The sequence below is a fragment of the Mustelus asterias genome, chromosome 14, assembly GCF_964213995.1.
Source record: "Mustelus asterias chromosome 14, sMusAst1.hap1.1, whole genome shotgun sequence".
In the NCBI taxonomy this organism is placed as follows: Eukaryota; Metazoa; Chordata; class Chondrichthyes; order Carcharhiniformes; family Triakidae; genus Mustelus; species Mustelus asterias.
Window position 1 is genome coordinate 8,188,598 of NC_135814.1, and position 144,179 is coordinate 8,332,776.

A 144,179-nucleotide genomic window follows, 5' to 3' on the forward strand; every position below is an offset into this window, starting at 1 on the left:
TCTTTGAGGTTAGGTGAAACCTAACGCGCGCAACTCGTCAAGGTGACCTCTGTGCATTTAGATTGTAACTGCAGCATGTTGTGTGTTACCATTCTGAGCTACAGCCAAATGGCCTGCTCTGTCATGATCTCGTTGTTTAATTTCCTGAAAGACAACAGTACAGAAGGAAGTGTGTGTGTTATTATTTAATCAGAATATAGTGTATCTGCAATAAAATAGCAACCTCCAGATGGCAGCAGAGCCAATGCCATCCTTCAAATAAAATGTTGCAAAAGCTGCAGACTTGAGAAGGTTTGCAGTGCATCCAGGTAAGAAAAACTGGGTCAAATCCTGAACTCATTCCATCATTCAAACGTGCAGAAACCAAATAGCATATTCAAATCCTTCCATTCACCATGGTAATTAAGCCCTCCATGGAGATATAGAAGCTGTGATGTGGAGATGCCGGCGTTGGACTGGGGTAAGCACAGTAAGAAGTCTCACAACACCAGGTTAAAGTCCAACAGGTTTATTTGGTAGCAAATACCATAAGCTTTCGGAGCATTGCTCCGAAAGCTTATGGTATTTGCTACCAAATAAACCTGTTGGACTTTAACCTGGTGTTGTGAGACTTCTTACTGTGATATAGAAGCTCACAGTGGTTAGCACTGCTGCTTCACAGTGCCAGTGATCTGGGTTCAATTCATGGTTTGGGTCACTTTGTGTGTGGAGCCCGCACGTTCTCCCCATGTCTGCATGGGTTTCCTCCGGGTGCTCCGGTTTCCTCCCACAAGGATGTGCAGGTTAGGTGAATTGGTCATGCTAAATTCTCCCTCAGTGTAACCCAAACAGGCGTCGGAGTGCAGCGACTGAGCGATTTTCACAGTAATTTCATTGGTGTGTTAATGTAAGCCTACTTGTGACACTAATAAATAAACTACAGTGCAGAGGGAGGCTATTCAGCCCATCGAGCCTACAACGACACTCCAACAACAATCCCACCCCTCCACCCTATCCCCATAACGCCATGTATTTACCCAGCTAATCCTCCTAACCTACACATCTTGGGACTCTAAGGGGCAATTTAGCACGGCTAATCCACGTAACCTGCACAATCCTTGATCCATTACTTTTTTTGAGTAGGTTTCGATAACATTTATTTCATTGGTGTTTCAGCCATGGCCCAGTGGGTGGCGCTCCTGCCTCGGCCTCAGCTGGTCCGAGGTTCATGGCCTCACTTCAAAGACCTTGAGCCTCAAATCAAGGCGGACACTCCCCGTGCTAGCACTGAGGGAGTGCTGCTCTGTCTGAGGCGCTGTTTCTCAGCTGAAATTTAAACCGAGACTCTTTTTTCACCCTCTTGGGCAGACATAAAAGAATCCCACAGCACGATTTTGAAGAACAGGGGAGCTCCCGTTCTGCCCTGAATGATATTTACTTTTCAACCCAAGATCACTAATAAAAAAACTATTATCTTGTCATTATTGCATCGATGTGGAACATTATTGTGTAAAAACCGTCTGCTCAGTTGCGCTATGCTTCAAAAAGTACGTCATTGGCTGTAAAGCGCTTTGGAATGTCCTAAAGTTATGAAAGGCGCTACGTAAATGCAAATCCTTTATTTCTCTGATCAACAGCATTCCAGCCCAGTCCCATGTTTAGACCCACTAAGTATATAATAACAATTCACTACCACAGAAAGTATTCAGCATGACACACTGATTAGCACTGCTGTCTCACAGCACCAGGGACCCGGGTTCGATTCCCGGCTTGAGTCACTGTGTGGAGTCTGCACATTCTCCCCGTGTCTGCGTGGGTTTCCTCCGGGTGCTCCAGTTTCCTCCCACAGTCTGAAAGGCGTGCTGGTTAGGGTGCATTGGCCGTGCTAAATTCTCCCTCAGTGTGCCCGAACAGGCGCCGGAGTGTGGCGACTAGGGGATTTTCATAGTAACTTCATTGTAGTGTGAATGTAAGCCTTGTGACACAAATAAAAAAAATACATTTGACCCCCCAAAGAGATGTCACCTCTCTACCTTCTCTCATTGTTCCTCCTTCTTTGAGGTTAGGTGAAACCTAACGCGCGCAACTCGTCAAGGTGACCTCTGTGCATTTAGATTGTAACTGCAGCATGTTGTGTGTTACCATTCTGAGCTACAGCCAAATGGCCTGCTCTGTCATGATCTCGTTGTTTAATTTCATGAAAGACAATAGTATCAATGAACCCTATAATGCCTATGGGATGTGTAAAAAAAAGCGGCACGGTAGCACAGTGGTTAGCACTGCTGCTTCCCAGCTCCAGGGTCCCGGGTTCGATTCCTGGCTCGGGTCACTGTCTGTGTGGAGTTTGCACATTCTCCTCATGTCTGCGTGGGTTTCCTCCGGGTGCTCCGGTTTCCTCCCACAGTACGAAAGACGTGCTGGTTAGGGTGCATTGGCCGTGCTAAATTCTCCCTCAGTGTGCCCGAACAGGCGCCGGAGTGTGGCGACTAGGGGATTTTCATAGTAACTTCATTGCAGTGTTAATGTAAGCTTACTTGTGACTCTAATAAATAAACTAAACGAGTCGAGGCCAAAGCTTTGTGTGATTTCAAGAAGAAATTAAATATAGTTCTTGGGGCTTAAAGGATCAAGGGGTATGGGAGGGAAGGCAGGATCAGGATATTGAATTTGATGATCAGCCATGATCAAAATGAATGGCGGAGAAGGCTTGAAGGGCCGAATGGCCTCCTCCTGCTTATAGTTTCTATGATTCTAAGAAATAGGAGCAGGAGTAGGCCAAATGCCTCTTCACACCATTCAAGCAGATCACACTGATATTCAACTCTCTATCCCCAAACCCCTTAATTTCCCGAGTACACAAAGATATATCCGTCTGCATCTGGAATATATTTGACATCTCTCAGCATCCACATCGCTCTCCCACGCAGAATGCTAAAAGTTGACAATCCTCCTATTGAAGAAAGTTCTCCTCAACTCAGCCCTAATAGGCCGACCCCTCAATTTGAGGTTGTGCTCCTGTGTTCCAGATGACCCAGCCAGGCCAGGGAGCCTCTCAGCCTCCACCCAGTCCAGCACTTCCAAAGAGATCACCCTCACTCCCTCACTCTTGCACATTCCAGGGAACCAGCAACGATTCATCCCGGTGGGACGTCATGCCGGCTGGGTGGGAAGATAAGTTGAGGGCGGCACGGTGGCACAGTGGTTAGCACTGCTGCCTCATAGCCTCAACTGGGATCTTGGGTTCATGTCACACTATCGGTAACCCCCACGACTTACCTGGGCTTGCAAAATCTGACTAACTGTCCTGGCTGGAGACAATACACATCTCTTTAACCTGTGCTTGGCCCCCCCTCCACTCACATTGTCTGTACCTTTAAAACTTGATTACCTGTAATGACTCGCATTCCAACCATTATCTTGTAAAATGCGTTTGTGTCTATATATGCATAGGCTATGCTAAATTCTCCCTCAGTTAACCCGAACAGGCGACTAGGGGATTTTCACAGTAACAACCTTGCACGACAACCTCACGTGTGGCATCTGTTCGAATGTGTTTTGAAAATCCAAATACCACACATCTATTCGCTCCCCACTCACCTAGAATCATAGGATCATACAGTGCAGAAGGAGGCCATTTGGCCCATCAAGTCTGCACCGGCCACAATCCCACCCAGGCCCTATCCCCACAGCCCCATGCATTTACCCTAGCTAGTCCTCCCTGACACTAAGGGGCAATTTAGCACAGCCAATCCACCTAATGCCGCACATCTTTGGACCTATCCAGATAACTTTGCCAAACAGGATTTCCCTTTCATAAATCCATATTGACTCTGCCTAGTGATATGATTTTCTAACTGCTCTGTTAACACACTTCTAGTGATATGTCCGAGCATTTTCCTGAGAAACAATGTCAGGTCAATTGGCCTATGTTTCTCAGTGTTCTTAGTCCCTGCTTTCTGGGATAGTGTGGTTACATTTGCTACTTCCCAAGTCCCAGAAACTGTTCAATACTCGGGGGAAATTTGGAAGCTCCAAACTATTGCACCCACTATCTCTGTAACTATCTCTTCCAAACCTCGATGATATAATTTGTGTAATGTCTCTGCCAATTCTTTATTGCCTATTATAACTTCTCCCTACACTGCCTCTGAGGGCCCGAGGTTTACTTTTGCTAATCAGCCAGAGGGGGTGGTAGAGGCGGGTAGAATTACAACATTTAAAAGACGTTTGGATGGTCCATGGATGGGAAAGGGTTAGAGGGATATGGGCCAAATGCAGACGAACGGGACCAGTTCAGTTTAGGATACTTGGTCGGCATGGACAAGTTGGGCCGAAGGGCCTGTTTCCGTACATCTCTATGACTCTATCTCTTCCTTTTATATATCCTAATGTGTTTCTACATCTCTTGCTAATTTTCTCCTGTGTTCTCTTTTTCTTTCATCCATTTCTTGATTTTGTTTCCCTTTGCTGAACTGTAAAACAGGCCTAACAGGCCGAGTGTGGATCCCACTGCCCTGCGATCTGTGGCACGTGGAACACATCTTTTGTTGCTCTGGCCAAGTTGGACAGACGGAGTTAAACAGAGCAGCTGTGATCTGGCTGAATGGCTCACAGTACTAGCTTACGCTGAAAGGTGCACCATCTACAGGATCCAGGATCCTTAGACAGCACCTTTCCAAACCCACACCCATTACCATCCCAAAGGACAAGGGCAGCCAATACCTGGCCACACCACCACCTGGAGATTCCCCTCCAAGTCATTCACCATCCTGACTTAGGAATATATCGGCAGTTCCTTCACTGTCGCTGGGGTACAAAGAACAAAGAACAAAGAACAGTACAGCACAGGAAACAGGCCCTTCGGCCCTCCAAGCCTGTGCCGCTCCTTGGTCCAACTAGACCAATCGTTTGGATCCCTCCATTCCCAGGCTGCTCATGTGACTATCCAGGTAAGTCTTAAACGATGTCAGCGTGCCTGCCTCCACCACCCTACTTGGCAGCGCATTCCAGGCCCCCACCACCCTCTGTGTAAAAAACGTCCCTCTGATGTCTGAGTTATACTTCGCCCCTCTCAGCTTGAGCCCGTGACCCCTCGTGATCGTCACCTCCGACCTGGGAAAAAGCTTCCCACTGTTCACCCTATCTATACCCTTCATAATCTTGTATACCTCTATTAGATCTAAATCTTGGAACTCCCTCCCTAACAGCACTGTGGGTGCACCTACGCCACATGGACTGATTGATGTCTAATAACAATCCTGGAACTCTCTCCCTAACAGCACTGTGGGTGTGCCTACACCTCATGGACTGCAGCGGGTTCAAAAAGGCAGCTCATCACCACCTTCTCAAGGGCATCTCAAGATGGGCAATAAATGCTGGCCTAGGCAACGATGCCCACATCCTGTAAATGAAGTTAAAGAAGAATGGTCTTCTCCTGTTCCCATAAGACCGAGAGAAAGTCTTTGATAGGGAGTTATTTCTGCCCAGAACACAGAGGATCAGCAGCATCGAAGATGATGTTTGTTTAAGTTTATCTGGTATTTCCAGCCAATATGGGAGACTGAATTAAGCATGGATATTCTAAGTGTTGGTGGGTTGCAGAATGTAATAAGTGGCCCATTTCAGTTCAAACTCGTGAGGGTGGCACAGTGGTTAGCACTGCTGCCTCACGGCACCAGAGACTCAGGTTCAATTCCTGGCATCGGGTCACTGTCTGTGTGGAGTTTGCATGTTCTCACTGTGTTTGCATGGGTTTCCTCCGGGTGTTCTGGTTTCCTCCCACAGTCAAAAGATGTGTGGGTCAGGTGGATTCAGTAAGAAGTTTAACAACACCAGGTTAAAGTCCAACAGGTTTATTTGGTAGCAAAAGCCACACCATTTCCACTCCATCTGACGAAGGAGCAGCGCTCCGAAAGCTTATGGTATTTGCTACCAAATAAACCTGTTGGACTTTAACCTAGTGTTGTGAGACTTCTTACAATGTTATGGAAGGCAGAATGAGCTGAAAACTGCCTTGTGACAACTTATCACACTCCCTCCCTCCCCTGCCTTTGATGTATTTGCCAATTTAGCCAAGTGTGATTCCTTGAATCTGGAGAAAGACAGTTGAGTGGTATTAAAGGGGCAGGAAAGGTTGAGTAGTATTAAGTGGGAAGGACAGGTTGGATAGTGTTAAAGCAGAAGGACCGGGCAGGCTGAAGATCGGTCTTTTATTCACTTCCTGTCGATGAACTGCAAGTTGATGGGGCTTGCGGGGCTCAGTAGCGTCCTGGTTTTCGACTTAACCACCTTTCCGGAAGGATCCGGCCTGACTTCGAAGTGTTTGATTAGCTGAAGAGGAGAAAAGAAAGGAGATCAGAACGAGTGCTTCAATCTCGATCGAGACTTTTCAAAAGAAATTCAAACTCCCAGTAATTAACCGAAAGAACTACACCACAGGATTTCACATTTTAAACAGAAGCCTTTACCATGCATGAGTTAAATAAAGCAAGCAGTAATAGCTTATCACCATATTTAGTAAATACTGATACATGAGGCTCAAACATCTCTCAACAAAACACTTTAAATGCCATCATTATTTTTGTTCGACTGAAGAGTTCCATTACATGGTGTAGAGAGTTCATTCACTTCTCCTGGGAGGAAACCAAGGTATGCCACAGCCCTCAGGAATTCACTTTGATCCATGGTATTCAACTATGCTGCAAGGTATAACATTTCCTGGGGTCCTTCCACCAGCATTTAACCAGGGAACCCTCCTTCCACCACACGCTTGTGGATTCCTCAGGTCAGGCATGGGCCTCAGTACATTCTTGCCTTCATCAGAAAACACCCTTGGCTTCTGATAGCCTCTGCTCCCGGTCCACAGTTCCCGGCAGACTCTCTCCATCTTCTCCAAAAACTAACTGAACAGTTTTGCGATAAATCACGCAGATAAATACCAAAACAAAAAGATACCTCACCGCATAACCTATTTCCATAGCAACGTCATATACTTGGGATATTTCCAATAGAAATTTAGAAATCATAGAAACCCAACAGTGCAGAAGGAGGCCATTCGGCCCATCGAGTCTGCACCAACCACAATCCCACCCAGGCCCTACCCTCATATGCCTACATATTTACCCGCTAATCCCTCTAACCTACACATCACAGGACACTAAGGGGCAATTTTAGCATGACCAATCAACCTAACTCGCACATCTTTGGACTGTGGGAGGAAACCGGAGCACCCAGAGGAAACCCACGCAGACACGAGGAGAATGTGCAAATTCCACACAGACAGTGACCCAAGCCAGGAATCGAACCCAGGTTCCTGGAGCTGTGAAGCAGCAGTGCTAACCACTGTGCTACCGTGCCGCCCAAAGGTGTCTAAATCCAATTCCCAAACTTTCCCTTTGTTTTGTGAAACCATATGTATAATTTATACCTCCAATGGCGACAACTGCAATCCTACCAGACTCATACCTCCATTATGAAGCTATGAAGGGGCCATCTGTTAATTACAGTGAAACCCCGATTTTATGCGCCCCGATTTAGCACAAATTTGGATATAACGCGATGAATCACTGGACTCTTTTTTTTAAACTTCAAAAAGGTGCAGCATTTTAGTAATCTCATTCTACAAGATGTTCCTATTTTTAAAGAAGTCTGACATTTTTACGAAACTTTCTTTTGCAAACATTCTGCACTTCCTGATGTCTTGATCATTTTCCCACCAAGTGTTGCTATGTTACCTATAGATAAGGAAGTGATTCCACTTGTTTCATTTCTTGCAGTTCCAGTTATTTTGTACCTAGATGTAATCCTTTTCTTCGATCTTGCCATGTGTACTGCCTTGCTGCAGTTTAACGATAACTCACATCTGTCACTGTTTGTTATAGTTGCCTCTCCGAGACTCCTCAACGCAAATCTTGGAGAAAGATTTAGCAGTGGGGGAGATGTGAGCGATCCATTTGAGGTCAGAGTTGATACTGAGGCCAGGGGTATCGATAAATGATGAAAGACTGGATCCCTGGGTGGGATTGTTATCAGTGCAGACTCGATGGGCCAAATGGCCTCCTTCTGCACTATAGATTCTATGATTCAAAGGATATGCTTTGAAATGATTAGATCAAGATAATCTGGAGCTATGGCTAAATGAAGATACTAGTTATCAAGTTTGGCAAATGGTTATAGAGGAAAAAGCTAATGACTGGCTGTTTCAGTGTTGAAGATATCCTGTTCGGGCTGTGACTACAGGCCAATTCCCATTGACAAATGAAGTAACAAAATCAAAGAATGATGGCAACATTAGACAACTGCAAGATCCCTGGCTACAGAGGATCAGAGAACTCGCTTGAAGAGATTCACGATACAGATGGAAAGAAAATTTTAAAGTTTATTTATTAGTGTCACCAGTAGCCTTACATTAACAGTGCAGTGAAGTGACTGTGAAAATCCTCCAGGCGCCACACTCCGGCGCCTGTTCGGCTACACTGAGGGAGAATTTAGCACGGCCAATGCATCTAACCAGCACGTCTTTCAGACTGTGGGAGGAAGCCGGAGCACCCGGAGGAAACCCACGCAGACACGGGGAGAACTTACAAACTCCACACAGATAGTGACCCAAGCCGGGAATTGAACCTGGGTCCCTGGCGCTGTGAGGCAGCAGTGCTAACCACTGTGCTACCCAGACCTACCACTAGAAGACATGAAATGACCAGAAACAAGCCGTCTGCAGCTACTAGAGTCAGTTGTAAGCCAGAACCAACTGAACTACGATATCAAGCACCTCATTTTGTTACGTATGACCTTTGTTGCTTCATAAAGTGTCTTAATACCATTCCATCTCATCCAAAATTTAATATCTGGTCTCAAAACCTCATGCAATTAGTTATTTTCCCTCTTTTGTTATCTTCCTCTTACTTTTTTTTAAAACAGTGTCCGGCCTAATTCTTGAGCACTGAGATATTTAATTTTCAGAGGTCCCATTTTTATTTTATTCATTCGTGGGACATGGGCGTTGCTGGCTGACCAGCATTTATTGTCCATCCCTAGTTGCCCTTGGAGGGCCATTGAGAGTCAACCACATTGCTGTGGCTCTGGAGTCACATGGATGGATTAATAGTCTAGCGATGATACCACTAGGCCGTCACCTCCCCTCAGTGTCATGAGGCTATGCCTCTTTATATCTTGAAAATACGATTTTTCAACTTTCAATCGACTGGAAATTTTGCAATTTCAACTGAGGCAGAGCAAACTGCTGAAAAATGAAAGGCCACATTCCACATGAGAGTGAGAAACAAAACCAATTCTCAGAGGGAGTGTGAAGCGAGACATTTCCTATAATCCAGACACCCATCAAAACCCGTAACAAAGGAAGAAACATTAAAAATGCCAGCTACTGGATATTGAAGCAATGGCTACGACAGCCAGGTACAGCCATTGGGAATGCAAAATGGGTAAAGTATTTCAAGGCAAGACTACGCAGAGAGATTGCAAGTGCACGTGTATGAGTACGTGTGTGCCTGTGCACGTGTTTCTGTGTGATTACATGCATGTGTGTATGTGCGTATGTGTGAATGCCTGTGCACATGCCTGTGTGAATGTGTGCATGTCTGTGTTGTCAGGAAAAGTTAAGATGCTATTAAGTGACACAGGTAGTGTCAAGAAAGTTTTCAGCAGATGAAACACACTGAAGGCTGCTCCTTCTCCCTCTCTATATTTTGGAATGAGTGTGTCATCCGATTTGAGAAGACAACTCTACCAGAAACCTCCCAGCAAACCACAGTCTCATAATAATTGCAACATCTTCTACATCTGACCACATCCAAGAAACGAGGAAACCTAAATCGGTCACAGCGTTTAAAATCTACTTCTCAAGGACAACAACAGTTAACCATATATTATTTTACCTTTTGTTGACTGCAGTCTAACTTCCCTTATTTCTGATAAATGTGCGCACGTAAATGTGTGTGTGTGTGTGTGTATCAGTGTGTATACGTGAATGCGTGTATGTGTGAATGCGTGCATGTGTGAATGCATGTATGTGTGAATGCATGTACGTGTCTGTGCACATGCCTGTGTGTATATGTATGCGTGAATGTGTGTTGTCAGGAAAGGTTAGGATGCTATTAAAATGAATGTGTAGTTTTTTTGCACAAGTAAAATCAAACTGCCGTGTACTCTGGAAACCATGTCTGGGCAGCAACTCAGAGAAAGGAAAGAATAGGGAACAAGTTATTTTTTGCAATTGGTACAATAAGTAGTCCGAATGCTGAGAGCCAGGAAGCAGTTTAGACACAGATGAGGTGTTGAAGAAGCAGCAGCAAGAAAGAGGGAGAGGCAGCCATCCCCAGGAACCAGCTCAGCTAGAGCTGGAGTGATAAAGGCAAAATTAAGTTTGTGCAAAAGATCGTTTTCTTCACTGAACCAAAGACCGTTCCCAAGTACTGGTCAATTCAAGCCGTACGGTGCGGTAATCACTGGCTAAGTTTGAGGGTCTAAGAGTTTATTGTTAATTTACTGAGGTATCAGATTGTTCTATCTAGTGTTCTGTCTTCTACTTTAATAAATATTTTATCTGTTGTTTAACGAAAGAGAGGGCTGAATTCTCACTGTTTCCACAAACATTTCTCATTAATATCCAAAATAAATACACCACAGGGAACCAATGTTTCAGCTTGAAATACTCGCCCATAACATCAGCCGGGGCCTCGAGTGAGTGAGTGCGTGCGTGAGTGAGTGAGTGGGTGGGTGAGCGAGCGAGCGAGCAAGCGAGCAAGCGGGCGGGCGGACACGTATGCATGAGTGAATGTGTGTGCATGTGCAAGTGTGTGTGCGCACATGAGCCTGTGTGAGTATCTGTGTCTGTACGTGTGTGTGGTCTGTCTGTGTGTACTTTTGATGTGGAGATGCCAGCGTTGGACTGGGGTAAACACAGTAAGAGTTTTAACAACACCAGATTAAAGTCCAACAGGTTTGTTTGGTAGCAAATGGTATTTGCTACCATTGTGAGCGGGGTCTGCGTGCATGCACGAGTCAGTGCGCACCCGCGCGCGAGCGAGTCAGCCCTCTGCGCGCGCCCGCATGACTGCGCGCGCCCGCACGACTCTGCGCACGCCCGCACGACTCTGCGCGCAACCCGCCCTTCACCAAATTCCCTCGCTCACCAACTCCCCCTTCACCGAATTCCCTCGCTCACCAACTCCTCAGTTCAAGCTGCACTGTACGTTCCCTTGTGCTGGCTGACCGCGACTTACCCGTGACACCACGCTGTACATTTCCAGCTCTGCCACCCTCTTGCCCAGGCAGGTGCGGGTGCCAAAGCCAAAAGGAATGGAGGCGAAGGGATGGTGCTGCCTCAAGCCCTCACCACGGAGCCAGCGGTGCGGCAGGAATCTCTTGGGCTGAGCGAACTCGCTGTCGTCCTGAGACACGGCATAATGGCACAGGTGGAAGAGGGTCTGGAGGGAAGGGAGTGAGAATTAGTGCAGCTTACACAAAGCAGAGAGAGAGAGAAGAGAGAGGTTAAAGACTTAACTTCGCTTTCCATTCACTCATTGCAATACTTCCAAACTATATTGTTCTTATATCGCCTCAGAGTGTCCCAAAGTGCTTCCCGACCAACGCAGAATTTCTGAAGTGCGCTCACTGCTGTAATGTAGGATGCACAGCAGCTAATTTGTGCACAGCAAGATCCCACACATAGCAATCACCCGATGATCTATTTTTAACTGGTCCTGGTTGAAGCCAGACCACAGGGGAGAGCACTCTCCTACAATATTGCAGCCAAGGGATTTTGAGTACACTCACCCAAGGGAGCCTCGGTTTAATATCCTATCCAAAAGGTGTCCCTCCCACAGTGCAGCACTGTGCTCGAGGACTGTTAGCCTGCTTTATGTATTAATAAATCTCTGTATTTATAAATCTCTGCAGTGGGGCTTAAATCCGCAACCTTTGTAAATTGTGGAGTAGTTTAGGATGTCCTGAGGTGGTACAAGATGCAATATCACAATAACTTCATTGCACTGTTAATGTAAGCCCACTTGTGACACTAATAAATAAATTTTAAATTTCTCTTTTTGATGAATTTAGCAAAAGTTCCATGGGGGGCGGTTACGAATTGTATCCCTGTTTTCATAAACTATGTAAACGGGCCACAGTAATTCAATAATAATGGATTGCAACGAGCCTTTGATGTTACATTAAGATGGTGATGGTGTGCTAGAGATCAGAGGGGCAGCACAGTGACACAGTGGTTAGCACTGCTGCCTCACAATGCCAGGGACCCGGTTCAATTCCCAGCTTGGGTCACTGTCTGTGTGAAGTTTGCACATTCTCCCCATGTCTGCATGGGTTTCCTCCGGGTGCTCCGGTTTCCTCCCACAGTCCAAAGATGTGCGGGTTAGGTTGATTGGCCATGCTAAATTGACCCTAGTGTTGGGGGATTAGCAGGGCAAATATGAGGGCTTATGGGAATAGGGCCTGGGTGGGATTGTGTTCGGTGCAGACTCGATGGGCCGAATGGCCTCCTTGTGCACTGTAGGGATACTATGTAACATACTGTTACATGTATGCTACACTCTGAAGCTAGTTGTTGGTAAGTGACGGAATTCGGAGATGGGGAGGAGAGTTGGTGAGCGAGGGAATTCAGTGATGGGGAAGGGGGGGGGGGTTGGGTCTAGAACCAGGGAACATGGCCTCAGATTAAGAAGTAGGCATTTTAGGAGTGAGATGGGGAGAAATTTCTTCACTCCAAAGGTAGTGAATCATTAGAACCCCCTACCCAAGAGAAACACGGGGGTAACAAGAGAAAATGGTTTTGGGATAGATCAGCTGTGATCGAATGGCTCCTGTGTTGATCGGGAATCTTTCCCGTTCTTTCCGCCTGCCATTGACGAGTGTTGAAAGGATTTGCAGATTGATACTAATAGTGTTATGAAGTCACCTTCCTTGGCCATCAAGTCCTGAGGTGGGACCCGAACTGACTAAGAAGCAGGGATCCAACCCAGCTGCACCACAAGACATCCTCCTATATGAAGGGACAAGTGTGCTTTTTCTGCTGTGCATATCGTAGTGGAAGCAGCCAATCACTTTGTACATTATAGCAAGGTGGACCCATCAGCCGATGTGCCATAATTACAGAATAGATGGAAAATCAGGACATGAAATGGTGAATAATTAAGGCAACTTGGGGCGGCACGGTGGTTGGCACCGCTGCCTCACAGCTCCAGGGACCGGGTGCAATCCTGGCCTTGGGTCACTGTTTGTGTGGAGTTTGCACATTCTCCCCATGTCTGCGTGGGTTTTCTCCGGGCGCTCTGGTTTCCTCCCACACTGCAAAGATGTGCGGGTAATGCTGATTGGCCATGCTAAATTGCCCTTAATGTCAGCGGGTTTAGCATGGTAAATATGTGAGGTTAAGGGGATAGGGCCTGGGTGGGATTGTTGTCGGTGCAGATTTGATGGGCCGAATGGCCTACTTGTCCACTGTAGGGATTCTATGACGGTATTTTTAATTAGGTTTGTACCATGACTCAAAAGACAGATGGAGTGGGCCTGGCTTAACGCACCAGCCAGTCTGCTGTAGCAGCAGAGGGCGCTATTGCACATGTGCAGACCTCTGTGGCTGCACATGCGCAATTGCAACAGCAGAGGCCTGACAGGTTTGAGAAAGAGACACCTTTCAGGCTGCTGCTTTTGCAGTTGACCTCAACCCAGCCCCCGACCCCCGCAGCTATCGCGGGGACCCATGTCCAATCACGAGCCCCACACCACCAAGAACTATCATACCCGTGAACCCTCCCCCACTGCCCGGACCAATCACGCTCCCTGCCCCTCACCAATCGCCTGCAAAGTGGTAGCGGACCTCCCCTCCCTCTCTCCCCATACTGATCTCATGCAGAGTGGCAGCGGAGCCCCCTCCCTACACAACCGGATTGCCCCAGCCTGGCCCCGTCCCTTCTGGCCTCACCCCTTCAAGCCCCGTCCCCTGGCACTACCCTGTAGGCAATACCAGGGTGCCTGGTGAGAAATGCCAAGATGCCCCTTGGGCGGTGCCAGGGTGCCAGGCTGGCACTGCCCAAGGGGCACCCACAGCCATTCCCTCGACCGCCATGGGGGGCCTCAATGGTCTCCGGTTCTACCGGTGCAGGTAACACGACTATTCCCTGTTCATGGGGAGCAGTTGTTTTCCTCGTCGGAGAGAACCCCTCGCCGTGAAGCCACAAAGGCAGTGAACCCGGACAATTACATCCCGGGCTCGTTAATTACATGTGAAGGCTGTTTTAAATATATTTACAGAAATGGTTCAGCCGCTCGCTGGAAACGGACGGGAGGCTGAATCCACAGGATATGCGGTGCCGATAACATCGCGAGGTGAGAAATCTCACAACAGTGCACAGATATCTCATGAAAAAGGGTGTCAGTGAGATTATAATGTACAGTATCTCTCTGAGTGAGAGTGTCAGTGAGATTTTCGTGTACAGATATCTCCTTGAGTGAGAGAGTCAGTGAGATTATAGTGTACAGATATCACCCTGAGTGAGGGGGTCAGTGAGACTATATTGTACAGATATCTCCCTGAGTGAGAGAGTCAGTGAGATTTTCGTGTACAGATATCTCCCTGAGTGAGGGGGTCAGTGAGATTATAGTGTACAGATATCTCCCTGAGTGAGAGTCAGTGAGATTATAGTGTACAGATATCTCCCTGAGTGAGAGAGTCAGTGAGATTATAGTGTACAGATATCACCCTGAGTGAGTGTCAGTGAGACTATATTGTACAGATATCTCCCTTAGTGAGAGTCAGTGAGATTATAGTGTACAGATATCTCCCTGAGTGAGAGTCAGTGAGATTATAATGTACACATATCTCTCTGAGTGAGAGAGTCAGTGAGATTATAGTGTACAGATATCACCCTGAGTGAGGGGGTCAGTGAGATTATAGTGTACAGATATCTCCCTGAGTGAGAGAGTCAGTGAGATTATAGTGTACAGATACCAGGTGGTTGGGGAGTGGGGCACTCTCAGGTAAAAGATGGGCATTCTGCTAAGGCACCTTTTTAAAGCTTTTAAAATAAATACTAACGCCCTTAGGGAAGTGATATCCTCCAACCAGCACGTCCTTCTCCACCATAACCCGAGCGTTGCCAGTAACAACAGGATACATCCTACATGGGAAGAATGGAGAGTGTTAATTCTCATTGCAGACAACACACAGACATATTTCATTTGGAGGTGAAGCAAGAGGAGTAAAATTTATTTATTATTGTCACAAGTCGGCTTACATTAACACTGCAATGAAGTTACTGTGAAAATCCCCTAGTGGCCACACTCCGAAGCCTGTTCGGGTACACTGAGGGAGAATTTAGCACGGCCAATGCACCCTAACCAGCACGTCTTTTGTACTGTGGGAGGAAACCGGAGCACCCGGAGGAAACCCACGCAGACACAGGGAGAACGTGCAGACTCCGCACCAACAGTGACCCAAGCCGGGAATTGGATCCCTGGCGCTGTTAGACAGCAGTGCCACCTGCTGTCTGAGTGAGTGATGAGACGAGACCTGGGGAAAGTTGAATGCCAAGAGTAAGTATCTGAGTGTTAATCTTATCAAAATAAAAGTTAGCCCCGAAATCTGGGGCTGGAACTAAAGGGCACGCGTTCAAATGGTGAATGCTGGAGTTCCGCCGGGGAATTTACAGCAGCTTTTGACTGAGGCCATTCTTGCCAAGGGAATTCTGGATGGGTTTCCTGGACTAGCCCAAAAATGTCCCAGAAAACCCCCATGTGGGGGGTGGGGCTGCAGAGCTGGATGGGATAGAAAACCATGCATCCAAGTTTGCCGATGATGGAAAGATAGCTGGCACTGTGAGCAGTGTGAATGAAAACAGACAATTGCAAAGAGGTATTCACCGATTACAGGAATAGGCACATCAGCGGCAAATGGATTTCAGGCTGGAGGAAGGTTTGTTGTGGAATTCCCCGGGGGTCAATGTTGGAACCCTTGTTATTCCTGATGTACATTAATGATCTAGACCTTGGTGTCCAGGACACAACATCAAAATTTGTGGATGATCCAAAACCTGGAAGTATTGCGAACTGTGAGGAAGACAATGTAAAACTTCAAAAGGATATGCAGAAGAGGCAGTCTGGGCAGATCGGCAGCAGATGATGTTCAATGTGGGAAAACGTGAAGTAATTCATTTTGGTGGGTAGAACATGGGGAGGGAAAATAAAACAAAGGGTGCAACTCTAAAAGGGGTGCAGGAGCAGAGGGATTTGGGTTCATACGTACATTAATCTTTGAAGCTTAAAAAAGCAGACAGTATTCTAGGTTTTATTAATAAGGATATAGAGTACAAGAGCAAGCGGGTTATGTTGAATTTGTACACGTCCAGCCTCGGGAGTGCTGTGCCCAATTTTTGGCGCCGCACTTTAGGAAAGATGCTTAGGAGAGAGTGCAGAAAAGATTCACAAGAATGGTTCCAGGGATGAGGAACTTCTTTTTTGAGGATAGATTGGAGAGATTGCGACTGTCTTCCTTGGAGAGAAGAAAGCTGAGAGGAGATTTGATAGATTATTTAAAATTATGAGGGATCTGGACAGAGTAAATAGAAAGAAAATGTAGAAAACTCATGAAGAACGAGAGGCAATAGATTTAAAGTCTTTGGTAAAAAAAACAAAAGCAATCTGAGCAAGTTGGGGTTTAGAATGCGCTGCCTGAGAGTGTGGTGGAGGCAGGTTCAGTGGAAACACTCAAAAGGAAATTAGACTGTTATCTGAAAAGAATGAACATGCAGGGTTATGGGAATGGCACTCAGTCGGAGAGCCGGCACAGACACGATGGGCCGAATGGCCTCCTTCTGCACGCTAACAATTCTGTGACCCAATGTAGGCAAATGTGAGGTCATCCACTTTTCACCTAATTTCACAGAAAAGTACTTTATAAATGGTGAAAAGCTAGAAACAGTGAACAAAGAACAAGCAGCACAGGAACAGGCCCTTCGACCCTCCAAGCCTGCACCGATCATGTGTTCCTAACTAGACCATCCATTTGTATCCCTCTATTCCCAGTCTGTTCATGCGGCTATCTAGGAGGACACTGAGGCTGGCATTGTACTGTCCCGCCCACTACGGGCATTGGAGCGGGCGAGGAACGTGCATGTGTGCGTGCGTACATGCATGCATGCGGGCATGTGTGTGTGTGTGTGCGCGTGCGTGTGTGTGATGGCCAGACACAGAAAGTAATCACAAAGGGAAATGGAATGCTGGCTTTTTTATCTAAAGGGAAATGGAATGCTGGCTTTTTTATCTAAAGGAATAGAATATTTCAAGGGCTGAAAGACATGCTTCAACTATACAAAGCCCTGTTCATCCCAAATCTGGAATTACTTTGAGCAATTGGGGACACCAGATTTCAGGAAGGATATATTGGCCTCAGAGGGAGTGTCGTGTAGATTTACCAGAATGATACCTGGATTAAATTACAAAAAGAGATTACAAACTAGAGCTATATTCCCTGGAATTACTTAATTTAGGGGTAAATGGATCAGTGTTGCAATATTGATGGGAACTGATTGGGAGCAAATATTTTTAATGGGTGTGGGGAGGGTCCAGGATTCCAGGTGATAATCTAAAGATTAGAGTCAGACCTTTCAGGAGTGAAATTAGGAAACATTCCAACATATAAAGGGTGATAAAAACTCTTCTAAAAACAGCAACTGATTTTAGATCAATTCTTGATTTTAAATCTGATTCACGAAAAAGGTATTTCGGGATATGGGGCAAAGGTAGTTAGGTCACAGATCACCCAGACCTCAGTGAATGGCACAGAACAGGCTCGAGGGGGTAAATGAGCTCCTCCTGTCCCTAAGTTTGTTGTCCTTCAGTCCCCAAAAGGAAGAAATCCTGGTAAAACTGGGTTCGACTCCCCTCTCCAACCCCTCCCGTACAGTTCAATAAAAACAAACATTCTTTCTCTGCACCCACAGTCCAGGGACTTTGGGGTCAATAACTCTGGAGAAGCAGAAAAAGACGGCAAGAAAGGGAAAGCTGGAAACAGAGGGTGTAAACCCGTACCCTACCGTAGAGTCTCCTTGGCCACCGCCTTTAACAGGGGCATGCTGCCAAAGTCTTTGGCTACTGGGATTTGGTCTCCAGGGCAAACGCTGGTCACTTCTTCATAGAGCTCCTGCTGAATGGACGGATCCTTGGCCAGATTGTACAGGATCCAAGAGGTTGTGTTGGAGGTCTGCAAGACAGGAGCAGTCTTCTTCACCATAAATCAGCACAGCAGGAGAAACACCCAGTGCTCCGCACAATGGAGCAAAGCCCAATCTGGTGAATCACCCGCAGTCCCTCAAAGCGAGGAGGATGATGGCCATGGAGAGAACAGCCCCTGGCAAGAGCTTACATGTAGAGTCTCTTAACGTGGGGTATGGGGGGGGGGGGGGGCGGGGAAGGTTGCAGCTACCACACCGTTCTGGCTGCCCAGCAGACTCTATCGCTCTTACTGCCTGTCATGGCTGTCTTGGAAGGATTTACAGGTTTGCACTCAACATTCGTTGGCCCTATCAGGAGTACACTTTCCGTGGCCATCAAGTCCACAAGTGGGACTCAAACCCAGAACTCCCGGGCGGTATTTTCCAATCCCGCCGGTCCCGAGAATGGAAATCCCCACCAAGGTCAACATCTTTAAATTGTCCTCCAGATTTTCCGTCCACGTACCAACCGACTCAAGAACAGCTTCTTCCCTGCTGCCGTCAAACTTTTGAATGGACTTACCTTGCATTAAGAATCATAGAAACCCTACAATGCAGAAAGAGGCCATCTGGCCCATCGAGTCTGCACCGACCACAATCCCACCCAGGCCCTACCCCCTTATCCCTACACATTTACCCGCTAATCCCTCTAACCTACGCATCTCAGGACACTAAGGGGCAATTTTAGCACGGCCAATCAACCTAACCCGCACATCTTTGGACTGTGGGAGGAAACCGGAGAACCCAGAGGAAACCCACGCAGACACGAGGAGAATGTGCAAACTCCACACAGACAGTGACCCAAGCCGGGAATCGAACCCAGGTCGCTGGAGCTGTGAAGCAGCAGTGCTAACCACTGTGCTACCGTGCCACCCCCAGTTGATCTTTCTCTACACCCTAGCTATGACTGTAACACTACATTCTGCACTCCCTCCTTTCCTTCTCTATGAATGGTATGTTTTGTCTGTATAGCACGCAAGAAACAGTACTTTTCACTGTATGATAATACATGTGACAATAATAATAAATCAAATCAAATCAAATCCCGCCTGCTATGATTCCCATGACAGGCAGGACCAGAAAATTTACCCCCTGGTTTTTTTTTTCTAAACTCATTTTTCACGGAATGTGGGCAGTACTGATCTTCATTAACTCCACTTTCCTACCCTGTTCCTGAATGTCCAAAAATCTAACTTGAGAAACGACATACTGGCACTGGAGGGGGTGCAGAGGAGATTCACTGGGTTAATTCCAGAGTTGAGAGGGTTGTCTTATGAGGAGAGACTGTGTAGACTGGGACTATACTCATTGGAATTTAGAAGAATGAGGGGGGATAGAAATCATCATAGAAATCCTACAGTGTAGAAGGAGGCCATTTGGCCCATCGAGTCTACACCGACCACAATCCCACCCAGGGCCTACTCCCATATCCCTACATATTTACCCGCTAATCCCTCTAACCTACCCATCTCAAGACACTAAGGGGCAATTTTAGCACGGCCAATCAACCTAACCCGCACATCTTTGGACTGTGGGAGGAAACCAGAGCACCCGGAGGAAACCCACGCAGACACGAGGAGAATGTGCAAACTCCACACAGACAGTGACCCAAGCCAGGAATCGAACCCAGGCCCCTGGAGCTGTGAAGCAGCAGTGCTAACCACTGTGCTACCGTGTCGCCCAGATCTTACAGAAACATATAAAATTGTAAAGGGAATCGCTAAGATAGAAGCAGGGAGTTGTTTCCACTGGCAGGTAAAACCAGAATTAGGGGGCATGACCTCAAAATAAGGGGGAGCAGATTTAGGACTGAGTTGAGGAGGAACTTCTTCACACAAAGGGTTGTGAATCTGTGGAATTCCCTGCCCAGTGAAGCAGTTGAGGCTACCTCATTGAATGTTTTTAAGGCAAGGATAGATACATTTGTGAACAGTAAAGGAATTAAAGGTTATGGTGAGCGGGTGGGTAAGTGAAGCTGAGTCCACGAAAAGATCAGCCATGATCTTATTGAATGGCGGAGCAGGCTCAAGGGTCCAGATGGCCTACTCCTGCTCCTAGTTCTTATGTTCTTTTGTTCTATGATCCCAGTCTTGAATATGCTTAATGATTGAGCAACACGGTCTCTCAAGGCAGAGCATTCCAAAGATTTACAGCTCTCTGGGGGCAGACATTTTTCCTCATCTCAATACTAAATGGCTGAACGCTCACCCTGAGACTGTGACTGCTCCCCCCGCACCTCACTCGAGACCCCCAGGCCAGGGGGAAACTGTCTATCAGGGCAGAATTTTCCCATCCCATCCGCCACGGGAATCATAGCGGGCGGGGACGGACTATGGTCCGTTGATCTCAGGCAGGATTTTCGGGTCTTTGGGGTGAGCACGGCCAGAAACTCCCACCCTTCGTATCTTCCCCGGCAAGAATTTCATCCTTTCAATTAGATCGGTTTTCATTCTGCTAAACTCCAGAGAATATAGGTCTACTCAACTCAATTTCTTTTCATAAGGCAATTGCCAGGTATCAATTCTGTGGACCTTTGTTGCAATCCCTCTGAGGGGAATACATCCTTCCTTAGGTAATGAGACAAAAATTATACATAGTCCTTCAAGTATGGTCCCACAAATTCCTATATAATTCCAACAAGACATTTTTTATACTTATAACCAACCCCTTTGCAATAAAGGCCACCTTCCCATACCATTTGTCTTCTTAATTGCTTCCTGTACCTGAACCATAGAATCCCCACAGTGCAAAAAGAGGCCATTCAGCCCATCTAGCCTGTACCCACTCTCTGAAAGGGAACTTACCCAGCCCACCCCCTCCACACATTTACCATGGCTAATTCATCTAACTTACACATGTTTGGACTGAGAGGGGAAACTGGAGCAACCAGAGGAAAGCCACATAGACATGGGGAGAATGTGCAGACTTCACACAGACACTGACCTAAGGCTGGACTCGAACCCAGGACCCTGCCGTTGTGAGGCAGCAGTGCTAGCCACTGTGCTATCGTGCTGCCCGATTATATCTGTACAAAGACACCCAAATCCCTCTGAACACCAACATTTGCTTATCTCTCTCCTTTTCTTAAAGGATTCTGTTTTCCTACACCTTGCCCGAGTCATCCCCTGATAATGTACTTGATTCCAGGGAGGCACAACTTCACTCAGTAAGCATGTGCCTCAGTGGGATCGCTTTCATAGAATCCTACAGTGCAGAAGGAGGCCATTCAACCCATCGAGTCTGCACCGATCACAATCCCACCCAGGCCCTTTCCCCATAACCCCATTCATTTACCCTAGCCAGTCCCCCTGACACTAAGGGTCAATTTAGCATGGCCAATCCGCTTAACCAGCACGTCTTTGGAGTGTAGGAGGAAACCGGAGCACCCAGAGGAAACCCATGCAGACACGGGGAGAACATGCAAACTCCACACAGACAGCGACCCAAGCTGGGATTCGAACCCAGGTCCCTGGAGCTGTGAGCCAGCAGTGCTAACCACTGTGTCACCGTGCCACCCGGGTTCATTGTGATTAAATATTTTGTTCCTACCGTATCCACTGCAGCCAGTAGCAGCTCACTTAAGCTGCCATATATATCCAGAGAAGTCATCTTGGTACTGGTCAGCAGGTATGTGAGATACTCTCCTTCCACTGAAAGGCCTCTGTCAATGCTCTCCTGCATCTCTTTGATTTTCTTGTTAACCAGTTTCTCAGCTAAAAGTGAAGAAAACACAGCCAGCAATTAATATAAGTGGCAGAAGGTTCGGAGAGGAGTTCTGGAGGGGGATTTGTTTTCACCCAGAGAGTGCTGAGGGATGAGGAACTCACGGCCTGAAAGAGTGGTAAAGGCAGAAACCCTTGTCAGATTGGAAAACAAAATCTCTGGAGGGTGGCACGGTGGCTAGGGTGGCACTGTAGCACAGTGGTTAGCACTGCTGCCTCACAGGTTCAATTCCAGCTCGGGTCACTGTCTGTGTGTAGTTTGCACATTCTCCCTGTGTCTGTGTGGGTTTCCTTCGGGTGCTCCGATTTCCTCCCACAGTCCGAAGATGTGCAGGTTAGATGGATTGACCATGCTAAATTAACCCTAGTATCAGGGGCATTAGCAGGGTAAATGTGTGGGTTTACGGGAATAGGGTCTGGGTTGGATTGTGGTCAGTACAGACTCGATGGGCTGAATGGTCTCCTTCTGTACTGTAGGGATTCTATGATTCTATGACATGCACTTGAGGTTCCATAACCTACAGAGCTGGAAGGTGGGATTAGGTTGGATGCCTTCATATTGGGCAGCAGTAATGCGATGGGCCAAATGGCCTCCATTTGCGCTGTGAATCATTCTATCAGCTGGATGTTTCCTCACAGGGCGAGTCAGGCTGGATGGAAAGTCAGAGATCCGCTCGCTCCCGCCCCCTTGGGGTCCCAGCTCAATGTGTCAGGTGGCCAATTAGCAGCCACCCAATGCGAATTTGGCCAATCAACGCTGCAAAGGATAGCTCTGCATCCAATCAGGAGTCTAGGCTGGGGTGACATGGTGAAAATGAGGGTAATCAGTCGCAGCTACACATTACGCCCCCCCCCCCCCCCCGGTTAAATAAAGTCCAAAACCATACGGACTGCCACCTTCCCCCGCGGAATCTGCTGCCTCGTGCAGCCATGGCCCTGGTGTCAGGCCTCCCCCCACGCCCAGGTTCACAGAGTTCCCAAAGTCCTACAGTGCAGGAGGAGGCCATTCAGCCCATCGAGCCTGCACCGGCAACAATCCCACCCCAGGCCCTATCCCCGTACCCCCATGCATTTACCCTGCTAATCCCCCTGACACCAAGGCGCAATTTAGCATGGCCAATCGACCTAACCCGCACATCTTTGGACTGTGGGAGGAAACCGGAGCGCCCGGAGGAAACCCACGCAGAGACGGGGAGAACGTGCAAGCTCCACACAGACAGTGACCCGAGGCTGGATTTGAACCCGGGTCCCTGGCGCTGTGAGGCAGCAGTGCTAACCACTGTGCCACCGTTCTGCCACATGATATCTGCCATAAAGCACTCCCAAAATCATTCCCTCTATGATGCAGCAGGTAACAAGAAATTCCATTGAAGTGACTCCGTAACAGGCCCAATCGCTAAGTGAATTGTTTATCTCACAATGGTGGCTGGGCGCCTGACTCCCACACTCGCTCGCATTCCGCAATATCGGAGATTGGCGCGATGGGGTTCTATTGGCGACCTTGCGTCCTCAGAACACTTTTTAACTTCGAATTCAAAACGGAAAATGTCGGCTGAACTCAGCAGGTCTGGCAGCATCGGTGGAGAGAGATACACAGTTAATGCTTTGAGTGGGTAAGTGTCGCACGGACCCAAAACATTAAGTCTGCGATGGCCTGGGGGTATTATCGCTCGACTATTAATGCAGAAACTCAGCTAATGTTCTGGGGACCTGGGTTTGAATCCCACCACAGTCGATGGTGGAATTTGAATTCAATTTTTTAAAAATCTGGAATTAAGAATCTACTGATGACCATGGAACCATTGTCGATTGTCGGAATAACCCTTCCTTTAGGGAAGGAAATCTGCTGTCCTTACCCGGCTGGCCTACATGTGACTCCAGAGCCACAGCAATGTGGCTGACTCTCAACTGCCCTCTGAAATGGTCTAGAAAACCACTAAATTCAAGGGAATGGACAACAAATGCAGACCCGCTGAGTTTTTCCAGCATTTTATTTCAGATCTCCAGCATGAGATACCAGAGATGAGGGGTGTTGATTATGAGGAGAGACTGAGCAGATTGGGTTTGTACTCGTTGGAATTTAGAAGCCTGAGGGGGGATCTTATAGAGACCTATAAGATAATGAAGGGGCTGGATAGGGTAGAGGTGGAGAGATTCTTCCCACTTGTAAAGGAAACTAGAACTAGAGGGCACAGCCTCAAAATAAAGGGGGGTCAGTTTAGGACAGAGTTGAGGAGGAACTTCTCCTCTCAGAGGGTGGTGAATCTCTGGAATTCTCTGCCCACTGAGGTGGTGGAGGCTACCTCGCTGAATATGTTTAAAGCGCGGATGGATGGATTCCTGATCGGTAAGGGAATTAGGGGTTATAGGGATCAGGCGGGTAAGTGGAACTGATCCACTTCAGATCAGCCATGATCTTATTGAATGGCGGGGCAGGCTCGAGGGGCTAGATGGCCTACTCCTGCTCCTATTGCTTATGTTCTTATCCGCAGTATCTTGATTTTGTGTATATTCGAGGTTTGCGTGGGGAGCACAGACCCTCTACTTTGTGGCTGTAACATCCAGCCCAATATTTCTGTTTTCCCAGCTTCTCTATTGGCTGGTACATTCTGGAAGAAGGGAGATTGGGGAATTATCTGACTTTTTTAAGGGAGCTTCCCAGGTAATAGCGTTGCTCATTTTTAACGTAAAGGAGACGAACCTCACAAAACATCCCACTATTAAATAATTTGATCTTACTGATGTAAAAGAGATAGTCCCACGCTGCCACAAATTGTTTCCACAGGGACAAAAATGGCCACATTGCCTTTGGGAAGAAGATAACAATCGCAGAGAGACGGAACACCTCAAACACGGCCTCGATGAACTTCTGCGTCTCCTCGGGAATCTCTTCCTCCAGGCATCCCATCCTCGTTTCGAACAGTATGGTGCAGATGGCTGTGAGAAGGAAAGCACAGAAAAAATAAAGCACGCTGACAGATTGTTGGCAAAACTAGTGGGAGTCGAATAAAGAAAGGACTTGTTACAAAGTCCTCGTGCAACTTTAAACTTGAATAACACTTGAAGGTCCAGCGTTAGGAACAAATGGGTTATTCAGGATGTTTTTGATGCTGCATTAACATTTCTGCATTTTACCTCAGCGAGAATATTTTCCGATTTGGAGTTGGACAATTCTCCACACAAGCTATGTGTGTATCCAGCAATTTGAACTGTATCGTGTTAACAGCTTTTAACTCTGCCACTGATGGCGAGTGGAGGTAATGTTCTCACCATGTTTGGCTCTAAACAAGATATCTCAAAAACGAATGTACGGATTTGAGTGAAAGCTGGTACACAGTTGGGGTACGGCCCAAGGAAGGTCCGATCAGCTTTCAGCAAGATAGAATCCTACAGTGCAGAAGGAGGCCATTTGGCCCATTGAGTCTGCACCGACCACAATTCCACCCAGGCCCTATCCCCATAACCCCATGCATTTATCCTAGCTAATCCCCCTGATACTAAGGTGCAACTTAGCATGCACCTAGAACATAGAACATTACAGCGCAGTACAGGCCATTCGGCCCTCGATGTTGCGCCGACCAGTGAAACCAATCTAAAGCCCCTCTAATCTACACTATTCCAATATCATCCATACGTTTATCCAATAATCATTTGAATGCTCTTAATGTTGACGAGTCCACTACTGCTGCAGGCAGGGCATTCCACGCCCTTACTACTCTCTGAGTGAAGAACCTACCTCTAACATCTGTCCTATATCTCTCACCCCTCAACTTAAAGCTATGTCCCCTCGTGTTAGCCATCACCATCTGAGGAAAAAGCCTCTCACTATCCACCCTGTCTAATCCTCAGATAGATCATCTTGTATGCCTCTATTAAGTCACCTCTTAACCTTCTTCTCTCTAACGAAAACAACCTCAAGCCCCTCAGCCTTTCCTCATACGATTTTCCCATCATACCAGGCAACATCCTGGTAAATCTCCTCTGCACCCTTTCCAACACTTCCACATCTTTCCTATAATGCGGCGACCAGAACTGTACGCAATACTCCAAGTGCGGCCGCACCAGAGTTTTGTACAGTTGCAGCATGACCTCCTGGCTCCGAAACTCAATCCCTCTACCAACAAAAACTAACACACTGTACGCCTTCTTAACAACCCTATCAACCTGGGTGCCAACTTTCAGGGATCTATGCACATGGACACCCAGATCCCTCTGTTCACCCACACTACCAAGTATCTTACCATTAGCCCAGTACTCTGTATTCCTGTTACTCCTTCCAAAGGGCGGCACGGTAGCACAGTGGTTAGCACTGCTGCTTCACAGCTCCAGGGTCCTGGGTTCGATTCCCGGCTCGGGTCACTGTCTGTGTGGAGTTTGCACATTCTCCTCGTGTCTGCGTGGGTTTTCTCCGGGTGCTCCGGTTTCCTCCCACAGTCCAAAGATGTGCGGGTTAGGTTGATTGGCCAGGTTAAAAATTGCCCCTTAGAGTCCTGAGATGTGTAGGTTAGAGGGATTAGCAGGTAAATATGTGGGGGTAGGTCCTGGGTGGGGTTGTGGTCGGTGCAGGCTCGATGGGCCGAATGGCCTCCTTCTGCACTGTAGGGTTTCTATGATAAGTGAATCACCTCACACTTGTCCGCATTAAACTCCATTTGCCACCTCTCGGCCCAGCTCTGCAGCTTATCTATGTCCCTCTGTAACCTGCCACTTCCCTCCGCACTGTCTACAACTCCACCGACTTTAGTGTCATCCGCAAATTTACTAATCCATCCTTCTACGCCCTCATCCAGGTCATTAATAAAAATGACAAACAGCAGCGGCCCCAAAACAGATCCTTGCGGTACACCACTAGTAATTGAACTCCAGGATGAATATTTCCCATCAACCACCACCCTCTGTCTTCTTACAGCTAGCCAATTCCTGATCCAAACTGCTAAATCACCCTCAATCCCATGTATCCGTATTTTCTGCAAAAGCTTACCATGGGGAACCTTATCAAACGCTTTGCTGAAATCCATATACACCACATCAACCGCTTTACCCTCATCCACCTCTGTGGTCACCTTCTCAGAGAACTCAATAAGGTTTGTGAGGCACGACCTACCCTTCACAAAACCGTGCTGACTATCCCTAATCAAATTATTCCTTTCTAGGTGATTATAAATCCTATCTTTTATAATCCTTTCCAAAACTTTGCCCACAACAGAAGTAAGGCTCACCGGTCTATAATTACCAGGGTTGTCCCTATTCCCCTTCTTGAACAAGGGGACAACATTTGCTACCCTCCAGTCTTCTGGCACTGTTCCTGTAGACAATGACGACACAAAGATCAAAGCCAAAGGCTTTGCAATCTCCTCCCTAGCCTCCCAGAGAATCCTCGGATAAATCCCATCCGGCCCAGGGGACTTATCTATTTTTACCCTTTCCAGAATTGCTAACACCTCCTCTTTATGAACCTCAATCCCATCCAGTCCAACAGCCTGCACCTCAGTACTCCCCTCGACAACACTGTCCCTCTCCAGTGTGAATACCGACGAAAAATATTCATTTAGTGCCTCTCCTATCTCTTCAGACTCCCACAACTTCCCACTACTGTCCTTGACTGGCCCTAATCTTACCCAAGTCATTCTTTTACTCCTGACATACCTATAGAAAGCTTTAGGGTTTTCCTTGATCCTACCTGCCAAGGACTTCTCATGTCCCCTCCTGGCTTTTCTTAACTCTTTCTTTAGGTCCTTCCTGGCGAACGTGTAACTCTCAAGCGCCCTAACTGAGCCTTCACGTCTCTCATCTTTACATAAGTCTCCTTCTTCCTCTTCACAAGAGATTCAACCTCCTTAGTAAACCACGCTTCCCTCACACGTCTGCTTCCTCCCTGCCTGACAGGTACATATTTATCAAGGATATTTATCAGAATTCACCTGACCAGCACGTCTTTCAGACTGAGAGGGGAAACCGGAGCACCCAGAGGAAACCCACGCAGACACAGGGAGAATGTGCAAACTCCATGCAGACCCAAGCCGGGAATCGGACCCGGGTCCCTGGCGCTGTGAGGCAGCAGTGCTAACCACCATGCCACCCATGTCCTCTGCTAAAAAGAGCATTTGGAATGGCACATCACGATCATGTCGAGAAAACACTAAATTACACTCAGAAATATTGGACTTCAGAAAGCGTTTGACAAAATCCTGCTTAAGAGATTATCGTGCAAGATTAAAGCGCATGGGGTTGGGGGAAGTGTATTGAGATGGATAGAAACTGGTTGGCAGAGAGGAAACAAAGAGTAGGAATTAATGGGTGCTTTTCAAATTGGTAGGCAGTAACCAGTGAGGTGCCACAGGGATCGGCGCTGGGACCCCAGCTATTCACAATTTATATCAGTGATTTGGATGAGGGGACAAAATGTAACATCTCAAAGTTTGCAGATGATACCAAGTTGGGTGGGAGTGTGAACTGTGACAAGGATGCAGAGATCCTTCAGCATGATCTGGACAGGTTGGGTGAGTGGGCTAATCAATGGCAGATGCAGTATAATTTGGATAAATGTGACGTTATTCACTTTGGAAGCAAAAGCAAGGAGGCAGATTATTAACTGAATGGCTGTAAATTGGGAGAGGGGAGTGTGCAGCGGGACCTGGGTGTCCTTGTGCACCAGTCACTGAAGGTAAGCATGCAGGTGCAGCAGGCGATTAAAAAGCAAATGGTATGTTGGCCTTCACTGTGAGAGGTTTGGCATACTGGAGCAGGGATGTGTTGTTACAATTATACAGGGCCCTGGTGAGGCCACACCTAGAATATTCCGTCTAATTTTGGTCTCCTTTTGTGAGGAAGGATGTTCTTGCGCTTGAGGGAGTGCAGCAAAGGTTTATCAGGCTGATTCCGGGGATGGCGGGACTGATGTATGAGGAGAGATTGACTAGGTTATGATTGTTTTTGCTGGAGTTCAGACGAATGGAGGGGGATCTCATAGAAACTTATAAAATTCTAACAGGACTAGACAGGGTAGATGCAGGAAGGATGTTCCCGATGGTGGGGGAGTCCAGAACCAGGGGTCACAGTCTAAGGATTCGGGGTAGACCATTTAGGACGGAGGTGAGGAGACATTTCTTCACCCAAAGAGTGGTGAGCCTGTGGAATTCATTACCACAGGAAGTAGTTGATGCCAAAACATTGAATGTATTCAAGAGGCGGCTGGATATAGCACTTGGGGCGAATGGGATCAAAGGTTATGGGGAGAAAGGAGGATCAGGCTACTGAGTTGGATGATCAGCCAAGATCGTGATGAATGGCGGAGCAGGCTCGAAGGGCTGAATGGCCTCCTCCTGCTTCTATGTTTTATGTTTAAATGAGACCTGTGGATTTCAGAAAATGGACAAACAAGCCAAAGCAACTTGTTCCAAATGTTTTCTGGAATGTTCCAAATATGAATGGACTTGCGGATAGCGAAGAGCATTGTCGGGCAATACAGCAGGATATAGATAGGCTGGAAAATTGGGCGGAGAGGTGGCAGATGGAGTTTAATCCGGATAAATGCAAAGTGATGCATTTTGGAAGAAATAATGTAGGGAGGAGTTATACAATAAATGGCAGAGTCATCAGGAGTATAGAAACACAGAGGGACCTAGGTGTGCAAGTCCACAAATCCTTGAAGGTGGCAACACAAGTGGAGAAGGTGGTGAAGAAGGCATATGGTATGCTTGCCTTTATAGGACGGGGTATAGAGTATAAAAGCTGGAGTCTGATGATGCAGCTGTATAGAACGCTGGTTAGGCCACATTTGGAGTACTGCGTCCAGTTCTGGTCGCCGCACTACCAGAAGGACGTGGAGGCGTTAGAGAGAGTGCAGAGAAGGTTTACCAGGATGTTGCCTGGTATGGAGGGTCTTAGCTATGAGGAGAGATTGGGTAGACTGGGGTTGTTCTCCTTGGAAAGACGGAGAATGAGGGGAGATCTAATAGAGGTGTACAAGATTATGAAGGGTATAGATAGGGTGAACAGTGGGAAGCTTTTTCCCAGGTCGGAGGTGACGATCACGAGAGGTCACGGGCTCAAGGTGAGAGGGGCGAAGTATAACTCGGATATCAGAGGGACGTTTTTTACACAGAGGGTGGTGGGGGCCTGGAATGCGCTGCCAAGTAGGGTGGTGGAGGCAGGCACGCTGACATCGTTTAAGACTTACCTGGATAGTCACATGAGCAGCATGGGAATGGAGGGATACAAACGATTGGTCTAGTTGGACCAAGGAGCGGCACAGGCTTGGAGGGCCGAAGGGCCTGTTTCCTGTGCTGTACTGTTCTTTGTTCTTTGTTCTTTAAAGGACTCATTGTGGATGTACTTTGGAATCAACGGAAGAATGAAGCTGGAATATATTCAATATTGAGCCGTGTGGCCAGGAACACTAAAATTTGTTTAACAAAAGAGGGCTGAGGATGTAAATTCAGTCATTGGCTGCATTCTGGTGGGTGATGCTAAGAGTGAGACAACGGTCACGCCCTGTTTCCTGGCAAAGATACATCAAAAGCGCGAAAGCCATCCAGAAACTAATTGCCATCTCTTGTGCAGACAGTGAGAGATGAGCATCATCTGTCAGTGCAGATACGATAGGCAAAATGGCCTCCTTCCGCAGCGTAGCAATTTGGTGACCTCAGCAGGAATGATATCCTGTGAGCGACATCCTGGACATGGTCTGGACATCTCTTTAACCTGTGCTTAACCCTCTCTCCACTCACATTGTCTGTACCTTTAAGACTTGATTACCTGTAAAGACTCGCATTCCAACCGTTATTTTGTAAATTGAGTTTATGTCTTTATATGCCCTGTTTGTGAACAGAACTCCCACTCACCTGATGAAGGAGCAGCGCTCCGAAAGCTTGTGCTATCAAATAAACCTGTTGGACTTTAACCTGGTGTTGTGAGACTTCTTACTGTGCCCACCCCAAGTCCAACGCCGGCATGGTAGCACAGTGGTTAGCACTGCTGCTTCACAGCTCCAGGGACCTGAGTTCGATTCCCAGCTTGGGTCACTGTCTGTGTGGAGTTTGCACGTTCTCCTCGTGTCTGCGTGGGATTCCTCCGGGTGCTCCGGTTTCCTCCCACAGTCCAAAGATGTGCGGGTTAGGTTGATAGGCCATGCTAAAAATTGCCCCTTAGTGTCCTGAGATGCGTAGGTTAGAGGGATTAGTGGGTAAAATATGTAGGGATATGGGAGTAGGGCCTGGGTGGGATTGTGGTCGGTGCAGACTCGATGGGCCGAATGGCCTCGTTCTGTACTGTAGGGTTTCTATGATTTCTATGATCTCCACATCATGGTCTCACCTGCCGGAAATGTGGGCTAAAAGCCAGCTGCAAGTTTGATCAGGTGTGGATGAGTGCTGGGCTGCCAGAGTGGATGTGACACAGAATCAGAAAGCCAGCCAGCAGCAGATACCCCTGCAAAAGCTTTCTCTGATTGTTGAAGCAAGACTGCCCACAGCTGAAGTGCAAACAGAGCCAAACTGAGGACATTGGAATCTCAAAATCGACTATTCCCCTGCTGAAGCCAACACTAATTGAATCATAACAGCTCACCATCTACTTCACATGGATAAGTCAAGGACTCATAGAATCCTACAGTGCAGAAGGAGGTCATTCGGCCCATCAAGTCTGCACCACACAATCCCGCCCATGCCCTATCCCCACAACCCCATGCATTTACCCTCGCTAGTCCCCCTGACACTAAGGAACAATTTTAGCATGGCCAATCCACCTAACCCACACATCTTTGGACTGTGGGAGGAAACCGGAGCACCTGAAGGAAACCCACGCAGACACGAGAGAACGCCACACATTGACCCAAACTGGGAATCAAACCCGGGTCCCTGGCGCTGTGAGGCAGCAGTGCTAACCACTGTGCCACCGTGCCACTCCTGTTTCATTTTTTTTTTAAAAACTTACTTTGGTCTCGATTCTCATTTCGAATCTGTATGAATGTATATGCATGTGTTTTATCAAATTCTTACTCTTTCTTTAACCCAAGAAAACCTCGTTAAATTGACTCCTTTTTGAACTTAAAAATTTGGGAGAGGGACTTGGGACGAATGGGATCAAAGGTTATGGGGGAAAAAGCAGGATTAGACTATTGAGTTGGATGATCAGCCATGATCGTGATGAATGGCGGAGCAGGCTCGAAGGGCCGAATGGCCTCCTCCTGCTCCTATCTTCCATCATTCTATGTTTCCATGTTTCTAAAAGGGAGGAGATCCTTTCTTTATCTTGTTATGACCAGCAGAGGGTGTTGAATTAACAAAGGGAACCTGTTCATCCTTCCTCAGCAGAACAACTTGGGGATATCCCAACCGGAATTTAACAAATTGAGGCATCATGTCCAGGTTAACAAATTTGGATCCAGACATTATTATCTTCCTTTGAGGAAGTGCAAAGGACCCGGGTTCAATTCCAGCCTCGGGTGACTGTCTGTGTGGAGTTTGCACGTTCTCCCCGTGTCTGCGTGGGTTTCCTCCGGGAGCTCCGGTTTCCTCCCACAGTCGAAAGATGTGCAGGTTAGGTGGATTGGCCGTGCAAAATCGCCTCTTAGTGTTGGCACAGATCTTGGGTAACTAACAAAGTTGTATGGAGGTGAATTTGTGGATGAAGCATTCAGGGATGTGTGAGAACTGATATGTCGTCAGGCACACCTCTACAGAAAGTCCATTCAGCAAAGCCTTGTTCAAAACCATGCCATAGTTGATGAAATGTTACACAAAATACTGGCATCCAGGACAAAGTAGCCATTTGATTGGCACCCCATGCACAAACATTCACTCCCCCCACCACCGATGAACAGCGACAGCCGTGTGTACTATCAACAAGCTGCGCTGCAGTAACTCACCAAGGATCCTTCGGCAACATCTTCCAAACCCATGATCGCCACCATCTAGAAGGACAAGGACAGCAGGTACCTGGGAACACCACCACCTGCAAGTTCCCCTTCAAGTCACTCCCCATCCTGACTCGGAAATACATCGCCATTCCTTCACTGTCGCTGGGTCAAAATCCTGGAACTCCCCCCCCGCCCCTAGCAGCACTGTGGGGGTACCTACGCCACATGGACTGCAGCGGTTCAAGAAGGCAGCTTGCCATCAGCTGCTCAAGGGCAATTAGGGATGAGCAATAAACGCTGGCCAAACCAGCATCCGCAAATGAATTTTTAAAAAGAGCCCAGACAGGACAATGCCAGGTTTCCTTCCCGAAAGGGCATGAATGAAACAGCTGAGTTTTTACAACAATCTGACAATTTTATGATCATTTGCACTCACAGCAGCTTTTTATGTTCGGATATTTTGAACTGAATTGAACTTCTCATACTGAGGGGATTTGAACTCATGCACTCTGAATTTTAGTGAAGACTGGCCAACTGTGCACTAAGCAACATACTGCAAATAGAAACTTCGGTCAATATTAACACTGCTTGCTAGAGAATAGTTGAGAAATTATTGCCTGCATAGTTCTCAGATAAAATCCTGGATCGCTACAGCAATGGAACCAGGCATAACAAGTCAGAGAATAATATGACACAGGGCATGGGAGGAGGCCATTCGGCCCATCATGTTCTTGCTGGTGTAGTAAAAGTGTCTGGCACATATAAGATTAATGTGGGATTGAGTACAGCACCACCCATGCAGTGATGTCAGAGAGCACATGACCCTCGCCCAGGGTCAGCCAAGTGTTGGACAGAGATTTGTTTACCAGCAAGCATGGAGACATCTCCCAGCTTGTAACCCTTTACTCTTTTGTGGGCGGCACAGTGACACAGTGGTTAGCACTGCTGCCTCACAGCACCAGGGACGCAGATTCAATTCCCGGCTTGGGTCATTGTCTGTGTGGAGTCTGTACGTTCTCCCCGTGCCTGCCTGGGTTTCCTCCGGGTGCTCCGGTTTCCTCCCAATCTGAAAAATGTGCTTGCGGTTAGGTGTATTGGCCGTGCTAAATTCTCCCTCGGTGTACCCGAACAGGCGCTGGAGTGTGGCGACTAGGGGATTTTCACAGTAACTTCATTGCAGTGTTAATGTAAGCCTAGAACCATAGAACCACAGAAAATTACAGCTCAGAAACAGGCCTTTTGGCCCTTCTTGTCTGTGCCGAACCATTTTATGCCTAGTCCCACTGACCTGCACTTGGACCATATCCCTCCACACCCCTCTCATCCATGAACCCGTCCAAGTTTTTCTTAAATGTTAAAAGTGACCCCGCATTTACCACTTTATCCGACAGCTCATTCCACACTCCCACCACTCTCTGCGTGAAGAAGCCCCCCCTAATATTCCCTTTAAACTTTTCTCCTTTCACCCTTAACCCATGCCCTCTGGTTTTTTTTCTCCCTTAGCCTCAGCGGAAAAAGCCTGCTCGCATTCACTCTATCTATACCCATCAAAATCTTATACACCTCTATCAAATCTCCCCTCAATCTTTTACGCTCCAGGGAATAAAGTCCCAACCTATTCAATCTCTCTCTGTAAATCAGCTTCTCAAGTCCCGGCAACATCCTTGTGAACCTTCTCTGCACTCTTTCAATCTTATTTACATCCTACTTGTGACACTGATAAGTAAACTTTAAATTTAAACTATGGGCGGAATTCTCTGGCAGTTCATGCCAGCAGGATTCTCCGGTCTTGCTAGCAGCGCAACCTCCACCCACGGGTCTCTGCCTGACATCAATGGGAAACCCCACTGACCGCAGCGGGACCGGGAGAATCCCACCGCTAGCAAACAACATGCTACCTACTGCCGGCAGGTAACACACGGCTGGGAGGCCAAAGAATCTCACCCTATATTTGTAAATAGTTCTAAGTCAATAAAGATTTACAGTTAACCTACACACGATTACAAAGACTTCTTCAGAACTACCCAAACTATAACCAACACCCTACAATAGCTGGCTCTCTGCAAGAGCAACTCAGCCTGTCCCAGTCCTTTGCCTTTTCCTCATAACCCTACAATGCTTTTCTCTTCAGGTCATTAATTATCCAACTCCCTTTTGAAAGCTGCCTCCGCCACATTCTCAGGCACTGCTCTCCCAGTCCTAACCGCTCGCTGCAATACAAAGCTTGGCCCCGTGCCTCCTCCTGTTCTTTTATCAATCACTTTAACTCAGAGTCCACTGGTTTATCACCTTCCTGCTAATGGGATCAGTTTATCCCTATCTACAATGCCCACACCCTCATCATTTGGAACACCACCCTCTCAACCTACAAGGAGAACAGCCTCAGGTTCTCTCATTTATTCCCATAACTGAAATTCCTCATCTTTGGAACCATTCTTGCTATCTCTTTGCCCCCGCCAGCTCCCTCTCTGACATTTTTACATCCTTCCTAAAGTTTAGTGCTCTGAATAGGGACAGAATACGCCAATTGGGATCAAAAGAGTGGGTTCAACACAACCTCCTTCATTTGTACTCTGTGGGCCTGATTTTACCATCGCGTTGCACTCGTTTTCCAGCGCGAAAACTTGGTAAAGTTGGGCATGAGGTGAGTAGCGCGATCTGCGCCCACCTCCGTGTCAGTTACCCCTTTACCAAGGCCCAAATACGGCCATGATTGGGTCCGCGCCCAAAATGGGGGGGTCCGCTGCCGCTCTGCCTGTGATCGGTGAGGGGGGGAAGGGGGGGATCCGCTGCCACTCTGCCTGAGATCGGTGAGGGGGAAGGGGGGATCTGCTGCCACTCTGCCTGAGATCGGTGAGGGGGAAGGGGGGGGGATCCGCTGCCACTCTGCCTGAGATCGGTGAGGGGGAAGGGGGGATCCGCTGCCACTCTGCCTGTGATCAGTGAGGGGGAAGGGGGGATCCGCTGCCACTCTGCCTGTGATCAGTGAGGGGGAAGGGGGAGGTCCGCTGCCACTCTGCCTGAGATCAGTGAGGGGGAAGGGGGGATCCGCTGCCACTCTGCCTGTGATCAGTGAGGGGGAAGGGGGAGGTCCGCTGACACTCTGCCTGAGATCGGTGAGGGGGAAGGGGGGATCCGCTGCCACTCTGCCTGTGATCAGTGAGGGGGAAGGGGGAGGTCCGCTGCCACTCTGCCTGAGATCAGTGAGGGGGAAGGGGGGATCCGCTGCCACTCTGCCTGAGATCGGTGAGGGGGAAGGGGGGTATCCGCTGCCACTCTGCCGGAGATCAGTGGGGGGTGGGGGGGAAGGAGGGTCTCCTGGAATTATGCCTGAGATCGGTGGGGGGGGGGGCGCATTCGGTCTGGGTAGTGGGGGAGGGTGGGGGGGATAAGGGGCTCAGTAATGTTGTGGGGGTGGGGCATTGTTTGTGGGGGCCAGGGGGAGATATTACCCGTCCCAGGAGGGGGTGGCAGGGGAGCAGTATTCTATCATTTTTTTTCTGCGCATGCGCAGTTGATTGGAGCTGCACGATTTTGGGTGCGTTAAGCCCCGCCCACAGGCTTCTGCAGCGCGATTCGGAATTGCTGATATTTGTGCAGGCAGAGTGGTATTGGGGGCGCCTGAGAATGGGTCTAAAAGTCAGATCTGAAACATTCCCAGTTTCAAGACCGCCCAGCACTTAGAATCAAAATGGCAAAATAAGGCCCTCTGTCTCTCTCTGTACAGCCCTTTTAATCACTTTCTCAATCTGCCTTGCCATCTTCAATGATTTGTGCACACGTAAGCCCAGGTCCCTCAGCCTGGCGGCACAGTGGTTAGCACTGCTGCTTCACAGCGCCAGGGACTCAGGTTCGATTCCTGGTTTGGGTCACTGTCTGTGCATTGGATGTTCTCCCCGTGTCTGCGTGGGTTTCCTCCGGGTGCTCCAGTTTCCTCCCACAGTCTGAAAGATGTGCTGGTTAGGTGCACTGTCCATGCTAAATTCTCCCTCAGTGTCCCTGAACAGGCGCCGAAGTGTGGCCACTAGGGGATTTTCACAGTAACTTCATTGCAGTGTTAATGTAAGCCATACTTGTGACACTAATAAATAAACTTAAAAAAAAACCTTCACTCCCTTTCGAATTGTACCCTTTACTTTACATCATTTTTCCGACAACAAAGAATTCTCATCTTTCCAATAGCAAGCTTACTCCTTCCGGTATTCAAAACTCCCCTATATTTCCTGACACGGGAATAAAGAGAAAATATGGCACAATAATGGGAAATAAAGAACAGGGAGAGCAGAGGGATGGAGATGCTGCTTAGGCTGAGAGACAGCCAATTATTATCAGACAGAGTGCACTGCCCTTGCAGGCAACATTCCACCCAGGTCAAGGTCCAGTCAACTGCTGAAAAGGGTAGTTCAGTCGTTGATAAAAGCGAATTACTATGGGTGCTGGAATCGGACAGAAAATGCTGGAAAATTTCAGCAGGTCTGACAGCATCTGTGGAGAGAGGACAAAGTTTTGGCCTGTGCTCTCTCAGACATGTGTTCAGTACATGAATCTCACTTCCTTTAGGAGCTACAGAAGGCTCTTTTGAGATATGGTTCAGTGGTAAAACTCCTGCCTTTGAGTCCAAAGGTTGTATGTTCAAGCCCCACTCCAGGCAACTGCGGGATATAATCCTGGCTAGCTCTTCAGTATAGCACTGAGGCAGTGCTACAGCTTGTTGATGGCTCCTGCTCTGACCAAGACCGCAAGAAACTAAAAAGAGTCCAGAACTAGTGGTCATAGTTTGAGGGTAAGGGGTAAACTTTTTAGGACTGAAGTAAGGAGAAATTTCTTCACCCAGAGGGTGACGAATGTGTGGAATTCAGTACCACAGAATGTAGTTGAGGCCAAAATGTTGTGTGATTTCAAGAAGGTATTAGATAGATGGACGGCACGGTGGCATAGTGGTGAGCACTGCTGCCTCACAGCACCAAGGACCCAGGTTCAATTCCAGCCTCGAGTCACCTGTGTAGAGTTTGTTCGTTCTCCTCATGTCACCGTGGGTTTTCTCTGGGTACCCCGGTTTCCTCCCACATTCCAAAGATGTGCAGGTTAGGTGGATTGGCCATGCTAAATTGCCCCTTAGTGTCAGGGGGACTAGCTAGGGTAAATGCATGGGGTTATGGGGATAGGGCCTGGGTGGGATTGTGGTCGGTGCAGACTTGATGGGCCAAATTCCCTCCTTCTGCAATGTAGGGATTCTTTGATACAGCTCTTGGGGCTAATGACATCAAGGATATGGGGGGGAAAGGTATTGAATCTGATGATTAGCCATGATCAAAATGAATGGTGGAGCAGACTCGAAGGGCCGAATGGCCTACTCTGGGTTCTATTTTCCATGTATGTTTCATAGAAAGATAGGAACATAGAGGATAGGAGCAGGAGGCGGCCATTTGGCCCTTCGAGCCTGCTCCGCCATTTATTATGATCATGGCTGATCATCCAACTCAATACCTAATCTTGTTTTTTTCCCCATAACCTTTGATCCCATTCGCCCCAAGTGCTATATCCAGCCACCTCTTGAATACACTCAATGTTTTGGCATCAACTACTTCTTGTGGTAATGAATTCCACAGGCTCCCCACTCTTTGGGTGAAGAAATTTGGGTGAAGAAGTGGGGCGGCACGGTAGCACAGTGGCTAGCACTGCTGCTTCACAGCTCCAGGGACCTGGGTTCGATTCCCGGCTTGGGTCACTGTCTGTGTGGAGTTTGCACATTCTCCTGGTGTCTGTGTGAGTTTCCTCCGGGTGCTCCGGTTTCCTCCCACAGTCCAAAGATGTGCGGGTTAGGTTGATTGGCCATGCTAAAAAAGAAATTGCCCCTTGGTGTCCTGCGATGCGTAGGTTGGAGGGATTAGTGGGTAGATGTGTAGGGATATGGGAGTAGGGCCTGGATGGGATTGTGGTCAGTGCAGACTTGATGGGCCAAATGGCCTGTTTCTGCACTGTAGGGTTTCTATGATTCTATGAAATGTCTCCTCACCTCCGTCCTAAATGGTCTACCCCGAATCCTCAGACTGTGTTTTGATGTAGGCTGAGGGACAAACGTTGACCTGGAACACCAGGCACAATGCCTCAAGGCTTCACATAATGCCATGGTATCTGATACAGGCAGCCGAAAGGTTCAACCTCTCATTGGGAAGGCTACACCTCAGCCAGTGCCACACTCCCTCAATACTGGCATAGGAATCTCACTCTGGATTTCTGTACTCCAGCCTCTGGAGTGGGGCTCGAATCCACAACCCTCCGACTCAAAGGTGAGAGCGCGACCAACTGCATGAGCCATAGTGGACACCCAAAAGGCAAGATGAGGAAGGTTGCCCCCGAGTCCGTTTACCTACGGCGGTTCAAACAGACCTACTCTTGTTTGAACTTCAGTAATCCTTCTTAACAACATTTCCCCAGCCGACCTCTGAACCTTTACAGAGTTTTAAATTGGGACGGTGAGGTGAAAGGTCAAGGGCATCAAGCTGAAAAGAGTGGGCGAGGTTTTGAAACAAGTCAACAACCCTGTAGCTCAGAGAGGCCTAGTTTGGGTTTAAAAAGCCTGTCGGTAGCAAAAGGAAATGTAAAAAGAAAGACTCGCAACGATACGGCACTTTTCATGTCCACTGGATGTCCCAAAGCACGTTACAGCCAATCAAGTACTTCTGAGGGGTGGTCACATTCGTGAAGTAGGAAACTTGGCAGCCAATTTGTGCACAGCAAGATCCCATGAGCAACAAAGTCATAATACCCAGATAATCTGCATTTGTGATGTTGGTTGAAGGATAAATGTTGGCCAGGACACCGGGGGGGCGCACTCCCCTGCCCGTCTTCTAAATAATGCTGGATATAACTGCCAGAATTTTACCGGCACACTCGCCCCGGAATCGGGCGGGCAAGGCTCACAGAATGGCATTTTTCATTGGCCTCAGGTGGGATCTTACGAGCCTCGGGCGAGGCGAGGCGGTAAAATTACCTCAAACATGTTATATCCACCCGAGCAGGCAAATGAGGCCAATGTTTAACACCTCCTCCAGAAGAGAGGGCACCTCTGACAGTGCAGCACACCCCTCGGTACTGCCCTCGGATTGTCAGCCTCATTTTTTGTGCTCAAGCCCTGGGGAGGAACTTGAACCTGGAACCGAGCGAAGGGGAAACACAAATGAAAGGAAAGACTGCCACATTCCTGGGAAAGTGTGAACTCAATTCAGGGACAGCACCGTGAGATTTGGGTTTTGCACCAGTGAGGCTCAGGGAAGATGCAGAACAATCTTGGACTCTGGGAGTTCAGAAAGGCCACACAAAAAATAATCTCAGATCAGCGATGACCACGATGGTGTGGTTCAAATAGAAAGAGAAAAAAACCAAAGGTTGGGGCTATCTGAACCCAGACGTGAAGAGCCACAGTTGGATCAGGTACCTGGAGGAGGCAAGCAGGTAGCCAATGCCGGGTAGACATACCCCTGGAGGTTACATCACATGACCACCCACCTCCAACTGCTCCAATCAACATCCCAAACAGCAGGCAATTCTGCGAGGTGGAATTGCTTAAACAAGACCAGGGAGCACAGTCACTTTAGGGAACACCACCTCACCAGAGAATCATTCAGCACCTAAGGAGGCCATTCAGCCCCATTGTGTCTGCTCTTTCTCTGGAGGCTGCTGTATGGGAGTCAGAAGAGTCCCATACAGCAGCCTCCAGAGAAAGAGCCTTATTCTCCGTCAGATCCCAGCCTCCAAATCCAGAGTGAGAAAGGGAAGCACTTCTCTTTAACAATCCAATCAGCAACTGAGTTTATTTATCCGTGTAAGCCTATTCCCGCCCAATCACAAGGGTTTTCCTGTCAATCAATCTAATCAAGCCCTCCTCAGAAAAAAATCCCTGGGGAAAACACAAAAAAAAAACAGAACTGCATTGGTCAAGATTAAAACAAACACTTTAGCAATCAAGGTCAATTATACTGCTGCCGTAACAACAGGGCTGCCAATTACAGATGAATTAGCACTGGTTAACAGAACTCACTGCTAAAAACAATTCCTGCACATGGAACATGACACAAATACATTTCTTAAAGGCACAGTATCATCACAATTTTGATGATAGCCTTCAGTTTCAGCTACTAACTGATCTGAGGTTGAATTGGATGACCTTCTATTGAAGTGCGTAACCATAAAAATGGCTTAAGACATTGAACGTTGTCAGGATGCACAAAGTTCATTTTTCAAGCCCTATGGCTCTTCTACAGAACAAAAAATGGGAGACCATTCGGCCCATTGAGCCTTCTCCGCTGTTCATTACAATCATGGCTGTTCTTGAGCTTCATCTCCATTTTCCCACCTACCAACCCCCCTCCCCCATATCCCTTAATTAGCTAAGACAACAAAAATCTATCTTTCCCAACGTGTCTATCTCCACTCAGGTAGAGTCAACATGGTTTAGTGAAAGGGAAATCATGCTTAACAAATTTATTGGAGTTCTTTGAGGAAATAATATCTACTGTGGAGAAAGGGGAATTGATGGATGTACTGTACTTAGATTTCCAGAAGGCATTTCATAAAGAGCCACATCAAAGGTTATTTCGAAAAGTCAAAGCTCTGTTAAAGGGGGTAACACATTGGCATGAATGGAAGACTGGTTAGCTACCAGGAAACAGAGTCGGCATAAATTGGTCTTTTTCAAGTTGGCAAGATGTAATGAATGGTGTGCCACAGGGATCAGTGCTGTCTACAATTTATGTAAATGACCTGGTGTAGTTGAGAATTCTCATTCATTCTAAATGCCCAACATGAAGATAATTATCACCTAATGTTTTAACATGTGGTTTGAGAATAATACAAAATACTTAAGTAACATCTTAATGATGACTCTGAGAAATTAATTTGTAACATGCCAGTAAAATGGAAGATGTATTCATGAAAGATATCAGCACAAGTCAGGCATAAATTTGCAACAAAGTAAATTACCCAGGCCGGGTGATAATACCAAAAGATAAAGGTGTATTTTGGTATTAGAGTGGTTTAAACTGGTTAGAGAAACGCTGAATCATAAGGAGCCATTTTTGGGAGAGTACTTCCGTAAAACGGACAGATGAATGACAGATCAATATTTGAAGGTGTCAAAATATGATTAATTGAAGGACATAGACATAGAACAGACATAGAATAGACATGGAACAGTACAGCACAGAACAGGCCCTTCGGCCCACGATGTTGTGCCGAGCTTTATCTGAAACCAAGATTAAGCTATCCCACTCCCTATCATCCTGGTGTGCTCCATGTGCCTATCCAATAACCGCTTAAATGTTCCTAAAGTGTCTGACTCCACTATCACTGCAGGCAGTCCATTCCACACCCCAACCACTCTCTGCGTAAAGAACCTACCTCTGATATCCTTCCTATATCTCCCACCACAAACCCTATAGTTATGCCCCCTTGTAATAGCTCCATCCACCCAAGGAAATAGTCTTCGAACGTTCACTCTATCTATCCCCTTCATCATTTTATAAACTTCTACTAAGTCTCCCCTCAGCCTCCTCCGCTCCAGAGAGAACAGCCCTAGCTCCCTCAACCTTTCCTCATATGACCTACCCTCCAAACCAGGCAGCATCCTGGTAAATCTCCTCTGCACTCTTTCCAGCGCTTCCACATCCTTCTTATAGTGAGGTGACCAGAACTGCACACAATATTCCAAATGTGGTCTCACCAAGGTCCTGTACAGTTGCAGCATAACCCCATGGCTCTTAAACTCCAACCCCCTGTTAATAAAAGCTAACACACTATAGGCCTTCTTCACAGCTCTATCCACTTGAGTGGCAACCTTCAGAGATCTGTGGATATGGACCCCAAGATCTCTCTGTTCCTCCACAGTCTTCAGAACCCTACCTTTGACCCTGTAATCCACATTTAAATTAGTCCTACCAAAATGAATCACCTCACATTTATCAGGGTTAAACTCCATTTGCCATTTTTCAGCCCAGCTTTGCATCCTATCTATGTCTCTTTGCAGCCTACAACAGCCCTCCACCTCATCCACTACTCCACCAATCATGGTGTCATCAGCAAATTTACTGATCCACCCTTCAGCCCCCTCCTCTAAGTCATTAATAAAAATCACAAAGAGCAGCGGACCAAGCACTGATCCCTGTGGCACTCCGCTAGCAACCTGCCTCCAATCTGAAAATTTTCCATCCACCACCACCCTCTGTCTTCGATCAGACAGCCAGTTACCTATCCAATCGGCCAACTTTCCCTCTATCCCACACCTCCTCACTTTCATCATAAGCCAACCATGGGGGACCTTATCAAACGCCTTACTAAAATCCATGTATATGACATCAACTGCCCTACCTTCATCAACACACTTAGTTACCTCCTCAAAAAATTCAATCAAATTTGTGAGGCACGACTTGCCCTTCACGAATCCATGCTGAATGTCCCGGATTAATCCGCATCTTTCTAAATGGTCGTAAATCCCATCCCTAAGGACCTTTTCCATCAAATTACCAACCACCGAAGTAAGACTAACCGGTCTATAATTACCAGGGTCATTTCTATTCCCTTTCTTAAACAGAGGAACAACATTCGCCATTTTCCAGTCCTCTGGCACCATCCCCGTGGACAGCGAGGACCCAAAGATCAAAGCCAAAGGCTCTGCAATCTCATCCCTTGCCTCCCAAAGAATCCTAGGATATATTTCATCAGGCCCAGGGGACTTATCGACCTTCAGTTTATTCAAAACTGCCAGGAGATCCTCCCTCCGAACATCTATTTCCTCCAGCCTATTTGCCTGTAACACCTTCTCTTCCTCAAAAACATGGCCCCTCTCCTTGGTGAACACTGAAGAAAAGTATTCATTCATCACCTCGCCTATCTCCACTGACTCCATACACAAGTTCCCACTACTGTCCTTGACCGGCCCTAACCTCACCCTGGTCATTCTTTTATTCCTCACATAAGAGTAAAAAGCCTTGGAGTTTTCCTTGATCCGACCCGCCAAGGACTTCTCATGTCCCCTCCTAGCTCTCCTAAGCCCCTTTTTCAGCTCATTCCTTGCTAACTTGTAACCCTCAATCGAGCCATCTGAACCTTGTTTCCTCATCCCTACATAAGCTTCCCTCTTCCTTTTCACAAGACATTCCACCTCTTCCGTGAACCATGGTTCCCTCACTCGGCCATTTCCTCCCTGCCTGACAGGGACATACCTATCAAGGACACCCAGTATTTGTTCCTTGAAAAAGTTCCACTTTTCATTAGTTCCTTTCCCTGACAGTTTCTGTTCCCAACTTATGCCCCCTAATTCTTGCCTAGGGGGCATACCATTACCTAGGGGACATGCCATTGTTAGATTGACAGAACGGTGAATGAATGAAATTGCTTTTAATTAAGTGCTGGGCTGTATAATCTGATAACAAAAACTATAACCAATTCTGTTCTTTGGCATGAAATCTGAGATCTTTTGTGAAAGCTGCGAGCGCATTAGCTGTGTCGGTGGAACCATTGATCTCCCATTTTGGCCAAAATGACATTTGTTTTGTCCTAATTGTATGTTTGCCTGACTATTGTTTGTAACATTTTTGATTCTAACATTTCAATGTTTTAATAAAATTAGTTTAACTGAAGAATTTCATTGAACGGAATATACTTTTTTGTTGCCTTTGTGAAATGAAATGTTTAATGAAAAGTCTTTAAATTAATCAGGCCACCTAAAAGAATTTTCCACATCAATTTGGCGACGAGCATGGGATGATCTTGGAGCCGACGGTCGGCTGAATACTTCCCCTGGAACGGTGAGTACATACTTTATATTGCTCACCTTTTTTTAGTAGAGGGGGAAGCACTCAAACACCAGAAAAAAAAAATATTTTTTTTTGAAAAAGGCTTAGTGGCGCAAAACCACCCGAAGGAAACCCACGCAAACATGGGGAGAACGTGCAAACTCCGCACAAACAGTGACCCAAGCTGAGAATCGAACCCGGGTCTCTGGCACTGTGAGGCAGCAGTGCTAACCACTGTGCCACCATGCCGCCCATAATTAATATGAATTGTTAATCCAAATCAAAATAAAATAAGAAAGCAGAGAATGTCTAGTGGAAATTACACAAAATAGAGTGGGTGGGGAAGTGTGAAGTTTACATTTGCCCCTATTGGATATTTTGTGATAACAGCGCCAACTAAATTAGAGCTATTCAACAATGGCAGCAACCTCACAGCATTTTGATTAGATTGTGAGGAGTGAAAATTTAAAATCAGCAAACTAACCATGAGAATGAGAAAAGTAGTCCAAAACACACAGTACATTTTAGATATAAATTTTCAATATGGGGAAGTTGAAAATCAGATATAAGGTGGGCTCAAAAGAGAATTAATTCAGCAGAATAAATAAACATTGAAGGAAGTAAGCAGGGTGATTGATATTCATTAGAAAGCCCATATCACTAATATAGGAAGAATGGCAAGCTAGTTTCATACAACAATGCTATTTGAGATGAAGAATGATTAATCAAAATAAGTTACTACTTGGAATCAAATTGAAAGATTTGATTTCTGTCTCAAAGATTTTATTATGCTATAGAAGTCAGTTTCACAGCAGAGAAACTTAGTAAATTATTAACTGCAAAATGACAATTGGCACCCCTCGAGTCTGATGCTGATATGGATTTCCGGATATATATAGAGACAGAGCTAGAAGGGCTGAACTGTATCAAGTAAATTGATATGGGGACAACTATATCACTAACAAACTTGAATTTACCAACCATTGATCAAACAATAGAATAATATCGAGTTACTGGGAGAATTAAAGTCGCACTGCTCAGTATACCAACAATTAAAAAAAACAGGTTCATATCTGAATGTCAAAATAAAGAAGGAAGCATTCTGTGGATAGAGTTACTGACTAGTTAGTGGTGATAATTGATGTTGGAGCAGGAAACATCAAATGGCACCACATATTCAAACAGAATAAATAGGAATAAAGGAAATGTTGTAGCATTTCTAGGGTAGCAGCATTTCAAACAGATTGGGAAAAGAGATCAATCTGAAAAAAAAATGGCTGCTCAATACCCTCAAGTTTGGGCTGGAAGTAAACATGATTGTGGGAGTTTAAATGTCCCACGAGAAAAGATTCAGGGAGACGTTCAGAAGTTCAAGCTGTTAGAAGCATTATCACGCAATTGGAAAAACAAGGAGTAGTGACAAAGACAATGTCTTCTACTAATTAACATATATGGCTGATTTTTAAAAAATAGACGGAAGCTATAGATGATTAACTGTGGATTACACATTCCTAAACAGATATGCAACATGGGCGCACTCAATAGTTGCAAATCCAGCTAGCCATCTAAACACAATTGGGACGGATCAAATGATTTTTACTGTATTAGATGTGGCCAATGGATTTTGGCCTATTCCAATAGCAAAAGAACATCTATACAAATTTGCCTTCACAGTGGGAAATCAACAATACATTTGGACTCCTCTACCACAAGGAACCACCATTCCACAATATGTAGATGATGTTTTGATTGTTTCACAAGGCAGGAAAGAAATTCCAGAAGATCAAAAGAAGGCTTACACAACCATACACACTGAAAGGAATGAGATAAGTATTCCCACAAGATTATTGTAGGAATTTTGTGAAAGATTATCCAATACTAGCAAAACCACTGCAAGATTCGATCAATGGAGAAAGGCTTAGTAGAGAAAAAAATAGATTGGAAAGACAAGGAAATACAGGCTTTAAAAGACATATAATCAGCCCGAGCTAAGGCTCCAGCTTTAGGATTACCAAATCTCAGTAAACCATTTAACATTTTTTACCAAAAAAGTGACAGAGTGCAAGTAGCTGTGACAAAGTTCAAGCACACAAACAAATCACTAGAAAGGACCAAGAAGGGAATTACAAAGCAGCTTTAGCGGGTCAAAGGTTATTAGAACAAAAGTTAGAGGAAACCCAATTAACTGATATAGCTGCTAAACAAACCAAAGATGGCACTGAATTAGACATAAAACAGATTCAAGAACAGGTCTCAGAAAGAAAAACAGATGGAAAGAATTGGGAGGAAAGGAAGAATGGAATGGAATGTGGAGGAAAGATAAGAAAATAATAGCCCTGGAAGCAATACACCAAGCGCTGATGAATTTATATCATGGAGCAGCACACACTAGCAGAGATAAAATCACCACCTTAATTAAGAATGGCTGCTGGCGGAAGGGTATGGAGAAATGATCGCCAAGTTCTACAAAACTGCATTCAGTGTGCTCAGATAGAACCAGGACATTGCAGAATAAAAATGGGAAACCAACCCAGGCCCAAGGGACCATGGGAAAACTTATAAATGAACTTCACAGGACCTTTACCAAGAAAGAAAGGGAAAATTTATTGTTTAGTGATTATTGATCAATCCACTCGATGGATAGAAGCATTCCCATGTAAAGTTTAAAAGTTTTAAAGTTTATTTATTAGTGTCACAAGTAAGGCTTACATTAACACCGCAATGAAGCTACTGTGAAATTCCCCAAGTCGCCACAATCCAGCGACTGTTCGGGTCAATGCACCTAACCAGCACATCTTTCAGACAGTGGGAGGAAACCGGAGCACCCGGAGGAAACCCACGCAGACAACGTGCAGACTCTACACAGACAATGACCCAAGCCGGGAATCAAACCCGGGCCCCTGGCGCTGTGAGGCAGCAGTGCTAAACACTGTGCCGCCTCATGCAACAGCCAAAACTGTGGCATTGATATTAGCCAATGAAATCATACCCCGATGGGGAAAGCAATTACAATTGGACTCAGATTAGGGAACTCACTTCACTGAGAGAAATATGTAGTATGTTAGGGATTAAACAGAAATTTCACTTACAATATCATCTACATGGTAGAACAAATGAATAGAACATTGAAAAAACAGTTTGGCTAAAGCCTTATTAGAAGGAGGAAATAATTGGGTGCAGGCATTACCTACAATTCTATTAAGACAAAGAGCCACTCCATCTCGAGGAACAGGATTAACCCCATTTATAGAGCAATGCATGTCCCAGAAGATGTTATCACAGGAAGAGGGGAGTTAATGAACGGAAAAGAAGCAGTCTATCAAAGCATGAGAGACTTAATAACCCAATTACATTCCTTTAAAAAATAAATAGTCATTCAACAACATGGTGGCACAGTGGTTAGCACTGCTGCCTCACAGCCTAGGGACCCGGGTTCGATTCCCAGCTTGGGTCACTGTCTGTGTGGAGTTTGCACGTTCTCCCCGTGTCTGCGTGGGTTTCCTCCGGATGCTCCGGTTTCCTCCCACAGGCTGAAAGACATGCTGGTTCGGTGCATTGACCCGAACAGGTGCCGGATTGTGACGACTAGGGGATTTTCACAGTAACTTCAATGCAGTGTTAATGTAAGCCTTACTTGTAACTAATAAACTTTTTAAAGATTGGATGAAATAAGCTGAGAAAGAAAATCCAAATTTACCAACTGCAGGATATAGGGTTATGGTACAATTAATGTCTGACAAAAAAAAGGATTAAGCACTAGATGGGAGGGGCCATTTGAAATAATCATTGCAGGAGAAACATGTGCTGTGGTCGATGAAAAACATGGGCCTCGATGGAGACACTGGACACAGCTAAAACCTTACCCAAAGGATTAAATTAGAATCTGGATAAATTTGTATAAAAATGTTTTAGACTTTTTAGTCTCATCAGACAGTACAGTAAAGCAATCTAGAAAATGTTTATGATAAAATGTTAGATTTATGATTGTTGATTCTAATTGCAAAGTCTTAGGGCCATAACGTGTGTAAAATTGCAGAATTGTATATACAGGAAAAAAAAATCAACCATCCATTGAAGAAAAACATCAGTGAATAACAAGCTAGGACAATCTTTGGACAAGGAACAAAAACAGAGCGTGGTTAAAATAAGTACATTGCTGTTATTGACATAAACACAATTTGAGTAATAACAAATGGTTAAAAAAAATGACTACATTACATCTTGTAATAATATGTATGTTTTGTATAGTGCAAGTAGATTATTAGGAGTTTAACAGAAACACTTATCTGTATTTGGCGTACAAATGTTGGGCATGTCCTCATACCAATTCATGCGGTGAAGGGGTCTCCTTTGTGGACAATCCCTTTAAAGTGGGAGGAATTAATAATATGGGATCAATTAACCCAATTGCTCAGGACAGTGAGATTTACAAAGGAGTGTGAAAGTGTAGATCTTTTTACTTGAATAGATACCTGTATTTTCAATACAGCCAAATGAGCACCCAATTTGATTCTAATTGATACAGGATTAGAGGAACAAGGAATATTATGCATCATGGTGATCAGGGAAGCATAGATATTGGGATTAATAAATTAAATCTACACCATGGATGTAAGGAGCAGGATTTGCTTAAGGCCACCGGAGGATGATCACATGTGCAACATTCAATATACCCAACACTTATTGGAACTTATTGGATTTGTAGAAACAAATCTTACCCAGGGCTGCCCACAGGTTGGAAAGGAGTTTGTTACTTAGAATATGTAGTTCCATATATTAACACACTGATCAATTACCAGAGGAAACTACCAGATATCGACGCACTGCAGCAGGCATAGACCATTTCTTTGGTATAATGATGCTAGGATATTCACATATAAGACTGACAATGGAATTGGAAAATATTACTTATATCTTAGAAAGGGTAGCGAATGACACAGCTACTGCTTTATCACAAATCAATGATGAAATGGCAGCAATGCGTACAGCTGCGTTACCGAATGGGACGGCGTTGGACTTCATTCTTGCAGCAAGAGGAGCAACATGCGCTTAGATTGGATCGAAATGCTGCACCTACATATCAGATTTTCGGAGAATATCACCAGTCTGGTGACTCATATTCGGAAGGAAGAAGTTAGAAAAACCAGAGCCATTCTCTCTGGAAAAATGGACAACAGGATAGGTCGGAATATTGGGAAAGAACATATTAATCGGAGCTACATATCTTTTCGTTTATTTACTGATGATTATTGTGACTATAATGCTTCTCAAATGTTGTTCGACCACAAGCCAACTGTTGCAAGAGTAGCTTCTGATAACGAAAACTATAACTAATTCTGCTCTTTGGCACGAAATCTGAGATCTTTTGTGAAAGCTGCTAGCTCATTAACTGTGTAGGTGGCTCCCATTTTGGCCAAAATGAGATTTGTTTTGTCCTAATTGTATGTTTGTCTGAATATTGTTAATTTGTAATGTTTTTGATTCTGACATTTCATAGTTTAATTGAAGAATTTCATTGAACTGTTGCCTTTGTGAAATGAAATGTTTAATTAAAAGATTTGGTCTTTAAATTAATCAGACCACACAAAAGGATTTCCCACATCATGGAGAACTGGTGGGAGGGTCGGTGACTAGAGGACCCAGATTTAAGGTTACTGGCAAAAGAGCCAGGTGTGGGACAGAGGAGATATTTTTCCACACAACAGTGTGTTACCATCTGGAATGCACTGCCTAGCAGGGCAATGGAAACAGATTCAATCACAACTTAAAAAAAATAAATTAGATGAGTCCTTGAAGGAGAATATTTTCTTTCAGTCAATCGTGGGACATGGATGTCACTGGCTGGGCCAGCATTTATTGCCTATCCCTAGTTGCCTGAGGGCAGTTGAGAGTCAACAACACTGCTGTGGCTCTGGAGTATGTAGGCCAGACCAGATAAGGACAGCAGATTTCCTTCCCTAAAGGACATTAGTGAACCAGGTGAGTTTTTCCCGACAATCCACAATGGTTTCACGATCATCAGTAGATTTTTAATTCCAGATTTTCTTTTAAATTTAATTCAAATTCCACCATCTGCCGTAGCGGGATTCAAACCCGAGTCTCCAGAACATTAGCTGAGTTTCTGGATTAATAGTCTAGCGATAATACCACTAGGCTAAGGCCTCCCATAACTCTGCTATGGGGAGAGATGAAGAGAGTGGGATCAATTGGATAGCTCCTTTAGAGATACAATAGGCCTGCTTCAATGTTTTAAGATTTAAAGTTGATACCTTCAAATGCAAATTTGTAGAGTTCACTGGACACATCATTCACCATCACCCCTCCCCCGTTGTTTTCTCTCAGCCACCGAACTTTCTTCACAAAGTCAGTCACCACCTCACTGATGGCCGGAGAATAACTGGACACCTCCTTTGGCTTCAACATCTTGGGATTCAAAACGCTCCTCATCTGTTTCCATTCCTTCCCATACCTGAAAGAGAACGCACAAAAGGAAAGACAGTTGAGCCATTGGCTACGCCCTAGGCTGGATTTTACACACCGATGTATTCCTGGCAGCCCCGTCCCTACAGCAGAGACCCGATGAATCCTGGTGTTATTTGTTGATCGGGGTGGCCCAATGGACTGTGCTCTGAGACCCAACTGCTGCTGCCAAAAAAAAGCCTGTGGAAATGTAGATATTTATTTATTTTGGGAGCAACACAAGCCCCCCCCCCCCGCCCCACCTCAACAGGGGAGCACAGTGGCACAACGGTTAGCACTGCTGCCTCACAACAACACCAGGGACCCAGGTTCAATTCCGGCCTTGGGTGCCTGTGCGGAGTCTGCACGTTCTCCCATTGTCTGCGCGGGTTTTCTTCAGGTGCTCCGGTTTCCTCCTACAGCGTGCAGGTTAGGCGGATTGGCCATGCTAAATTGCCCCTTAGTGTCCAAAGATGAGTAGGTTAGGGAGATTAGCAGGGTAAATACGTGGGGTTACGAGGATAGGGAGATAGGGCCTGGGTAAGATGCTCTTTTGGAGATTTGGTGTAGACTGGATGGGCCAAATAGTCTGCTTTCGCACTGTAGGGATTCTATGGCTGGAATTTTACCGCCAGGCCTGCCTCGGAAACAAGGCGCGTGCGGCTCGCAGAACGGAATTCTCCGTTGGCCTCAGGCGGGATTTTACGAGCCTCGCCCGAGCGAGGTCATAAAATCCCGGCCTATGATTCAATAGCTCTTGTACCCCACAAAACCTAACTCTGGGGTGACATAAAGCATTAAAATAAGGTCACACCGGAGGCAAGCTAACACGCTTGGTAAGCACAGACCTATGGGCTGAAATTAGAATTTACAAACTGCCAGTGTGAGGTTTCCATGCTCAACATTTAGCTTTGAAAATAACAAACAGCCTATCCTCTCTGTCAGTACGGAAAGGTGTTACACAAATGTGTGATGTGATTGTTACTCATAGTGCATTGTTAGTTTGAACAACTAACCCACAAATTCCCTCAGTGAGAATTTACTTGGGTCAAATACAGAATTCAGGTCACAACTTGAAGCTGAAAGTTTGGATACGGTGCCGGGGTAGAGGTGCCAAATCCGTTTGGATGCATTCATAGAATCAAAAACTTAGTGCAGCACAGAAATAGGTCACTCTGAAAGAGGAATCTAACTAGTTGATATTCCTCAGGCCTTTCTCCAAATCTCAGCAGTTCTTTTCCTTTTTCCCATTATTTAGAACATAGAATCCTTACAGTGCAGCAAAAGGCCAGTCGGCCCATCTAGTCTACACCAACTCTCCAATAGATCATCCCATCCAGGCCCTATCCCACGTATTTACCCCGCTAATCGCCCTAACCTACACATCATGGGATACTAAGGGACAATTTAGCATGGCCAATTCACCTGACCTACACATCTTTGGAGTTTTGGAGGAAACCAGAAGAAACCCACGCAGACACAGGGAGAACGTGCAGTCTCCGCACAGACAGTGAGCCAGGCCAGGAATCGAACCCGGGTCCCTGCTCTGAGGAGAACAATCCCAGTTTCTCTAGTCTATCCACGTAACTGTAATCCCTCAGAGCCCTGGTACCCTTCTAGTAACTCTCCTCTGTGCCCTCTCCAAAGCCTGAGTATCCTTCCGAGGGTATGGTGCCTAGAATTCAACACAATACTAACGTTGAGACATACATACAAATTAGGAGGAGTAGGCCATTCGGCCCTTTCAGCCTGCTCTGCCATTCGATAGGATCATGGCTGGTCTGATTTTAAACTGAACTACACATTCCTGCCTATCACAATAACCTTTCACCCCTCTACTTATCAAGAATCTATCTACCTCTGCCATAAATTATTGAAAGACTGCCCCACTGCCGCCTGAAGAAGAGAACTCCAAAGCCTAACGATGCTCAGAACAATGAATTTGCCTCATTTCCATTTTAAATGAGTGACCCCCTGTATTTTTAAACAGTGACTCCCAGTTCTAGATTCTCTGACAAGAGGAAACATCCTCTCCACATCCACCCTGTCAAGATCCCTCAGGATCTTATATGTTTCAATCAAGTTGTCTCTTACTCTTCTAGTGAATATAAATCTAACCTCTCTAACCTTTCCTCATAAGACAACCCACCCATTCCAGGTATTTGTCGAATAAACATTCTCTGAACTTCTTCCAAGGTATCTATATCCTTCCTTAAAAAAAAGAGACCGATACTGTACACATTACTCCAGATGTGGTTTCATCAATACTCTATATAACTGAAGCATAACCTCCCCAATTTGTATTCAATTCCCCTCGCAATAAACAATAACATTCAATTAGGTTTGCTTATTACTTGCTGTACCTGTATGCTAGCCTTTTATGATTCATGCACTGTGACACCCAGATCCCTCTGCCTCTCAGAACTCTGCAATCTCTCGCCATTTAGATAATACACTTACTTTTTATTCTTCCTGCCAAACTGGACTATTTCACATTTTCCCACATTATACTCCATTTGCCAGATCTTTGCCCACTCATTTAACCTATCCATGTCATTGTGTGGCCTCCTTACATCCTCTTTACAACTTACTTCCCAACATATCTTTGTATCATCAGCGAATTTAGCTTTGGTCCCTTGATCCAAGTCATTTATATAAAGTGTAAAAAGTTGAGGCCCCAACATTGATCCCTGTGGCACACCACTCGCCACATCCTGCCCACCAGAAAATGACCCACTTGCATCTACTCCCCTTCTTTACCCAAAGGTAGGGGAGTCTAAAACTAGAGGGCATAGGTTTAAGGTGAGAGGGGAGAGATACAAAAGTGTCCAGAGGGGCAATTTTTTTCACACAGAGGGTGGTGAGTGTCTGGAACAAGCTGCCAGAGGTAGTAGTAGAGGTGGGTACAATTTTGTCTTTTAAAAAGCATTTAGATAGTTACATGGGTACGATGGGTATAGAGGGATATGGGCCAAATGGGGCAACTGGGACTAGCTTAGGGTTTTTTTTTAAAAAAAGGACAGCATGGACAAGTTGGGCCGAAGGGCCTGTTTCCATGCTGTAAACCACTATGACTCTACTCTCTGATTCCTCTTAGCTCGCAATCTTCGATCCATGCCAATATGTCACTCCCTACATCAGGAGCTTTTATTTTCTGTAATGATTTTTGATGGGCACCTTATCAAAAGCCTTCTTAAAATCTAAGTAGAACACATCCCCTTTAGGATCCCCGAAAGATTCCATTTTATCTCCAATATCAAACAACTCCAATAAAAACAAATGGTTCGATCAAGCAGACGCAGCATGGATTCATGAAGGGAAAGTCGTGTTTGACGAATTTACTGGATTTTTATGAAGATGTAACGAGTGCGGTTGACAGAGGGGAACCGGTGGATATGGTGTTTTTGGATTTCCAGAAGGCGTTCGATAAGGTGCCTTACAAAAGGTTGCTGCAGAAGATTAGGGTACACGGAGTTAGGGGTAAGGTGTTGACGTGGATTGAGGATTGGCTATCTAACAGGAAGCAAAGAGTTGGAATAAATGGGTGCTTTTCTGGTTGGCAGTTGGTGATTAGTGGCGTGCCGCAGGGATCGGTGCTGGGGCCTCAACTGTTTACCATATACATAGGCGATCTGGAGGAGGGGACCGAGTGTAGGGTAACAAAGTTTGCGGATGATACAAAGGTAAGTGGGAAAGCGAATTGCGTGGAGGATGCAGAAAGTCTGCAGAGAGATTTGGATAGACTAAGTGAGTGGGCGAGGATCTGGCAGATGGAGTATAACGTTGACAAGTGTGAGGTTATCCACTTTGGAAGGAATAATAGTAAAATGGACTATTATTTAAATGGTGAAAAATTACAACATGCTACTGTGCAGAGGGACCTGGGGATCCTTGTGCATGAATCGCAACAACTCAGTTTGCAGGTACAGCAGGTGATCAAGAAGGCAAATGGAATGTTGGCCTTTATCGCGAAGGGGTTGGAGTATAAAAGCAGGGAGGTCTTGCTGCAGTTGTACAAGGTACTGGTGAGGCCGCAACTAGTGTACTGATGCACTATCAATCAAGTCAAGACTACTTGTGAGCAAGACAAATAGGCTTTTATTAGCAAGAACTTGGGGCCATCCCTGTCGGAGATCTGGTCTGTACTGAAGGCTAGGGGGAGGAGCCACCGCCTTCATACCTGGACCAGGGGGGAGGAGTCTTGGGCAGAACTGACAGGGATGTGCCACATATACAGGTAACAGAGAACAGTGGTTTACCACAAGTACTGTGTGCAATTTTGGTCCCCTTATTTGCGGAAGGATGTATTGGCCTTGGACGGAGTACAGAGAAGGTTCAACAGGTTGATACCGGAGATGAGGGGATTAGCTTATGAGGAGAGATTGAGTAGATTGGGCCTGTACTCGTTGGAGTTTAGAAGGCTGAGGGGAGATCTTATAGAGACATATAAGATAATGAAGGGGCGAGACAGGGTAGAGGCAGAGAGATTCTTTCCACTTAGAAAGGAAACAAGAACTAGAGGACACAGCCTCAAAATAAGGGGGAGTCAGTTTAGGACAGAGTTGAGGAGGAACTTCTTCTCTCAGAGGGTAGTGAATCTCTGGAATTCTCTGCCCGTTGAAGCAGTGGAGGCTACCTCGTTAAATATGTTTAAGTCACAGGTAGATAGATTTCTGATCAATAAGGGAATTAAGGGTTATGGGGAGTGGGCGGGTAAGTGGAACTAAACCACTATCGGATCAGCCATGATCTTATTGAATGGCGGGGTAGGCTCGAGGGGCTAGATGGCCTACTCCTGCTCCTATTTCTTATGTTCTTATGTTCTTATAATTTGGTCAGACAGAATTTCCCTTGCACAGAACCATGGTGACTCTCCCAGATCATCCTTGAATGCCCTGCTGTAACTTATTTAAAACAGCTGCTAACATTTTCCCCATGATAGATATTAAGCGAACTGGTCTGTGGTTTCCTGCGTTCTTAATCCGTCCCTTTCTGAATAAAGGAGTTACAAACCTGCTCAAGATGGCCCCGGAGAGAGGCAACTTCTTGTAAGCTGTGCCCAGCATACCCTCGAATTCTATCTTTCACTCTTGTTCTATGCTTCTAAAACTTCATTCTAACTCTTTTAAACTCTCTAACAAAGCTCTAATTCAATCCCTTAAAGATTTGGCGATCCTTAGGACTCTGGAGACACCCGACCTGAAATTGACCCGGACACTTCCCGCTGCCTCGGCAAAGCAGCCAGCATAATTAAGGACCTTACGCATGCCAGACATTCTCTCTTCGGCCTTCTTCCGTCAGGAAAAAGATACAAAAGTCTGAGGTCACGTACCAACCGACTCAAGAACAGACACACACATGAAGGCACACACAGAGACGCAAATATATAAACAACCACACTCACACACAAAGCCACAGGCATGGACAAAAGATACAAAAGTCTGCGGTCACGTACCAACCGACTCAAGAACAGCTTCTTCCCTGCTGCCAGTAGACTTTTGAATGGACTTACCTCGCACTAAGTTGATCTTTCTCTACACCCTAGCTATGACTGGAACACTACATTCTGCACCCTCTCCTTTCCTTCTCTATGAACGGTATGCTTTGTCTGTATAGCGCGCAAGAAACAATACTTTTCACTGTATACTAATACATGTGACAATAATAAGTCAAATCAAATCAAATCAAATGCTATTTTCCAATCTAACAGAACCTTCTCCAAAGACCCTGGGGTGAAATCCATCAGGAATTTGTCAGCCCACAACTCCCAACAATTTTCTCAGTGCCACTTCCCTGCAATTTTCTTGGTTTCCCCTCCACACCGCCCCCCCCCCCCCCCCCCCCACTTCCTGATTTGCAGCTATTTCTGGAATGTTACTTGTTTCCTCCACGGTGAAGACCAATGCAAAATATCCGTTCAATTTATCTGCCATCTCCACCATTTATTCCCCAGACTCGCTTTCTATCGGGCCACTCTTTGTTAATTCTTAACTATAGAAACTCTTACTATCTGCTTTATATTTCTAGCTAGCTTTCTCTTGTATCATAAATTTTCGCTCCTTATTAATCTTTTTGGCATTCTTTGCTGCGTTTTATCTTCCGTTCAATCTGCTGACCTGCCACTCACCTTTGCACAATTTTGTTCTTATTCATTCATGGGACATGGGCGTCGCTGGCTGGCCAGCATTTATTGTCCATCCCGAGTTGCCCTTGTTCAGAGGGCAGTTGAAAGTCAACCACATTGCTGTGGGCCTGGAGTCACATGTAGGCCAGACCAGGTAAGGACGGCACATTTCCTTCCCTAAAGGGACATTAGTGAACCAGATGGGTTTTTCCGACAATCGACAATGGTTTCATGGTCATCATTAGATTCTTAATTCCTGATATTTTTTATTGAACTCAAATTCCACCATCTGCCGTGGCGGGATTCGAACCCGGGTATCCAGAACATTAGCTGAGTTTCTGGATTAATCATCAAGGGATAATACTACTCAGCCATCACCTCCCCTTTTTTATTAAAGTCTGATACTACCTTTAGCTTTTTCAGTTAAAAGCAGATGGTGGGTTTTCCCCTTGGAATTTTTCTTTCTTGTTGGCAGGTATCCTGCATATTCTAAAAGAAATCCTTACACCCCCGAGAGGGTTGTCTTATGAGGAAAGGTTGGACAGACTGGGCTTGTTTCCACTGGAGTTTGAAGAGTGAGAGGCGACTTGATTGAAGTTTATAAGATCCTGAATGGTCTTGACAAGGTGGATGTGGAAGGGATGTTTCTTCTTCATAAATGTTCACCCGAGAAAGAGCAGGCAGCGTGTGGTTGCTAATCAAAGGGGGTCTGGTAGACTGACGTGCATTTGTTTCAATGCTAGATGTGTAACAGGTAAGGCAGATGAACTTAGAGCTTGGATTAGTACTTGGAACTACGATGTTGTTGCCATTACAGAGACTTGGTTAAGGGAAGGACAGGATTGGCAGTTTAACATTCCAGGATACAGATGTTTCAGGGGAGATAGAGGGAATATAAAAGAGGTGGGGGACTTGCACTACTGGTTAAGGAGAATATCACAGCTGTACTAAGGGAGGACACCTCGGAGGACTCATACAACGAAGGCAATATGGATAGAGCTCAGGAATAGAAAGGGTGTAGTCACAATGTTGGGGGCTTACTATAGGCCGCCCAACTGTCAGCGGGAGATAGAGGAACAGATATGTAGGCAGATTTTGACAAGGTGTAAAAGTAACAGGGTTGTTATGGTGGGAGATTTTAACTTCCCCTATATTGACTGGGACTCGCTTAGTGCTAGGGGCACGGATGGGGCAGAGTTTGTAAGGAGCACCCAGGAGGGCTTCTTGAAACAGTATGTAGATAGTCCAATTAGGGAAGGGGCCATACTGGACCTGGTATTGGGGAATGAGCCTAGTCAGGCGGTCAATGTTTCAGTAGGGGAGCAGTTCAGGAACAGTGACCACAATCCAGTAAGCTTTAAGGTACTGATGGATAAAGATATGTGTAGGGGCCTGAAAAAAAAGGATAAATGAAAGAAAAATGAAAAGAGTGTGTTTTCTTGAAATATGGGTAAATTTAATGAAAAAGATATTTACCATTGTTCTTTGTTTTCTTGTGAGTTTCAATATCCTGTTTACTGGGCCCAATACCGTGAACAGATACTGTTTGTTTGAGTGATGTAAGCTAAGCCAATCCGTTTTCTAGAGAGCTGCACTTTAAGCCAATCAGATTACTTAGGGGGAGGGAAAAAGAAAAATGGCGGGAGGCAGAGGAAGCTGCAGTGGGGAGACACACGTGGGGGAGAGGAAGCTGCAGCGGGGAGACACACGTGGGGGAGAGGAAGCTGCAGTGGGGAGACACACGTGGGGGAGAGGAAGCTGCAGTGGGGAGACACACGTGGGGGAGAGGAAGCTGCAGTGGGGAGACACACGTGGGGGAGAGGAAGCTGCAGTGGGGAGACACACGTGGGGGAGAGGAAGCTGCAGTGGGGAGACACACGTGGGGGAGAGGAAGCTGCAGTGGGGAGACACACGTGGGGGAGAGGAAGCTGCAGTGGGGAGACACACGTGGGGGAGAGGAAGCAGCAGTGGAGAGACACACGTGGAGAAGAGGAGCTGTTTCCATGCGGTAAAAACCCAGTTTTAACGTCAAGGCAAATAATATTTGTAGACTAACATACTTCACAATATGGGCACAAATATTACTGTGCAGTTAAAGCTCGTGTTTGTCACAGTTTAGTAACTCGTTTTTTCCAGTTTGAAGTGAAAGGCAGCAAGGTTTAGTCCTGTTTGTTATTTTCATTACTGTTGAGAAAAAGTGTAAAGCGCATCATCTTGTACTCTCAAGCATGGACGTTTCTGCTAGAAACTGCCGGTGAGGGACAGTCAGCTATAAACGCCGGGCGTAGTTTTCACTGAGAAGACGGAGAGAACGAGGATTAGCTGAAGCTAACTTGCTGAGTAGTACTGCCGAGGAGGACAGACTTCAGCGCACTGGACCTGTGTCACTACACGGACGGCTTGCTGCATTTTTTTTTCCTGCTGCATCATCTTCCCGCTCGCAGACCCTTCTGGACTGTGTGTGTGGTGGTTGCGTGAGTAACTGGAGACTGTACTGTCAGACACTGAACGGTATCAGCAGTGTGTTGTTGAGGGCGTGTTTTCTTCATATGTGCGCCAACGTATGGGCCCCAACGTTTATAAATCCAAGCGCTTGGTAATATTTTGAACATTTCTCAGGGTTGCAACTGTTTAATTGAAAAATCTTTAGTTTGGGACTCTTTACCTGTTTTACAGAGACTTGGTTAAGGGAAGGACTGTTTTATGAGACGCAACAATGCAAGAAAATAAATTTATTTTTGTTATTCCTTTTGCATGGTTGTCCTGAACCTTTTCTTATTATAAGGTTTACGTACATACCAGTTTAGGAGGCACCGCATTATTATTAATAGGTTATTACTCTAGATTGAAACTGCATACACTAATCCTTTTCATTCCCGCCTGTACTGACATTTATTGGTAAATAGGAAATTTAGCCGAGCTCAACACCAACCGCTAAGAACTCAGGATCCTGTTAATTGAACATTTACATAGTAGCCCCTTATAACATCAAGCACATCCCAGGTACAGCTTTACTTAACTCAGCTGGTCAGAGCATATAGTTGTCAGCACGGGATTACATTTTTGGAGACACCGCTGGGATATTTCCTGTTTACCAGACAGGTCAAATATTTTTTTCTATTCTTCTTTTCGTCAGTCAGTAACAGTTAACTGGCCAGCAGGATTAAGGAAAATCCCAAGGCTTTTTATACATATGTAAAGAGCAAGAGGGTAGCCAGGGAGAAGGTTGGCCCACTCTAGGACAGGAGAGGGAATCTATGCGTGGAGCCAGAGGAAATGAGTACTTTGCGTCAGTATTCACCAAAGAGAAGGACTTGGTGGATGATGAGTCTGGGAAAGAGTGTGTAGACAGTTTGTCATGTTGAGATCAAAAAGGAGGAGGTATTGGGGGGTTTGAAAAACATTAAGGTAGACAAGTCCCCAGGGCCTGATGGGATATACCCCAGAATACTGAAAGAGGCAAGAGAGGAAATTGCTGGGGCCTTGAAAGAAATATTAGTACCCTCATTGGCTACAGGAGAAGTCCCAGAGGATTGGAGAATAGCCAATGATGTTCCTTTGTTTAAGAAGGGTAGCAAGAATAATCCAGGTAATTACAGGCCGGTGAGCCTTACATCAGTGGTAGGGAAATTATTGGAGAGGATTCTTCGAGACAGGATTTATTCCCACTTGGAAATAAGTGGACGTATTAGTGAGTGGCAACATGGTTTTGTGAAGGGGAGGTCGTGTCTCACTAACTTGATCGAGTTTTCCGAGGAAGTTACAAAGATGATAAATGAGGGTAGGACAGTGGATGTTGTCTCCATGGACTTCAGTAAGGCCTTTGACAAGGCCCTCATGGCAGGCTGGTGCAGAAGGTGAAGTTGCATGGGATCAGAGGTCAGCTGGCAAGGTGGATACAAAACTGGCTCAGTCATAGAAGACAGAGGGTAGCAGTGGAGGGGTGTGTTTCTGAATGGAGGGCTGTGACAAGTGGCGTTCCTCAGGGATCAGTGCTGGGACCTTTGCTGTTTGTAATATATATAAAAATGATTTGGAGGAATATATAACTGGTTTGATTAATAAGTTTGCGGATGACACAAAGGTTGGTGGATTTGCGGATAACGATAAGGACCATCAGAGGATACAGCAGGATATAGATCGGTTGGAGACGTGGGCGGAGAGATGGCAAATGGAGATTAATCCAGACAAATGTGAGGTATTGCATTTTGGAAGGTCTAATACAGATAGGAAATATACAGTAAATGGCGGAACCCTTAAGAGTATTGATAGGCAGAGGGATCTGGGTGTACAAGTACACAGGTCACTGAAAGTGGCAATGCAGGTGGAGAAGGTAGTCAAGAAGGCATACAGCATGCTTGCCTTCATTGGCCGGGGCATTGAGTTTTAAAATTGGCAAGTCATGTTGCAGCTTTATAGAACCTTAGTGCAGCTGCACTTGGAATATAGTGTTCAATTCTGGTCGCCACACTACCAGAAGGATGTGGAGGCTTTGGGGGTGCAGAAAAAATTTACCAGGATGTTGCCTGGTATGGAGGGCATTAGCTATGAGGCGAGGTTGGAGAAACTTGGTTTGTTCTCACTAGAATGACGGAGGTTGAGGGGCGACCAGATAGAAGTCTACAAGATTATATGGGGCATGGACAAAGTGGATAGTCAGAAGCTTTTTCCCCAGAGTAGAAGAGTCAATTACTAGGGGGCATAGGTTTAAGGTGTGCGGGGCAAGGTTTAAAGGAGATGTACGAGGCAAGTTTTTTTACACAGAGGGTGGTGGGTGCCTGGAACCCGCTGCCGGGGGAGATAGTGGAAGCAGATATGATCGTGACTTTTAAGAGGCGTCTTAACAAATACGTGAATAGGATGGGAATAGAAGGATTGTCCCGGGAAGGGGAGGGGGTTTTAGTTCAATCAGCCAGCCTCGTCGGTGCAGGCTTGGAGGGCCGAAGGGCCTGTTCCTGTGCTGCAATTTTCTTTGTTCTTGTGGTTGAGCCCAGGTCAGCGGCGCTGTTTGAAAATTAGTGGTCGCCCTTTCAGGACAGACATGAGGAGAATTTTTTTTCCTGAGGATTGTGCAACTTCGGAAACTCCCTGAAGGTGGTCTCGGCAGGTTTAATGGATATTTTAAGGCAGAGGTCGGTAGATTCGTGTTAGGCAAGAAAATCAAAGGTTATTGGGGGTAGATGGGAATGTGGAATTCATAGAAACATAGACAATAGGAGCAGGAGTAGGCCTTTCGGCCCTTTGAGCCTGCTCCTCCATTCATTATGATCATGGCTGATCATCCAACTCAGTAACCTGTTCCTGCTTTCCACTCAAATCTTTTGATCCCTTTCACCTAAGAGCTATGTTTAACTCCGTCTTGAAAACATTCATGTTTTCATAGAATCCGTACAGTGCAGAAGGAGGCCCATCGAGTCTGCACCAACCACAATCCCACCCAGGCCCTATTCCTGTAACCCCACATATGTACCCTGCTAATCCCCCTGACACTAAGGGGCAATTTTGACCTCAAATAGTTTCTGTGGTATTGAATTCCAGACATTCACCACCCTCTGGGTGAAGAAATTTCTCCTCATCTCAGTCCTAAAATGTTTACCCCATATCCTCAAACTATGACCCCCAGTTCTGGACTCCCCCACCCTCGGGATCATTCTTCCTGCATCTACCCTGTCCAACTCTGTTAGAATTTTATAGGTTTCTATGAAATCGCCCCCCCCCACCCCCACACCCACCCAATCTCCCCCCAACCACCCTCCCCCCTGCAAGATATCCCTGCTCCTGTACTTGAATCCTCTCGCTATGAAGGCCAACACATCAACTTACCTTTTCAAAAGGAAAACAGATCAGCCATGATCTTACAGGATAGCAGAGCCGGCTCGAGAGGTTGGAAGGCCTAATTCTGCTCCTACTGTGTATAATTGGAAATGTTTGCCACTGCATCTCTATGGACCTATCCCTTAACCTAAATTGTCAGTTCACATCAGCTAATTCTGCTTTCATGCCTTCATGTTTGCCCTTATTTAACTTTAAAATATTAGCCTTGGAACCACTTGAATGTAAAATTGGATCCTTTTCTGATTATTGGTCAGAACATTGAACACAGGAGTTGGGACATCTTGTTAAAGTTGTACAAGACATTGGTAAGGCCACACTTGGAATACTGTGTGCAGTTCTGGTCACCCCATTATAGAAAGGATATTATCAAACTAGAAAGAGTGCAGAAGAGATTTACTAGGATGCTACCGGGACTTGATGGTTTGAGTTTTAAAGAGAGGCTGGATAGACTGGGACGTTTTTCAGTGCAGTGTAGAAGGCTGAGGGGTGATCATTTAGAAGTCTATAAAATAATGAGGGGCATAGATAAGGTAGACAGTCAATATCTTTTCCCAAAGGTAGGGGGGGCCTAAAACTAGAGGGCATAGGCTTAAGGTGAGAGGAGAGAGATACAAATGTGTCCAGAGGGGCAATTCTTTCACGCAGAGGGTGGGGAGTGTCTGGAACAAGCTGCCAGAGGTAGTAGTAGAGGCGGGTACAATTTTGTCTTTCAAAAAGCATTTAGACAGTTACATGGGTAAGGTGGGTAAAGAGGGATATGGGCCAAATGCAGGCAATTGGGCCTAGCTTAGTGGTAAAGACTGCGTGTCACGGACAAGTTGGGCCGAAGGGCCTGTTTCCATGCTGTAAACCTCTATGACTCTATGACCTGAGAGGTGCCTTCACTCTGAGGTCATTATTTAATCCTATCTCATTGCACAATACCATTGGATACTTGGCTTACCTTCTCTTAAATTTCAAAGAACAAGAGGTGATCTCATTGAAACTTACAGAATTCTTACAGGGCGTGACAGTGTGGATGGGAATACGATGCTTCTCCTGGCCTGCTGAGTCCAGAACCAGAGGACACAGTCGAAGAATAAGAGGCAGGCCATTTAAGACTAAGGCAAGGGGGATGGCGAATCTCTGGAATTCTCTACCCCAGAGGGCTGTGGAATCTCAGACATTGAGCATGTCCAAGACAGAGATCAAGAGATTTCTGGATATTGACATCCGGCATATGGGAAAAATGGGGAAAATGGCGTCAGAGGTAGACGATGAGCCACGATATGTTTGAATGATGGAGTAGACTCAATGGGCCGAATGACCAACTCCTGCTCCTATGTTCTTAAACTGATAGGGAATTCAGAAGAAACTGCTTTACCCAAACAGTGGTGAGAATGTGGAACATGCTACCACAAGGAGTGGTTGATATGAACAGCATTTAAGGGCAAGTTAGGCAGTTGTACGAGAGCGAAGGGAATAGAGAGTTATGATGATAGATTTAAGTGAGGAAAAATGGGAGTAGACGTGGGGGGAGTATAAACATGGATTGACAGGGCCGAATGGCCTGTTTCTGTGCTGTGTAGCATAAGACAATAAGAAATAGGATCAGGAGTAGGCTGTTTGGCCTCTCAACCCTGCTCTGCTATTCAAATGGCTGATCCAATGACATTCCTCACATCCACTTTCCTGCCCTTTCCCTGTAACCCTCGATTTCCTCACTGATCAAATGTCTATCTATCTCAGCCTTAAATGTACACAAGCACTCTGCCCCCACAGCTCTCTGTTGCAAGGAGTTCCAAAGACTCACAACCCTCAGAGAAGAAATTCCTGCTCATCTCAGTCTTAAATTGGCACCCCTTTATTCTGAGACTGTGCCCTCTGGTCCTAGACTCTCCCATGAGGGGAAACATCCTCTCAGCATTTATCCTGCCAAGCCCCTTTGAATGAGGCTCAAATTCCAATGAGTAGAGTCCTAACCCCTTTAAGCTTTGCTCATAAGACAATCCCTCCCCACCGGGGACCTTAGACCATAAGACCATAAGACATAGGAGCGGAAGTAAGGCCATTCGGCCCATCGAGTCCACTCCACCATTCAATCATGGTTGATTTCAACTCCATTTACCCGCTCTCTCCCCATAGCCCTTAATTCCTCGAGAAATCAAGAATTTATCAATTTCTGTCTTGAAGACGCTCAACGTCTCGGCCTCCACAGCCCTCTGTGGCAATGAATTCCACAGACCTACCACTCTCTGGCTGAAGAAATTTCTCCTCATCTCTGTTCTAAAGTGACTCCCTTTTATTCTAAGGCTGTGCCCCCGCGTCCTAGTCTCCCCTGCTAATGGAAACAACTTCCCTACGTCCATCCTATCTAAGCCGTTCATTATCTTGTAAGTTTCTATTAGATCTCCCCTCAACCTCCTAAACTCCAATGAATATAATCCCACGATCCTCAGACGTTCATCGTATGTCAGGCCTACCATTCCTGGGATCATCCGTGTGAATCTCCGCTGGACCCGCTCCAGTGCCAGTATGTCCTTCCTGAGGTGTGGGGCCCAAAATTGCTCACAGTACTCCAAATGGGGCCTAACCAGTGCTTTATAAAGCCTCAGAAGTACATCCCTGCTTTTGTATTCCAAGCCTCTTGAGATAAATGACAACATTACATTTGCTTTCTTAATTACGGACTCAACCTGCAAGTTTACCTTTAGAGAATCCTGGACTAGGACTCCCAAGTCCCTTTGCACTTTAGCATTATGAATTTTGTCACCGTTTAGAAAATAGTCCATGCCTCTATTCTTTTTTCCAAAGTGCAAGACCTCGCACTTGCCCACGTTGAATTTCATCAGCCACTTCTTGGACCACTCTCCTAAACTGTCTAAATCTTTCTGCAGCCTCCCCACCTCCTCAATACTACCTGCCCCTCCACCTATCTTTGTATCATCGGCAAACTTGGCCAGAATGTCCCCAGTCCCGTCATCTAGATCGTTAATATAAAGAGAACAGCTGTGGCCCCAACACTGAACCCTGCGGGACACCACTTGTCACCGGTTGCCATTCTGAGAAAGAACCTTTTATCCCAACTCTCTGCCTTCTGTCTGACAGCCAATCGTCAATCCATGTTAGTACCTTGCCTCGAATACCATGGGCCCTTATTTTACTCAGCAGTCTCCCGTGAGGCACCTTGTCAAAGGCCTTTTGGAAGTCAAGATAGATAACATCCATTGGCTCTCCTTGGTCTAACCTATTTGTTATCTCTTCAAAGAACTCTAACAGGTTTGTCAGGCACGACCTCCCCTTACTAAATCCATGCTGACTTGTCCTAATCCGACCCTGCACTTCCAAGAATTTAGAAATCTCATCCTTAACGATGGATTCTAGAATTTTGCCAACAACTGAGGTGTGCAAAAAAAGCAGTGATCCTAATGCCAACCTCTTGGGGACACCACAGTATTTCAGGGAGGTTTCATCGTGTGACTTCCTGCCTCCACCTCCCCACTCCCACCATTGGTCATCCAACACATTCCTCCTTTTAGTACACCTCCTTCGCATGGCCAATTGGAAAGCAAGAGACATTTTGTCGTCTGATTGGATAATCCTTGCCCCAAGCCCGATGTTATTGCAATTGATAAACCTTCAAAGAAATGGGCTCTTGGAGGTAGCATTGCATGCTTCCCACAATACTCACTCACAAAGTGGTCCGTAAGCGTGTCCTCTCAGCTCTCTGTACATCCGCCAGTGTGGCATGTAGGATCGCACGGGATATTTACCTTCCTGCCTCAAAATCTGCTCAATTAAATCAGCACTGGCCACATTGACGACTGTGAGGGGACCAAATTTAGACATCCAAATGGGGCCAAACCATTTCTTCTGCAAAATCTACAAAAACAAATCAGACAAAAGAAAGTCATTTGCTCTGAAATTTCTCCCGAAGGTTTTGGCAGGGTGCCACTGTAACATCAACAGAAAACTTCCTCACAAGAGTCGTATGTTTTTTTTAATTCATTCATAGGAAATGGGCGTCACTGGCTGGCCAGCATTTATTGTAAGAAGTTTAACAACACCAGGTTAAAGTCCAACAGGTTTATTTGGTAGCAAAAGTTTATTTGGTAGCAAAAGTGGCTTTTGCTACCAAATAAACCTGTTGGACTTTTAACCTGGTGTTGTTAAACTTCATACTGTGTTTACCCCAGTCCAACGCCGGCATCTCCACATCATGACTAACATCGACACCGCAAACTGCCGGCTCCAAGTGGAGAGGATCTCGAAGAAGATCGCGCATATCGACAGGTGGCTTTTGCTACCAAATAAACCTGCTGGACTTTAACCTGGTGTTGTTAAACTTCTTACTGTGTTTACCCCAGTCCAACGCCAGCATCTCCACATCAGCATTTATTGCCCATCCCTAGGTGCCCTTGGATGGCAATTGAGAGTCAATCGCATTGCTGTGGCTCTGGAGTCACATGTAGGCCAGACCAGGTAAGGATGGCAGATTTCCTTCCCTGAGGGACATTAGTGAACTAGGTGAGTTTTTCCGACAGTTGGCAATGGTTTCATGGTCATCTGTAGGTTCCTAATATCAGATCATTTTTATTTAATTCAAATTCCACCATCTACCGCGACGGAATTCATAGAATCCCTACGGTGCAGGAGAAGTCCATTCAGCCCATCAAGCCTGCACTGACCACAATCCCACCCAAGCCCTATCTTCGTAACCCCAAGCATTTACCCCAATACTACCCCAAGCTACAAATCTCTGGACACTAAGGGGCGGCACAGTGGTTAGCACTGCAGCCAGCGCCAGGGACCTGGGTGCAATTCCCGGCTTGGGTCACTGTCTGTGTGGAGTTTGCATGTTCTCCTCGTGTCTGCGTGGGTTTCCTCCGGGTGCTCCAGTTTCCTCCCACAGTCCAAAGATATGCAGATTAGATGGATTGGCCATGCTAAATTGCCCCTTAGTGTCAGGAGGATGAGCTCGGGTAAACGCATGGGGTTATGGGGATACGGCCTGGGTGGTGGTTGGTGCAGACTCGATGGGCCAAATGGCCTTCTTCTGTACTGTAGGGCTTCTATGATTCTATGGTTCTATGGGATTCGAACCCGGGTCCCCAGAGCATTAGCTGAGTTTCTGGATTAATAGTCTAGTGAAAATACCACTAGGCCATCACCTCCTCTACATGTTTCAATGAGATGCCCTCTCAATCAGAGAAGGTGGCACTCCTGATTGATAATGCCGTCCTTCATGTCATGGCGGTGAGCGGAACCGTGGGACGGAGCAAAGTGGGAAACAGCATTTCATGACAAGAGCCATCACATTACATCATCAGTGAACTCAGGGCAGATGTGAGGAGAAGTTTTTTAAAACACAGATTGGTTACGAATAGATTTTGTCTGGCGGGAGAAGATTCAATAATAATTGGAAAAATAAGAATTGGAAAAGGAAACATTTGTGGAACGATGGGGGGAAAGAATTAAAGGATGGGCCTAATTGAATAGCCCAAAGGGCCAACACAACACAACACCTAATGGCCTCCTGCTGTGGAAGATTCTATGACTCTACAATATCATAAATATGGACACATGCAATATACGATTTTATAACTAATCAGAATCCCACCCAGGCCCTATTTCCGTAATCCCACACATTTACCCAGCTAATCCCCCTGGCACTGAGGGGCAATTTCCAAATGGCCAATCAACCTAACCCACACATCTTTGGATTTTGGGAGAAAACCAGAGAACTCGGAGGAAACCCATGCAGACACGAGGAGAACGTGCAGACTCCGCACAGACAGTGACCCAAGGCCGGAATTGAACCCGGGTCCCTGGCGCTGTGAGGCAGCAGTGCTAACCACTGGGCCACTGTGAAGGAGTTGGGCAAACGAAATAGGGAGAATGAATGAACGTTTGGCCTCTGTTTTCACCAAGTCGTAGAGGCTCCAGAAACCTATACAAAAATGATAGGTGAAAGGAAAGATCCTATATTCGCCATTTAGGGAAAGGGATAGGATGTGACTCTGACATGTGGGAAATCCAAACTAAGTAGGGCCATACAAACTCAGTGCTGAGTCTAAACAGACACCATTTCCGCTGCAGAAAGGGCCTTATCCGGCAACTCCTGGGAGTTACAAACCTTCAAACCCTTTAGAGTACATATAAATCCTCATGAGGGGTGGATGAGGTATGTAGAATTGTCAAGTCATTAAGTTATTCAAATCCCCTGCTCTTTAAAAATTGAAAAAGAACTGCCTGCCTGTGGCTAAGAGTTGAAAAAAAACATTCAAACAGTTTCAACAGATGTTGGTTAACATAACCCTTAGCCCTATCATTATAACATTATTAATGCTTGATTGCATCCACATCATCATCACAGTGGGGTTGAGGGTTAGATTCAGTTTGATTGACAGATGAAAGGATTAGATCATAGAATCAAATCCTACAGTGCAGAAAGAGGCCATTCTGCCCATCTAGTCTGCACCGACCACAATCCCACCCAGGCCCTACCCCCATATCCCTACATATTTTATCCACTAATCTCTCTAACCTACACATCTCAGGAAACTAAGAGGCAATTTTATCATGGCCAATCAACCTAACCTGCACATCTTTGGACTGTGGGAGGAAACCGGAGCACCCGGAGGAAACCCACACAGACACGAGGAGAATGTGCAAACTCCACACAGACAGTGACCCGAGCCGGGAATCGAACCCAGGTCCCTGGAGCTGTGAAGCAGTAGTGCTAACCACTGTGCTACCGTGCCATCCAATAAGAAAGGGGAGATTTTTGCAATGGTTAAAAACCTGGTATACAAGTCTTGCTTACATACAGATTCCCATTACCTGGGGTGCAAATTATAAATTGCATTTTACTGATCAGCTATTGCACATTTTTTTTTAAATCAAATACGTCTCTTAAGAATTTCAGTGATTTCCAAGAAAATTAGTAATCAGTTTTAACTGAATTCGTAGGGTGTGCAGAATGATGTTATCTTTTTATCATTAAGTTCCATATCCCTCCAAAAATTAATCTGTGCGCTACAACGTCAGCAGCCAAAGTGTTTAAAAATTAAAATTGCACTTTATAATATTCAGCAGAGTGGCACACATGATAAGAAAGGTGAAGTATTTGGTGGTTAAAGGTATCAATAATGGCGGTTCTATCCAGTGCACTTATGATGGAGATTAGATACAGTTTCCACCTTGGTCGTAAATACATTCGCCACTGGCTAGTTAACAATCTAAGACCGGCCTTGGCCACTTAATCTGCAGAGTTTAAAAATGAATAATGAATGCATGCATTCAGAAATGAATTGCTCCGAGTTTCCTCTCTTCTTCCTCAGTGAGTGGCTCCTTGTTCAGCAGTCGATTGTGCAATTTGTGGTGTTTGCCGATACCAAGCTTAGGCAGCCCTCGGTTCAGCCCCTCCAGCAACGCGCACCCCTAACACAGCTTCTGGCTGGAAATGTAACAGTAAGAAGTCTCACAACACCAGGTTAAAGTCCAACAGGTTTATTTGGTAGCAAATACCATAAGCTTTCGGAGCAATGCTCCTTTGTCAGATGGAGTGGTCTCTGTTCTCAAACAGGGCACCGACACAGAAATCAAATTACAGAATACTGATTAGAATGCAAATCTCTACAGCCAGCCAGGTCTTAAATGCACAGACAATGTGGGTGGAGGGAGCATTCAACACAGGTTAAAGAGATGTGTATTGTCTCCAGACAGTACAGCTTGTGAAATTGTGCAAGTCCAGGAGTCAAGCTGTGAAGGTGCAGTTTCCCTGTGTGTGCATCTTTACGTCCTCCTTCACAGACAGATTCTCACCGGAGTGAATCACATCCATGATAGCACTGGCCCGGATCGACTCCAGATCTTTCAGAAAAGCACGGGCATAACCCCTGTACGCATTAGGGGAGTACACACATTCTCAGTATGATGGAGAAATACGAGTTCTGGGAACTGTTGAGGTTATCCAGAACTTAACTGCTAAGAAGTGGGCCGACCGAGACCCGCACTGACTGACCGTGTTGTCTTCTCTCTCTCTCTATGTGGACACATACACGCAGGGCGGAATGACAGCGGGGAGGAGAACGTGCCGCTCGATCTGTCCTGAGCTTTGCTGACTGTAATGTGTGTATATAAATACAAATATTTGCGTTTATAGCAGATTAAGTACTTGCGTGGATTTAAATGTAGTGTATGGGATATCATGAATGAGAGCGAGAGAATGTTAGGGCAGCGCAGTGGTTAGCATTGCTGTCTCACAGCAACCTAGTGAACCTTCTCCAGTTCTCAATGCCAGCATATCATTATACATGAAGTTTAAGTTAACAGGGAAAGAAGGCAGCAAATGAAATATAATAATATGGAGAAATGCAAACTTATCCTCTTTGTTAGAAGATTAGATCTGAAGATTATTTCTTTTTAAAGTAAGACTTATTAGCACGCAGAGGAATCCAAGTGTCCTTGTACAATAATCACAGAAAGTTAACATAGCAAGCAAGTAGGCAGAGAAATTAATTGAATAATGGGATAAGCTCAAGGGACTGAATCTCTAACTCCTGTTCCTATTCTCCTGAGACAATCTGTAATGTGCTGCAGTTCAATTTAATTTCTATGGATTCTGTCCCTTTCAGGATATACTGTGGAATTATTTGTGGAATGGTAACAGGGCTAAGGGACTTCAGTAACGTGGACAGAATAGAGGAGCTGAGCTTGTTCTCCTCAGAGCAGGGAATGAATAGAGATGTTACATAGAGTTAATCAGGAGAAATTTCTTCTGCTGAGGGATGGGTGGGGAACCAGAGAGATCAGATTGAAGATAATTAGCAAACAAGGCAGACGGAATGAATTTGGCATGTAGCTACAATGTTCTGGAATGCTCTGCCTGAAAAAATGAAACCTGATTCGTGAGGCCATAGAGACTTAGTGGCACCGAAGAGGCCATTCAGCCCATCGGGTTCATGCCAGCTCTCTGTGGAGCAATCCAATCAGTCCCATTCCCCTGCTCTATCCCAAAAGTTTATTTCCCTCAGCATGGTCGGTGCAGGCTTGGAGGGCTGAAGGGCCTGTTCCTGTGCTGTAATTTTCTTTGTTCTCAGGTGCCCTTCCCATTTACTTTTGAAATAACTGAGCATCTCTATTTCCACATAGGCAACGAGATCCAGGACATTACCACACACTGCATAATAAATTCTTCCTCATCCTCCCCTGCATCTGTTGTCCAAAACTATAAATTTGTATCCCTCCCAGCCCTTGAACCATCAGCTAATGAGAACAGTTTTCATTTCTGTACCTCATCTAAACCTGTCATAATCTTGTACATCTCTGTCAAATATCCTCTCGATCTCCTTTGCTCCAAGGAGAACAGTCCCAGTTGTTCCAATGCAAATTGTAGCGAAAGTCCCTCACCCCTGGAACCATGCTGATAAATCTAAGTGCAGTGAGCAGAAATGCACAGAGACTATTTCCTCGGGTGGATGGAGCTATTACAAGGGGGCATAACTATAGGGTTCGTGGTGGGAGATATAGGAAGGATATCAGAGGTAGGTTCTTTACGCAGAGAGTGGTTGGGGTGTGGAATGGACTGCCTGCAGTGATAGTGCAGACACTTTAGGAACATTTAAGCGGTTATTGGATAGGCACATGGAGCACACCAGGATGATAGGGAGTGGGATAGCTTGATCTTGGTTTCAGATAAAGCTCGGCACAACATCGTGGGCCAAAGGGCTTGTTCTGTGCTGTACTGTTCTATGTTCTATGTTCTACTCTAGTTGTGGCCTAACCGGGGTTTGATGTGGGTTCAGCATCATTTCTCTGCTTTTGTACTCAACATCTCTATTTAAGGCTAAGATCCCATAGGTTTTGCTAATCACACTCTCAATGTTTCCTGCCACCTTTCGGGACCTATGCACATTAGGGAGGCGATGGCCTACTGGTATTATCGCAAGACTACTAATCCAGAAACTCAGCTCATGTTCTGGGGACCCAGGTTCAAATTCCATCACAGCAGGTGGCGGAATTTGAATTCATTAAAAAGTATCTGGAAATAATAATAATAACCATGAAAACTATTGTCCATTGTTGGAAAAACTCATCTGGTTCACCAATGTCCTTTAGGGAAGGAAATCTGGCATTCCTTGCCTAAAGTTTATTTATTAGTCACAAGTAGGCTTACATCAACACTGCAATGAAGTTACTGTGAAAATCCGCTAGTCACCACACTCCAGCGCTTGTTCGGGTACACCGAGGGAGAATTTATCAGAGCCAATTCACCTAACCTGCACATCTTTGGACTGTGGGAGGAAACCAGAGCGCCTGGAGGAAACCCACGCAGACAATGTGCAAACTCCACAGACAGTGACCCAAGCCAGGAATCGAACCCAGGTCCCTGGCACTGTGAGGCAGCAGTGCTAACCACTGTGCCACCCCGTACCTGGTCTGGACTACATGTGACTCCAGTGCCACAGCAATGTGGTTGACTCTCAACTGCCTTCGGGCAACTAGGGATGGGCAATAAATGCTGGCCCAGTCAGCAACACCCATGTCCCATGAATGAATAAAAAAAATCCCCAGGCCACTGTGTCCTTTTACATTTTTAGACAATTGGTCTGTATTCCCTCACTTTCTCCCACCTGCTAAAATGCATCATTTCTCTATATTAAACAGAAAAGGAAAAAAAGAGTAAGTAAAGTGAGCATTGGTCCTCCAGAGAGCGAATTGGGGGAATCAATAATGGAAGATAAGGAAATGGCAGATGAATTGATATGTTGTATCTGTCCTCACTGCAGAGAATATAAATAAGATACCAGAAATAATTGTGAATCAAGAGATAAGAGGGAGGGAGGAACTTAAAAACCTTTATAATCACCGGAGAAAGGGTATTGAGAAAATTGTTCGAACTAAAAGCTGACAGGTTCTGATGGACTTCATCCTAGGGTCTTAAAGGAAGTGGCTGTTTTGGTTAGTAGATGCTTTGGTTTTAATTTTCCAAAATTCCTAATCACTATCAGATCAGCCACAATTTTATTGAATGGCGGAGCGAACCCGAGAGGCTGAACAATGCCTGCTCCTAATTTCTATTATCATAAATTCCATCTGCCACATTCCTTCACCCCTAATTGTCCCCACCCCACCTCTTGCAACTGTGATGAGAGATTTCTTTCCTTTTAAAATTGTTGGGATTATGTTGGTAATCTATATAATCCAAGAAAGTTGTGGCTGCGTGTGCATGTCCAGCGTTAAGTAAACAGGGTGTCGGGGTGGATCATGCAAAGATCCTTTCACCTCGGCAGGATTTTCCGGTCTTAGGGCAAGTATGGCAGGAAAATCCTAGTAAGAAGTCTCATACTGTGCTTACCCAAGTCCAACGCCGGCATCTCCACATCAGGAAAATCCTACCCAACATGTCTGACGTGGTTCTCACTTGAAGAATTCACCCAACCGGTATCACGCCCGCTTTTTTTTATTGTTTCATTCGATTCTCTGTCTCCCTCTTCATCCGAGAGCCCTAGTTTTGGTTCCCTTAACCTTCCCCCTTATTGGAATTCATCAAACCTATACCTGAAACATCTCCTCAATAATCAGTCATTATTCTGTTAGTTTTACTTGCCAATCTTTGGTTCCCTGGCTGAATCCCCTCTCACCCACTGAAGTTAGCCCTATTCCAATGTGAAGTTGCACTTTACATTAGTTTGAACCATAGAATGCAAAGATCAGTTTTACTCGTCTTCCTGCTCACTTCACTCCCTGGCATGAGATCTAGTAATGCCTCCTTTCTAGTGGACCAAGTTCATACCAGTCAAGGAAGTTCTCCTGAACACACTTCAGAAATTCCTTCCTCTCTTTATCCTAGCATTGTCCCAACTGACATTTGGATAAACTCCCACAATATCCACACTCTATAAATGTTGCACCGCTCTGTGATTTTCCACATATTTACTCCCCTTTCACTATCTGGAGGCCTACAAAATATCACACTCTTCTTGCTTCTAACCAAATACATTTTCACTCTGCCCTCTCGAGAACATCCTGTCTTTCCAACATTACAATGCATTCCCTGCTCAGTACTGCCATCCCCCTCCCTTTTTTCCTTTTTCCTGTGTTTTCTGAACACTTGGGGTAGAATTCTCCCATCTGGGGACTAAGTCCCATGGGCGGGAGCAGGAACGACGAGTGTTTCCTGCAGAAGAGGCTGGTGGGAGAACACTCCAAATCAACTGACACCCCCGACATTATTAATTATGCAACCGGGGATTTTACACTGCTTCGGTGGAGGGTCAAGGCCATGGAGAAGGGCAAGAGAGAGGGACAGAGGGTGGAGGTCAGGGGCACTATGGAGGGACAGAGGTAAGGGCCTGGATGTGGCTGGGATAGTCAGCCCAGGAAAGGAAATGAGGGGCCTCAAGGATGGTGTCAATACCATCGACATCTGGGCCCATCTCAGGATGTTGGCTGTCAGAGTCCTTACAGAGCTTTGAGTTCATCTACAACATTTCAATTCTCCCCCACCCCGCCCGAGTGTGTTCTCAGTCAATGTCTTTTACAAAGCAGGGCAAGGAGGGCACGTGGACCTTACAAGTTGAGCAACATCCCACAGACTGGCAAGTGGGACATTTGGCTCTCTGACTGGGCTGGTCTCAAGACGTAATGATGAGGAAAACATAAGTCCAAAGTATTGCGGAATAGGTGTTAAGAAATTTCAATATGGAAAACGCCCTTTATGCGCTCAATAAGCCCATTGTTCATGGGCAAGTCTTGGAGGAGGAACCTCCCCCTTCTCCAATCAGCTTGGCTCATGTAGATCAGGCCCAGGACAGGGTGGTTTGGTCGCTTGCCCTGTCTTGTCAGCCTGGATCGGAAATGTCTCAACTTGTTGACACTCTGAATTGGATTTGATTTGATTGAATTGGAAAAGTATAATAAAGTTTGACACGGAACATCCCCGTTTTCCTAAGATGTTCTATAGCCAATCCAGTGGCTGCGTCATGGTTAGCTGATGAAAGGTTTCACTCACTCTCTGATTAAAGTAAGTCAAAGTAAAGTTTATTTATTAGTCACAAGTAAGGCTTACATTAACACTGCAATGAAGTTACTGTGAAATTCCCCTAGTCGCCACACTAAGCCTTACTTGTTACTAATAAATAAAACTTAAACTCAACTGAACATTAGGAAGAAGCAGTGTGTGTGTGTGCTGTACACTGAGACCAACTCCCGCCGGCGGGGTTCCCACCAACAGCTAAATACCCCCTTCCCTCTCACCTGCAACTCGTGGGTTTTCTCAGAGTATCCTTTCACAAAGTGCCAGTAGATGTTCGAAAGCAGACCCTGCACGGGAAGATCCCGGTGGCTTTTCGGATCCCCGGCGGTCCGCTCCGCCTGCCCATCGAGCGGAGTCTCCGGCACCGCCGCCCTAACGCCCGACTTGCACCGAGGGAGCGGGCGCAGCGCCGGAATGCGGGGGGAAAGGCGCCGCTGCTGCCCGCAGGGAGGGAGGCGCAGCCACAGGGACATCTGCACTCTTCAGCCAGCCTCAGCAAGTGAGAGCTGGCCCAGCCTGAGTCCTCCTGCAGTTTGACCCTCTTGAGTTCTCAGCCAGTTCAACAACAACGAGCTAATCAACAAGATCTGGGACCTGGGGCTGTGCCAAGCCGCGACAGATCGTCAACTGGCAAATAGCAGAAATCCAGCGCAGCAATGGTTTGGGCACTGGTGTTTTCTGACAATTTGTAAGTGTATCTGGTCTCGTATGTTTACATCCACCTCTCTTCATTCAGTTTAAGTTTATTTATTAGTATCACAAGTAGGCTTACATTAACACTACAATAAAGTTACTGTGAAAATCCCCCAGTCGCCACAGTCCGGTACCTGTTCGGGTACACTGAGGGAGAATTTAGCATGGCCAATGTACTTAACCCACACATCTTGGACACTGAGGGAGAATTTAGCATGGCCAATGCACCTAACCAGCACATCTTGGGACAAAGAACAAGGAAAATTACAGCACAGGAACAGGCCCTTCGGCCCTCCAAGCCTGCACCGACCATGCTGCCCGACTGAACTAAAACCCCCTTCCCTTCTGGGGACCATATCCCTCCATTCCCATCCTATTCGTGTTGAAGTTGATGAATTTTTCCAGCTCTGGACGAGAGCATGAAGCAGCACCAAAATAGTCATCGATGTGCTGGTAAAGGAGTTGTGGGAGGGGACCTGGTTAGCCTTGGAACAAGGAATGTTCTACATACCCCATAAAAAGACAAGCGTAGCTAGGACCCATGTGAGTACCCATTGCTACTCCTTTGGTTTGGAGAAAGTGGGATGAATTAAAGAAAAATTCATCAACTTCGCTGCCAGTTTCCACCCTTCCATCGCCTTCACCTGGTCCATCTCAGACATTTCTCTTCCTTCCTTAACCTTTCTGTCCCCATTTCCGGCAATAGACTATCAACCAATATCCACTACAAGCTCACTGACTCCCACAGCTATCTGGACTACAGCTTTTCACACCCTACATCCTGTAAGGACTCCATCCCTTTCAGCTCCTTCACTCCGTCGCATTTGTTCCAATGATGCCACTTTCCAAAGTGGTACTTCTAATATGTGCTCCTTCCTCAGCCGTGGTTTCCCATCTACAGTTGTTTACAGAGCCCTCAACAGTGTGCAGTCCATTTCCCGCGCCATGACCCTCAACCCCTCCCCTCCCTCCCAAAACAAGGATAGAGTCCCCCTTGTTCTCACATTTCACCCCACCAGCCTCCGCATGCAAAGCATAATCCTCCGCCATTTTCACCAACTCCAGAGTGATGCCACCACCAAACACATCTTCCCTTCACTCCCTCTCTCAGCATTCCGCAGAGATCGTTCCCTCCGGGATAACCTAGTCCACTCCTCCACTATACCCAACACCTCTCCCATCACCCATGGCACCTTCCCATGCAATCACAGAAGGTGTAACACCTGCCCCTTTCCCTCTTCCATGTTTACCATCCAAGGCCCAAAACACTCATTGCAGGTTAAGCAGTGTTCCACTTGCCCCTCTTTCAATTTGGTCTATTGCATTCGCTGCTCCCAATGTGGTCTCCTCTATATCGGAGAGACCAAGCGTAGAGTGGGTGATCGCTTTGCTGAGCACCTTCGGTCTGTGTGCAATCAGGACCCTGACCTTCCAGTTGCTGCCATTTTAACACATGATCCTGCTCCCATGTCCACATGTCTGTCCTCGGCCTGCTGCAATGTTCCAGTGAAGCTCAACACAAACTGGAGGAACAGCATCTCATCTTCCGGCTCGGCACTTTACAGCTTCCGGTCTTAACATCGAATTCAACAACTTCAGATGATTAGCTCTACCCCACCTCCACCCCTTTGTTTTCATTTTATTTTATTTCTTTATTGTCTTTCTTCATTTTTCTTCCCACTCTTTCCCCCTACTTTACACCCCTTCCCTTACCTTTTCTCCCCCTTCGCTTCTCCTTTTCTAAATCTTACCTCTGTCTCATCCATTTTCCTCCCCCCCACCCACCAACATCTTCATTTTAGCTTCTCTACCATTTGGCCATTCATACCCTTTATTCTCTCTTTGGACAGCTATTAACTGGTTACCCTTGTTTTTGTGGCTATGACTCATTTGAGACCTGCAGTATAAATATCTCCCGCTTTCTCTGCCTTTTAGCTTTGACAAAGGGTCATCTGGACTCGAAACATCAGCTCTTTTCTCGACTAACAATAACATTGCAACGAAGCTACTGTGAAAATCCTCTAGTCACAACACTCCGGCGCCTGTTCGGGTACACTGAGGGAGAATTTAGCATGGCCAATGCACCTCACCTGCACGTCATTCAGACTAAGGGAGGAAATCAGAGCACCTGGAGGAAATCCACGCAGACACGGGGAGAACATGCAGACTCTGCACAGACAGTGACCCAAGCCGGGAATCGAACCTGGGTCCCTGGTGTTGTGAGGCAGCAGCACTAACCATTGTGCCACCATGCCACCCTACTGACCAGCATCGGGAGCAGGCAGTGGAGTGAGTGGGAAGCTGAGTGAAAGCTGTCAGGGCTTTGGCTCACAGGGCTTGGGCAGAAAGGGCGAGGCAGGGTAAGTTATTTTTATCCAAACCTATATAGGATAAGGGTAACTATGAATGATAGGCCAGTTCGGTGCTTCCGGTGTGGGATGTGGGAGTTCCTGGAAACAAGTAGCCTCCCGGAGGACCACATTTGCGCCAGGTGCGTGGAACTGCAGCTCCTGAGGGACCGCGTCACGGAACTGGAGCTGCAGATTGCTGACCTTGGTCTAGTCAGGGAGAATGAGAGGATAATTGACATGAGTTATAGGGAACTAGTTACACCGGGGCATCGGGAGGAAGACACGTGGGTCACAGTTAGGAGGAGTGAAAGTCAGAAGGGTAACGTACCAGAGAGTACTCCAGTGGCTGTCTCTCATAATAGGAAGGGCTCGGTGACAGGTGTGAGAGGGGAGGGGAGTGAGCAATTAGTGGAGGGGTCACCTGTGGTTGTCCCACTCCAAAACAAGTATATTGTTTTGGATAGTGTGGAGGAGGATGACTCTCCAGGGGTAAGCCACAGTGGCCAGGTCACTGGCACCGAGTCAGGCTCTGTGGCCCAGAAAGGAAAGAGAGGGGTTAGGAGAGCAATAGTGGTGGGGGATGCGTCGGTTAGAGGCACGGACAGGCGATTCTGTGGGTGCGAACGGGACTCCAGGATGGTAGTCTGCCTACCTGGTGCTGGGGTAATGGATGTCTCCAAGCGGATAGGAGGGGAAGAAAAAGAAACGGATGTCATTGTACACATTGGTGCAAATGACGTAGATCGGAAGAGCAGGGGGATCCTACGAGAGCAATTCAGGGAGTTGGGAAATAGACTAAAACGTAGGGCCTCCAGGGTGGCCATCTCTGGGCTGCTCCCAATGCCTCGTGTCAGTGAGGCTAAGAATAGGGAGTTAGTACAATTGAATGCTTGGCGAAAGGACTGGTCCAGGAGGGAGGGCTTCATTTTCCTAGATCAATGGGAAGTTTTCAGGAGAGGATGGCACCTGTACAAGAAGCACGGGTCACAACTAAGTTGGAAGGGCACGAATATCCTGGCTGGGAGATTTGCTGGTGCAGTTCGGGGGGGTTTAAACTAGTATGGCAGGCGGGTGGGGATCAAAATATTAGGTCTACAAGTGTAGAGGCTGGGGACGAGCTTGGGGCTGGGACAAGGCTGGCAAAGAAGAAGAGCACTCTGGGGGAGGATGACCTCACTGGGCCTGGAGGTCTGGAGTGCTTATACTTCAATGCAAGGAGCGTAGCAGGTAAGACAGACGAACTTAGGGCCTTAATGCTCACGAGGAATTTGGATGTGGTTGCGGTGACAGAGACTTGGTTGAAAGAGGGACAGGACTGGCAGCTGAATATTCCGGGGTACAAGTGTTTTAGTTGAGACAAAGGAGGGGCCAAAAGAGGTGGGGAGTAGCAGTATTAGTTGGAGAGCATATTACAGCGGTGCAGAGGGAGGACAATTCAGAGGGGTCGTGTAATGAGTCACTCTGGGTGGAGCTTAGAAACAGGAAGGGCGCAGTCACTATGTTGGGGGTATACTACAGGCCCCCCAACAGCCCTAGGGAAGTGGAAGAACGGATATGTCAGGAGATACTGGATAGGTGCAGGAAAAATAGGGTTCTTGTAGTGGGAGACTTCAATTTCCCTGGTATAGACTGGAAATCGCTGAGAGCTGGGACTCTGAATGGGGAGGAATTTGTAAAATGCGTACAGGAGGGTTCTTTGGAACAATAAGTAGATAGCCCGACTAGAGAGGGGGCTATACTGGACCTAGTACTGGGGAATGAGCCGGTCAGGTCTTCAAAGTTTCGGTAGGGGAACATGTGGCAAATAGTGACCACAATTCTGTTAGCTTTAAGATAGTGATGGAAAAGGATGAGTGGTGTAAGGGGAAGATGATGTAATTTTTGAAAATGATGAGCCGACAGGCTCAGAGCAGAGAAAATGGGAAGTGAAATATGCTGTATAAACGCTTTGCAGGAGCAGGTGCTTGACCACCAGTATGTAATCAGTTGCTTGTGGTCGTTACGAGAGAAATGGTTACTGCGGACTATAAAAGGAAAAATAGGCGCTGGAGGGCTGAACAGTTCACGATGAGGAAGCGTGCGGGAACCAATAAGCGAGGGAAGAGGAGGGGCGTATGATGAACTCGCGGATGCATATAAAGTATGATCATGTATTGTAAGTGTGTGTGTTCCTACGGGACTGCACCCTTTCTTGCAAGAAAGAATAAATTGACTTAGAAGAACACTCATCCGTGTCTTTGATCTCGAACGGGGTTAAGGGGGAGAGAAGTGGACTCGTGTCCCCAGAGGTGTCTCCTGAGAGGGTTGCTGCTGGTGGAAACCTAACGGTGACAACTAAGCCGGTCGAGCGTCCACCCCTTCAGGACTGGGTCAGTTGCTCGGGTGTAATCCATACAAACTGACTGGCCTCAGACTGGGAGCCGTGCCTACTTCCGACAGTGGTGTCCCAAGGTGTTGGATTGGATTGGATTGGGGGAAGGCTAACTTTAGTGGGATTAGGCAGAAATTGGCAGCTCTTGATTGGGAGAGGCTGTTTGAGGGTAAATCCACATCTGGCATGTGGGAGTCTTTTAAGGAATAGTTGTTAGGGCTGCAGGACAGGAATGTGCCTGTAAAAAAGGATAGGAAGGGTAGGATTCGAGAACCGTGGATAACCAGGGAAATTGAGGGACTGGTCAAAAAGAAAAGAGAGGCGTATGTTAGGTCCAGGCAGCTAAAAACGGAGAGAGCTCTGGAGGAGTACAAAGAAAGTAGGAAAGAACTCAAACGGGGAATTAGAAGGGCAAAAAGGGGTCACGAAATGTCCTTGGCAGACAGGATTAAGGAGAATCCCAAGGCATTTTATTCATACGTTAGGGACAAAAGGGTTGTCAGGGAAAAAATCGGACCTCTCAGGGACAAAAGTGGGGAATTATGCTTGGAGCCCAAAGAAGTAGGGGAGATCCTAAATGAATACTTTGCGTCGGTATTCACAAAGGAGAGGGATGTGTTGACTGGGAGTGTCTCGGAGGGGAGTGTTGAACCGTTGGAGAAAATCTCCATTACAAGGGAGGAAGTGTTAGGTTTGTTAGAGAATATAAAGACTGACAAATCCCCAGGGCCTGATGGAATCTATCCAAGGCTGCTCAGGGAGACGAGAGATGAAATCGCTGGCCTCTGACGCAAATCTTTGTCTCGTCACTGGATGCAGGTGAGGTCCCAGAGGATTGGAGGATAGCTAATGTGGTCCCGTTATTTAAGAAGGGTAGGAAGGATAACCCGGGTAATTATAGGCCGGTGAGCTTGACGTCCGTGGTGGGGAAGTTGTTGGAGAAGATTCTTAGAGATAGCATGTATGCGCGTTTAGAAAGGAATAAACTCATTAACGATAGTCAGCATGGTTTTGTGAGAGGGAGGTCATGCCTCACTAACCTGGTGGAGTTTTTTGAAGAAGTGACCAGAATGGTTGACGAGGGAAGGGCCGTGGATGTCGTCTATATGGACTTTAGTAAAGCGTTTGACAAAGTCCCTCATGGTAGGCTGGTGAAAAAGGTTGGATCTCATGGGATAAAGGGGGAGGTGGCTAGATGGGTGGAGAACTGGCTTGGTCACAGAAGACAGAGGGTGGTAGTGGAAGGGTCTTTTTCCGGCTGGAGGCCTGTGACTAGTGGTGTTCCGCAGGGCTCTGTATTGGGACCTCTGCTGTTTGTGATTTATATAAACGATCTGGAAGAAGGTGTAACTGGGGTGATCAGTAAGTTTGCGGACGACACAAAATTGGCAGGACTTGCAGATAGTGAGGAGCATTGTCAGAAGCTACAGAAGGATATAGATAGGCTGGAAATTTGGGCAAAGAAATGGCAGATGGAGTTCAATCCTGATGAATGCGAAGTCTTGCATTTTGGTAGAAATAATGTAGGGAGGAGCTATACGATAAATGGCAGAACCATAAAGGGTGTAGATACGCAGAGGGACCTGGGTGTGCAAGTCCACAGATCCTTGAAGGTGACGTCACAGGTGGAGAAGGTGGTGAAGAAGGCATATGGCATGCTTGCCATTATAGGACGGGGCATAGAGTATAAAAGTTGGGGTCTGATGTTGCAGTTGTATAGAACATTGGTTCGGCCGCATTTGGAATACTGTGCCCAGTTCTGGTCGCCACACTACCAGAAGGACGTGGAGGCTTTGGAGAGAGTACAGAGGAGGTTTACCAGGATGTTGGATGTTATGGAGGGGCTTAGTTATGAGGAGAAATTGGGTAAACTGGGGTTGTTCTCCCTGGAAAGATGGAGGATGAGGGGAGACTTAATAGAGGTGTATAAAATTATGAAAGGCATAGATAGGGTGAACGGTGGGAAGCTTTTCCCCAGGTCAGTGGTGACGTTCACGAGGGGTCATAGGTTCAAGGTGAAGGGGGGGAGGTTTAACACAGATATCAGAAGGACATATTTTACACAGAGGGTGGTGGGGGCCTGGAATGCGCTGCCAGGCAAGGTGGTGGAGGCGGACACACTGGGAATGTTTAAGACTTATCTAGACAGCCATATGAACGGAGTGGAAATGGAGGGATACAAAGAATGGTCTAGTTTGGACCAGGGAGCGGCACGGGTTTGGGGGGCCGAAGGGCCTGTTCCTGTGCTGTATTATTCTTTGTTCTTTGTTCTCCCTGCTGACTTCCGACGCAGACGAGATGCTGCCGGAATTCCGGCGCTGGGAGGTGCAAGCAGGGCACGAACACTTGCGCAAGCCCCGTGAATCAGCTGCAGTGGGATTCTCCCAGCCCGCTGCGTTAAAGAGTTAGCGCAGCGTGATGGAAGAATAACGACCAAAGGGTCTGTGCCTGAATGCACGCAACATTATAACTAAATGGATGAATTATTAGCACAGATAGAAATAAATATCTATGATCAGATAGCCATCACAGAGAAATGGTTACAAGGTGACCAAGGCTGGGACCTCAACATTGAAGGGTATTTGACATTTCAAAAAGTCAGGAAGCTAGGAAATGCTGGTGGGGTTGCTCTGTTAACGATGCTGTTAGTACAGTAGTAAGAGATTACCTTAGCTTGAAAGAGTAAAACGTAGAATCAATTTACATAGAGATAAGAAAGAGTAGGCTCGCCTAGACCTGGTAAAGTGCAATGTGACAGAATTAATCAATAACCTCATGGTAAACCCTTCAGTGACAGCGATCCTAACACAATAGAATATCAGTTTGAAGGGAAGAAGTGTGTGTTTACGACTCGTGTCTTAAACCTAAATAAAGGTACTTATAAGTGCATAAAGACAGATCTAGCTGATCTGGGAAATTAGGTTAAAAGGTACGACAGATCTGATGCAACAGCAGACTTTTAAAGAGATATTTAATACCTCTTGGCAAAGATTTATATCAGTGAGAAAGGAAATTGAAATAAGGAACTTAAGAAGAGAATCAAATCAAAAGAAGCACTGTCCAAATCGGGACATGTTCGTGGTAGATGACAAGATTGGACGGATTTTAAGAATCAGAAAATAATGACTAACAAAAAAGGGGGAAAGTAGAGTATGAGAGAAAAATACCCAGTAATACGAACGGATAGTAAGAGTTTGTATCAGCATTTCAATATGAAAAATAATAACTAAATCTAGTGTTGGTTCTCTGGAGAGTAAGTCAGAGGAATTAACAATGGAAAACAAGGAAATGAACAGGTATTTTGTGTCTGTCTTCACAGTAGAAGACTTAGGAAACTTTGAAAAGATACTTGAAAATCAAGAGGTGAAAGGGAGGAAACATAGAAGCATTGAAGATACGAGCAGGAGGAGGCCATTCGGCCCTTCGAGCCTGCTCCGCCATTCATCACGATCATGGCTGATCGTCCAACTCAATAGCCTAATCCTGCTTTCTCCCCATAACCATTGATCCCATTCGCCCCAAGTGCTATATCCAGCCGCCTCTTGAATACATTCAATGTTTTGGCATCAACTACTTCCTGCGGTAATGAATTCCACAGGCTCCCCACTCTGGGTGAAGAAATGTCTCCTCACCTCCGTCCTAAATGGTCTACCCCGAATCCTCAGACTGTGACCCCTGGTTCTGGGCTTCCCCACCATCGGGAACATTTCCCTGAATTTACCCTGTCTAGTCCTGTTAGAACTTTATAAGTCTCTATGAGATCCCCCCCTCTGAACTCCAGCGAAAACAATCCTAACCTAGTCAATCTCTCCTCATACATCAGTCCCGCCATCCCCGGAATCAGCCTGGTAATGTTGCCTAATGCTGCTCACCATATTTTAATATAGTGTTGCTGTCACGAGGAGTTTGAGACTTGCATATTTAAACATAAGTACTTTATTGTTAATCTCCAAATATGTACAGATCCCTCGTCACTGCCATTTCTTCATGTAGGTAGGCTACTTCCAGAGTATTCTCTCTGGGTCTCTCATTATGTGACTCTATACATCGTGCCACTCGGGCAGCACTATTCTCCAGTCTCACGTTAACCCTTACTCTGTCGAACAATTGTAATCACATGCAGGTACGCAATACAACAGACCAAAGTAATGCTGTCCTCTTTATTAAATATTTTATACAATGCATTTTTGTTTGTGTCATAATGTCAATCTATCAAAGTGATACAAGCACACACTGCTGAGAAAGAAAAAAATAACTTTACTGGCGACATCACTTGGAAGGACCAAAAGTGCATCTGTAATCAAATTGCTATGGTTACTCGCTTCTTAAACAAACCGGTCACAGAGCAAACATCAAAAAAATTCTTTACTTTCGTTTTTCTTCAATGCTTTCCATTAAAAGAGACATCTGTGTGTACACAGGTATAATATAAATATTTAAATGCACAATCGTACCTGTTTGCGTATATGTGTGTATGAGATACAGACACAGCCACATTCAGGATTCCTCTGAGATTGTAGAACAAAATGTTTGAAAACCTCATGGCCTGATTATAGCAAAATCTAATCATGATAAATACAAGTTCCTTCCTTTCTCGATGGATCAGACACTGATCCTCTGTAATAAGAGCACTCTGAGTTGATTTAGTTAAGACATCAAGTATTGCTCAAGGCATCAATAAGGCAGAGAACGGTTCAATTAACTTCAACCCACAAGACTCACTCACCATTTATACTCATTACCTCGAAGTTCTTGCAGTAACTGTTTTCTTGCTACAAAAAGTTTATGAAATTATATTTATCAGAATGTACAAACACACACACACAGGCACACACGCACACACAGGCACACACGCACACACAGGCACGCACACACACAGGCACACATGCACACACACACAGAGGCACACCCGCACACACACACACACAGGCACACACACACACACACAGGCACACACACAAACAGGCACAGGCACACACAGCCACACATGCACACACAAACGCACACACAGACACAAATGCATGCATAGACACACCCACACGCACACATACACACTCATGCGCACACACGGGGACACACGCAGACACAGACATACACGTAGACATACACACGAAGATGTACAGGCAGACATGCACGCATACACACACGCAGACACATGCATGTTGACATACACATGTAGACATACAGGCAGGCATACACACACATACACACACACTCATGCACACACACAAACACACAGACACTCACATGCAGACACACATATGTAGACATACAAACGGACATGCACACAGGCACATACACGGAGACGCAAACATACCCATGCAGACTCACGCACATACACATGGAGACATGCACACACAGACACAAACACATACATGCTGGCACACATAGCCATGCAAACACAAACACACGCAAATGCACATGCAAGCTCACACACTCAGACATGCAAACACACACACACAGTCATGCACATGCAGACATAAACACACATAGGCAGACATGCATGTGTGTCCCTGGCACTGTGAGACAGCAGTGCTAAGCACTGTGCCACCGTGCCACATAAGAGATATATCCTTACTGAATTATCTCGACTGCTGCGCCACGTTTGCGGGGTGTAAATAATTATTTTATTTTTTAAATGTTATAAAAGGAGCAGAACTTGGATTGACAAGTATTCCCTGTGTTAGAATCATAGAAACCCTACAGTGCAGAAGGAGGCCATTCGGCCCATCGAGTCTGCACCGACCACAATCCCACCCAGGCCCTACCCCCACATATTTACCCGCTAATCCCTCTAACCTACACATCCCAGGACTCTAAGGGGCAATTTTTAAACTGGCCAATCAACCTAACCCGCACATCTTTGGACTGTGGGAGGAAACCGGAGCACCCGGAGGAAACCCACGCAGACACGAGGAGAATGTGCAAACTCCACACAGACAGTGACCCGAGCCGGGAATCGAACCCGGGACCCCGGAGCTGTGAAGCAGCAGTGCTAACCACTGTGCTACCGTGCCGCCCGTGTTGTATATTGATGATGTGCAGATGCCGGCGTTGGACTGGGGTAAACACAGTAAGAGTTTTAACAACACCAGGTTAAAGTTGTATATTGATTGCAATATTATCAACAGCGAAAAAAGTTAGTGCCCACAGACTCCTGCAGACAGAAAGAATCTGACCGCTGTTTAAAAAGGGCTGGAAAAGAACCAAACTTTCAGCAGTCATTTTTTGTTTCTCGGCTTAAACACAAGATTATCTTTGTATCGTCGATGGAGACGGGAGAGGTTCCGGAGGATTGGAGGATTGCGGATGTGGTCCCTATATTCAAGAAAGGGAACAGGGACAGCCCGGGAAATTACCGACCGGTGAGTCTAACCTCAGTGGTTGGTAAGTTGATGGAGAGGATCCTGAGAGACAGGATTTATGATCATCTAGAGAAGTTTAGTATGATCAAAAGTAGTCAGCACGGCTTTGTCAGGGGCAGGTCGTGCCTTACGAGCCTGGTTGAGTTCTTTGAAAATGTGACCAAGCACATTGACGAAGGAAGAGCGGTGGATGTGGTCTATATGGACTTCAGCAAAGCGTTCGATAAGGTCCCCCATGCAAGACTTCTTGAGAAAGTGAGAGGGCATGGGATCCAAGGGGCTGTTGCCTTGTGGATCCAGAACTGGCTTGCCTGCAGAAGGCAGAGAGTGGCTGTGGAGGGGTCTTTCTCTGCATGGAGGTCAGTGACCAGTGGAGTGCCCCAGGGATCTGTTCTGGGACCCTTGCTGTTTGTCATTTTCATAAATGACCTGGATGAGGAAGTGGAGGGATGGGTTGGTAAGTTTGCTGACGACACCAAGGTAGGTGGTGTTGTGGATAGTTTGGAGGGATGTCAGAAGTTGCAGCGAGACATAGATAGAATGCAAGACTGGGCGGAGAAGTGGCAGATGGACTTCAACCCGGATAAGTGTGTAGTGATCCATTTTGGCAGATCCAATGGGATGGAGCAGCAGTATAAAATGAAGGGTACCATTCTTAGCAGTGTAGAGGATCAGAAGGACCTTGGGGTCCGGGTCCATAGGACTCTTAAATCGGCCTCGCAGGTGGAGGATGCGGTCAAGAAGGCGTATGGCGTACTAGCCTTCATTAATCGAGGGATTGAGTTTAGGAGTCGGGAGATAATGCTGCAGCTTTATAGGACCCTGGTTAGACCCCACTTGGAGTACTGCGCGCAGTTCTGGTCACCTCATTACAGGAAAGATGTTGAAGCCATTGAAAGGGTGCAGAGGAGATTTACAAGGATGTTGCCTGGATTGGGGGGCATGCCTTATGAGGATAGGTTGAGGGAGCTTGGTCTCTTCTCCCTGGAGAGACGAAGGATGAGAGGTGACCTGATAGAGGTTTACAAGATGTTGAGGGGTCTGGATAGGGTGGACTCTCAGAGGCTATTTCCAAGGGCTGAAATGGTTGCTACGAGAGGACACAGGTTTAAGGTGCTGGGGGGTAGGTACAGGGGGGATGTCAGGGGTAAGTTTTTCACTCAGAGGGTGGTGGGTGAGTGGAATCGGCTGACGTCGGTGGTGGTGGAGGCAAACTCGTTGGGGTCTTTTAAGAGACTTCTGGATGAGTACATGGGATTTAATGGGATTGAGGGCTATAGATAGGCCTAGAGGTGGGGATGTGATCGGCGCAACTTGTGGGCCGAAGGGCCTGTTTGTGCTGTGACTTTCTATGTTCTATGTTCTATTACACAATTCAGCGATGGCTCGCCCCAGAAGTTTTGCAATTACATTCGGTTATCTTTCTCATCCAGCAGCCGATTCTCAACCAATTAGAAAGATGATTGGCAAGAAAAAGCAATAGGCCCGAGGATTGGGAGCAGTTTAAAATTCAACAAAAGCGAACCAAGGGATTGGTTCAGGAGAGGAAAATAGGGTATGAAAGTAAGCTAGCGGGGAAGATAAAAACTGACTATAAATGTTTCTATAGATATGTAGAGAGAAAAAGATTAACAAAACCGAATGTAGGCCCCTTACAGTCAAACATGGGAGGATTCATAGCAGGCCATTTGCTTCAGTCTTCACAAAGGAAGACATGAATAATGTACCAGAAGCTTTGAGAGGAACAAGCTTTAGTGAGGAGCTGAAGGAAATCAGCATTAGTAGAGAAATGGTTTTGGGGAAATTGATGGGATTGATAGTGGATAAGTCTCCAGGTCCTGATAATCTTCATCCCAGAGTACTTAAGGAAGTGGCCCTAGAAATAGTGAATTGGCAGTTATTATACAAAATTCTTTGGACTCTGGAATAGTTCCGACAGATTACTGAAAGTAAGACGGAGGCTGAAGGGAGACCTGATAGAGGTCTATGAGAGGCATAGACACGGTGGATAGTCAGAAGTTTTTTCCAAGGGTGGAAGTGTCAATTACAAGGGGAGAACAGGTTCAAGGTGAGAGGGGGAAAGTTTAAGGGAGATGTGCTGGGAACGTTTTTCACGCAGAGAGTAGTAGGTGCCTGGAACACGCTGCCAGAGGAGGTGGTGGAAGTAGGCACATTAGCAACATTTAAGAGGCATCTAAATGGGTACGTGAATAGGGAGGGAATAGAGGGATACGGACTGAGTGAGGACAGAAGGGTTTGTTTGTAGTTTAGTTAGGGCATCGTGATCGGCACAGGCTTGGAGGACTAAAGTCCCTGTTCCTATGCTGTACTTTTCTTTATTCGTTGTTCTAAGCGCGCAGGTACAGCAGGCAGTAAAAAAGACAAATGATATGTTGGCCTTCATTGCGAGAGGATTTGAGTAAAGGGATAGGGGTGTTTTGTTGAAACTGTATAGGGCGTTGGTGAGGCCACACCTGGAGTACTGTGTGCAGTTTTGGTGTCCTTGTCTGAGGAAGGTTGTCCTTGTTCTCGGAGTACACCGAAGATTTATTTGAGCCTCTCAGTTACAGTCCAGTAAAGGAAACGCAAGTCCTGCTTCTTCATCAACTTCCTTTATTTTCTGATTCAACTCTACGTACACATCACCAACACCCAGTGCCACCTCTTTATACATCCCAGTGACTTCTATTAATGATTAACATCCAATCTAGGACTTAAGTGGAAGGTCACTGTTAACCCATTCCTAACAGGTTTACCAGGCTGATTGCTGGGGTAGCAGGTCTGTCATATGAGGAGACTACATCGGTTAGGATTATATTCACTGGAGTTTAGAAGAGTGAGAGGGGACCTCGTGGAAACTTATAAAATTCTAACGGTTAGACAGGGTAGATTCAGAGAGAATGTTCTCGAGTCCAGTGGGGGAGTCCAGAACTAGGGGTCATAGTTTGAGGATCAGAGCTGTGACAAAGGGTCATCCAGACTCGAAACGTTGGCTCGATTCTCTCTCCACAGATGCTGTCAGACCTGCTGAGTTTCCCCAGCATTTTCTGGGGTTTTTTCAGATTCCAGCATCTGCAGTAATTTTCCTTTATCTAAAATGACACTCATTCAAGAGGGTAGCTCACCATTTATAAAAAAAGTTTATTTATTAGTGTCACAAGTATCGCTGTAATGAAGTTACTGTGAAAATCCCCTAGTCGCCACACTCTGGCGCCTGCTCGGGTACACTGAGGGAGAATTTAGCACGGCCAATGCACCTAACCAGCACGGCTTTCAGACTGTGGGAGGAAACTGAAGCACCCGAAGGAAACCCACGCAGACACGGGGAGAACATGCAGACTCCACACAGACAGCGACCTGAGCCGGGAATTGAACCCAGGTCTCTGGCGCTGTGAAGCAGTCGTGCCACCATGCCGCGCTATGCACCTTGACAAGGAGAATTAGGGATGGACAATAAATGTGGATCTGCCACTGATGCCCACATTATGTGGATGGATTATAAGAAGCACATAATGTACATGATGGGTTAAACATGTTCTGTCCTGGAAACCTCTACACTCCTATGATGTGAGCTGTCCTCAGTGTTAGCTCACCCTACTGGCCATTTACACACATTGCAGCACATCTGGAGGTTATTCAGCAACCTCATTTCCCTCCCCTCTCCCCATTCTTCCCGTGCCATGAGGTTGCAGGTGTGTTGGGTGGGGAGTGCCAACATCAGAGCGAGGTACCCATCAGAAATAAAAAGGCTTTGTTCACCAAGTTTTCATGTAGAATTCTGATCAGCAGAGATAGGGGCCAGAATTTTACCACCCCACCCGCCACGGGATTAGGAGCAGCCGAGGGGCGGACAATGGAAAGGTCTTATGACTTCGGGCGGGATTTTACGGTTCTGGGACAAGCCTGGCTGTAAAATCCAGCCCAGGGTCATCAGCCTGGAGACTGGGCTGGATTTGAAGGTAGGTCACTGATGCGCTTCTCAAACACGAGGCTAGATGCTCGGGAAATAAAAGGCTTTTATTTACTGGAATGAAGCAGCCAAAATTATCATAGAATCATAGAAACCCGACAGTACAGAAAGAGGCCATTCGGCCCATCGAGTCTGCACCGACCACAATCCCACCCAGGCCCTACCCCCATATCCCTACATATTTACCCACTAATCCCTCTAACCTACACATCTCAGGACACGAAGGGCAATTTTAGCATGGCCAATCAACCTGACCCGCACATCTTTGGACTGTGGGAGGAAACCGGAGCACCCGGAGGAAACGCACGCAGACACGAGGAGAATGTGCAAACTCCACACAGACAGTGACCCAAGCTAGGAATCGAACCCAGGTCCCTGGAGCTGTGAAGAGCAGTGCTAACCACTGTGCTACCGTGCCGCCCCAGACTATCCCAGACTATCCCAGACTGAAGGGGTCCCAGCCAGAGCAGGCGGAGCCCGACTGGGATGTACCACAACACTACGGTACAAAGGTGTAACAACCCCACCCTAACAGCAACAAGTAGCACAACCCAACAGTAACATATGTACATACTTGTAGTACTGGCCAGACCCTGGCTCAGTACGATCCAGTGGGAACCAACGATGGTTCACCACATTCACCCCTCCTTTGAGAACAAAGGCCGGCGGGGTACAAAAAACAGAATCAAGTGTCAGCAGTCTATAAGTTCAGACGGTCAGGGGGACCGCACCGTCGTTGTGACCTCCTCAATACCGGCGGTGACACCGGAGTAGGCACTTGCGGTGGCGTTCTCCCCAAGGCGGCGTCCAGCTGTTCTTCCACGGACTCACAGGCCGGTTGACCCTGAGGTGACGGTAGTCCATGGGGTCCTGACATGCCCTGCAGTGGCGACCATCTTCTGGGCTCAGGCAAGCTGTACACGGGAGTAAAAGGATTAAGCAATGGTCCCGATGCTGCCCGCGCCGTGTCCGGGGGAGAAACAAGAGTTAAGGGGTTTGTAACAGGGGGTATGGGAGCGACAGGGGTTGCTACGTCCCCTGCTGGTGCCAGGTCTCGGATCGAGACCATGTCCTCTCGCCCGTCAGGGTATGCCACATAGGCATACTGAGGGTTGGCGTGGAGGAGATGGACCTGTTCGACCAACGGGTCGGACTTGCGGGCCCTTACATGTCACCGCAGGAGGACGGGTCCTGAGTACGTCAACCAAGACGGTAATGAGATCCCCGAGGAAGACTTCCGAGGGAATGAGAACATCCTCTCGTGGGGAGTAGCATTGGTTGCCGTACACAGGAGGGAGTTGCCAACGGGAGACTGGAAGACTTTTTGACTTCAACGCCAGTAAGACAGCCTTCCAGACTGTAGCATTCTCACGTTCCACCTGTCCGTTACCCCTAGGGTTGTAGCTCCTGGTCCTACTAGAGGCAATCCCGTATGAGAGCAGGAATTGCCTCAAGTCATCACTCATGAACGACGAGCCCCTGTCGCTATGGATGTAGCCGGGGTACCCGAACAGGGTAAAGAGATCACAGAATGCCTTGATAACCGTGGCAGCGGATGTATCAGAGCAGGGAACAACAAAAGGGAACCGAGAGTACTCGTCAATGATATTGAGGAAGTACACATTCCGATCTGTTGAGGGAAGGGGGCCCTTAAAATCGACTCTCAGTCTCTCGAAGGGACGTGTGGCCTTGACTAAATGTGCCCGGTCACGTCGGTAAAAGTGAGGTTTGCATTCCGCGCAAACCCGACAGCTTCTTGTTACTGACCTGACGTCCTCCACCGAGTAGGGCAGGTTGCGGGCTTTTATAAAGTGGTAGAGCCGAGTGACCCCAGGATGGCATAGGTCATTATGGAGAGCCTGCAAACGGTTCTCCTGTATACTGGCGCATGTTCCACACGAGAGGGCATCCGAGGGCTCATTGAGTTTCCCTGGACGGTACATGATATCGTAGTTATAGGTGGAGAGTTCAATTCTCCACCGCAAGATCTTGTCATTCTTGATCTTGCCCCTCTGCATGTTGTTAAACATGAACGCCACGGACCGCTGGTCCGTGATCAGGGTGAACCGTTTTCCCACCAAGTAATGGCGCCAGTGCCTGACGGCCTCCACAATGGCCTGGGCCTCCTTTTCCACCGCTGAATGCCGAATTTCGGGGCCTTGGAGGGTGCGGGAAAAAATGCGACGGGCCTGCCCGCCTGGTTAAGTGTGGCGGCCAGAGCGAAATCAGATGCATCGCTCTCCACCTGAAAGGGGATGGACTCGTCAACAGCGTGCATCGTAGCTTTCGCGATGTCGGCTTTCAATTTATTGAAAGCCAATCGGGCCTCTGGCGTTAGGGGAAAAGTCGTGGACTTAATGAGCGGACGGGCTTTGTCCGCGTAATTGGGAACCCACTGCGCATAATAAGAGAAGAAGCCTAAGCATCTTCTCAGTGCTTTTGCACTAGCAGGCAAGGGAAGTTCAGAAAGGGGGCGCATACGGTCTGGATCAGGGCCAATGACCCCGTTTTCCACCACGTATCCTAGGATGGCTAAACGGCGCGTACGAAACACACACTTCTCCCTGTGGTAGGTCAAGTTCAGGCGAGATGCAGTGCGTAGGAAGTTCAGGAGATTCGTGTCGTGGTCCTGCTGGTCATGACCGCAGATGGCGACATTATCCAGGTACGGGAAGGTAGCCCGCAGCCCGTTCTGGTCCACCATTCGGTCCATAGCACGCTGGAAGACCGAGACCCCATTGGTGACACCAAAGGGAACCCTGAGAAAGTGATACAAGCGACCATCCGCCTCAAAAGCCGTGTATTGTTGGTCCTCTGGGCGAATGGGGAGTTGGTGGTAGGCAGACTTGAGGTCTATGGTGGAGAACACCCGGTACTGCGCAATCTGATTGACCATATCAGATATGCGCGGGAGAGGTTACACATCCAGCTGCGTATATCGATTAATGGTCTGACTGTAGTCAATGACCATCCGGGGTTTGTTCCTGCTCTTGACCACCACGACCTGCGCTCTCCACGGACTAGCGCTGGGTTGTATGATCCTTTCTTTGAGGAGCCGCTGAACCTCAGATCAAATGAAGATCCGATCCTCAGCGCTGTAACGCCTACTTTTAGTCGCGATGGGCTTGCAGCCTGGCACAAGATTCTGGAACAAGGAGGGTGTGGTGATCTTCAGCGTCGAGAGGCTACAGGCGTTGGGCAATTTGGAGGCAGCTGCTGTTTTCCCACTGCCAGTGAAGGGAGTGGCCCACCGTACTGTAGGATTACACTCCTCAAGTGGACCATGAAGTTTAGTCCGAGAAGTATTGGCGCGCAAAGATACGGCAACGCTAGGAGCTTGAAACGCTCGTAAACTGTGCCTTGCACCTTCAAAGTTACCACGCAACTACCTAGCACCGTGACAGACCGGGACCTCGATGCCATAGAAATTGTCTGTTTGGCAGGTTGAATCTGGAGTCCACACCGCTTCACAGTGTCTGGGTGGATAAATCTCTCAGTGCTCCCGCTGTCAAACAGACAATAAATCAAGTGGTCGTTTACCTGGATATTCATCATAGATTTGTCAAGTCTATGAGGCTTGGCCTGGTCCAGGATGATCGACACCACCGTTGGTTCATGAGCGCCACTGCAGGCAGCTGAAATCGATGAGGAGGACCCCTGCTGGTCGTTCGCAGTCAGTGCCGACCAACAGGGCCGCTCCCATGAGTCACACATGGGTGATGGCGCCAAACTCAGCGACCCCTGGTGGTCACACACCTCCGACTCCGTCGACCGTAATGGCGTCGTCCTGGCCTCGCACGTGGACGAACCCCTCGATGACTTCGACGACGAAGAGCCGAGCTCTGAAGAATCGCAGGCCGCACTGCCGTTCCTAGGTTTAGATCGGCACACTTTCGAATAGTGCCCTTTCTTACCGCATGCGGTGCACAACACAGCCTTAGCGGGACACCGTTGCCGAGCATGCTTCGCTCCCCGACAGAAGTAGCACCGCGGGCCACCCGGAGCTGCTGCCGTCGCCTGGCCCGAGTGTGAGCACGCCATTATGCAGCATTTCGAACCCGAGGGACAAGGAGGGATTGGCGACTGCTCCTGCCACGTTGTCTCCACATGGTCCTCCGGATATAATACTAAGCTTTTGGAGGCCGTCTCGAGCATCTCCGCTAGCTCGATTGCCTGGGTAAGGTTAAGGTTACCCTTCTCCAATAGTTTAAGTCGAATGTACGACGATCCGACTCCCGCCACAAACGCATCTCGGGCGAGGTCGTTCATGCTCTGCTCAGCCGACACAGCTTTGCAGTTACAGCCCCTGGCTAGCTGTAGGAGCTCGTTCGCATATTCCTCCATCGTTTCGCCAGACTGCCGTCGTCGAGTGGCTAGGAGGTAACGAGCGTGTATTTCATTGGGTGGTTTGATATAACGCTTCTTCAGAAGCTCGAGGGCCTTAGTATAATCGGTGGCCGCACGGATCGCGAGGTAGACAGTGTCGCTTACCCTCGCATGGAGGACCCGGAGTCTGTCATCATCTGTGGTGACTGCTGCGGAGGCTGCCAGGTAGTCTTCGAAGCACTTCAGCCAGTGGTTGAAGGTGTTAGAAGCGCCCACCGCACGTGGATCTAGTGTAAGGCGTTCCGGCTTCAGGATCTGCTCCATACTCTCTTTTTTTTTTCTTTTCGATGAGAGTTTAACAACAGTAAATAAAATTGATGCGCTTCTCAAACACGAGGCCAGATGCTCGGGAAATAAAAGGCTTTTATTTACTGTAATGAAGCAGCCAATAATTATATACGCTATCCCAGACTGAAGGGGTCCCAGCCAGAGCAGGGACTTTTATACCTCTCCCAGGAGGCGGATCCCGACTGGGATGTACCACAACACTACAGTACAAAGGTGTAACAACCCCACCCTAACCCCAACAGCAACAAGTAGCACAATCCAACAGTAACATATGTACATCCTTGTAGTACTGGCCAGACCCTGGCTCAGTACTATCCAGTGGGAACCAACAATGGTTCACCACAGTCACTGATGTAAAAAGCACAAGTAGGTTCTGACAATATGGTAAAACCCACTGTCATTCACAGAAACACAGTAATTCAACTAAAGAAACCTTCAAACTCGAGTGCCCACTCGATCAAAGAGGGACAGGAATCGGAGAAGGTTAAAGAGAGATTTCATGCATTAGCAATAGATTCACTCAACTCTGGAGTAAGAGGAAGAAGTGAAGATTTTTTTTATGCGTTCATGGAATGTGGGTGTCACCGGCAAGGCCAACATCTATTGCCCAACGCTAATTGACTTGAGAAGGCAGTGATGACAATAAGTTGCTTGCTCGGCCATTTCAGAAGGCATTTAAGAGTCAACCACACTGCTTTGGATCTGGAGTCACATGTAGGCCAGACCAGGTAAGGACGGAGGATTTCCTGTCCGAAAGGACATTAGTGAACCAGGTGGGTTTTCATAACAATCAAAAATTGTTTTGTGATCACCATTAGACTAGCTTTTAATTCCAGATTTATTAAGTGAATTTAATAAACCTTCTTCCATCGGGAAAAGGATACAAAAGTCTGAGACCACGTACTAATTGATTCAAGAACACTTCTTCCCTGCAGCCACCAGACTTTTGAATGGATCTACCTCGCATTAAGCTGATTTTTCTCTTCACCCTAGCTATGATGTAACACTATATTCTGTACTCTCTCCTTTCCTTCTCCCCTATGTACTCTATGAGCGGTATGCTTTTTATGGCATGCAAGAAACAATACTTTACGCTGTATCCCAATGTATGTGGCAATAATAATTCAAATCAAATCAAATCAAAAGGGGGAATAGTTGCTTCCTATTCACCCTATCCATACCCTTCCTAATCTTACACACCTCAATCAGGTCTCCCCCTTCTCTGCTCTAAAGAAAACAATCCGAACATATCTGAATATCAAGGACCTTATCAAGGACAATTAGGGATGGGCAACAAATGCTGGTCATGAATTAATCAACAGACATGGATTCAAATCCCACCATGGCAAATAGTGGAATTTAAATTCAATTAATAAAATCTGGAATGATAGCTATTCTCAGTAATGGTGATATAAAACTATCATCAATTGTTATAAAAACCTGGTTCACTAATGTCCTTTAGGGAAGGAAATAGAGTCAGAGAGTCATACAGTAGAAAAGAGGCCCCTTAGTGGCACAGTGGTTACCACTGCTGCCTCACAGTGCCAGGCCGGGTTCGATTCCCGGCTCGGGTCACTGTCTGTGTCAGAGTTTGCACGTTCTCCCTGTGTCTGCGTGGATTTCTTCCCACAGTCCAAAGGTGTGCATGTTAGGCGGATTGGCCATGCTAAATGGCCCTTTAGTTTCGGAGGACTAGCTAGGGTAAATGTATGTGGATAGGGCCTGGGTGGGATTGTGGTCAGTACAGACTTGATGGGCTGAATGGCCTCCTTCTGCACTGTAGGATTCTATGATTCATGTCCCATCGAGCCTGCACCAACAAAGCTACACCAAATGTACACTAATTCCACTTTAAACACTTGGCCCACCCAGAGCCTCGAATGTTATGGCACTTCATGTGCTCATCCGCATACTTTTTAAAGGTCGTGAGATTTCCTGTCTCTCCTATCCTCCCAGGCAGCGCATTCCAGAATCCCACCACCCTCTGGGTGAAAAATGTTTTCCTCAAATCCACTCTGAATCTCCTGCCCTCACCCGCTTGTTGTTGATCCTTCAACCAAGGGGAACAGCTGCTTCCTATCGACCCTACCGCTGTCCCTCATAATCTTATACACTTCAATCACGTTTCCCCTCAGCTTTCTCTGCTCTAAAAAAAACAACACAAGCCTCTCTTCATAGCTCAAATGTTCCATCTCAGTCAACATCCTGGCGAATCAGAACCTTCCTACAGTAAGGCGACCAGAACTGCACACAGTACTCTAGCTGTGGCCTGATCAAACCTTTATACAGCTCCAACATAATTTCCCTGCACTTATAATCTATGCCACGACTGATAAAGGGAAGTAAGTGTCCCGGTGCTTTCTTAACTGCCCTATTAACTTTTCCTGCTGCCTGCAAGGATTTGTGGACAAACACTCCAAAACCCCTCTGTTCCTCTGAGTTGTGGTCATGGTTGACCTCTAATGTACACTTTACAACGAAATTCACTTTGAACTGATGGATGAACCAGACGATGATTGTGTTGATTAAGTTTAAGTTTTAAGTTTATTTATTAGTGTCACAAGTAGGCTTACATTAACACTGCAATGAAGTTATTGTGAAAATCCCCGAGTCGCCACACTCCGGCGCCCTGTTCGGGTACACTGAGGGGGAATTTAGCATGGCCGAGGCATCTAACCAGCACGTCTTTCAGGCTGTGGGAGGAAACCGGAGCACCCGGAGGAAACCCACGCATTCACGGGGAGAACGTGCAGATTCCGCACAGACAGTGACCCAAGCCAGGAACCGGACCCAGGTCCTTTACACTGTGAGGCAGCAGTGCTAATCACTGTGCCACCTTGCCGCCCTCTGAGTTATCTTGTGTCCTGCCAATTCATTGAGTGTTCCCTTGTCTTGTTACTCCTTGCAAAGTGCATCTCTTCACACTTTGCAGGGTTAAATTCCATCTGCCACTGGTCTGCCCCCATCTGACCAACCCATCTATATCTTCCTACAACCTAGGACCTTCTTCCTCATATTAACCACCCTGCCAATTTTTGTGGCACCACAAACCTATTTATCATTCCCCCCTCCCACACATTCTCATCTATATACTGTACTTCATATATTTACATCTTGAACAATAAGGGACTTAACACTGATTCCTGGGGTATGCCACTGGACACTAGCCTCCAGTCACACAAACAGCTTTCTACCTCTGTATCCTACTACTAAGCAGGCAGCAGGGTGGCACAGTGTTTGGCACTGCTGCCTCACAGCGCCAGGGACCTGGGTTCAATTCCAGCCTCGGGGGTCACTGTCTGTGTGGAGTCTGCACTTTCTCCTTGTGTCAGCATGGGTTTCCTCCGGGTGCTCCGGTTTCCTCCCATACTCCAACGATGTGTGGGTTGGGTTGATTGGCCGCACTACGTTGACCCGAGTGTCAGGGAGAATTAGCCAGGTAAATATGAGGGGGTTACAGGAATAGGACCTGGGTGGGATTGTGGTTGGTGCAGGCTCGATGGGCCGAATGGCCTCCTTCTGTACTGTAGGGATTCTATGATAAGCCAGTTTTGGATCCAAGTTACTGCGGATCCCATGTGTTTTTACCTTCTTTATCTATCCCCCATGTGGAACCTTGTCAAAGGCTTTTCTGAAATCTATATGAACTCTATGTAAATCTGCCATCCTTGGCTGATCTGGCCTCCATGTGACTTAAGCCTCAGATGGAATGAGAGTTCAACATTTTAGATTGAAACCTCTCTCAGACCTCAAATTCTGCCTGTTGCCTTGATGTAGGCTAATCTCCACAGTTAAGACCAAACTCAAACTTATTCTCCGAAAATAATTAAAATCATAAATATGCCAGATCTACAGATTATTTTTTATAATACTTGGATTGTAACTCAGAGGTAAATCGAATGCGACCTTTTCCTCCCTGTCTGACTCTCCACTCCCAACATTTTCCAGCTTGCAATGTCACACAAACAGTGGAGTGTCTTTAATCAGCTGAATGATCAGCTGACCGGGGCGTTATGGTGGCACAGTGGTTAGCATTGCTGCCTCACAGCGCCAGAGACCCGGGTTCGCTTCCCGGCTTGGGTCACTGTCTGTGTGGAGTCTGCACGTTCTCCCCGTGTCTGCGTGGGTTTCCTCCAGGTGCTCCGGTTTCCTCCCACACTGCGAAAGACGTGCGGGTTAGGTTCATTGGCCATGCTAAATTCGCCCTCAGTGTACCCGATCAGGTGCCGGAGTATGGCGACTAAGGGATTTTCACAGTAACTTCATTGCAGTGTTAATATTAGCCTACTTGTGACATTAATAAATAAACTTTAACTGAATGTAGCATGGCTGCCTCTAGGTGTTCCTGCATGACAAGGGTCACATGACTACAGCAAGCCAGAAAGGACATATGGCCATGATTGCTTTTCAAACCCCAAACATGCAATTTGCATGCATTCATGCAATTTGTTTTCAGGACTCCTTAAAACACACAAAACAATACTTTTGTAATGTGTAACAATCAGTTTAATAAAAACAAACTCACTCGGACATTTGAAGCCGTTATTCGCTGATGGTAAGTTGTTGACAGACGGTGGTAAGAATAATCAGGAGCACATTGGTGGAGAAGTTGTGGAAATAGGTCAGGAATAGGGTTGGTATTGCGGAAGTAATGAATCACAGGAAATCTCTTTCACATTCTCTGTGACATTAACCTAATCTGAAGGTTGGCTTCTGCACTTTAAACAAAGGGCTTCAAGTAGTGCTGGCTCCTGCTGGTAAGATGATTGAACCCCAGTCACAGGGCCAGAGGCTCAAGTCTTTGGGCTTCATTCTCATTCAAGTTTACTTGCTTGGCTGAGTGCCTTTTGACAGGTCTCAATCAGCTGGATAAAGACGTATTCATTGAATCGCACAGATCTTGCCCATTAAGCTCGGTGAGTCGTTAGAGGGACGTGCATTGGAAATACACTTTCTTCAACCAAATGTTCTTTTACCGAAAAAAGAGACAAGCGTTAAAAGCTTTCCATCTCACACGCATCAGGACAGGTGCAAGAATGGGATTGGGGGTGATCTAGGAAATTGGATCAGGAATTGGCTAGCGGATAGGAAACAGAGGGTGGTGGTTGATAGTAAATATTCATCATGGAGTGCGGTTACAAGTGGTGTACCTCAGGGATCTGTTTTGGGGCCACTGCTGTTTGTAATATTTATTAATGATCTGGATGAGGGTATAGTTGGGTGGATTAGCAAATTTGCTGATGACACCAAAGTCGGTGGTGTGGTAGACAGTGAGGAAGGGTGTCGTAGTTTGCAGGAAGACTTAGACAGGTTGCAAAGTTGGGCCGAGAGGTGGCGGATGGAGTTTAATGCGGAGAAGTGTGAGGTAATTCACTTTGGTAGGAATAACAGATGTGTTGAGTATAGGGCTAACAGGAGGACTTTGAATAGTGTGGAGGAGCAGAGGGATCTAGGTGTATGTGTGCATAGATCCCTGAAAGTTGGGAATCAAGTAGATAAGGTTGTTAAGAAGGCATATGGTGTCTTGGCGTTTATTGGTAGGGGGATTGAATTTAGGAGTCGTAGCGTTATGTTGCAACTGTACACAACTCTGGTGCGGCCGCACTTGGAGTACTGTGTGCAGTTCTGGTCCCCACATTACAGGAAGGATGTGGAGGCTTTGGAGAGGGTGCAGAGGAGGTTTACCAGGATGTTGCCTGGTATGGAGGGGAGATCCTATGAGGAGAGGCTGAGGGATTTGGGATTGTTTTCGCTGGAAAGGCGGCGGCTAAGAGGGGATCTTATTGAAACATATAAGATGATTAGAGGTTTAGATAGGGTGGATAGTGATAGCCTTTTTCCTCTGATGGAGAAATCCAGCACGAGGGGGCATGGCTTTAAATTGAGGGGGGGTAGTTATAGAACCGATGTCAGGGGTAGGTTCTTTACCCAGAGGGTGGTGAGGGATTGGAATGCCCTGCCAGCATCAGTTGTAAATGCGCCTAGTTTGGGGGCGTTTAAGAGATCCGTAGATAGGTTCATGGACGAAAAGAAATTGGTTTAGGTTGGAGGGTCACAGTTTTTTTTTTAACTGGTCGGTGCAACATCGTGGGCCGAAGGGCCTGTTCTGCGCTGTAATGTTCTATGTTCTAATGCCAAATTTCAAAGGAAATGACAATGTGTACGCATTGAAAAAAGGGTGATGATTGGTTGACAAAAGCTTTGGGAAACAACAATTCCTTGGGGCATTCTCCATGGCAACACCTCAACCAATCAGAATCAACTTGCTAACCAATCAGCACCCTTTTCTCATGCACAATAAATTGCTGCTCCCTGTGAAATTTGGCATTCCTGCATCTATCCTGATGCGCGCAAGATGAAAAGCTTTGATGGTTTATCTTTTTCCAGAAATTCTCAAGTTCAAGTGACTGAATGAATGTTCTTTTATTCACATGGGAGAACTGACCCTCGGTCTCTCTGTGGTGGACCTCAGTTGTGCCTTTGTCCTATATGGACCACCGTTGTGTGTGTTTGTCATACCTGGACACATCCCCTTCCAGTTTGGTTCCTCCCCTCAGCACCTAGTATAAAGGTGGCTGTCTCCTCCCCCTTGTTCAGTCCAGGTCGGTTAATTGTTGGGATCTGCTCCTGATTCTGTTGTGAATAAAAGCCTACACTTATATTGGCATATCGGTAGTCTTTCGCCTTATTGATAGTGCATCACTCTCAAGACTCCAATATTGAAGGAGTGCCCAGGAGGGGACTGTGCCCAGTGTGTGCTTGTGAAAGGACACTCACTGTTTAAAGGATGTTACAACACCAGGTTAAAGTCCAAATCAAGTTACAGAATTCTGTAACTTGATTTCTGCGTCTCTGTGCACTGTTGGAGAACAGATTTCCACTCCATCTGATGAAGGGGCAGCGCTCCGAAAGCTTATGGTATTTGCTACCAAATAAACCTGTTGGACTTTAACCTGGTGTTGTGAGACTTCTTACTGTGCCCACCCCAGTCCAACACCGGCATCTCCACATAAAGGATGTTAGCTTTAATTTAAACACCTTCCAAGCATTCCAGTTTAATGAGACAAACAAGGACAGTAAATCAATTATTTCTTTATTTTACACTTCTAGTACCAACTCAAACATAAACAGTTGCATCTCATTAACTCTTTATTAAACTTTAACTCTAACTAAACATCAACTTTCAACTAAACTTTAAGTTTTAAACTGCACTTTAACTGAACATCGACTTTAACTATTTAACTGAAAATTGATACCACTGAGTTTAGGAAAACCTTGGCCAAGAAATATCCTCGATGTAGAATCTATCTTCTTGTTCTCTGAAGTATCCTTCAGGGTACACTTCTTCTTGCGATGGTTGGTCTCTTTGAGTTATTGCTGGCAAACAAAGGCTCAGATGTCTCTTTATCCACAATTCTCCACTCACTTCCAGAAGATTCTCTGTCATCCAGCCAACTGTGTAACCAAAAACCGATCGCATGGCTCGAACATCCAATGGTGGGAATGACACCATTACACTTAGTTCAAACTGCATACTCCATACATATAACAGCCATATAAATCAGAGATGCAATGTCTGGATCAAACAACTTCCTTTATCTGGCCAACACAGGAAGTTTCAGGTCACAGCTCCCAGACCAGATCCTCTTTATGACCTGCATCTGGTTTTAATCTATAAGTTGACCAAAAATCCCAGCATGCTTAACTCTCAGTCAGAAAAGCCATTTTAAAGCTACTATTGCCATTATTGTTGTTAAGTTATTGTTGTAGCCGTTATTTCTCTGTCTACAAGGGTTAGGTAGATACTATGCAGTGCACAAGTAGCATTGTGTGGTGAGTGCACTTGACTAAGAATCCAGGTTCATGAATGATCCTGGGAGTTGGTGCTTGCCTATTGCTTTGGTCCCTGGTGCATTATGGTTTGGTCATTGGGGTCTGAGGGTAAGCCAGCTTGATTTCTTTCCCTCCCACAATAGCTGAGCGTGGACAAAGTCTAGGTGGTTGACATGTGACATAAGTGGGAACTGTAGTTGATTTGCCTGCCAGTTGCCAGCAATGGGTCAAGAACAAGTTCAAATTTATTTATTAGTCACAAGTAGACTTACATTAACACTGCAATGAAGCTACTGCGCAAATCCCCTAGTCACCACACTCCTGCATATTTTTCGGTACTGAGGGAGAATTTAGCAGGCCGATGCACCTAACCAGCACGTCTTTCAGACTGTGGGAGGAAACCGGAGCACCTGGAGGAAACCCACGCAGACACAGGGAGAACGTGAAGACTCTGCACAGACAGTGACCCAAGCCAGGAATCGAACCCGGGTCCCTAGCAGTGGCTGCAGTGCTAACCACTGTGCCACCTGCTGCCCATACAGGTAGTAGAATGTTGAAGAACTCATCACAGTTTAAATCACAAGGCACCATGTTGCTTTCAAACCTTGCCTGATGCAGATTTGCCATTTTCTAAATACAAAGACCGTACCAACAATTTAGTTTCCACTATAGAAGTGCAAAAAAGCATCAAATAATCCCAAAAACCACAGTTTAAATATAGTCTACTCTGAAACTGGTAAAAATGTTGCAGTAACATTAAACAGCCCCATCTGCTGGGAGTAACCCAGCTTCATCAATGCTCAATGTTTCGCGGTAATGAAGATCCTGGAATAGAACAAGATCCCAATGTATTTATTTGAAATACTCTATACAGTTTCATAACCCGAGGGAGCTTCTACATTTGCCTGAATTCAGAGTTATTGAACCTATTTTTATGGCTCATTTCAATTGCCTGCCTTGGTAATTTGTCCCACAAACGTATGACACTTCGATGGAAAGAATTCTGCCTGATGTACTTTTGGAAATCAGTGAGTTACTTCTTGGTCTCCCAGCTGAAGGGAGTTCTGAAGAGTGATACGCTTAGTGAGCCTCCCAAAGGACAACAATTTGCCGTTACATAATGCTGCCCATGCAGAACAGTAGCTTAGAGTACGTTACAATAACAAATTGCATTTATTTATACAGAGCCTCTTATGCAGTGAAATGTCACAAGGTGCTTCACAGGAAATTTATCAAAGACAGACAGCAAGTCACAACAGAAGGTATCAGGACAGGTGGCCAAACGCTTTGTCAAAGGGAGTGATGTCGTAGTCGGGCCTGGTATGTACAGGGTTAACATGGGACTGAGTACAAAACCGCCCAGACTGCGATGTAAGAAGTTTAAGTTTATTTATCAGTGTCACAAGTAGGCTGACATTAACACTGCAATGAAGGGTGGCACGGTGGCACAGTGGTTAGCTCTGCTGCGTCACAGCTCCAGGGACCCGGGTTTGATTCCCGGCTTGGGTCACTGTCTGTTTCGAGTTTGCACGTTCTCCCCGTTGATGCGCGATTAATTCACTCGGGAGGCTGGATCGTACCCGGGAAATAAAGGCTTTTATTAGCAACAAGAATGGAGCATACTGCTTAACAATACAATCCCAGACTAAAGGGTCACTAGGAAGTGCAGTGACCTTTATACTCCTATAGGAAGGCGGAGCCAACCGGAGTGTACCACAGAACAATACCAACAGGTGGAACACCCCAACCCTAACCCCAACAGTAACAAGAGTAACATATGTACAAGTACCCATAGTGATAACCTTCTATGATTCAGTACCCATAGTGGTAACCATCTATGGTTCGCCACATTCACCCCTCCTTTAAAAACAAAGGCCGGTGGGGCAAAAAAAACAGTACGAACCTTCCATATATTCACAAGTTCAGTCGTATCAGAGGGCCGCACCATCTCTGCGACCTCCTCAACACTGGCGGTAGTGCCGGTTCTGGTGACCGTGATGACCCTCTCTCCAAGGCGGTGTCCAGTGACTCCTCCAGTTCCTCACGGACGGGTGGACCTCGAGGTGACGACAATCTCCTGGACCCAGGCAAGCTGTACACAGGAGTAAGAGGATTAAGTGGCGGTCCCGATGCTGCCCGCGCCGTGTCAGGAGGGGAGATAAAGGGCAAGGGGTCCCTAACCAGGGGTGCGGGAGCGACGGGGGTTTCCAGGTCCCCTGCAGGCGCCAGATCTCGGATAGAGACCGTGTCCTCTCGCCCATCAGGATATGCTACATAGGCATATTGAGGGTTGGCGTGGAGGAGATGGACCTGTTCAACCAAAGGGTCGGACTTGCGGGTCCTAACATGCCGCCGCAGGAGGACAGGTCCTGAGTACGTCAACCAAGACGGCAGTGAGGTCCCAGAGGAAGACTTCCTAGGGAAGGTAAACATCCGCTCATGTGGGGAAGCGTTGGTTGCCGTACACAGGAGGGACCGGATTGAATGGAGCGCATCAGAAAGTACCTCTTGCCAACGGGAGACTGGAAGACCCCTAGACCTCAACGCCAGTAAGACAGCCCTCCAGACTGTAGCGTTTTCTCTTTCGACCTGCCCATTACCCCTGGGGTTGTAACTCGTAGTCCTACTTGAGGCAATCCCTTTAGAGAGCAGGTATTGCCTCAAGTCGTCGCTCATAAACGACGAACCCCTATCACTGTGGATATAACTGGGGTAACCGAACAGGGTGAAAAGATCCCGCAAGGCTTTGATAACCGTGGCAGCGGACATGTCTGAACAGGGAATGGCAAAAGGGAATCGGGAGTACTCGTCAACCACATTGAGGAAGAACACATTCCGATCTGTCGAAGGAAGGGGGCCCTTGAAATCAACACTCAGTCGTTCAAAAGGGCGAGTGGCCTTAATGAGGTGTGCCCTGTCAGGTCGGTAGAAGTGCGGCTTGCATTTAGCACATATCTGGCAGCTTCGAGTTATCGACCTGAGATCCTCTACGGAGTAGGGCAGATTCTGGGCCTTTACAAAATGGAAGAGCCGAGTGATCCCCGGATGGCAGAGATCATTGTGGAGGGCCTATAGCCGGTCCTCCTGCACACTGGCACATGTTCCACGCGACAGGGCATCTGAGGGCTCATTGAGCTTCCCCGGACGGTACATGATATCATAGTTGTAGGTGGAGAGTTCGATTCTCCACCTCAAGATTTTATCATTTTTGATCTTACCCCTTAACGTGTTGTTGAACATGAACGCCACGGACCGCTGGTCCGTGAGCAGGGTAAATCGTTTTCCAGCCAAGTAATGGCGCCAATGCCGGACGGCCTCCACAATGGCCTGAGCCTCTTTTTCCACAGCGGAGTGCCGAGATTCTGGGCCTTGGAGGGTGCGAGAGAAAAAGGCGACGGGCCTGCCCGCCTGGCTAAGTGTGGCGGCCAGGGCGAAATCAGATGCATCACTCTCCACCTGGAAGGGGATGGACTTATCGACAGCGTGCATCGTGGCTTTCACGATGTCAGCTTTTATCCCTTCAAAGGCTAAGCGAGCCTCTGCTGCCGGGGAAAAGAGGTAGACTTTATGAGCGGACGGGCTTTGTCCGCATAATTGGGAACCCACTGTGCGTAATACGAAAAGAAGCCGAGACATCTTCTCAGTGCTTTGACGCTAGTGGGTAGGGGAAGTTCAAGGAGGGGACGCATACGGTCTGGATCAGGGCCGAGGACCCCGTTTTCCACCACGTATCCAAGAATAGCTAGGCGGCGCTTGCTGAATACACACTTCTCCCTGTTATAGGTCAGATTCAGGCGAGACGCAGTGCGTAAAACTTTAGGAGGTTGGCATCGTGGTCCTGCTGGTCATGGCCGCAGATAGTGACGTTGTCCAGGTACGGGAAGGTAGCCCGTAGCCCGTTTTGTCCACCATTCGGTCCATTGCACGCTGGAAGACCGAGACCCCATTAGTGACGCCAAAGGGGACCCTTAAGAAGTGGTAGAGACGACCATCCGCCTCAAAGGCCATATATTTTCGGTCCTCTGGGCGAATGGGGAGCTGGTGATAGGCTGACTTCAAGTCGATGGTGGAGAACACCCGGTACTGCGCAATCTGATTGACCATGTCAGATATGCGCGGGAGAGGGTACGCGTCCAGCTGCGTGTACCTATTAATGGTCTGACTATAGTCTATGACCATCCGGGGCTTGTCTCCAGTCTTAACCACCACGACTTGTGCTCTCCATGGGCTAGTGCTAGGTTGAATGATCCCTTCCCTGAGGAGCCGCTGAACCTCAGATCGAATAAAGATCCGATCCTCAGCGCTGTAACGCCTGCTCTTAGTTGCGATGGGCTTGCAGCCTGGCATGAGATTTTCAAATAAAGACGGCGGGTTGATTCTGAGTGTCGAGAGACTGCACGTGGAGCGCGCTGGGCAATTTGGAGGCTGCTGTTCTCCCACTGAAAGTGGAGGGAGTGGCCCATCGTACTGCAGGGTCACACTCCTCAGGTGGACCATAAAGTCTAGTCCCAGGAGTACCGGAGCACAAAGGTGCGGTAACACGAGGAGCCTGAAGTTCTCATAAACTGTGCACCGCACTGTTAGGTTTACCACACAGCTCCCAAGAACGGTAACAGATCGGGACCTCGACGCCATAGAAATTGTCTGTCTGACAGTCTGTACTCGGAGACCGCACCGTTTCACGGTGTCTGGACGAATGAAACTCTCCGTGCTCCCGCTGTCAAACAGACAATGTATCAGGCGTCCGTTTACCTCTATGTCCATCATGGACTTGTCGAGTCTGTGACGCTTGGCCTGGTCCAGGATGATTGACGCCACCGTTGAATCTTGAGTGCAACTGCAGGCAGCTGAGATGGTCGATGATGATGACCCCTGCTGGTCGTCTGCGGTCGGTGTCGACCAAAATGGCTGCGCCCATGAATCGCACGTGGTCGATGGCGTTGAAAGTGGCGGCACTCGCAGGTCACACGTGTCTTGCGTTGTCGTCCTCAGGAATGGCGGCGCTCGTGAATCGCACGTGTTTGAAGACCTCGACGAAGCCGGAGACGAGGAGACAGATCCTGGAGAGTCACACGCAGCACTGCTTGGCTTTGAAGGTGGTTTCGCTCGGCACACTTTAGCATGGTGCCCTTTCTTCCCACGCGCAGAGCAAAATACCGTTCTGGCCGGACATCGCTGACGAGGGTGCTTCGCCAATCCACAGAAATAGCACCCTGGGCCACCTGGAGCTGCCGCCGCCGTCAGGTCCGAGGTTGAAAGCACGATCGCGCAGTTCCTAGGAGCCGCTGGGTAGAGTTGAGTCGGTGGCTGTATTTGCCACGATGTTCCCACATGGTCGGTGGGGTAAGTTTCAAGACTTCTGGAGGCCGTTTCCATCGCATCAGCCAATTCCACCGTCTTAGCTAGGTCCAAGTTACCTTGCTCTAGCAGCCGCAGGCGAATATAGGATGAGCCGATTCCCACCACGAATGCATCTCGGATCAGATCGTTGGTGTATTGAGTAGCCGACACTGGCTTGCAATTGCAGGCTCTGGCTGCTGCTGAAGCTCGCGCAGGTACTGTCCCGTCATTTCGCCGGGCTGCCGCCGTCGAGTGGCTAGTAGGTGCCGAGCATGAATCTCGTTTGGCGGGTTATTCTACAGCTTCTTAAGTAGTTCGATGGCCCCTTTGTAGTCTTGGGAATCACGGATTGTTGCATACACAGTGTCACTTACCCTTGCGTGGAGGACCCGCAATCTGTCGGCGTTGTTTTGGACTGCTGTTGAGGCGTCGATATAATCCTGGAAACACTTCAACCAATGGTCGAAAGTGTTCGACGCTCCAGCGGCACGCGGATCTAAGGTAAGCCGATCAGGTTTTAACATTTGCTCCATGGTTTTTTTTTCTTCAAACAAAATTTGTTGCTAATAAAATTGATGCGCAATTAATTCACTCGGGAGGCTGGATCGTACCCGGGAAATAAAGGCTTTTATTAGCAACAAGAATGGAGCTTACTGCTTAACAATACAATCCCAGACTAAAGGGTCACTAGGAAGTGCAGTGACCTTTATACTCCTATAGGAAGGCGGAGCCAACCGGAGTGTACCACAGAACAATACCAACAGGTGGAACACCCCAATCCTAACCCCAACAGTAACAAGAGTAACATATGTACAAGTACCCATAGTGATAACCATCTATGGTTCACCACACCCGTGTCTGTGTGGGTTTCCTCCGGGTGCTCCGGTTTCCTCCCACATTCTGAAAGACATGCTGGTTCGGTGCATTAACCTGAACAGGCGCCAGAGTGTGGCGACTAGGGGAATTTCACAGTAACTTCATTGCAGTGTTAATGTAAGCCTTACTTGTGACTAATAAATAGGCCTTAGCTTTTAAGTTACTGTGAAAATCCCCTAGTCGCCACACTTCGGTGCCTGTTCGGGTACACCGAGGGAGAATTTAGCATGGCCAATGCACCCTAACCAGCACGTCTTTGGACTGTGGGATGAAACCGGAGCACCTGGAGGAAATTCACGCAGACACGAGGAGAACGTGCAAACTCCACACAGACAGTGACCCAAGCCGGAAATTGAACCTGGGTCCCTGGTGCTGTGAGGCAGCCACAGTGCTGTCCATGATCCAGAGCCAGGATCAGCCTAGAGATGGACGAGATGCGTAAAGATATAGAATGGAGTCAGCTCCATTTCTCTACCCTTTACTGTGTATATGTATATAGTTATGATTATTAATAAAGACTTGCGGTTAATATACCCAGGAGTACGAAGCTACTTCATGGAGTCCAAAGCAGCATTTTCTAATGGCAACGGCATCCAGATCAAAAACCCTTACCCTCACATGAATGCAGAAAATCTCAGAGAAAGGACATCTGGAGGGTCTGAAAATCTCAGAGAAAGGATATTCTGGAGGGTCTGAAAATAGATAAATCCCCTGGTCCGGATGGGATTTATCCAAGGATTCTCTGGGAGGCAAGAGAAGTGATTGCAGAGCCTCTGGCTCTGATCTTCAGGTCGTCGTTGGCCTCTGGTATAGTACCAGAAGATTGGAGGTTAGCGAATGTTGTCCCATTGTTTAAGAAGGGGAACAGAGACTTCCCCGGGAATTATAGACCGGTGAGTCTCACTTCTGTTGTCGGCAAGATGTTGGAAAAAATTATAAGGGATAGGATTTATAGTTATTTGGAGAGTAATGAATTGATAGGTGATAGTCAGCATGGTTTTGTGGCAGGTAGGTCGTGCCTTACTAACCTTATTGAGTTTTTTGAGAAAGTGACCAAGGAGGTGGATGGGGGCAAGGCAGTGGACGTGGTATATATGGATTTTAGTAAGGCGTTTGATAAGGTTCACCATGGTAGGCTTCTGCAGAAAATGCAGATGTATGGGATTGGGGGTGATCTAGGAAATTGGATCAGGAATTGGCTAGCGGATAGGAAACAGAGGGTGGTGGTTGATAGTAAATATTCATCATGGAGTGCGGTTACAAGTGGTGTACCTCAGGGATCTGTTTTGGGGCCACTGCTGTTTGTAATATTTATTAATGATCTGGATGAGGGTATAGTTGGGTGGATTAGCAAATTTGCTGATGACACCAAAGTCGGTGGTGTGGTAGACAGTGAGGAAGGGTGTCGTAGTTTGCAGGAAGACTTAGACAGGTTGCAAAGTTGGGCCGAGAGGTGGCGGATGGAGTTTAATGCGGAGAAGTGTGAGGTAATTCACTTTGGTAGGAATAACAGATGTGTTGAGTATAGGGCTAACGGGAGGACTTTGAATAGTGTGGAGGAGCAGAGGGATCTAGGTGTATGTGTGCATAGATCCCTGAAAGTTGGGAATCAAGTAGATAAGGTTGTTAAGAAGGCATATGGTGTCTTGGCGTTTATTGGTAGGGGGATTGAATTTAGGAGTCGTAGCGTTATGTTGCAACTGTACACAACTCTGGTGCGGCCGCACTTGGAGTACTGTGTGCAGTTCTGGTCCCCACATTACAGGAAGGATGTGGAGGCTTTGGAGAGGGTGCAGAGGAGGTTTACCAGGATGTTGCCTGGTATGGAGGGGAGATCCTATGAGGAGAGGCTGAGGGATTTGGGATTGTTTTCGCTGGAAAGGCGGCGGCTAAGAGGGGATCTTATTGAAACATATAAGATGATTAGAGGTTTAGATAGGGTGGATAGTGATAGCCTTTTTCCTCTGATGGAGAAATCCAGCACGAGGGGGCATGGCTTTAAATTGAGGGGGGGTAGTTATAGAACCGATGTCAGGGGTAGGTTCTTTACCCAGAGGGTGGTGAGGGATTGGAATGCCCTGCCAGCATCAGTAGTAAATGCGCCTAGTTTGGGGACGTTTAAGAGATCCGTAGATAGGTTCATGGACGAAAAGAAATTGGTTTAGGTTGGAGGGTCACAGTTTTTTTTTAACTGGTCGGTGCAACATCGTGGGCCGAAGGGCCTGTTCTGCGCTGTAATGTTCTATGTTCTATGTTCTATCTTCAACAGATTCCAAACTGAAACAACCTCCCAGCTGAGCTACAGACACAGAGAAAATTCACCAGAAAGAAACGGCTCCAGAGAGAAAAGATCCTGGAAGTGGAAAGGTGGAAGTTTTCCTCCTGCATGAGTCCCCACTGAGTTTCCCTCGGAAGTCCAGTTTCAGAGAGCAGAGGTCACAATCTGCGTGGGTGAGATCCTTTATTGTCATTCCTGGCCAGCCCATCCTGAGAAAACCCCTTCCTCATTTAGTAGCATCGTTTGAGTAAAAGCCATCGCCATTCCCGATTCCTGCCTCCCGTACTGAGCACGTGGCTCCCGAGTTCGGCAAAGGAAAATATAAATAAATTAATAAGTCTGAAAGACGTGCTGGTTAGCTGCATTGACCTGAACAGGCGCTGGACTGTGGCGACTAGGGGAATTTCACAGTAACTTCATTGCAGCGTTAACGTAAACCTTACTTGTGACACTAATAAATTGTGGTGAACCATCGTTGGTTCACCACTGGGGTTGTTATTGTGTTACTGTTGGGCTAGGGTGTTGTTGTTATGGGGGTTGTACTATGTTGTTGGGATAGGGTGTTTACCTGTCCTAAGTGTTATCATGGCACACTCCAGTGGGGTCCCGCCTCCGGTGGCAGGGTATAAGACCCCCTGCTCCGGCAGGACCCCTTCAGTCTGAACGGGTGAATTTGTGTTAGTAGTTTCATTGTTAATGTATTAAAGCCTTCAGTACTAAAGCCTTGTTTCCGGGTGCTCATTGAGGTGCATCAATTTAATACATTAACTGAGAATATGGAGCAGATCCTAAAACCGGATCGTCTGACACTGGACCCACGTGCGGTCGGTGCAGCTAACACGTTCGAACATTGGTGGAAGTGCTTCGAGGACTACCTGGCAGCCTCGGTAGCTATCACTACGGACAGTGATAGACTCCAGGTCCTCCACACAAGGGTAAGCGACACGATTTACCTAGCCATTCGTGCAGCTTCCACTTACCAGGGTGCCGTCGAGCTCCTAAAGAATAGGTACATTACGCCACCCAACGAGATTCACGCTCGTTATCTCCTCGCTACACGACGTCGGCAGTCGGGCGAGACCATAGAAGACTACGCCAATGAACTCCTGCAGCTTGCCAGGGCTTGTGACTGTAAGGACGTCTCCGCCGAGCAGTACATGCACGACCTCGCCCGAGACGCGTTCGTAGCAGGGGTAGGGTCCTCGTATATCAGACTTAAATTACTAGAAAAGGGGAAACTCAACTTGACCCAGGCAATGGGGATGGCCGTGAGGTTGGAGGCGGCGTCGAAGAGCTTGGCGCTGTACCCCGAGGACCACGTGCAGTCAACGTGGTTGGAGCAAGCTCTGCTCCCTCCTCGCCCCGCGAACCCGCGCTCCCAGATCGATTCGACGACGGCGGCAGCTCCAGGGGGCCAGCGATGCTATTTTTGCGGTGGGGCTAAGCATCCACGGCAGCAGTGTCCGGCAAGAACGGCAATCTGCAGCCAGTGCGGTAAAAAAGGCCACTACAGCAAAGTCTGCAGGTCCAAACCTAAAAACGGCAGTGCAGCTTGTAACCCTCCAGAACGGAGACCATCTCCTTCGGCGCTGCAGTACCCACGAGGTCCGACCACGTGCGACCTCAGGACGGCGCCATCGTGGCAAACAGAGGAGGAGGAAGACCACCAGGAGTCGCTGCGCCTGGCGCCCTCGCCCATGTGCGATTCATGGGGGCGGCCATCATGGTCCACGACGACTAGGAGCGACCAGCAGGGGTCCTCAGCATCCACATCGGCAGCATGCAGTGACGCCCAGGGGCCAACGGTGGCGTCGATCTCTCTGGATCAGACCAGGCATTTCAGACTGGAACATTCTATGATGGAGGTAAAGGTTAGTGGCAGAACTGTAAATTGTCTGTTTGACAGTGGGAGCACCGAAAGTTTCATACACCCTGAAACTGCTAAAAGGTGTGGACTCCGGGTTCTCCCTGCCAAGCAGACCATTTCCATGGCATCACAGTCCCGGTCTGTACCGATCCAAGGACGATGTATGGTAACTCTTGAGGTACAGGGCACAGTCTACGAGCAATACAGGCTCCTTGTGTTACCTCACCTTTGCGCGCCAATTCTCCTCGGACTAAATTTTATGGTCCACATGAAGAGTGTGATCCTACAGTACGGTGGGCCACTCCCTTCACTGGCCGTAGGGAACCAGCCGCAGCCTCCAAATTGCCCAAAACGCCCCGCGTGCAATCTATCCACCCTGAAGATCACGACACCATCCCTTTTTAAAAATCTGGTACCTGGCTGCAAGCCCATCGCTACTAAAAGTAGGCGTTACAGCGCTGAGGACCGGATCTTTATTAGATCTGAGGTTCAGCGGCTCCTCAAGGAAGGGATCATACAGGCCAGTGCTAGTCCGTGGAGAGCGCAGGTCGTGGTAGTCAAAAGCGGGAACAAACCTCGGATGGTCATCGACTATAGTCAGACCATTAATAGATACACGCAGCTGGATGCGTATCCTCTCCCGCGCATTTCTGATATGGTCAATCAGATTGCGCAGTACCGAGTGTTTTCTACCATAGACCTTAAGTCCGCCTACCATCAACTCCCCATCCGCCCAGAGGACCGACAATATACGGCCTTTGAGGCGGATGGTCGTCTATACCAATTCCTCAGGGTTCCATTTGGTGTCACCAATGGGGTCTCGGTCTTCCAGCGTGCTATGGACCGAATGGTGGACCAGAACGGGTTGCGGGCTACCTTCCCGTACCTGGATAACGTCACCATCTGCGGCCATGACCAGCAGGACCATGACACGAATCTCCAACACTTTCTGCGCACTGCATCTCGCCTGAATCTGACCTATAACAGGGAGAAGTGCGTATTCCGTACGCGTAAGTTAGCCATCCTCGGATACGTGGTGGAAAACGGGGTCATTGGCCCTGATCCAGACCGTATGCGACCACTCACTGAACTTCCCTTGCCCGCTAGCACGAAAGCACTCAGGAGATGCCTCGGGTTCTTTTCGTACTATGCACAGTGGGTCCCCAACTATGCGGACAAAGCTCGTCCGCTCATTAAGTCCACGACCTTCCCACTTACGCCGGAGGCCCAATTGGCCTTCAAGGTTTTGAAAAGCGACATTTCGAAAGCCACGATGCACGCGGTGGATGAATCCATCCCCTTCCAGGTGGAGAGTGATGCATCTGATTTCGCCCTAGCCGCCACACTAAACCAGGCAGGCAGGCCCGTCGCGTTTTTTTCCCGCACCCTTCAAGGCCCCGAAATTCGGCACTCAGCGGTGGAGAAGGAGGCTCAGGCCATTGTGGAGGCAGTCAGACACTGGCGCCATTACCTGGCAGGTAAGCGGTTCACCCTGATCACGGATCAACGATCCGTGGCGTTTATGTTTAGTAACACGCAGAGGGGCAAGATCAAGAACGATAAGATCTTGCGGTGGAGAATTGAGCTCTCCACCTATAATTACGATATTATGTATCGTCCAGGGAAGCTCAATGAGCCCTCGGATGCCCTCTCGCGCGGAACATGCGCCATCATGCAGGAGGACCGCTTGAAGGCTCTCCACAATGATCTGTGTCATCCTGGAGTCACCAGACTCTACCACTTCATAAAAGCCCGCAACCTACCCTACTCGGTGGAGGAGGTCAGGTCAGTTACTAGAAGTTGTCGGATTTGCGCAGAATGCAAACCACACTTTTATCGACCAGACCGGGCACATTTGGTCAAGGCCACTCGCCCTTTTGAGAGGCTGAGTGTAGATTTTAAGGGCCCCCTTCCCTCAACGGATCGGAATGTCTATTTTCTTAACATAATAGACGAATTTTCCCGGTTTCCGTTTGTTTTCCCCTGTGCGGACACGTCGACTGCCACCGTCATCAAGGCATTCAGTGAGCTTTTTACCCTGTTCGGGTACCCCTGCTATATTCATAGCGACAGGGGCTCGTCGTTCATGAGCAACGACTTGAGGCAATTCCTGCTCTCATTCGGGATTGCCTCTAGTAGAACCACGAGCTACAACCCTAGGGGTAACGGACAGGTGGAAAGGGAGAATGCTACAGTCTGGAAGGCTGTCCTACTGGCACTGAAATCCAAGGGCCTTCCAGTCTCCCGGTGGCAGGAGGTCCTTCCAAATGCGCTCCATTCTATCCGCTCCCTCCTGTGTACGGCAACCAATGCTACTCCCCACGAGAGGATGTTCTCATTCCCTCGGAAGTCGTCCTCGGGGACCTCATTGCCAGCCTGGTTGACGTACCCAGGACCCGTCCTTCTGCGGCGCCATGTGAGGGCTCACAAGTCCGACCCCTTGGTCGAACCGGTCCAACTCCTCCACGCCAACCCTCAGTATGCCTATGTGGCATATCCTGACGGGCGAGAGGACACTGTCTCCATTAGAGACCTGGCGCCCGCAGGGGACGTAGCAACTCCTGTCGCTCCTATTCCCCCAGTCACAGATCCACTACTCCTCATTACTTCCCCAGACGTGGCGCGGTCAGCACCGGGACCAGTGCATAACACTTTTACTCCCATGTACAGCTTGCCTGAGACTCGGAGATCGGCGCCACCATCATCACCACCACCACCAAACGTTCCAGGATCCCCTGCACCATCGCCTCATCAGGGCCGGCCGGCCCGGGAGTCTTTGAGGGGACAGCCAGATGTTGCTTTGAGAGAGCCACCGCAAGCACCTGCTCCGGTTTCGCAACCGGTGTTGAGAAGATCGCAGCGTCGGTGTGGTCCTCCAGACCGTCTGGACTTGTGAATCCTGTTATTTTTTTTTGTCATTGTCTGTTTTCATCCACCGCGCCACCTTTGGTTCCTAAAGGAGGGGTGAATGTGGTGAACCATCGTTGGTTCACCACTGGGGTTGTTATTGTGTTACTGTTGGGCTAGGGTGTTGTTGTTATGGGGGTTGTACTATGTTGTTGGGATAGGGTGTTTACCTGTCCTAAGTGTTATCATGGCACACTCCAGTGGGGTCCCGCCTCCGGTGGCAGGGTATAAGACCCCCTGCTCCGGCAGGACCCCTTCAGTCTGAACGGGTGAATTTGTGTTAGTAGTTTCATTGTTAATGTATTAAAGCCTTCAGTACTAAAGCCTTGTTTCCGGGTGCTCATTGAGGTGCATCATAAATAAACTTTTTAACTTTAATTTTGTTTACTTTTGCTGCCTCACGACTGTCCAGTTTCCTGTGAGTCTGATGTTCTTTTCTACGCGTCCCGACTCGCAGCGCTAAACCACGGTTTATGTTGGCAGCTTTTTTAAAAATTCATTCGTGGGACATGGGTGTCGCTGGCTGGCCAGCATTTATTGCCCATCCCTAGTTGCCCAAGATTGAAAGTCAACCACATTGCTGTGGCCTTGGAGTCACATGTAAGCCAGACCAGGTAAGGATGGCAGATTTCCTTCCCTAGATGACATGGGCGGCACAGTTGTTGGCACTGCTGCCTCACAGCGCCAGGGACCCGGGCTCAATTCTCGGCTTGGGTGACTGTCTGTGTGGAGTCTCCACGTTCTCCCCGTGTCTGCGTGGGTTTCCTCCGGGTGTTCCGATTTCCTCCCACAGTCCAAAGATGTGCTGGTTAGATGCATTGGCCACGCTAAGTTGCCCCTTAGTGTCCCAGGATGCGTATGTACGTTGGGTGGAATCAGCCTGTCTTTCTCCTGGGCAGGGATGCCTGCATAGCCTTCAATCTCCTCCAGGTGGCAGGCTGCCATTCACATTAGCCATTCAGAATAGAGGGATTAGCGGGGTAAATATGTGGGGTTATGGGGATAGGGCTTGGGTAGGATTGTTGTCAGTGGGATATGTCTGCCATTCATCTGCTCATGGTTAGTTTAAACATGACAACAAGGTCATGAAACATTCATTGAGGGATTAAAAAACAAAGCATGACACCGAGACACAGAAGGAGATATTAGGTAAGGTGACCAAACGTTTGAACAAAGAGGTAGGTCTTAACGGACTCGATGGGCCAGATAGCCTATGATTCTAGTGAACCGGATGGGTTTTTCTGACAATCGACAATGGTTTCATGGTCATCAGTCGATTCCTAATTCCAGATATTTTTTATTGAATTCAAATTTCACCATCTGCCGTGGTGGGATTCGAATCCGGGCCCCCAGAACATTAGCTGAGTTTCTGGATCAATAGGCTAGCGATAATACCACTTGGCCATCACCTCTCCCACAACCATTGTGGAATCTTCTTCCTCGGTCAGATACAGGCCACCGCCATGTTGGAAATCCTGTCAGAAACACCAAGCATTGTTCCATTGTTCAGTGGGGAACGTCGATGCCATCTTGGAATCCTGTAATCTCTTAAAGCTGTACCCACACTGTTAAAAATCTTCAGAATGGATCATAATTCCACACTTCTAGCTCCACTAGGATTCCCCAATGGCCCAGACCAGTCACAGAATTACAGTCTTTGGAGGAAAAAATATTTAAGACACAGCACTGCTACAGGTCTAAATAAAAAATCAAAAGCAGCTTCGAGAGTTTCAACAGATATTTTTGTGGATAAGACCTGGTGGGTGGCACAGTGGTTAGCGCTGCTGCCTCACAGCACCAGGGACCTGGGTTCAATCCCGGTCTAGGGTAACTGTGTGGAGTCTGCACGCTCTCCCCGTGTCTGCGTGGGTTTCCTCCGGGGTTCCCTCCCACAGTCTGAAAGACGTGCATTGGCCATGCTAAATTCCCCCTCAGTGTACCTGAACAGGCGCCGGAGTGTGGCGACTAGGAGATTTTCACAGTAACTTAATTGCAGTGTTAATGTAAGCCTACTTGAGACACTAATTAATAATTTTTTTTTAAAAAGGGTGACAGCCAGTGTGAATGTCCGATCAGATAAGGAACTATGGTCCCAAAGCTTTAGATTGGAATGACAGACATTCCACTTTATGGAGTGGGGGTGGGGGGGGGGGAGGGGGGGTGGGCATGAGGGGAGTCTGATTCCTGGACACCCAGTGATCTTTGGACCACTGAGCTGTGGCAACAAGCAGATCTTTGAGCTGATATATGTTGTGTGGAATCAGCCTGTCTTTCTCCTGGGCAGGGATGCCTGCATAGCCTTCAACCTCCTCCAGGTGGCAGGCTGCCACTCACATTAGCCAGTCAGAATAGCACAGTTTCGAGTCCTCAAACACTGTGGAATATTCAGACTCTGATTTCAGTTCCGATCCCCCGTCTCTTTTAGATTTGTCCATCATGATCCCAGACCCTGGAAAGTCCTCAGTGGTCAGACCAACCTACCCCACACAAGGTTACAGCAGCACCTCCGGTGGGAGTGGTTCCGGGGACGGGGCAAGAGGCTGAGGACTCTCTGCCTCCAGCTACGGTGATGGTATTGTCAGTATGTGCGCCCACCATGATACACCCGGGGCATCCTGCCACATCCTGTGCACAGGAACCTCATGGAATCCCTACAGTGCAGAAGGAGGCCATTCGGCCCATCGAGTCTGGACCGACCACAATCCCTCCCAGGCCCTCTCCCCGTAACCCCACATATTTACCCTGCTAATCCCCCTGACACTAGGGTCAATTTAGCATGGCCAACCAACCTAACCTGCACGTCTTTCGACTGTGAGAGGGAACTGGAGCACCCGGAGGAAACCCATGGAGAGAACGTGCAAACTCCACACAGACAGTGAACTGAGGCCGGAATTGAACCCGGGTCCCTGGCGCTGTGAGGCAGCAGTGCTAACCCACTGTGCCGCCCCATGGAGCCTCAGGGGTGCTGCAACCTCCTGGCTGTCTAGTACCACCCACAACAAAAAAACAGAGGTGAGCATGCCACTCGGGGCGGAATCCTCCGGCCGCGCTGGTCTAAAAGCCGGAAATTCCCGCCCGACCGTCAATTGGATTTCACATTCTCCACAACCCGCCCGCTAAAATTCCAGTGGCAGGTGGGGTGGGAGAATTCCGGCCTCAATCTTCTACTTGCCACTGGAACATCCTTCCTCAGCCTCAGAGAGCTTCCCAATGTCCCAAACGCAAAAAAGAAGAAAAGACAACTCCAGGCAGATGATTAGTGTCACATTTCTGTCCACCCCATGGGAAACCATCCACCGTCAAACCAGCCAGACTAACCAGGCACGGTTTAACATCGAGCAATGGAAGAAACAGATGAAACCAAGCCCAACCCAATCCAACCTCCTAGTGAACAACATGAACCAGAGACACCAGAGCCCACCCCTCTCCCAACAGACAGCGGTGGAAGGGTTATAAAGTCTCCAAACCATTTGGACCTCCAACTTCAAGGACTTGAAGGGGCGAGATGGAGTTGTGAAAATGTTGTTAATGTTCATTTTTTGTCATTCGTGGGACATGGGCGTCACTGGCTGGCCAGTATTTATTGCCCATCTTGAGTTGCCCTTGAGAAGGTGGTGGTGAGCTGCCTTCTTGAATCGCTGCAGACCATGTTCTGTGGGTTGACCCTCAATGCCATTAGGGAGGGAATTCCAGGATTTTGACCCAGCGACTGTGAAGGAACGGCGATATATTTCCAAGTCAGGATGGTGAGTGGCTTGGAGAGGAACTTGCAGGTGGTGGTGTTCCCATGTATCTGCTGCTCTTGTCCTAGATGGAAGTGGTCGTGGGTTTGGAAGGTGCTGTCTAAGGATCTTGGGTGAATTGCTGCAGTGCATCTTGTAGATAGTACACACTGCTGCTACTGAGCGTCGGTGGTGGAGGGAGTGGAGGTTTGTAGATGTGGTGCTAATCAAGCGGGCTGCTTTGTCCTGGATGGTGTTGAGCTTCTTGAGTGTTGCTGGAGCTGCACCCATCCAGGCAAGTGGGGAGTATTCCATCACACTCCTGACTTGTGCCTTGTAGATGGTGGATAGGCTTTGGGGAGTCAGGAGGTGAGTTACTCGCTGAAGTATTCCGAGCCTCTGACCTGCTCTTGTAACCACAGTGTTTATGTGGTGAGTCCAGTTCAGTTTCTGGTCAATGGTAACCCCAAGGATGTTGACAGTGGGGGATTCATTGATGGTCACACCATTGAATGTCAAGGGGCGGTGGTTAGAGTGTCTCTTATTGGTGATGGTCATTGCCTGATGTTTGTGTGGCACGAAAGTTATTATTTTATTGTTTTATTTGAGATATTAAAAATAGAATTCCCGATATTACAACAGTGACATTTCAAAAGTATATCATTGGGTTCAGGAAATCCTGAGGGCATGAAAGGTGGTAAAGGAATCCAAGCCTTTCTCTTTAGAATTCCCTGTTCTTAATCTCCTACCGGCAGAATTCAAATTCAGCAAAGGAATGTTAGTTTGAAACTGAGGGTTTATTCACTGCATTGACTACTGATTCTCGGTTTCCTGTCTCTCTCTCTCTGCCTCGTCTTCCATCTCTCTCTGACCCAATTCTCCCTTCTCTCCTTCTCTCTCATCACTCTGTTTCCCTAATGGTCCCTATTCTCAACCATCTCTGTCCCCAAAGACTCTTCTCTCAATCACATATTTTACTCTCTTTGCTATACGCTGCCTTCGTCCAGCAGAGGAAGTACCCTCTGAGATAACTCGGTACACATCACAGTGGGGGCAATTTTACCATTTTTTGTCTAAGTGCAGGGCGTACTTGAAACTGAGAGAATTCCAGATCCATCTTTTGGGTGTATTTTCAGGCCCCCCATTCGCACTCTGCCTGCCAAATTTTGAGCAAGTCAGTTGCTCGCTGCAGAAGCCTGTGGGCGGGATTAACGCACCCGAAAGCCTGCAGAGGGAGGCAGTGCGCATGTGCATGCCTCTGATGCTGCACATGCACATTAGCAGTGGCAGGGGTCTGACAGGAAAGAGAGAGCTGTCAGGCCCCTGCTAGTGCAGGCTGCCTGAAGCAGCCCCCCCCACCCCCTTGCAATTGCAGGGGCCCTCGGGCTGAGATATAGCCTCCGCCAATCCCCCCCGCCATCCAGACCAATCGCGGACCCCCTCCCTCCCCCACCGATCACGGACCCACCGCCCTCCCCCCACCGATCGCGGACCCACTGCCCTCCGCCCACCGATTGCGGACCCACTGCCCTCCCCCCACCGATCGCGGACCCACCGCCCTCCCCCCACTGATCGTGGACCCACTGCCCTCCCCCCACTGATCCCTACAGTGTGGCAGCGGGTCCCTCTCCTCATTAGCCCTCCCCCCACTGACTCTGCCCCCAATGTCTCCGCCCTCGGCACTGCCCAAGGGGCACCCCCGCCCCCTTGTCCTCAGCCTCCATGGAGGGGGCCTCAATAGCCTCTGGTTTTACCAACGAGGCCAACACGACTGCTCCCTGTTCATGGGCAGCTTGCCTATTCCTCGCTCAGCAAGGTCATGTACGGGGACCAAGCCCAGACAATTGAGCGCTGCGCTCACTAAGCAGACGCAAAACAGCATTAAAATAAGTTTACATACATTAACCCGTCTCTCACCCGTTTCCAGCGAGACGCTGACTGCTCCAGAAATCTGGTGCTCATAAAATGGTGCCAGTCACACCACATGCACACACACATACTACACACACACATGCAGACACACACACCACACACATACTACACACACGCGCACTCACACACACACACCACACACACAGACACATACCACACACACAGGGCCTGATTTTACCATTGCGTTGCGCCCGTTTTCGGGTGCGAAAACTTGGTAAAGTCCCGAAATGGACGCAACGTCGATTTAAATGCATTTGCATGCATTTAAATTGACTGAATGGGCTGCACGGCCAAACTTACCAACATTTCCCCCTTTACCATCGCGTTCACGCGTCCAGATTCGGCGTGAAACAGACAAGCTCGGCAAAGGTCTGTTTCGGGCGCTCCAGCTCCTGAAGAGTAAGTTCAGAGCTTCCAGCGGCTCCCTGACTCAGATCGGTGGTGAGGGGGAGGGGGGGCGGGCCAGATCATTCTCTGGTTGGAGGGGAGGAAGATGAGGAAGGAGGGCCAGCTGGACCTCTGGGGGGGAGGGGGGCGGGTGGGGGGAGGGGGGGGGGGTGGGGGGAGGGGGGGTGGGGGGGATGGGGGGGCAGCGGGGGTCCGCTGCCACTCTGTGGGCGATCGGTGGGGGGGAAGTGGGGCAGGGGGTCGCGATCGGTCTGGTAGTGGGGGGGGGGGGTGGTGGATAAGGGGGACAGTTATGTTGTGGGGGTGGGATGATATCTGTGGGGGCCATCGCTCCCGGGCCGCTTTATCCACTTTTTGCAGCCCAGGAGCAATGTGGCAGGGGAGCGTTTTTCAGATTTTTTTTTTACTGTGCATGCGCAGTTGAAGGCTCCGATTGGAGCTGCAGCCTTTCAGACACGATAAACCCCGCCCACAGCGTGATTCAGATTCGTGACATTTTTTTCAGGCTGAGTGCGTATGAGGGCACCTGGGAACAGGGTTTACAAGTCGGATCTGAATCATGCCCAGATTCAGCACTTAGAATGAAAATGGTAAAATCGGGCCCACACATGCAGACACACACACTATGTACAACCATGTGACCTAGAATCATAGAAACCCCACAGTACAGAAAGAGGCCATTCAGCCCATCGAGTCTGCACTGACCACAATCCCACCCAGGCCCTACCTCCACATCCCTACACATTTTGCCCACTAATCCCTCTAACCTACGCATCTCAGGACACTAAGGGGCAATTTTAGCATGGCCAATCAACCTAACCCGCACATCTTTAGATTGTGGGAGGAAACCGGAGAATGTGCAAACTCCACACAGACAGTGACCCAAGCCGGGAATCGAACCCAGATCCCTGGAGCTGTGAAGCAGCAGTGCTAACCACTGTGCTACCGTGCCGCCCAACCTGTTGGGAGAGGCAAAAGAAATAGATAAATAAATAAATAATTCAAGCCAAATGGAAGCAGCAAAGGTGAAGAGGGGCCAAGAGAGGAAAATCAGGGAAATTCCCCTCTGACTCTGAGGTATTTGAAACTCGTCAAGGAAGTCACTTTGGTCCAGGTGATTTTATCTTGTACCTCAGTGTCTGTTGCCTATATTGTCCATTGCCCACTCCCAGCACGAGGTGTGGTAATTCGTGGAGAGCTGTCCCTGACCCTTGACAATGTTTGATGGGGAGTGGTGTTCCTCAAGCTACACAAGATTGATAAAGGAGAGTTGATGGATGTAGTATATTTGGACTTGCAGAAGGCTTTTGATAAAGTCCTGCACAGGAGGTTAATTAGGGAATAAAAGCACATGGGATAAGAGGCAATGTACTGTTGCGGACTGAGACTTGGCTAACAGGCAGAAAAGAGAGAGGAGGAATAAACAAATCATTCTCGCATTGGCAGGCTGTGCCTTGTGGGGTACGGCAAGGGTCAATTCTTGGGCTCCAGCCCTTCACGATATATATCAATGATTTGGAAATGGGGACCAAATGTAATATTTCCAAATTTGCGGACGATACAAGGCTAGGCGGGAATGTGTGTTGTGAGGAACATGCAAAGCGACTACAGGAGGATTTGGACAGACTTGGATGTACAAAGGGGCCTGAGTGTCCTTGTCCGTAAGTGACTGAAGGCTATCATACAGGTGCAGCACGCTATTAGGAAGGCTAATGGGATGTCAGTCTTTATCACAAGAGGATTTGAGCGCAGGTGTAGTGAGGTCTTGCTTCAATTGTATAGAAGCTTACTTAGCTGGTGCCTGGAGTACTGTGTGCAGTTTTGGACCCCTTACCTCAGAAGGATATAATTGTCATTGAGGGAGGGCAAGGAAGTTTACCAGACTTGTTTTGGGGGTGGTGGGACTGTCTTATGAGGAGAGATTGGGCACAGTCTCAGGGTAAGGGATTACATTGAAGATAAATTATTTAATTCAAAGTGTTGTGAATCATTGGATTTCTCAACCACAGAGGCTTGTGGATGCTCCATCATTGAATACATTTAAGGCTGGGATAGACAGAGCACACAGTCGAATGACATCACCATCAAATCATGTGATCAGCTCTTAAAGCAACCTGCAAACATTTTTAAATATATAATATCACCCTTAGAGAATATAAGTGTGAAATTCACCTTCATCTGCTCTTACTTTTGCCATCTGTGATTTCATTTCTGAAATTCTATGCCCTATTGTTATCCACTTCTCTTAGGTAAATAGTCTGTTTACAGTGTTGCTAGGCTACTCTGTATATCAAATACCTCAGTCAATCTGTCTTCCTAACCAATTCCCGTTTAAAAATAGTTTGCTCTCGTTTAATCATACATTCTCAGAACACGTTCCCAATTGTTAGATTGTTAATTTTCATTTTATCACAACGCCTTGACCAGAATGAAACACTTTTTGAAAGTGCTGTCACGTAGGAAATAAGGCAGCTAATTAAAGCTCAACAAACCCCAACAAAGTGCAAATTTATAGGAGGGACGTGACAGCACTGGAAAGGATGCAGAGGAGATTTGCCAGGCAGTGACCCTCATAACATTTACGAAGCACTTAGATGTGCACTTGCGATGTCCAAGGCATACAAGGCAATGAACCAAGTGCTGGAAAATGGTACTAGAATAGTCAGGTGGTTATTTTTGCCCAGTGTAGACGTGATGGGCTGAAGGGCCTTTTCTGTGACTCTATAACCCTGTGCTTCAGAAGTAAAATTTCTACCAACTGGGCCATGGTTGGCACAACATGGAAAGCAACTGAGTGAAAGATCACTCCTTCTGACTGTCAGGCACATTGCCAACTCATAACCAGTTCGGCAGCAATGACAATGTCAACAGCATTTAGTTGGAAGTATAATATATTGAAATGGAGGATATTGAAAGTAATTAGTTGTAATTTATTGCTAAAACTGAAGGCTAAATTCTGCCGCCAGCCAAGTGAGTGAACGCAGCATTACTGAGTGATACAGGTCAGAGGGTCCTCATTTCCTGTCTTTGTGAAGATCAGCTGATTTCAGCCGGGGCAGCAGCTGAGGGGGCTGCAATTTGTTACACCATCCCGGATTGTCACCCAGTGACTCCTTGCTGGGCGCTGGCTGAGATTATAATTGTCTGGGCTGTGAGTGCACTCTTTCCCTGGCAACTCATTGCCAAGAGTGGACACTCTAACCCTAGAGTAAGAAGGTCGGAGGGAGCCCGTTTAAAAAGCACAGTGCTAATGGGGAGACGCCACTTCAATAAGAGGGTCCAGAAAAGATATTAGCCTTCGACAATGTGACAAAATACTGTGTAACTAAAACTGTGGAAAGCTCCAGCTTCCAATCTGTATACTGACTTGGGTCACCGTGTGGACTTTGCACATTCTCCCCGTGTCTGCGTGGGTTACCTCCGGGGGTGCTCCGGTTTCCTCCCACAGTCCAAAAATATGCGAGCACGGTGGATTGGCCATGCTAAATTGCCCCTTAGTGTCCCAAGACGTGTAGATTAGGAGGATTAGCAGGGTAATTATGTGAGGTGATGGAAATAGGGCCTGGATGGGATGCTCTGTCGGAGAGTCGGTGCAGACTCGATGGGCCGAATGTCCTCTTTCTGCACTGTAGGGATTCTATGATTCTTTGCCTAGTGTGTGAAAGAGTGGAATGAAAAATCAATAGAAATGCAGCTCTCATTATGATCACAGAGTGAAACTGCATTAAGCGATCTCTCAAACATATTTTACATATCTAAAAGCTGCGTACACTTGTGCATGTGAATGGTGAGGTTAGAGGTCAGAGGAGTTAAGGCATGTTTAAAATCCTGGGCGATTGTTCAGAAATTAGGAAGTAGTTGATTAGTCTGCATTTCCAAACCTCCCAGCCTGCCTTTTGTGGTGAAGCTAACACTGACTGAAGTGTATGTAAATTTCATTCAGGGTTATTGGTTGGCGGTGTACAAGTAAAACAAAAATAGAGCTAGAAATGAAAACACACAGATAACTATTTAGTCAGGCGAGTTAACAAGGTCATTTGCATCTTTGCTGAACTTTAGAACCTTTAGCTGTGTGTGAACTTCTTTCTCTTGGCAAAGAGGTTTTGAGGCTTGTAATGGGGCATCGTGCCGTGTGAGGTGGTAAGCCAAGTCTTGCTGGGTGGAGATTGGGGTTAGCATGTATGGATAAGATAGAGTTGGGTTTGGGTGTGTGCTCTAAGTTTAACCCTTCGGGGTTTTAGATGTGTGGAACACTGTGCATGGTTATTGCTGCCAAAGTTGTTGTGATCAATGTGACCTATCCAGTGCTGCCACACACCCACTGGCAAACTGACCGGGTTGAGTTAGAAAGTTACTTTCAAATCCGGACTGTGTCAATGGTGCCGCTTCTGGAGTTATTTTCAGGATTTCAATTCCTTGGATCAAGAGTGTTTCAAATAAGTTCTGATGTTAATCTTTGTGACTGATGTTCCTTTATCAACCAAACCCTGGTACTTTATTTTTTTAATTCATTATAGAATCTCTACTGTGCAGAAGGAGGCCATTTGACCCATCAAGTCTGCACTGACCACAATCCCACCCAGGCCCTATTCCCGTAACCCCACATATTTACCCTGCTAATCACCCTGATGCTAAGGTCAATTTAGCATGACCAATCAACCTAACCTACACATCTTTGGACTGTGGGAGGAAACCTGAGCATCCGGAGGAAACCCACGCAGTCATGAGGAGAATGTGCAAACCCCGCACAGACAGTGACCTGAGGCCGGAATTAAACCTGGGATCCTGGCGCTGTGAGGCAGCAGTGCTAATCACTGTGCCACCGTGCCGTCCTTCATTCATGGGAAATGGTCGTCGCTGGCTGGCCAGCATTTATTGCCCATCCCTAATTGCCCAAGGACAGCTGAGAGTCAACCACATTGCTGTGGCTCTGGATTCACATGTAGGCCAGACCAGGTAAGGATGGCAGATTTCCTTCCCTAAAGGACATTAGTGAGCCAGATGGGTTTTTCAAACAATTGACAAAGGTTTCATGGTCATCATTAGATTCTTAATTCCAGATTTTTTTGGGGGGGTGTCGGTTTAGCCCAGTTGGCTGGTTAGTGATACGGAGTGATGCTAACAGCGCGGGTTCAATTCCCGTACTGGCTGAGAATATTCATGAAGGCCCTACCTTCTCAAACTTGCCTCTGGCCTGAGGTGTGGTAAATCACCACCAGCCCCTTTGAGGGGGGGAGAACAGTGTAAAGTCATCTGGGACTATGGCAACCTTATTTTAAAACACTTCACATGGTTGTAATAATAGCGGAGGCAATGGTATAGTGGTATTCTCACTGGACTAATAATCCAGAGACCCAGGGTAATGCTGTAGGGATCCAGGTTCGAATCCCACCACAGCAGATGGTGAAATTTAAATTCAGTAAAAATCTGAAATTAAAAGTCTAAAAGATGACCATGAACCCATTGTCGATTGTTGTAAAAACCCATCTGGTTCACTAATGCCCTTTAGGGAAGGAAATCTGTCGTCCTTACCCAGTCTGGCCTACATGTGACTCCAGACCCACAGCAATGTGAATTTGTGGAATTCCCTGTGCAGTGAAGGAGTTGAGGCTACCTCGTTGAATGTTTTTAAGGCAAAGATAGATAGGTATTTGAACAGTAAAGGAATTAAGGGTTATGGTGAGCGGGCGGGTAAGTGGAGCTGAGTCCACAAAAAGATCAGCCATGATCTTATTGAATGGCGGAGCAGGCTCGAGGGGCCAGATGGCCTACTCCTACTCCTAGTTCTTTGCTGGAATTTTACCAGCACGCCTGCCCTGGAATTGAGACAGGTGGGGCTTGCAGAATGGCACTTCCTGTTGGCCTCGGGTGAGATCTTACGAGTGGGCAAGGCGGTAAAATTCCGGCACTTATGTTCTTATGTTCTTAATGTGGTTGACTCTTAAATTCCCTCAATTCAAGGACTATTGGGGACGGGCAATAAATGTCGGCCTTGCCAGTGACACCCACATTCTATGAGAGAAGATTAAAACAAAAAATAATGTCACACTGCTTCACTTTACAGTCAAGATCGTGTTGAAACTACAAATCAGAACGATCGAATAAAAACAGTTGTATCAAAAGTGATGGAACACTGCATTCTATTTAGCTTGTGTAGCTACGTACTGATACTAATATTCGTGACACTTTCGGACATAGAGAGTGCCCCCCCCAGCCTCCACCCCCCCCCCCCCCCCCCCCCCCCCCCCACCTCCCGCTCCCAAGCTGACATAAGGAACTGGTTTTCACACAGCCCATTGCGGTGGGGAACATGGCCACCTGGCCCACTTAATCGCAGGAGAGGTCCTGCACCAGACTTCCAGTGGCAGCAAAGCACCCCCACCCCCACCTGATCAAGGCACAGGGTGGGAGAGGCTGATGCCGGATTCCCGGCCATCACAGCGGGATGTTAATTAGACTCGCGAACCAGCCCCGTTGGCAGTCGATATCCCTGAGCTCACCATAACTGGTCCCATCATGGTCCCTATCCAATGGGCGACATGGTGGCACAGTGGTTAGCACTGCCGCCTCACAGTGCCAGGGACCCGGATTCAATTCTGGCCTCGGGTCACTGTCTGTGAGGAGTTTGCGCATTCTGTCCGTGTCTGCGTGGGTTTCCTCCGGGTGCTCCAGTTTCCTCCCACAGTCCAAAGATGTGCGGGTTAGGTTGATTGGCCATGCTAAATTGACCTTAATGTCAGAGGGATTAGCTGGGTAAATGAGGGTTATGGGGATAGGGCCTGGGTGGAATTGTGGTCAGTACAGGCTAGATGGGGCCAATTGGCCTCCTTCTGTACTGTAGGGAATCTATGACAACTGGTGGTGGCTCAGGCCTCCGTTGTAGACTGCATGGCTTTCCTGTGTCTTCCAAAGGCCACTCAGCAAACACTACCAGGTGTTCCAGTGGGACGGGTCGGGTGGGGATGGTGGTGGGTTGTGGGGGGGGGGAGGGGTGGAATGGTGCATGGTGTCCCTCGTAGTCATGAACTCAGCAACATATCAAGGGACCAGAGCAAGGGGAGAGCAGTTGTAAGCCACAGCTCCCCCCTCCCCCTGGCAATCCCAACCCCATAGCCATGGTCCCAATCCTGCCATCACTCATCTTAGGTCGAGGATCCCCCCATGCTGCATATCCTGTGGGTACATTGCTGCCAGCGGTCGCTGCTCCTGCCGTTAGGAACCCCAATCACAGGGACAGCACGACAGGTTAGCACTGATTCCATCATTCTGTCAGACAAGGCACTTCAGATCACTGCAACTCACTGAATTAAAAACTTCTCCTTGACTCATCTCTGGTTCTTTGGTCAATTACCTCAATTCCATATCCTCTCTGACAAATAAATGACACAGAGTGGGAAAAACAGAAGGAAAGAAAAAATAAAGGTCTCCACAACAACATTTCCTTTCTCTTTCAGACACAAACTGTTCAAGTAATGTTTTTGTTACTAGTTACTATTATTAAACTAGAAAGAGTGCAGAAAAGATTTACTAGGATGCTACCAGGACTTGATGGTTTCAATTATAAGGAGAGGCTGGATAGACTGGCACCTTTTTCCCTGGAACGTAGATAAGGTAGATCGTCAACACCTTTTCCCAAAGGTAGGGGAGTCTAAAACTAGAGGGCATAGGTTTAAGGTGAGAGGGGAGAGATACAAAAGGATCCAGAGGGGCAATTTTTTCACACAGAGAGTGGTGAGTGTCTGGAACAAGCTGCCAGAGGTAGTAGTAGACGCAATTTTGTCTTTTAAAAAGCATTTAGACAGTTACATGGGTAAGATGGGTATAGAGGGATATGGGCCAAACGCAGGCAATTGAGACTAGCTTAGTGGTTTAAAAAAAAGGGTGGCATGGACAAGTTGGGCCGAAGGGCCTGTTTCCATGCTGTAAACCTCTATGACTAGTGGCTTTTTTGCACCTGCTGAACAGCACAGTATTGGGATGAAGTTTTGACCATGAAGGAATTCACCCTCTAATTGTATGCGAATTGACACAGTGATGTTATACTGAGGCGGATCTCATTTATCCCAGTATCAGAGAGTGAATCAACAATTCCCGATATTCAAGGTACCAAATACAATCATTTTGCAGAGTGTCTTCTGCCTCCTTTGTTACTATAAACAATGGATAGCATCCTAGACCCAGCCATCCTAGAAAGGTAGGATTCTCCAATTAGAGCACTGCAGGCTGAAGTTATAACGTATAATTAATGTCTTTCATGCTGAAAGGCTCCAGTCACTCAAACTTCTCCTTGACCTTCACTGCGGTCATGTTACCATCAGAACATGGTATCATCAGAACAGTCCAAAGATGTGTGGGTTAGGTTGATTGGCCATGCTAAATTGCCCATAGTGTCCTGGGATATGTAGGTTAGTGGGGTAAATGTGTGGGGTGTGGGGATAGGGCCTGGATGTGGGATTGTTGTTGGTGCAGTCTCGATGGGCTGAATAGCCTCCTTCTGCACTGTGGTGTTTCTATGATCCTGTGGTAGAAATGAATGTGGCGCGCACCAGGAACAGGATTGTGTCACAGGCTTCAGGACCCTGCTGTTAGGTTAAAATGGGAGTCAGAAGCTCCGACTGTGTGGGGAAAACAGTGATTTTTCTCAAATTAGCAAATTAGTGGCCAGAGGGCAGTTTCTTCATTCTTTAGGGGCTCTCAAAGCTGGAGGGCCAATCAGAGGTCCACATACAATTAAGAAGCAGCAATTGGTCTTTCAAGGTAAATGAGAGAGAGGGCACCGCAAAGTGGGAAACCCGCGCTCCAACTTTTAAAAATATCACACAAAATAAGTCCCGAGGAAGCTCTCCACAAGGCAGCCTGGAGCTGCAGCTGTCGCCAGGCAGACCCCTGGCCACCTGCTATTGTGTCAGCAGGCCTCCTCCAGGCAGTTCCACTCTCCCCTGATGCTTCAAGGAACCTGAAGGCCGACTAGAAAGTTCCAGTCAACGGGCCTCAATCGGCCATCAACAAGGTTAATCTGCCACACACATCCCACATCTGGACAAATGGCCCTGGGCCAGGATGGAGACAGAAAAACCAGCACGCTGGATGGCAGTGCGAAGTTTTGCAGCCGCCTGCCTCCAGGGGTCTAGAACTTCCATTCCAGGTTCCTCACGGCAAAGAGGCTTCAATAAAATCCTTACAGTGCAACAAGAGGCCATTCGGTCCATCGACTCTGCACCGACTCTCCAATAGAGCATCCCACCCAGATCCTCTCCTCTACATTCCCCCCATAACACCACACATTTACCACGGCCAATCCACCACTAAGGAGCAATTTAGCATGGTCAATCCACCTAACGTGCACATCTTTGGACAGTGGGAGGAAACTGGAGCACCCGGAGGAAACCCACGCAGACACAGGGAGAATGTGCAAACTCAACACAGACAGTGACCCAAGCCAGGAATCGAATCCGGGTCCCTGGCTCTGTGAGGCAGCAGTGCTAACCACTGTGCCACCATGCCGTATAAGGTGACTGTGAGGTGTTTTTTTTGGAAATCAGTCAGAAGAGCTGGTCAGGAAAAAACACAGGGGCCTGAAAAGTCATCGTGACATGTCAAAAAACAAAATCTGTTCCAACAAAATTGATGGAAAGATTGGTTTCCCAGCAGTGAAGCCAAACTGATTTTAAGCAGTCAGATTGCTCTTTAGTGAAATGTTTCAATAAATTGCATGAAGCTTTTAAGAAGCTCAGGAAACAGATAAGAAACAACTTTCTTTCTCAGGTAAACCAGTGAAAGTAAGAGTTTGTATTTACAAAGCAACGCCCCACAGCCATTAGAGAGCCCAAGGGTTTTTTTTCAAATGCAGTCACTGAATGTCGCAAAACAATTATTTTTAAACCTGTAGTTTTGTTCAGGAATCTGCCGACTGTCCTCCAAGGTTAAAATACAGCAATATAATAAAAGCAAAACACCGCAGATGCTGGAAATCTGAAGTCAAAACAGAAGTACTCAGCAAGTCCAACAGCGTCTGTGGAGAAAAAGAACAGGGTGAACCTTTAGAGTTGAATATTATTCTTCTTTAGAATCTTACAAAGTTCTGAAGAAGTTCTGAAGAGGAATCAAATTCTACTCAAAAGTTAACTCTGTTTCTCTCTGCACAGATTTTTTTGTATTCATTCGTGGGACATGAGCACTGCTGGCTGGCCAGCATTTATTGCCCATCCCTAGTTGCCCTTGAGAAGCTGGTGGTGAGCTGCCTTCTTCAATCACTGCAGTCCATGTTCTGTGGGTTGGCCCACAATGCCGTTAGGGAGGGAGTTCCAGGATTTTGACCCAGCGACCGCGAAGGAACGGCGATATATTTCCAAGTCAGCTGCAGCTGAGTATTTCCAGCACTTTCAGATTTTATGATAGAAACATAGAAACATAGAAAACTGCAGCACAAAACAGGCCCTTCGGCCCCACAAGTTGTGCCGAACATATCCCTACCTTTTAGGCCTACCTATAACCCTCCATCCTATTAAGTCCCATGTACTTATCCAATAGAAACGTAGAAAACTACAGCACAAAACAGGCCCTTCGGCCCCACAAGATGTGCCGACATTATAGTACGACAGACTTATCATCATGTAATCTGGGTAGCACATGGAGGTCTCAGTTGACATTTTGAAAATGCATTTTTGATTTATACAGGCTCTACTGCTTGTCTGGACTTCAGTAAAGGTAATAAATGATGTGGGGCTGGGAATCTCCTTATGTTTGGCTGTCTCAGTAACCCCAATCTGCACTAGGGCAGTTTATCCACAGACCAAACACAGGCTCTTTCTTAAAAATAGAAACATAGAAAATTGATGCAGGTGTAGGCCATTCGGCCCTTCGAGCCTGCTCCACCATTCAATGTGATCACGGCTGATCATGCACTTTCAGTATCCCACTCCCACTTTCTCTCCATACCCCCTGCTCCCGTTAGCCGCAAGGGCCACGTCCAGCTCCCTCTTGAACATATTTAACGAACTGGCCCCAACAGCTTTCTGTGGTAGAGAATTCCACAGGTTCGCAACTCTCTGAGTGAAGACGTTCTTCCTCATCTCAGACCTGAATGGCTTACCCCTTATTCTTAGACTGTGACCCCCTAGTTCTGCACTCCCAACAGCTTAGCTCCCATTTTAAAACTATGCTCTCCTGCTCTGGATTTTCCCACTCAGGGTATTTTCAAGAAGACAGGATGACTTATGACCCCTGTAAAAATAGCGGCAAGGACCCAATACAGAATTGCCAACTCAATTTCCGGGGTTTCCCAGTTACAACAGTGTATTTAAAGGGTGCGGGTTGGTTTGGGTTTGCACTCTGCCCTCCTGACCATTGAGGGGATAGACATTTCCTTGTCCTTTGTAATTGTCACGGTGTCAGAGGGTTCGTGAACCAAAGGGAACCTTTGCAAAAATAAGATAAAAAGTTCCTCCTTTTATGCCCACCCCATGCCAAGGTATATCCCTCATCCACCCCCTCCCTCTAGCCGCTCATGCCCACCATGCCAACTATGATACTTCAGTGCTCATACACCCACTATGTGATGTATAGAATCAATGAACCCTATAATGCCTATGGGATGTGTAAAAAAAAGCGGCACGGTGGCACAGTGGTTAGCACTGCTGCTTCACAGCTCCAGGGTCTCGGGTTCGATTCCCAGCTCGGGTCACTGTCTGTGTGGAGTTTGCACATTCTCCTCGTGTCTGTGTGGGTTTCCTCCGGGTGCTCTGGTTTCCTCCCACAGTCCAAAGATGTGTGGGTTAGGTTGATTGGCCAGGTTTAAAAAATTGCCCCTTAGAGTCCTGGGATGCGTAGGTTAGAGGGATTAGTGGGTAAAATATGTGGGGGTAGGGCCTGGGTGGGATTGTGGTCGGTGCAGACTCGATGGGCCGAATGGCCTCCTTCTGCACTGTAGGGATTCTATGAAAACAGTTATTCATTGATGATTTTCCATTTGCTTAAAAAGCTCCTTTTTCCTAGAGGGCAAATAAAGTATCAATCATCCAGGCCCCTTCAAGCTTCAATGGCTGAAACTACAAGCACTTGAAACCCCATAATCTTGCGTACAAAAACAGTGTGAAATTGATGACAGAGATAAAAGAACCAGAGCTTTTTCTCACTCTACAGATGCTGCCAGATCTGTTGAGCATTTCCAACATTTTCTGTATTTATTGCCAATTTCCAGTATCTCCAACGCTTCGCCTTTATATTTTCCCAGCTATTTGGTGCCCCAAGATGAACGCAGTGTGATGGGGAGGGTATGATTATAGTGCTGACCAACTGAGGCATCACTTCTGTGTTCAAAAATCCCTTGAACTAAACATCTCCTGTGATAATGTTCAGAGGAACTCTTTGCAAATTGGCAGGAAAAAAAGTTCCCCTTGTTTTCCCACCAGAGGACAGTGAGACGCTGCTGTGAACTGTCATTGCTAAATGCCCTAACCTTCTCCCTGGCCAATGGACACTTGGGAGAGATATCTGGAAGCTGAAACCTCCAACCTGACAAGATCAAGTCGTTTTGGAAAGAAAGGACAAAAAATTACATAGAAACATAGAAGATAGGAGCAGGAGGAGGCCATTCAGCCCTTTGAGCCTCTCCGCCGTTCATCACGATCATGGCTGATCATCCAACTCAATGGCCTAATCCTGCTTTCTCCCCATAACCTTTGATCCTATTCACCCCAAGTGCTATATCTATCCGCCTCTTACATACATTCAATGTTTTGGTAGCAACTACTTCCTGTGGTAATGAATTCCACAGGCTCACCACTCTTTGGGTGAACAAATGTCTCCTCATCTCCGTCCTAAATGGTCTACCCTGTATCCTCAGACTGTGACCTGGTTCTGGACTCCCCCACCATCGGGAACATCCTTCCTGCATTTATCCTGTCTAGTCCTGTTAGAATTTTATATGTCTCTATGAGACCCCCCCCTTCATTCATCTGAACTCTGGTGAAAACAATCCAAACCTAGTCAATCTCTCCTCATACATCAGTCCCGCCATCCCAGGAATCAGCCTGGTAAACCTTCGCTGCACTCCCTCAAGAGCAAGAACATCCTTCCTCAGAAAAGGAGACCAAAACTGCATCCAATATTCTAGGTGTGGCCTCATCAAGGCCCTGTATAATTGCAACAACACATCCCTGCTCCTGGACTCAAAACCTCTCGCAATGATGGCCAACATATCATTTGCCTTCTTTACCGCTTGCTGCACCTGCAAGCTTACCTTCAGCGACTGGTTTTGTGAAGGGGAGGTCATGTCTCACTAACTTGATTGAGTTTTTCAAGGAAGTAACGAAGATGATTGATGAGGGTAGGGCAGTGGATGTTGTCTACATGGACTTCAGTAAAGCCTTTGACAAGGTCCCTCATGGAAGACTGGTGCAGAAGATGAAGTCGCATGGGATCAGAGGTGAGCTGGCAAGGTGGATACAGAACTGGCTCGGTCAAAGAAGACACAGGGTAGCAGTGGAAGAGTGCTTTTCTGAATGGAGGGCTGTGACAAGTGGCGTTCCTCAGGGATCAGTGCTGGGACCTTTGCTGTTTGTAATATATATAAATGATTTGGAGGATAATGTAACTGGTTTGATTAGTAAGTTTGCGGACAACACAAAGGTTGGTGGATTTGCAGATAGCTATGAGGACCATCAGAGGATACAGCAGGATATAGATCGGTTGGAGGCCTGGGCGGAGAGATGGCAGATGGAGTTTAATCCGGATAAATGTGAGGTAATGCATTTTGGAAGGTCTAATACAGATAGGAAATATACAGTAAATGGCAGAACCCTTAAGAGTATTGATAGGCAGAGGGATCTGGGTGTACAGGTACACAGGTCACTAAAAGTGGCAATGCAGATGGAGAAGGTAGTCAAGAAGGCATATGGCATGCTTGCCTTCATCGACCAGGGCATTGAGTTTAAAAATTGGCAAGTCATGTTGCAGCTTTATAGAACCTTAATTAGGCCGCACTTGGAATATAGTGTTCAATCCTGGTCGCCACACTACCAGAAGGATGTGGAGGCTTTGGAGACGGTACAGAAAATATTTACCAGGATGTTGCCTGGTATGGAGGGCATTAGCTATGAAGAGAGGTTGGAGAAACTTGGTTTGTTCTCACTGGAATGACGGAGGTTGAGGGGCGACCTGATAGAAGTCTACAAGATTATGAGGGGCATGGACAGAGTGGATAGTCAGAAGCTTTTTCCCAGGGTGGAGGAGTCAATTACTAGGGGGCACAGGCTTAAGGTGCGTGGGGCAAGGTTTAAAGGAGATATACGAGGCAAGTCTTTTACACAGAGGGTTGTGCGTGGCTGGAACTTGCTGCCGGGGGAGGTAGTGGAAGCAGATACGATAGTGAGTTTTAAGGGGCATCTGGACAAATACATGAATAGGATGGGAATAAGAACATAAGAAATAGGAGCAGGAGTAGGCCATCTAGCCCCTCGAGCCTGCCCCGCCATTCAATAAGATCATGGCTGGAATAGAGGGATATGGTCCCTGGAAGGGTAGGGGGTTTTAGTTCTGTCGAGCAGCATGGTCGGTGCAGGCTTGGAGGGCCGAAGGGCCTATTCCTCTGCTGTAATTTTCTTTGTTCTTTTTTGTTCTTTGGTGCACAAGGACACCCAGGTCCCGCTGCACATTCCCCTCTCCCAATTTACAACCATTCAGGTAGTAATCTGCCTTCTTGTTTTTGCTTCCAAAGGGAATATCCTCACCTAATCTGGAGGAATCCTGTAAAATAGACACTACCTTTCTTATCTTCTGCCTCTGATGGTAGTCTTTCTGCAGATGTTGCATTGACAGGCTGGCTTCGAGGATCACCATTGGTGATGATCGGCTGCCAAATATGGTCAGAGTCACTTGTGGGACTGAAGGTGGCCATTTTGCCCGCAATTTCCAGCTCCCTGAAAAGCAATCGAGTCATTCCCACTTCCCCACTCAATCCTCATAGGCTTGCAAGTTTATTTCCTTCAAGTATCCATTTATTTTTGAAGGTCTTCATTGTTTTGCTTCCACCACCCTTGTATGATGTGTAAAACAGGTTCTTCCCAACATTGCCCCGTCATCCCTTATCCATAATCTTAAATCTGTGCCCCCTGGTCTTTGTACCATCAGCCAATGGGAAAAGGTCTAGCTGATCTAAACCTGTCATAATCTTGTACATAACTTAGTCTTGGTCCCCTTACCTAAAAAAAGAATATAGCAACATTGGAGGCAGTCCAAAGGAGATTCACCGGGCTAATTCCTGGAATGAGAGGGTTGTCCCATCAAGAGACTAAATAGCCTGGGTCTGTATTCTTGGAGTTTAGAGGAGTGAGGGGTGAGCTTATTCAAACATATAAAATCCTGAGGGGGCTTGACAGGATAGATGGTGAGATGTTTTCACCAGTGGGGGAGTCTCAACAAGGGGACATAGCTACAAGATAAAGATCCGGTCATTTAAAACTGAGGTGTGTAGAAATTTCTTCTCGCTGAGGGTGGTAAATCTCTGGAATTCTCTGCCCCAAAGGGTGGTAGAGGCTGGATCATTAGAAGTATTCAAAATGGAGGTGGATAAATATTTGATATCGAGGAATAGAGGGCTATGGGGAAATGGCTCAGAAAAGGAGTTGAGGCCGGTATAGATCAGCCATGGTCGTATTGAATGGCAGGACAAGCTTGAAGGGCCTAGTGACCTACCCCGCATCTATTTCTTGTGCTATACACCTCAATCAAAACCCCTCAATCTGCTTTGTCCCACAGTGGCGGGGGTGGAGGGGGCGGGGGGGGGGGGGGGGGGGGCATGGCCAGTCTTTCCAACCTAAGCTTGTTATTATAATGTTCAAATTCCTTGATTTTGATTTGATTTATTATTGTCACATGCATTAGTATGCAGTTCTGGTTATACAAGTAACACATTTATCTACAATGTGTTACCATTCTCTTCCCCCATCTATGCTAATTTCTCAAGTCTGTTCATGCAAATTGTGCAGAAATAGCTCAAATGTGCAGGTGTTCAAAAGTGTGGCAGAACAAAGCTTACTGCTGGCACACTGGTTTGTGTTGTGAAGTAGCATCTGCACCATCACTGGAAGGCTGCAGTTCCACTCAATTATATTAATTCCCAACTGTGCTTCTTCAGAACTGTCAAACCATAGCAGCAACTAGCACACGACACACTCATGCAGGCTTTTATTTTGGAGAATAAACGGTGCCAGACCTTACAAAGGAAATCTAGGATTTCTCCCTGCTGACCTCAGCAATAATAAGCGCAGAATATGTATTTTATACTCGAATGCACAGGCAATTAGGAACCAGGTAAATAGAAGTGTAGGACATGAGTTAGCCCCAGGATTTCAAAGGTGCTGAAGAGATAAGCCACGGGAGCCTCTGGCTGTAAATCATCATGATATTGGCATACATGTAACCCTGGGCTACTGCTTTGCAATTTACTGAAAGATCTAAAAAGGATGAGCAGCAGTTAAAAGTAGGCAATCCACAAGATGTATTTAATATCAATTTCTCTATATTACATACAGCAAATCCATAAACTCAACAGTCAGCATATAAGGGTAATTGTTATCTTACTAATTTTTCATAACTACAGGTCCTCCAAAACCATATTGGAAAAAGGGAAGGGAATTTGCCCCCTCCAACTAGTCTTCATATTTGGAAATGCTACTAAATTCGATATGACCAATTAGTCTGTCAGAATTATCTGGGAGAACCCCTGTTGCTGTTTTTAAACACATTTCCACCAATGCTGTTTTCACAAGTCTCTGTTCAGACAAATTGTGCAAAAATAGCTCACTGCAGATGTTCAAAAGTGTAGTTAAACCGAAGCTCTTTGGTCTCAGAAACAACTGAATCATTGCATTACCGATTCTGGACATCTGCTGAAAGCAAGCACGAGGCAGTAAAAATGATTATTGTCAGAGTGGGGAGGGGGTAGGGAGAAAACTGATGGTGTGGTGGGGCATGGACATTGTTTTTCAAATTGAGCTCTGACCCATTATCTACAACTAAGACAAATATTGTGTCTTTGTTTAAGAAGGGCTGCAGGGAAAAGCCTGGCCGCTAAGCCCAATGTCTATAGTGGGTAAGTTGTTGGAAGGTATTTTGAGAGACAGGATCTACAGGCATTTAGAAAGCCAAGGACTGATTGGGGACAGTCAGCATGGCTTTGCGAGTGGAAAATCATGTCCCACAAATTTGATTGAGTTTTTTAAAGGGGTAACGAAGAAAGTAGATGAGGGCAGTGCAGTCGACATTGATACATGGACTTTAGCAAGGTCTTTGACAGGTTACCGCATGGTACGTTGTTGCATAAGGTAGATGAGGTAGTCGACATTGTCTACATTTTGATTTGATTTGATTTATTATTGTCACATGTATTAGTTAAAAATATTGTTTCTTGCACGCGATACAGAGAGAATTGGGCACCCTGCAAATCCCAAAGTGCAAAATGGTTAAATTAATCATAAGCATTGGTTGGAATCTTTTTCTCAAAGCAACATGAATACCTTGTATCATAAACCAAGAGCCTCAGTTGGAGCCAGCTAGATGTGGGGGGTTGATTTGATTTATTATTGTCACATGTATTAGTGCACAGTGAAAAGTATTGTTTCTTGTGTGCTATACAGACAAAGCATACCATTCATAGAGCAGGAAAGGAGAGAGTGCAGAATGTACAGTCATAGCTAGGGTGTAGAGAAAGATCAACTTAATGCAAAGTAAGTCCATTCAGAAGTCTGACAACAGCAGGGAAGAAGTTGTTCTTGAGTCGGTTGATATGTGACCTCAGACTTTTGTGTCTTTTTCCCGACGGAAGAAGGTGGAAGAGAGAATGTCCGGAGTGCGTGGGGTCCTTAATTATGCTGGATGCTTTGCTGAGGCAGCGGGAAATGTAGACAGCATCAATGGATGGGAGGCTGGTTTGCGTGATGGATTGGGCTACATTCATGAGCTTTTGTAGTTTCTTGTGGTCTTGGACAGAGCAGGAGCCATACCAAGCTGTGATACAACCAGAAAGAATGCTTTCTATGGTGCATCTGTAGAAGTTGGTGAGAATCGTAGCTGACATGCCAAATTTCCTTAGTCTTCTGAGAAAATAGAGGCGTTGGTGGGCTTTCTTAACGATAGTGTCGGCATGGGGGGACCAGGACAGGTTGTTGGTGATCTGGACACCTAAAAACTTGAAGCTTTCGACCATTTCTATTTCATCCCCATTGATGTAGACAGGGGCATGTTCCACTTTATGCTTCCTGAAGTTGATGACAATCTCCTTCGTTTTGTTGACATTGAGGAAGAGATTATTGTCGTTGCACCAGTTCACCAGATTCTCTATCTCATTCCTGTACTCTGTCTTGTCATTGTTTGAGATCCGACCCACTATGGTGGTGTCATCAACAAACTTGAAAACCAAGTTGAAGGGGAATTTGGCCGCACAGTCATGGATGTATAAGGAGTATAAAGCCCTTTGCCAGAATACCGCATGGTAGGTTGTTGCATAAGGTTAAATCTCACGGGATCCAAAATGAGGTAGCCAATTGGATACAAAATTGGCTTGATGACAGAATGTGGAGATGACAGAAGACAGAAGGTGGTTGTATAGGTTTGTTTTTCAAACTGGAGGCCTGTGACCAGCGGTGTGCCTCAGGGATTGGTGCTGAGTCCAATGTTGCTTGTCATTTATATTAATGATTTGGATGAGAATTTAGCAGGCATGGTTAGTAAGTTTGCAGATGACACCAAGAATGGTGTCATGGTGGACAGTGAAGAAGGTTATCTAGGATTGTAACGGGATCTTGATCAGTTTGTCAGTGGGCTGACGAATGGCAAATGGAATTTAATTTAGATAAATGCAAGGTGATACATTTTGTTAGATCAAACCAGGGCAGGACTTAGAACTATAGAACAAAGAGATCTGGGGTACAGGTTCATAGCTCCTTGAAAGTGGAGTCACAGGTGGACAGAGTGGTGAAGAAGGCATTCAGCATGCTTGGTTTCATTGGTCAGAACATTGAATACAGGAGTTGTGATGTTCTGCTGAAGTTGTACAAAACATTGATAAGGCCACACTTGGAATACTGTTTACAGTTCTGGTCACTCTATTTTTGAAAGGATATTATTAAACTAGAAAGAGCGCAGAAAAGATTTACTGGGATGCTACTAGGACTTGATGGTTTGAGTTATAAGGAAAGGCTGGATAGACGGCACGGTAGTGCAGTGGTTAGCACTGCTGCTTCACAGCTCCAGGGTCCCGGGTTCGATTCCCGGCTCGGGTCACTGTCTGTGTGGAGTTTGCACATTCTCCTCGTGTCTGTGTGGGTTTCCTCCGGGTGCTCCGGTTTCCTCCCACAGTCCAAAGATGTGCGGGTTAGGTTGATTGGCCAGGTTAAAAATTGCCCCTTAGAATCCTGAGATGCGTAGGTTAGAGGGCTTAGCGGGTAAACATGTGGGGGTAGGGCCTGGGTGGGATTGTAGTCGGTGCAGACTCGATGGGTCGAATGGCCTCCTTCTGCACTGTAGGGTTTCTATGATTCTAAGACTGGGACATTTTTCCCTGGAGCATAGGAGGCTTAGGTACGATCTTATAGAGATCTATAAAATAATGAAGGGCATATTTATGGTAGACAGTCAACATATTTTCTCAAAGGTAGGGGAGTCTAAAACTGGAAGCATTGTTTAAGGTGAGAAGGGAGAGATACAAAAGGGTCCAGGGGGCAATTTTTTTACACAGAGGGTGGTGTCTGGAACAAGCTGCCAGAAGTAGTAGTGGAGGCGGGTACAATTTTGTCTTTGAGAAAACATTTAGACAGTTACATAGGTAAGATAGGTATGGAGGGATATGGGCCAAACACAGGCAATTGGGACGAGCTTAATGGTAAAAACTGGGCAGCATGAACAAATTGGGCCGAAGGGCCTGTTTCCATGCTGTAAACCTCTATGACTCTAAGTCTTGCCTAGGTAGCTACAGCAAAATCTGGCCATGACCCACATTCAACTCTGCTAATCTGGCATAAATGAAAACAGAAAATGCATAAATACTCAGCTGCTTAAGCACGATAGGGAGAGAAACAGGACTAACATTTCAGGGCAATGAACTTTCATTAATCTTTATTTTCCAGTCTCGCCTCCCATAGCAATTGTAGCGGGCGGAATGGATAAGCCAACGGGCCAACAAATGGTCTGTGGGCATCAGACAAGAATTTCCAGTCCCACCGCCAGCAGGAACAGAAAATCCTGCCAGTTAACTCTGTTTTTCTCTCTCTAAAGATGCTGCCAGGCTTGCTGAGTATTTTCATAACTTTTCTGTCTTTAATTCAGATTTTCAACGTTGGAAGTATCTTACTTTTGCATTGGCTGCTACTTTGGCAATCTCACTCGGTATCAGAATGACTGATTTTAGAAACAGAGAAGTTTCACACTTTTGCGAAAGCTGACACGAAGAACCAGCTGGAAAACTGAAGCTGTTTTAAGTTTGTTTTTTAAGAAAAAGCAGCTTCACCTTTGCATTGAGAAACCTGGAAAGATTTACAGCACTGAAGGAGGCCATTCAGTCCATTGT

The 144,179-nt window shown here is 47.0% G+C and overlaps 1 protein-coding gene across 2 annotated transcripts; it reads right to left on the reverse strand.

The window, feature by feature from the left end:
- Positions 1 to 5,162: 5,162 nt before the first annotated feature.
- Positions 5,163 to 76,625, reverse strand: cyp27a3 (cytochrome P450 family 27 subfamily A member 3). Of its 2 annotated transcripts, XM_078227858.1 has the most exons (9): positions 76,251 to 76,625; positions 66,679 to 66,869; positions 50,860 to 51,059; positions 24,680 to 24,877; positions 21,768 to 21,931; positions 18,042 to 18,208; positions 15,047 to 15,128; positions 11,220 to 11,423; positions 5,163 to 6,309 (listed from the first exon to the last, which is right to left on the reverse strand). In XM_078227858.1, exons 1-9 carry the CDS (start codon positions 76,500 to 76,502, stop codon positions 6,193 to 6,195), a joined length of 1,575 nt encoding a protein of 524 aa, XP_078083984.1. In that variant the 5' UTR covers positions 76,503 to 76,625; the 3' UTR covers positions 5,163 to 6,192. The 2 variants fall into 2 exon arrangements, 1 of the variants encoding a protein (XP_078083984.1); XR_013499488.1 differs by lacking the exon at positions 15,047 to 15,128.
- Positions 76,626 to 144,179: the final 67,554 nt, after the last annotated feature.

Coding starts and splice junctions, on each gene's coding strand:
- cyp27a3 (XM_078227858.1), bottom strand. CDS start 76,502: ATGTCCCTGTGGCTGCGCCTCCCTCCCTGCGGGCAGCAGCGGCGCCTT. Junction 24,878..50,859: donor CTACAAATTTGCATTTGAAG/GTATCAACTTTA, acceptor TCCTTCTCACAG/CCATCTGCACCATACTGTTC. Junction 15,129..18,041: donor GTGGCCAAGGAGACTCTACG/GTAGGGTACGGG, acceptor CTTCCCATGTAG/GATGTATCCTGTTGTTACTG.